We start from the raw sequence: 144,179 nt of genomic DNA on the forward strand, positions 1-144,179 counted from the left end.
TGGTCGCACGTGCGCAGGTATAATATAAGTACTCACGCACGCCGCGCGCCAATAAATAATATTAGTCGGTTTTCGACATAATATGCAAATCGGTACAATTTTAAAAATACGGCAAACACGCTAACGCTATATAGTGTTAAAATAATATGGTGTTAATTGAATATTTGTCGTATACGAGTGAAGTGATAACAATAAATTATATAATACATTATAATACATTATTGTATTTAGATAATATTATTATATTGTATTATTTATAACATATACACATTCGGTAGCTTGTGAACACTAATCGATGTACATATTATTATCGTCCTATACTCTCAACACTATTAGTTAGTGTGCCTAATTACAACGATGTGATATAATAATATTGTTCTATCGTATTAATGAATTATACGCGTATCAGTTAACTTATCACGAAGTCAGTACTCGGTTTTATCCTTCCATATTATGTTGTTACGAATAATAATATATTTTAAAATAATCTTTAATTGTATACTAATACGCAGGACAATAGTAACGGTTAATACTCATTTATTAATAAAATAAAATAAATGTAATATTCATATATGATCACATTATAAGATATAACGAATTTACATCAGAAAACCGGGGTTGAAATTATTCAGATTAAAATATCGAAGAAAATATAATATAATATAGTGTCCTGAAAGGCTAAAAATAAGGGTGAAATCACTGATTTTCCTACACACAAGAAAAACAGAAAGTTGTTTGTGCATTCGTTAAAATTGCGATTGTAAATCGGGACTTGATGATTTCTAATTTAAAGTAGTGCAAAATAAAAATTGGTTAGGTATATCGTATATAATATATAAAATATAATATATAGATAATAATAATAATTAATAACCAATAATATATTATATATATATGTGTGTTTTTTTTTTTAATAAGAGCGTATTAAATGTACGTCGTAGTATAAGGGACAAAGTGATTGGTGTCGAAATATTTTTAAAGGCTTTAGTTTCAATAAAAAATATATTATGAGTTATTATTATTAAAATGAATCATGTTTAAGTATAGCATTGTTTTAATCATAACAATGCTTAGGTAAATATTATGCACAATTGTGTTTGAATATGCATTATTAGTTATTACTATTATTACACAATATAACTATATACTTAATAAGTAATAACTAATATTCCCCGCGATGTATTGGTTATTTTATATAATAATAATGCCTATCGTTTTAAACTTTATCCGTATCATATATTATATGATAAGGTATATCTTGTTAATATAATAATAAGAAAATATGTAGAACTATATCGTAAAATATTGCGTGCTATGTGTAAGTATTTAGTTATTATTAAGTAATTGTTTGTACACCTTATATTAAAATTGTAATCAACGTCATCGATATTTAACTGTAGTGATATAGTTGTGTAAATAATTCTATTTTCGACACATTGACAATCATTGTAAGGGATATATCATTAAACATATTTTATAATTTTACCTTAATAATTTGTAGAAATCGTAATAACTATAAAGCTGCTGTGTTTAATAATATATAATATGAGCTACATACGTTACTATTATGATCTGCAGTGGCGAAACTACAAAATTTGAGTCCGGTAGCAAAATGTTCAACGCTCCCTTCTAAATCTGCAGGCATTATATAGGGAGGTCTAAAGAGGAAGATTGGTGCATTCATTTTAACAAAATTGTTTTATGAACTTTTTAAAAATATTATTATTTAAAAATTGTATAATAATTGTTAACAAAAAAATTAACTGTTTAATAGTTTATTATAAATTATTAAAAGTAAAACATTATTGTATGCACTGTATTACAAAGAGTCCGCACCCTGTGATCCCTGCTCTTAGTTACGCCACTGCTTATAATGCCTAACTAATAATAATAAATAAAATGAAAATTATTGCAGTTCAAGCGCGAAAATGTGGGTTACGCACTTACACGTTGACAGCGTGTAAACCCGATAAGATCTGCATACGCTCGATGACCTAAATTTATTACGCTGTACAGGTAATATTACAATATTTATTGAAAACTTACGATATATTATTTTACGCGGGCGTCGCTATGCTTTTAAGTTTACATACGCCAAACTTCTGTACAGTACTCGGAAAGCTATTGGGTAAATAATGATAAAGACAATATTTTGATGTCATAATATAGGTAGTAAATACACGCTATTTGACGTTCTGTAATATATACCTAATATGTATATATATCATATGCGGACAGTCAATTTTTAATACATGAATATGCATTTAAATACAATATAAATGAGCTTGGATACGGTGTCTGCGATGTTGGAGTATTTTTGAATTCATATTTTTATAAATATAATATTGCATAATTTATACAAATTATATAAATATGCCATTAGCTAGCTATATATAATATTCGATAATTTATTACCAAAAATATCAAACAATTCGATATTGTGTTCAGGTCCCAAGACGGTTCCTATATCTTATATATTATGTACTTATTATGTTTCGCTAAAGTACTTCTTATGTCTATGCGGTTTATGTAGCGCTGAGCCGCTGAGTTAATCATGAATAAAACCAATATATAATAGCATTAAGTTATTGAGGGGCAAAATAATTTGTGAACACAGCCTTATCAATATTTAAGAAAAAACAATTATAAACATAAAATAGGTACCGAATATATAAATACCTTAAGATTAGACTAAATGTTTTTGAATTGTATAGACTCAAATAAATTATAATTTACGCAACAATTGAATATTTAAACTATACACAGTTAATAATACTGTTTTTAACAGAATAAGATTATTTTTCTTGTAAATTACATCAGAATTTGGTATTCAAGCGCTCATAAGTATTTAATAAGACTTAACGTTAATGGTTATTCAAATTCTTGTAAAGACAACTTGCATATGTATTTAATTTTCAAACCACGATGAGAAGGTAAACATTTAAAATTGAATTAATTTTTATCAAAAATATTTTGCAAATTTTAAAACATTGGATTTCAAATTCTTATAATAAAATATTTTTTTACTACTGTATGAATAATTTATAAAGTGAACATTGCATTAATTAACATCATAAATTGCAAAAAAATAAAAAAGTAAGAAATTTAAATTATTTATAAAAAAACACAAAAACAAAATATCTAAATTATACCTACTACAATGTTATCAGCAAAAATAAATATCCTACAATTTTACCTTTTTAAATTACAAAAAAACAACCAGCTTTGTAAAAAATTAGTATTATGTAAATATCGTATTTCCTGAATATTTTTAAGTGTTGGTTTGTGTATGTTTTCTTAAATATACATTGTAACTTCAATATACCTGCCGAAACATTCAGAATCTAAACACTAATCAATTGTTCATTATGAAAACTCAAAACCTTCAGAATAAAATGATTTATTATAAATCACAAGTTAAAAAAAAAAAATAAATAAAAAAATTACTCACCCCAGTATTAAAGCAATGTTGCGTTAAATAAATATAAATACATATAAATACATATTGTATATACTAAATATCCTATTCGTATAACTACAAAGTTTGAATAAAAAATATTACATTTTATGTACAAGTCTAAACTTATTTTTAACTTACGGTTATAATCAAGATTTTTTAATAATTTTTCAGGAATTTGTAATATTCACATTATTAGACTAGTTTACTAATTTTCAAGTACTCTAAAAACACGAAAAAAAGAAACATCATTATAGGGTATAATTAATGACAATTATTTCTTCTGATATATATAATGTTAATCAAAAATAAAAATTTTATCTAACCTATTTCTTATTCGAATAATCAATGTCACAATAACATATTGAATTTATATTGCTATAAAAAAAAATAGTAAAATTGTGGCCATTGTTAATATAATTGACATTTTTATTGCCTACCATTACATTGTTGAGTTGAAATTTACGAAGTGTATAACACCCGCCGTGAAGGTCTGTCTGTCCGTCTTTAAAATTCGTGGCCGCGCTTGGCTACCTAACCTAATCATCCCTTTTATCCCTTTTTTTGATGTGTGTTGGTTTCTTCTACCTGACTAAAAATGAACAACGTTCTTAATGGATGAAAAATGTAAATAACAAATAAAATATTTGTTATTTATTATAAATATATACAACATTTTTGGCTTATAAATATAATAGTTTCTTAAATATAGATTCAAAAATATGTATAAAAAATGTAATGATTAAATAAATATTTTAATGATAACAAATGCCATTAGTTTTAAAATAAGAATAAAAAAATACATCCCAAAAATTAACGAGTAGCTATGTTAATATTTGTTGTACCTATATAAGACATCAAGTTAACCAAAATAAATTAATATTACCTATATAATTTCAGTTTTGTACGTGGAAAATTAACTAAATACTTATGTTTTAAAAATTTTTTGTTAAAATATTTTTATTTTTTATCTACTAGATGAAGTACAATGGTTTGCTCGTTTCACAATTTATGATATTATGCTCTATTGAATAAGAGACATATGGTCAACAGTCAACACAGATAACCTAATAACGTTGAAACATATCAGAACATCACATATTGTTGTTAAGACCGGTTTAAAAACAGATGTTACATAATTCTATTAGTTAGAAGCTTAGATTTTATACAATTATATAGGTATGTATAATATAAATATATTATAATGTTATAGTATACATATGAATTAATTAAATCGCCAAAATCAAAATATTAATTAATTAGTAAGATAATTTTTAGAGTATATAATATCGTCATTAATAGACTATTGCGATGGATGTGTATAAAAATTTTAATTTAATACGAAGATGCAACAAGCATATTGTTTTAATTAAAAAAAATCATTATTTTTTGCTTAAATATCTAATTTAATAAAGTGTTATTATTGGGTGGATTCTTTACTCGATATTTTGTATTTTTCACGTTATCTGTCTCATATAATATTATATATTTTGTATGACTATTGATATAGATTGTGTATTTTGATTTAAAATTTAAAAAAAAAATATCCAATTTAAGTAAATAATGTATTATAATCGAGTACCTACTTCGTCTGTTTAAAATGTTCAATACTTTAATATATAGAGTAAATTCAGTTATGTGGAAATAATTTCTATAATAATATTAAAATAAAAACGACTAAATTGAAGTTTAAAATTCTTATTCCAAATATTTATATTTAGGATTTAGATAAATTCATAAGAAGTCATACTCGATAATCTTTCATGTGAGGAAGTAACCGTCAAGATATGTAGGATTCAAAAATATATTTATTTTTTAGAATTTTAGCGTTCATGGCAGCGATGTTACCGTGTGTGCATATTATCGTTAACAGTTTATTAATATTAATTATAATCGTTAAACAAAAATAATGAGATAACGAGGTCCGGAAACAGCGATGTAATCTTATTGTCGCCTTGTTCGTGCGGCATAATCGATTTATAAGAATCTGATAGTACTATATCGAGGGTCGTTCTTTATCGACTTGGCTATACACGAATGACCGACAACATCCAGCGGGAATAACCTTTTTTACCCGGCCACACTGATAACGAAAACTAAAATCAGTTATCTTCAACGAAATAATTAATAGTTATCGTGAAATTTAAATTATTTACCATCTGCAGTAGAATAACGTCAAATCTCCTTATAATCTGGTGGGTCATCATTATTAATATAATATAATTACCATGGTGTGGTTTAATGGTTTTTCATATCAAACGGACCAGGAAAATCAAATACATTAGTTTAATTCTCATACTTAAAATTATACATTTACGATAAATTATAATATAGATTACACTGTGGCTTATTTCATAATGAGTCACACGTCTGGACCGGCTTTTATTGCATCATCATTCGCCCGAAATAATCGATAATAATATGTATTATATGTATTAATATTATTTTGTTATAAATTATTGTGATCGTATTACTTTCCGGTAGATTTGTAGACCTAAAATCAGTTTTTTTATATAGATTTAAATTTTTCAATTTTATTTTGATTACACGCACCAACCGTAAATCGTGTTTCATGATGTGTGTGACACATAATTTAGTTAGTGGATATTTTGTCGAGAAAAAAAACACCCAGCAGCGGCCACGCTCGGTGCGGTTTCAATTCATACGTCACGTGTCGCACTCTTATCCTGTGTGTGTACGAATTGAGTGTGTACGTTTTTAGTAGACACGACCTGGTGATCAGTTTCAATAAGATCTTTATTGATTGTTAAGTGCTTTATGCATTTATATAAAACTTTGAAATAATTTTATACATTGAATAATATTGTTATTACTTATTATTAAAAAATAACAAATTTTTCGTCACCTAACATTCAAATTATTGTTAAGACTATGAGGGCACACTATTTGTTTTCTATCTTTGACCAATTAATTTATAAACATATGTCGGTAAATATTGGATTGATTAAAGCCAAAGCCTATGTAAGATATCCAAAGAATAAGAATTGTTTAACAATTTATTTACTAGTGAGCATGTCAAATTTATAATTTTCGGATCGAGTGTGTATTTTTACTCTATTGTATATTATATTCGCATCCTAACTAATATTTTATCGTATCGCTAGTCCCTTTATAAATTATGCCGTTTTTGTTATTATTGTTTAGGTATTTATGGTACTTTAGTTGTTATCAATATTATTACCGTACCTTCGATTGAATGACAATATTATCATTACATCAATAAAATGTTGTTTTAGACAAATGTAAAGTGCACAAAAATCTTTATGCGTATAAATATTATAAAAATGTGAAGGTACATAGACATAATAGTAGCTACTGTATGTATGTCGTAAAGGGAAATAACATTTTTCTTACTAAATAATAACATCATGTTATGCTAATGTTTAGACAGGGAAATTGGATTTGGGGGCGTCAGAGTGGTTTTTTTTTTATGGAAGCATTGTCATAACACCTACTCTTTCGAACTCAGGACAATAGAAAATAAATATTAAATTTATATCTTAATTTAATATGTTTTCGAATTTTAGTTGCTGTGTATATTCTAATTCCAGAGTATTATGTCAATTAGAAGAAAAAAACAAGCGAAAGACACTAAATAATTTCGTAAAACTTGTCAAATTTAATACGTCTCGGTGGACAACAAAAGATTCTTTTCCCTCGCCAGATTGTATAATGAGCCGTCTTTGTATGTAAATGAAGTGCAGATTACCGATTTAAGTTCATATACATTCTTTTCTTTTTTTAACGAATTCAAATATATTAAATCGGTAGTAAATTGTCAGTCGATTTACATTGCTTTAATTATTCCGGTCGAAAACAAAGTAAACAATTTATCGGGTAGTCATCCATGTGTTTACAGGGTGATTCGCCACAATAATAACTGTTTTAAAACAGTAAATCACTGACTTATACGCTGCGCGTACCGTATTAATTAATACTTTATAAGTTGGTTTATGGTTGGCGTTTAACTTTATTCAACAATTACGTATCCAAAATCAACTTGTCCAACTACTTTGTTTAACAGAGTCTAACGTAATACGAAGAAGTATTTTTTTCTTAATGGTACAATATATTAATTCGTGAGTTACGCAAAATACATAAAAATAATCTTAGAATTAAGAAATAATACGTGTCAAATATTTATGTCATAAATTATCACTGTAATTATAATAACATTTTTTTTTACCTATTCATTAGGTTACCTTTACACTTTTATTATTTTTGGAATTCATACATTTTATCAAAACTATGTAAACGACGCGAGTTAAGTACCTACCTAGGTTAAAAGTTATCAATATATTATGGAAAAACAAATGTATGTTTCAACTCGTGCGTGTGCCTGGATAAACCTGTAGCTTGATTTGCTATGAATAGGAAATATACGGGAGAATATAATATGCAAATTTCCAAGTCCTACTAATAATGTACTCTGATATGCGTGTACGTCCCCAAATAAACGTTTTCGTTGGCCTCAACCGGACCTATTAAATCATAGACATGACGTGTGTTCCCGAGTCAACCGTTTAAAATAAAAATAAAAATAATTATGTCGCTCGTGATACCCTTTTTTATGATATATATTCACAATTTCAAACAGATATAACAGACTCCGCAAAGTTGGCGTTACACAGTATATTATGCATTATAATAGTATATTAAAAACACTTCTAATTAAACCAGGGGTCTGTATTTCACCAGTTCGTATACTACGATAATAATATTGTTTTATATTATGACGTATATATTATAATCACCGTACAATTATTCTCTTCGTGTCTTCACGTCCTTACGTTTTCTACGGGGAAATGAAAAAAAAAAAAACACCGTGTAGAAATAGTAATATTTTATAAGTATACTATCATCGCGTTTTTGGTGGTATCTCGAAATAGTTTTTCAACCCCAATAATCGATCGGTTTACTGATGCTCTATATCTTCGTGTGTGTCTGTAACTCTGTACATATCATTATAATATATATTATATACCAGTGGTGGCCAACATGACTATATACGCGAGCCACATATATTAATGCAATTAAATCAAGAGTCAAATTATCTAATCTGTACTTTTATACCACAAAAATAATAAAGATAGCTAACATCCGATAAACATGTCAAATTATAAAATAAGAATAATAATAATAAAAACATTTTTTTTTTTTTTATAAATGTATGCAAAAAAATTAAAATTTTGGTTTTTGTAAATAAGACCACGAGCCGCATATGACGATAAAGAGAGCCGCAATTTGGCCACCCCTGATATACACAATGTATAAGATTATGTGGTTATTATATAGACCAATAGTGAATTTTACTAGAGATAAATGAGGACTCCATGGAGAACATCACTATAGTATACTATGTATTTATCTAATAGTATTTTACAATTTATTACGTTTTATCTGTCCGCTCGTTAAAATTTGTTTCGTTGTTTTTTTGGGAAATCGGTGACTCTGCAGACCGCACTAAATTATCCACTGACTACATGTTCTTCCCAACCGCGTGATGTAGTAGAAATATATAATATATAAAATATCAATAATAACACTACGCAAATCACGTTCTATGCAAAACGCATGGGAAACAGCATAATAGGTAATATCATTAACAGTAAATAGTTATACCACAGTATGCACTTGCGATAATATTATGTAACATTAATGTATGTGTAGGTCTATACGCTGCAGCTGTGTTCATGACGAGAAAATGCATCGGCGTATTGTCGATGGAGGGAGTGGATAGGTTGAAGTGGCGATGGTTCGAGGGAAAGGTATGTTATATTGTATCATAATATATCGTGTCAAAATAAAGATAAATAATAATAATTAATCCGGGTCAGAGTTATGCAAATAAACCTATGTGTACAACGAATCAAACCAAGTGGTGTACAATACACGTTACGGGCAATGTGAACATTTTTCGGGCTATTTGAATCGCGGATACAAAATTTTTTGTGTAATATTTTCAATTTTGTATCAAATTCACTTTTAATGATAATTATCCGATATTTTTAAAGTAAAAAAAAAATATATTAACATATTAGTAATCATAATTTTACCATTGACTATTATTATATTCTGAATATTTTAAGACAACTAGGTACATGTTATAATATTGATAGTAATTACTAATTAGTAATTATATACAATATAGGTATGTATTATATAGGTAATATTAATGGCACAACGCTAAATGAAAAAAAAAAGTTATTATTTATTATATTATATTAAGATTATTTAGAATTTTAGCGCATTACCCATTTATTTGTATAAATGGTTTACTAAAATGGCATTTATAGGATTTCTAAGTTTACTTTTTCATTCATTCATATTTTACTTATATTGCGTAGCTGCTTACAAATGTATTGATCGTCTATCAATATCAGGATTATAGGTACCCTTACCATAATAAAATTATCATAATTTTTTTTAAATACTTATAATATAATATAGTTATAATATTAATGATAATATAATAGTTTTTTTTCCATAAATAATATGTAATTATTCGTAATAATAAATTTACTACAAAATATTACACAAAAAATAATTACATAAATATTATTTGCGATTCAAATTACCCGGACAGGACCAAATCTCCCACATTGTAGTCCATAACATTATATTACATACAAAAACTAAAATAGCATTAAATGGTACAATAATGGATTTTGGATAATATAATTGATTATGTAATATAGTATATTTTATAATTAATGATAATTATATAATATTATAAATCGTCCGATTTAAAAACAAAATTATTGTTCGCGTTTTTCTTATTTTTTTTCCTCTAGATGATGACGTGCGGTTAAAATAATATTATATTATATGATGACTCCAGTCTGTCTAAAATCTTCAGCTCCAACCTTTCAAGACTGTCAACTAACCTGTTAACTAAAATTCTTAATTATATTTTATACTGTATTAAGTTAGTCAAATTAGGTTATATTATCTTTAAATATTTTAAGACCACAAAATTTGTTTAACATTACAAAATGTTTAATATTTACACAATAATATTATATTTAACATAAACTTATTATCTTAAAAATGATAAACTATTAAATTATGCTGAAAAAAAACAAACATGACGTAGATAAATAATAAGAGAGATAAAGTAAAATGTTGTTTTCTCTCTCTTACAGTAGACTTTAGGAAAAGTGACTGTTGTAGTGCCTTTCAACAAATAACGTCCAAGTCTAGGTTTCTAGATTTGTCACAATATTATCAGTTGATAACAGTATTGTACCATTCCCGCTCGACCTGTCAAAAATTAACATATGGCCAATGTATACCATTAAATATTCGCATAGTTTGGTGATAATTTTTGTACAAAACACAACACACCGCGAAAGCCAGCCACAGTGAATTATCTTTTTTTGTTTCATAACATCTGCTCGTGTTGTAATGGTTTTCGTTGTATACAGTAAAAACAATTAATAATAATTATCCATAAAAACGTTACTTTAACTGCTTTGAATATTTAGTAAAATTATGTAGTTATAATGTGGAAATTGGAGTATTTCCTATTACAGAACATTATATTATTATACAATTTTGACATACACTGTACAAATGCATAACTAAGATAGTTTGTGTGTGTAAAAAAGATATTTTCACTAAACGTTCAATGTATAGTATTTACAGTAATTATTTATATGTAATATAAAGTACAATCGTATAGGTATTTACATCATTTTGGTTTTATATTTTTATGGTTTTTTTTCTAACACTTTTTATACAAATCGTTTACATTAAAAAAATATTAGCGTGTGGTCTTAGCAGGGTCCGCTTTAATGTAAAACGACAATAATTAATATGCCTAGGAGAACGTATACGCGTGTGTATATATATTCTACAGACTGGCCAGGCACAAGCTAAAGTTAGGCGAGATGAGTGAAAGCAAACCAATCAATATGACTTTATGAAAGTTTGAATAGCGTCTGGACAGTATTCACCGGTAACTGTCCAGAACAGTTTTTCATCTATGTCATAACTGATAATTTTTTCATTTTAAAAACTTTGCTGCGCATTAATGGGATCGAAACTAACTGGAAATTTACCCCATCTCATCCGTTCGTTTGTCGAATCACGAAGTATATACACAAAACAGCCGAGTGATTTTTTTTAAACGGTATGCTCATATTACAGGTAAAGACGTAAAAAGGAATTACGCGTGTTTGTGATAACACATCGCTGTATAGACTGCGGGTACAGGTCGTTTACGCCGAAATGAATGTTCGAATATTTCGCGTAGGTGTGTAGCCCGCAACGCGTTTCCTCAAATCCACCACGGCGGCCACGGCGGACGGACGGACTTGTTTGTATGTTCACACTTACAATACTTTTAGAGTAAAAAAATACACATATATATAGTAAGTTATTGTAGTCGTATAAAACGACGCTGTACAAATATACGTCAAAAGCGAGTTCATCGCGCGCGCGCTCGCGCACACACACACACAGTACACATCGAACGGCACACATCACCGCACATTAGCATAATATATGTACACTCACACGGACACAAATTATATCGTCGCCACGTACAGTCTAACACACACACACTCATAACGTTGTACAGACGACACTCAACATGTGCACAGACGTCATAGGTGGAAAAAAAATGTGCGTCTGAACACATGTACGTATAATATAACGTGTGTGTGTGTGTGTGTGTGTATAGTAATATTATAACGCCCGTGTTTATAATACGACGCTCCGGCCGCGGACCCCATCACGATTTTTGTACGCGATATACGTCGTTTTACTGTGGTGCAGTATTGTATCGTAATAGATATTGTATGTGTGTATATGTATATTATAATATTGTGTGTGTGCGCAAGCGCGGTGTATATACCTAAACATGACGATATTATATTATAGCACTATATGTTGTGATATAATTATTGTGATGTACATATTATATGATATTATGTGTGTAGGTATGTGTGTGCGGTGCGTACACGACATCGTATTATTAATATGTACACGGCCGTTTACACGGACCAAACTGATAACTGGCTCGGACGAAAAAAAAACCGAACGTTTTACGTTTTTTAGGCGGCCCACCGGAATAAAACGCGTATCGCCGGGCGCCGGGTCGGCGGTCTTTTGACGATTTCGTGTTGTTCTTCGATTCTTTTTTTTTTTGTTATGACGTCGCTACCAAAAGATCATAATAATTTCGAGTAAATGACTTGTAATCATTATACATCACATAATATATTATTAACTACTTGACCGAATACTCTTACGAATATTTATCACGCACTTGAGTATGCGGCTATATGTAATACGGTACAGTACCGTATTTTAGGGATTTATGCGAGTGCATCACTCCGCCCTCTGAGAATCGTCCTTGGTTTTTGTTAATATATTCATAAGTTTATCTACACAATAATACAATTGTCAAATTAGCATTTAATAAAATAAAAATAAATAGTACCGGAAAAATAAATTCAAGATGCTGATTAATGCGGGGCAGGGAGAGGAGCCCTCTGTATCAGGAGTTGTATTAAACATTTTTGATTTATTTGAAATACTTATCTTGGACTTTTATATATATATATATAAACACAAAATATACTATATAAAATATAATCTCGAATAAACTCGTACTTTTATGCTAAATCCCGTCGGGATTTATTTGCTAACTCAATTTAAAAAATATTTATTTAACCTGTAAACCATGGTCATACGACACCAGCGTGTATCTAAGGGGCCAAGGGAATTTACTATTTATCAACCCCTTTCTCTTAAATGATTTTTATAATTATCAGATTCGTCAAGATTTTGACAAATTTATTGTCTAATACCTAATAATATGTACTCACTAAAATTATTTTTTTTGTTATTCTGAAATAATAATGTAGCCTCCTTCCATTTCAGATTTCTAAATAAATGACTGATAATAAAGAAATGGGTTGCACAAAGAAAGAGAAAACTAATTACATTATTGAGTTTTAGAGTTAGACCATAACATATCTCAGTCGTGGAAAAAAATATATGACATTTTTATAATTAATCCATAGTTTATTTGACATTTGTTATAAATTATTATTTATGTATTAGTTAAATGTATTGTTTTTATAATATGCAATATGCAATATATGTGTAAGGTACTTCGGTATATATTATTAAAAATTAAAATAATAAATTATTGATGTAAAATAAGATCTAATTTTGTCTACTGATTGACATAAAAGATTAATGTTATTGCTTAAGTAAATTATAAGATTTATTTTAAAAAGTAATATATCAGGTATCTAATTGTAAAAAATGATTACAAATGACTGACTTAGTAACTTACAATTTAAGTTGGAAGAGGTTTAAAAATGGAATTAATTTAACTATTCCAGTACTTACTAACAATAGATGTAAGTTTTAATATTATAATTTATAAATGTTGTTGTTTGTTAACATTCTCAGTAACTTAAAAGATAAATTCAACTGTTTTGTACAGATTTTAAAAAAGGTTATATAAAATACCATTTATTTTTTTATCAAAAAATGTAAAAAAAAAAAATAAAGAATATTTTTATCTTTATATTTGTAGACATATTCACATAGATGTCAAAATAAAAAAATCATTGCCTTTCATACGGATAAGTAAATATACCTATTTAAAGTGTTAATATTTGTTTTTAAATATTTTTTCATTCAAATATCAAATATTGAAATATATTTCAAAAGTAGTTTTTACAACAATTATGTTGAAATAGTTTTATAACACATCAAAGACACATTAGTCAAGTCCACCATCATGCAATCTAAAAAAGATAATTAATTAATAATTATAATGATAATTAATGTATAATATTATATATTCTATTCGAAAACGAATAATTCAACAATTAGCTATATACAAACTATAATTTTACTCAAATGTCATATTATTATAGTATTTGTTATGTACTAATAAAATATCGTTTACGCGTACACAGAATATAGTATGAATAGTATTGTAATAATTTAATAAATCTAAATCTAAAATGTCTTATAAGCATCGATTTTCCAAATGGTTATATCATATTCTAGTGGCATTAAAATTAATATAACCACATAAATAACGTAGAATTTAAACACGCCTATGGGCCACGCGACGAGGCCGTCTATTTTTTTACGTACAAACAGTGATATAGGAATCGTTCGGGCCTAACGGTGATGACTGATGATGATTTGTTTGTTTTTAAAATTGTTTATCTTTTTTTTTTCACACGCAAAGTGTTACAAGTTTGATAATTAAAAAAAAAAAAAAAACTCAAGTAGCATGGTTAGGCTCTGCGCTTGAATATTTTTCAAACGGCATTATCGTAGTCTTTTATAAATGTATAACACCACAAGTCCACAACAGATCCATATTGTGTGTGCGGCGTGTGCTCCGCGAGATAGTTGCAACAACCGCGGTCACATGTATTTTGTCTGGTTTTCTTGTAATTCGATTCGAAGCTGTGTTTTTATATACCCCCAGCCTAGTCCCAGATAAGCACCGTGCTTCCGTCCACTTTGTGTCGTGCGTGTTAACAACTAAAAAAAAATATCTGTACAGCCGATAGCTCTTTATTGTTTTGTCCAGATAACATTCTTCTCCGTCGCCTTATCCCACGCGAGCGGTGTCAGTTACTCCCATGTTTGACATCCACCTCACCATGTCCATGTTGCCATACGCCTCCACGTCCCATTTTTTGATGACCTCTAAAAACGTTTTCATTTACCCCCCCCCCCACCAATCCTTCTACACGAAACGATAATGATTTCAATTATTGCTCTGGAAATGCCCGTACATACTGTATTTCCTACGCTATTCACACAGTAATTCACGTTGACGACAAACACATTCACCCTCAATCATTTCATTTCTATAACACTGTTCTGTAGTCCGTTTATATGTATATTATTTGATCTAATGCCCAACGCTTCGTTACTCATTAACGAACACGCTAAGCTTCTACAGTCTTAAGCAATTATTTTCCTTTTACCACAAATATTATAATGACATATTTTTATCTTTCAATAGGTTCAAGATAACACTTTTTTATATAGTAAAAACCAGGTAATTTAAAATAACTTTTGTCTCTTGATAATTAAAACTATATATAGTTTATCTCGACGTTGTTATTTATAATTGTATCTATTTATCCTTGAATTGCATTATAGGTATATGTACTAATACAATATTATAAAATAGCATCTTTAAATACAGACAAAGTTGTAACAAAATTATAGTTCTATCATCTTGGCCTCAAATACAACATTTAAAGTTTTAATTTAAAATGAGTTGGTTCTTGTTAAATCAATTTTATCAATTTTTAAGGCAACAATGCGAAATTTGTAATCTAAATCTTTACCACAACATTATTGATCTTATTGATTGGGGAAACTGAACTGAAAAATGTAACATATTATAGGTATATCTTTTTGTTTTGTTTTAAAAAAATACTACATATTTTGATTATACAATAAATAATACAAAAAAAAAAATCAAATAAATAAAAAACGGGTATGCATCAATTTTGGTATTAATTTACATGTAAAAATATAATTTGTAAAAGCCTCTAGTAAAATTATGTTTTTTGACCTTAGGTTGTGTTAAGACTTTCACCTATGTTGATATCTTGCACGATGGTTGCATGTGTTTAAACTATTATACTTTACTTTATAGTTTTCACTCTCACATAATAATATTTCAAAAATACAAAATAACCTCATCGACATTTAATGTATTTAAATATTCTGATTTTCTGGACCATTCTTTTTAAAATTCTCATCTTCTCAAAAATAATATAGCCATGTGACGTGTATTTGAAAAATTGTATTTTTATTTTGATAGCTTTTTATAATGAAATGAAATGAAATATAACTAATAACAACATATTTTGGTTTAGTTGATCAACATTTTTTGTAGTCCATATTTTTATGTTAAGTTATTCATATTTTCTCGGAAACTATGTCAAAAATAATAAACTTTTGGTACATGAGTTTTTGATGATAATGTTTGACGTTTGAATTCGATTGTAAAGTATTGTGCGTTTGAGTCGTGCCCGTGAGTGAGCATAATAATATTATGGATATTTTATTTTATCATATTTGTGTTTTTTTTTTTTTTGATTTTGCAAATTAACTGTTTTACGAATTATTTAAGTTAATGGCTGAACTGCATATTAGTCAATAGTTACTAATGACTCATAAGTTAAATTTTTTCAAATCACATATTTTGATTATTTTTAACTGTAATTTAAATGTTTTATTTATTTTATTTTATATTTTTCAAAACACACTGGATGGCATTTATAATACAATATAAGTAACAAAACTGTAAAAATGTTATTAAGTGTTTGATTATACCCGAATATCTTGCTAATTGAAATGGAAGCATTGTTTTATCAAAAATCAAGCCCCTTGAAATGGTTGTTCATATAGTTCTACAGTACGTTGGTATTGGGTTACCTATAATAATATTACATGAATTATTATATTAGAATAGCTGGTATATATATGGGCTAGGATTTTTATGCATTTGCATATTTTTTTCCTGTAATTCCAATTGATTGTTCACGATTCGGTTTATTCCCGATTTTTTTCCATATTTTGAACATAATATGCATATAATAAATTGTATATAAAATCGAAACAAATTTCAAAATGATATATTTATTTTACAAATGTCTTATTATATAATGTCTTATGTCTTATTACGTCTCCATTCATCAAATTATTTTGAGTACATAAATATTACTTATAAAACTAAATCAAATCAATCATAACATCCTTAACTCTCGATATAACACTAAAAACATAATAATTATCTACATTTTATTATCTATAAATATAAATAATAATAGACGACTATTTTGGTTATTATCCTATCCATAATAATATATATTTAATTTATTTTTGGCAAGAATTAGTTAAACCGTAATACTTATAGAAAAATAAATCATAAACAGTAACCTAAATGTATGGGTATAGTAAAATATCCTTAAAAAAAGGATAGGTAACTACGTTTGCTAGGTTTTGATTGTCATTCCACGTAATTTGTTGATAACGTATTATAGATATTTGCATGGATTGAATTGCGTATCGTCGTATATGGAAATACATGATAATTTTTACTCCAAACATTTTAGTTTTTCTGTACTACAATTAAAAAAAAGAATAATAGTTGGAATGATATGAAGCTTTTATTATTAATACTACTACTAATATTATTTTCATTTACTTTATACAGGTAGCAACTAGTGAACCACAACCAAAGTATTTAGATTATAATTTTTAGATATTTATGCCACGAATCTATATTCACACCGCTGTACTATCTGTTGTGTCTGTCGAATTTTTAAGTTAATAGCAATTATGTAGGTACCTGTCTGGCTGTCTACGATATTATAATGGTTGATAATAATATAATACACGCAATAGTTTCGGCATAAATTAGTTCTGCAACATACCGTACTATACTCTATACTAATTGAAAAATAAATTACTCATTACAGTATACTTACATATAAATTATTTATAATACACTCTTAGAAATGAAGGCTGACATACCGTCTCGGCGCAGAATCTTTTTCGAAAGCAATTCTTTTAAAATTAAATTTAAATTTAACACGCATCCATTACACGCGGTGACCTTTACTTAATTACGAGGTAAGTACACTTAAAACCTACTATACAGCAGAGCGAGTTCCCCGGTTTTTTATTCATTAATAGCGCTAATTAAATATTTCAGTCGCAAAATAAAATTGTATAATATTAACTATATAATATTATTATGACCGTCGCAATATTATCAACTGTACACATGAAAAAAAAAACGCGTAATGTGGATTGTCCCTTGTAAATTCGATTTTTCCGTCTAATTTATTGTGCCGTTTTTAATTATATACCTATACCTGTCGGCTGTCGTTTGAAAAATCCTTAAACACGCTACGGACACGCGCGCGGCACCCGACGTCACCGTAATATTATTATTATTCCCGTTAATACTTAATTGACGGTTATTGCAGGATATTATATATATATATATATATATACGTACTTGTATTATTCGCATGCGTATAGATGCGTATGGCTGCCGCATCAGGTGTATACGTTTAATTTATAATTATTGTGCACTCCGATCGCCGCAGCGTGTCATCATAATAATATTGTAATCTAACAGGTATGCCCATTCGGTTTGTTCGATGTAATATATCTGACGATAATGATGATATCCTTTTCAAGTGCCCCGACGGTGCGCTGCAGGCGTGGAAAACAATAATAATATTGTTCGTGAATTTTTATAATACGCGCGTGTATATTGTGTACATATTATACAGATTTAAACGTTTTCGTCGTCTGCGACGGATCGTCATCTTATCGCAGGTACCTCTTATGAGTTTTCGCAGTGCATCGCATACCTATAAAAGTCTGCCCCGAAAGAAAAACCGGTAAAAAAATACCCACGAAAAAAGTCCAAAAACCAAAATCTGGTAAAAAAATGCAATGATTGTTTAATAATACAAATTGATATGGATATCTTGTGCCGACTAAAACAATGTACAATGTAATAATATGTTTTTTAGGTGGTACGTATAATATTAGCTAAAAAATATCTATTATATTTTATCACTTTATAATAATATAGTGCACAGCGCGTGTGTATAAGTTATAGGAAAAAAATACCTATTGTAAATTTGTTCCAGGGGGAAAGTCAAAACGCCATATGATTTATTTAAGGTTCATTAACTTCCTGACAGACTCGAATACACGATTTTCCGATGTGTAAATATTAATTTAACATTATGATAATACATATATGTATATATATAAATAGGAATAAAAAATCCGTTTTTCGTATAAACGTTGACGTGGAAACCTCGAAAAAAAAAGAAATTAGGAGAATATAGTGTGGGAGGGGGATAAAATTATTCGATGAATAACAAAACTGGTAGGTGGATATCCGAATAGGTTGTATTATATGTATAGTATGTTTTGGAAATACGACTTTAACAATTTGAACGGAAAACGTTCGAGTTTTGTAAACTATTCGCTATACATACATTATTATACCAAGTCGATATAGTGTGTACGATTGAAATATCTATGATCACCGTTAACCATTTTCACAAAGATTTACCAATTTTTTCTGTAAACAACTTCGAAAAATAAATTGTCAAATTAATACCACTCCGCATTTAGTTGAAGTGTGTTGATTTAAAACGATCACGATGTCTCGTATTATATACTAAAACACACTAAAATGCAAAGTCGTTTTAACTTTAACGTAAACATCATAATGTGACTATAATGTGGTCAACAAAAATATTTTGAATTCCTTATCGAAAATCAACGCGCAAATGTGTTGGTTGCTGACAACATATTTTGTAGTTGCATAAAACACCTGCACATATTATATTCTATGTGATACGCAAACACGCGGAGCGCCCGCACTAGAAAACACAATAATATTATATATTATGCTCACGGCGAGGGGTGTATAAGTGTAGTATATATTGACGGGCAAAAGTTATATCCATCTCACACGTTATACGGGTCACGACTCACGGACTGACGAGGATACGAATTTTTTCCAGCAAATTGAAATGCGACGACAGAGGTCACAGGAGTGAGGCGCAAGATTTTCAACACAAGTCTGATATCATATTTTAATGTATGTATAATATTTATATATTTATATTATATCATATAATATATTTTATTAAACCAATTACAATATTCTAAACAAATCATTTATATAGTATGTATGTATATATATATATATAATCACTTAAAAGACAAAAACCGATTCGACGTAAAATAAATAATATCATAATATAGTAGGTATTATGTACATACAACGATATAATATATGCCGACAGTATAATAAATAAAAAAAAAAACAATAAACGAAAAACTGTTTGCAGTACAAAACGTATATTATATAATATAATATATATATAATACTTGTATAATAATAATAATAATAATATGTATACGTAGAAGGAGAGACATCTTTCAATGCAAAGTTTTGATTTTAAAACTCGAAATAATAACTTTGAGAACAACGTCAGGGTGACGTGATATTTTGTTATTACAAATATATTATATAAATATATGTAATATATTTTATATGTCTATAATTTTAGGTAAATGCCTACCTATTTTAATTTTATAGAAAACAAATACATCGTTCGTGTTTTTATGCGTGTCTGTGTGTGTGTGTATGTGTTTCTGTGTTTGTGTATCATATATATAGGTACTGTAGTACTTATATATATATATATATTTATACCGAGAAATAAAATTATATTATATTATATTAGATGTACGGCCGTTGTCTGCGTTTCGATATCTGACGTCGGAGGTCAGAGTTTTGGTGATTACTCGACAAACGAACAAAATAATGCGCCAGTGAAATAATAATGATGATTATTATTATATCATGTCGAGTGACCATCAAAAGTCTGAAAAAAATGTCGTCGGATCCCGAAACCGAAAACGGTCGACGTCGTGAAGTTTCACTAAACCTAATCTAAATCTCATCACTTCAACAATATGATAGTAACCAATAATGATACAAATAATTAATAATAAAAAGATAGACGATTATTTATTTATTTATATTTATTTATTTTTAGGTACAGTGATGATAATATATATATTTTTTTTAAACCAAACGCACAGTCAATAAAATATTAAACTTACAATTTATTTACGTAAGGTATTTCCTAAATTACATAGGAAAATTTAAATACACCATTTTTTTAAACTCTAATCCGTATAAGAACTCTACAATAAAATAATGAGGAACATTAGTGAGCGTAAACGCAATTTTAATTAAAACGTAGGTATATGTTATAACTTTTAATAATTTTTTTTTTGTTTTTTTTCTTATTTTTAATTTCAAACATTTTATTGGTGAGTTTATACTTGGGGTTTGGAGATGCTTTTAATTCTAAATCAAATAATAATCGTAATAATAATAATAATAATAATTATAATAATAATAATAATAATAATAATAATAATAATAGTAATAATAAGAATAATAATAATAATAAAAATAATTGTAGTTGTAAAATAATAAATAACAGACTAGTCAAACATAAACCGAATTTACAACATTTTTTTTTTTTTTGTTAGAAATTACTCATTTCTAAAAGAGAAAAAAAACAAACGATTGTTAACAATAAAAAAAAAAAATCTACACGACAAAATTCTAAACTTATAAACATTTTGTACTTATTTTTATGAAAAATTATTTACACGGTGGAGAAATGGGACTTAAATATTGTTTTATATTATTATACACGATGTGTTCGACACGTTATTTATATTTACAAATTTTCTGGGAATGTATATCGAGATAATATCGTATAATAATAAAATTATTACCATTTACAATATCGTTTTTCCTTCACATAATCACGCGCATCCACTCGGTCTACACGTAAACGTGACGCGTATGTATAAAGCGGTTGGAAAACTTTAATAATGATTATGTGAACTCGAAAAATGCAGTCTTCGGTGTGGAACTCATGATGATCTCTCGGGAATGTAGGAGGTACTTTCGTTGAAACGGAATCGGCGCGAAAGAAAATTAAGTTAAAAAAAAAATAGACGCAAACTGTACAACGTCCGGTGAACGCGAAAACCGTATAGTATATATATAGTAGTAGGTAGGCATTTGGAATGGTACGTCGTTTTCAGTTAGCATAATATTGTTTTGAGCGAATCGATGTTATGCCGTTTAACCGTGGGTATAGTATATAGCCTTATACGAACAGATAAAGGAAGATTAAAATAAAAAAAATATATATATATATGTAAAATTAAATTAAAACAAGACTATATTTACACCAGACCTATACAGAGGGGTGGGTAGCGGTACACGATAGAAAGACGATCGGCGGAGAAGACGGCTTGTTTTCCGCGTGGTTTATAATAACAATGTTATAGATTTTTTTTTTTTCAAAAAAAGAGTTATAGTGAAACGGTAACTAAACAAAAAAAAAACACATAAAACTGCGTGGTCAAAACAAAAATATTATCGTCATATAAATGTTTTTCGAGATCTATTTGTATTTTGTAAATTATCTATATATATATATATCTTAACGCACTTACATAATATTAAAATATGCGTGTCGAGTATGATCTAATAGTAGACATCGTTATTAAATATAATAAAATTGGTTTTTCGTCGATTCTCTGTACAGTGGACTATGTGCTCCTCGGCACCCGCCGTCAGTATATCGTCGTACTCTGTACGGGGAGGGGGCTGAAACCCCTCCAGGGGAAGAGTCATGTGTTGTCCTTGGAAACAGCCGAACTGCTGTACGACTCGTCGTCGACCATGGACGATGGTAAGATGTAACCACCAGCGCCGCCGGATTCTGCGGTCTTCGAACCGTCGTCCATTTTGATGTACTGGCTGCCTTCCAGCTTGATGTTCTGGTTGACGACACACTTGCGCATGTGCTTCTCGAGCGTGGACGGCACCGAGAACGGCATCTCGCAGAACCGGCATCGGTACACGTCCTTGCCAAGGCGGCCGTGCGTCTTCATGTGCCTGGTCAGCTTGGAGCTCTGGGCGCACGCGTACGAGCACAGCTCGCACTTGTACGGTTTTTCACCAGTGTGCGACCGCCGGTGCACCGTCAGGTTGCTGCAGTTCTTGAATACCTTGCCGCAGTACTCGCACGTGTCGTTTCGCCGCGACTCTTTTTTGGAGTGCGCCCCCTGTAGGCCCAAGTTAAGGGCCGCGGACAGCGAACTGGGACCGGGTTTCGAGCGGCCGCTACCACCGCCGCCGCTGCCCGGTTCACCGACACCGCTTCCGGCCGACGGTGGCTTTCCAGGAAGTCCGCTCAGGAACGACTCACCCCGGTGGTGCGCCGCTATGGCCGGAAGCCACATGTTCGCCGCGTACAGCCTTTCTCGGGTCAGCAGCGGGTGATGCGGATTGTCGGTGTCTAACTTCAGCCTCTTGGAGGCCGGGTCGAACGGATTCTCGAACGCGGAACCCGGCCCAAAGATGCTGTGATGCGCGCCAACCAGGTCGAGCGGGTTTTGCCCGGCGGCGATCAGATTCTTGGTGAGCTCCTCGCGGAACCGGATATCCGCCGCCGTCTTGTCGACAAGTCCGTTCTCCAGGTTGCGCAACGGGTTCGCTGACTTTGTCGAACTGTTGTTGTTGTCCGGTATGATGGACGGAGACAGCCGGAAGTTGTCCTTCCGCCGGATCCGGAACTGTGGTGGGAGCAGCGAAGATGACTCCTTGAGCGCTTGCTTGTACGCTTCGCTGTACTGTTGGATATTGCTCAGACCGAATTTGCTCATGAGCTCTCCAACCAGAGAGCTCGGTGGTAATGGTTGCGGTATACGGTCACCAGGCGTGTTCTCGGGCGACGTGCGATTAGAGCTGTTGCCGCCCGGCTTTTTGTCGTGTTCGGCCGACGACGTCGACTTGGTCGTCAAGTCCTCCGGGACGTCGCCACCCTCATCGTTCTCGTCATTGTCCTCGTCTTCCAGCTCCATATCCTCCTCCTCTTCTTCCTCGTCATCATCGTCACCATCGTCCTCATCGGCGTCATCCTCATCAACGTCGTCCTCGTCACCGTCATCTTCTTCCTCGATTTCCGCTTCGTCGTCATCTATTTCAGAATCGTCCTCGTCATCATCGTTGGATGTTAAGTCCGGTGTCGAGCTCGTATCCACCCCATTGGTGGTCGTCCCACACTCGCCACCGGCCAGCCCGTTTCCCCGGTTCGACCGGCGGTGCGTTTTCATGTGCCGCTTCAATTTGGAGCTCTGCGTACACGCGTGGTCGCACACCGAACACTTGTACGGCTTTTCTCCAGTGTGCGTACGCCTATGCACTATCAAGTTGCTCAAGAACCGGAACTTTTTTCCGCAGTATTCACACTCGCGAGTCTTCTCTTCCTCACCAATCAGCTGTGGTTGACTGGTTATGTCTTGGCACGTCTTGTCCTTGGACGCGTTGGACGACAGGTCAAGCGTATGCCTGGACGCGTCGCCGGCGATCCGGTCTTGTTCGGACTCGATCGAATTGTTGTTGCTCACGTTGCTGTTGTTATTGTTATTGTTGTTCAAGCCGACGGTGACTGCTGAGGCGACAGTAGTGTTCGTCTGCGGCGTTACAGTTGGGACTGTTGTTGCTGAGACGCTATTGTTGATATGATTGTTGTTGTTGTTGTTGTTGTTGGGGCTGCTAAAAGGTGGCGTCATTTTTCGCGGCGAAGGCGACGAACTTGGTGCAGTAGCAGCTCCAGGACTAGTGGTACCTGCGAGTTGCCGCAATCGCTGCGAGTAAAAATCCATCTGGGGATCGAGATTTAAGGCCGGTAACGTTGGCGCTGGGTGTCTAGGATTGTTCCGGTCGTTGGCTGCGGCCGCTGCGGCTAGCCCCGGGAATGGTGACGTGGGCATGGCGTTTGCCGCGGCCACCGCCACGGCGAAACCCAGCCCGTGCTGCTGCTGGTTGAGCCTAAACTGTTCAGACATGAGCTGCTCCATGCGGAACTGGTGATCTTGGTGGTGACTGGACGTCCGTCCGAACAGTGGTGGGTTGCCGATGGGAGACGTCCCAGGGAACGGGGACGGACGCTGGGGAGGCTCGCCCATCGGCATCCTAAGCAAGCCTCCAACAGCAAAAGGGTTGTGCATAGGCATGGACATAGGGTTATTGTCGACCATTGACGGCGGCCCGGTACTCGTGGGCGGTGGTGGTGGTGGTGGTGGATGGGTGTGCATGTTCATCCGGGATGGAGGCATGCCAAGGGAGAGCGGCAGGACCGACATGCCTGGCAGTGACGACGTATTGCCGCTTGAGCACCCGGACGATCCCAGCGAAGAGCACGACGAATTGTTCTTGGACTGCGACACCGGCGACGGCGTGCCGTCTGTGTATATCTTCATTGAGTGCGAGGTCTGGGCGTGCTGCAAAAGTCTCCACGACGAGTTGAACCTCGCCTTACACGTGCAACATACGAAACTGCTGGGCTCTGCAGACATGAAACAAAAAAAAATGAGAATTCGATTAGTACGGTCGTTGTGATTTCGAAATTTCCTATCGGTCAATTGACTGTATATGCGAGCGAGCACTGTTACACGCAGCCCCACAGGCTGTGCATATAATGTAATTTATACCATACACAATTAGTACAGACTATAATAATATAATATATACGTATGTATATTACACACGTACAAGACGATAACAATACTCTCGAGGTCCGGCTCAACGTTAAGAAAAAAAAATAATAAAATAAATAAACCCATACTGCGCGCCGCAACCGTCAAGCGTATGTATATTCAATTGATTTAAAATTTAATAATGGAACAAAAGAGCGACGGTGTTTTTATGTTTTCGTAATAGAGCTGGACGTCGTTGTGTTTCTATCGCGTTATTGTATGCAATACGCGTACAGGAGGTAGGTACGTATATCTAGACGACCCTTATTCATTTAATATTGTATATAGCTTGCGAGCGCGCGCTGCAATTATTATTCCTCAAACTCGGTGGCACAAAACGAAAGAAAAAATATGATTGACTTGAGAATAGATTGCGCGAGATCGGACTCCGAGCGACTGCTGAGCGGCGGCGGTGGTGGCGAGTAACGGCCGTTTTCCGGCAGCGGCGACGACGAAGCCGCCGCCGCTGCCACCGTGCCGATGACGTGTGGCTACGACCGAAAAGGGTCATACCATACATTATACATAATATTATTATGTGCGCGCGAGCAGCTGACCGAAATTTTGCGGGAGAACAACAACGACGACGACAACTGCGCGTTATTGCACAAGATTCGGCGAGTTTTTGTTATTTAGAAATCTATATTGTGTTTCGTGCGCACACAATCAGTATATATAATAGTATATACTCGTCGTGAGTTCAATATACATAGTAGTGGTAGGTCGTAATAGCAGCGGTAGTAGTGGTTTTAGGGGGGCGGTAAAAATTTCATTAAAAAATATTAAACAAAAAAACTCGAGAGAAAGAGAGAGAGACGGACATTCACACCCCATCATATATTTCATATATATCATTATACGCGCGTATATTATGTTTAAAGTGGTGTTTTTTTATATTTTAAAAAATGACCCGAGGGATGATATGTAACGCGACCACCGCCACCGCAAACCCCTCTAATCCCGTTATCGGGTTGTAAAGTTTATTTTTTTTCCCCCGTCGGACAAGATGTCGGTGTGAAAAATAAAAATATAACGTTTTCACGGTGGCGGCTGCTGCGCCACGGTAATGGCAGTAGCGGCGAGCGCAATAATGAACGAGTGGCGTATAAACACGGGCGCCGGGTGGCGCGATGATGCGCTGTTACGACCGGACCCCGAGAGAGGATATTATTGAAAAAAAAAAACAGTAAAAACGACTATGGAAATGCGACGGGCAATGTGCTCGTACGCGCGACGTCGGCAGCGCGGCTGGACCGTGCGTGACTCGAATACGTAACCGCGAAAACGAAAAAAGAAAGACGCGAAATATCGAATAATATAATATCGTACAATATAATACCGACCGGAATCGGTTAAATAAAATAATAACGAATCTCATACCAGATGCGAACTATTGCGCACGAAATGTCGTACCTGCGCGAGCGCGTCGTCCGAATTCGGATCGAAGACTGCGAGGTGATTATTAATTACTATTATTATTATTTTATTATTATCGTCATTCGTCACACGATAGACGACTTATGGATCGGTGTTCGCCAATAGATGATTCATATTGTGTTATTACGTTGTGCAATACGAGTACCTACGTGGATTACGACGAATCCGGACGGGTAAAAATATTATGCTATTATCGCGCATAACGTCTAAATAATATACGCTCTTGTCGTTTTCTTTTATACTTATTTCGTTTTTTTTTTCCGCGTGGTCCTCGCGCCACGCACCGTGATCGATGCTGTGGTGGTGATTGTGAAAGGGAAGGGGGCACTGGAGAGAACACGGTTTCTCTAAATAACACGAAAAGTCGAACCGAGCACGTTTCTCCGTGATGCACGATAACAGTGTCGTCTATAGTAAAGTGTATATAATATACGCGCGAGTATAGGCTCATCCGAGTGCAGTGCGAGAAGAGGAGGAAGGCTATAGAGGGATATTTCATTTTTTTTTCTTTTCATTTTTTTCAAATGCAAATTCTAACCATCTCGCGCTTCACACACATACGTACACGTACACATTATTACGGTTAGGTTTTCTTTCCTCGTCCCGCCGCCCGCAAACGCTGTGCGTATATATATATATATCACACACACACACACGATATTATTATAATATATTATATTGTATATATATATATACGTGAATATACGCGGCGAGTTTCCTCTTCCGGCGCCGCGCGGGTCATATATGCGGGGGAAGTGCAGACGAGGATCGTCGTCGTGTGCGTGTCGCCAGCTATATATATATATATTTATATTGTGTATAATACGTATACATTATAATAATATCTATGAGCGCATTCATCATCGCCGGCCACAAGTGGACCTCGCCACCGCAACCTCCCTTCGTCCTGCTCCCGCCCCCGCCACGCGTCTTTAACCGCCGCGTGTATATTTATAATATATACGTATATAACAGTGCGTATATTATAAGAAGATAACGTCGCGGCGCGGGCACTGCACAAAAGCGGCAGAGGACCCGCGGGTGCGAGCAGCGGAACAATGACGGAGGACCGTACGTGGGTTATCTCATCGTCGTCGTCGTAGTCGCTGTTGTCGTCGTCGTCGTCGTCGACCCTCTTAAGCTTTTTAAGGTTTAAAAAAATAAAAAAAATAAACGAGCTTTATGGACAATCTGTGTTAGCCGTCATCTGCGCGGCAGTAGATGGTCTCTACTTAGGGGGGAGGTGGTGGAGAGAGAACCGTAAATTTGCATTTTTTTATCGCAGGACCTATACATATATATATATATAGAAGAATAGCTCCTGTTTTGCATGCGGGCGACCCTGCTGTCCGCGCAAAGCCATATTATTATAATATAATGTAGGGCGAACAGAATCGAGTATACTGTACTATATACATTTGCGCTCAATATAATATTATGTAAAAGATATTATACATTCAAATATAATAATATCGTCATCACTGCCGATTTTAACAAATTATATGATGTACGCGTATTCGACCGACTCGCCGCCAGACATCATACTAACCGCATTATTATATTGTAATTTTTATTATTTATTTATTTATTATTATTTGTTTCTCGTCAAGTGGTCTACGCGCGACGACACTTTGTTTCGCTACTGCAGACTATATATACCGTCATTAAATATTATTGTTGAAATAATCGTCCGAGGCCGTGATCACGGACGGACTGCGTGACGCTGTCACGTGACGGGGATCGCGTCCGTCAGCGGATCGACGAGTGGTCCGACCATACGGACGGGCCGTGCGTCTGACGGCTATGATAATATCGTCATAATAATAAATAATAATATATAATACACAATACAATAAAATATGCGCCCAAATGTAATAATAGTAATAAACCTCCGCCGACCTTATGCACGCTGCATCAGCCAGCAGCGCATACATCTACACAGAATATAATATAATGTATAGGTACCTACCCCCGACGGGCACGCGTATATACGCCGAATTACCTGACTGTACCTATAAGGGTGTTTCACGATACATATTATTGTATTTTAAAGCGATGGACGCGTGTACGTGTAATATATTATGCGCGCAACCCTTTTTATTTTTCCGAAATTGGGGTGTGTACACGTCGCCGACGAGGCCGCCACACAGCTGTGACGGACACCAGGCTTTAATAATATTCATTTTTCCACTGCGCGTATATAATATTATACATGCGTATATGCTATATATACTTTAATAATAATAATATAATATCGGATACGCGCGACATGTAGTATATATACGTGGTGTGATCTGCATCTGCTGCATTTCTCTCGCGCGCTGCAGTCTCCACGCCATCGCCAGTCAGATTTGTATTTTTCCTCGCCCAATCCTTTTTTTTTATATTATACATAATAATATGCTGTCCACGTATATGTGTAACCCTCAATGCACGCCCGACACTCGACGATTTTCACGAAATTCGTCAAACGTCATCCCGTTTTTGGGTAGATATTATTTATTGAAGCTATTATTGTCTGTCGTCCGTCACGAGTGTCCACCTCCTCCTAACACCCCCTTCCCTCTCCAATCACTCATCCGTAGACTATACACGACCGACTGCAATAGTTTCGACCTTCGCTATTACATCACAAACGAACGTACCGCCGTCGAGTCGATCATACAATCATACATGCACTATGTGTAGGTACACACCGCCGAGAGTATATTGTATTTGTGCATAATGTATTTGTTTAACGATACTGCGACTATAACTCCATCACGAGCTGTATTATAGCGCCGGATAACCGTAGCCGTCGTCGTCGTCGCACATTTAAATAAATCAATTACCGTCGGTCGCGAATCAGTAACATGCGTAACGTCAAATATATTAATATTATACATATACACACGGCGTTTTAACGAGCCGGGTCTACTAACGAGTAGGTATGTCATTTATGTACACACCGCGTAATTATTATTATAGCAATTTAGCTGCTATTTATTTATTAGCCACCCACCCACTCACCCACCAATCATGCTCGATTATATAATTGGTTTATTATGTGTATATACGTATAATAATTTACTTCATACGTTTTGTAAATGGTATAAAATGTAATTGGTATAATACATAATATTATATTAGGTCGGCTTATAATAATATTATTAATGACTTATAAATAATACGCGGAAATTTAAAAGTATGAATTATCCGTTGCAGTATTCTGGACACTTGACGTAGGAGTACATAATTAGGTTTTGCGTGAATACTACCATCACTTAACAACATTGACCAAAATATTTACATTTCTTTTTTTTCATTTTGTTACCCTTATGCACGGATACCTTTATTGCGACTTTTATCCCATTCAACGACGTGCGTTCAGATGTTCCTCCTCAAAAAGTGACAACAGTAATAACAATAATAAATATTAAGTTTTTCGTCATCGTTTCGTAACGACAATATCCTATTATGACGAATGTATTAAAAATTAATTGAAATATGTGCGAGTGTGTAAAAATGTTTTTTACCACACAAATAAGGCAATATCAACAGAATTAGTTCTCTATAGATCTACACAGCAGAGCGAAACTGAAATATTTCAGATGATATACAATGAACAACTATAGTCTGTTGTGTATATAAGATAAATGTGTATAATATATACATATATTAAGTGTGTATACAGAACAAATTCGTCGGAAACAAAAAGTCCTTACACCGCGCGATTGGCGACCGTATTAGATAAAACACATTATAACAATATTAAAAAATATTATATAGCATGAGAAATCCGGTTTTTGTTTGATGTGCCCGGAACACAATATACGTGACGAACGATACGTATATAAGTGCAACGGGAGAAAATAATTTTTAAAAACTAAACTCCGGACAAAAGAAACGCACGCAATGATGGTTATAGCGGGTTTGGACAATACGCGTGCCCCGAAAATGTATTATGTAAATCATATTTTGTCAACGCGATGACGTTTGATGAAACAAATAATAATAATAATAATCCCGAAATGTGGTACCAGCATATTAGTATACAATAAGGTAAATGTGCGTGCGCTAAGCCATATCGATGTATACGATGTGTACGTATAAGTATGCGCTTATACCCACGCTCATTATATTATTATAATCGAAACTCGTGCGAATTCAGAAATAAAAAAAAAATACAATAAACGATTTCTAGTCCTCAAAGATTATTGGCACGGTCAATTTTCGCCAACGAAAGTCACGTCCGGTCGCGGACCCGGAGGCAACGCATACGATAATACGTATCTATAATATGTATATTTATAATATAAAACACATGTCGTGGGTGTCTTTTATTATAGGTACACATTATAAATATTACGTATGTTTATTATATAGATATGATGATGCGCCCGATGTACTGTGTGCATAATATAATAAAATGGGTAAGGTTAGGCCATGTGTGTGTGTGTGTGTGTGTGTATGTGTTTAGACGGACACAACTGTAATATGTACGCTGACCATGACTGCAGTCGATGTACATAGACCGCTGCAGCACGCCACGTCCGCCCACCGATGAGATTATATTATTATTATTATACGGCGTGCAGCGTTTACACTGTTATTACTTATTAGATTTTTAAGTCGTGTGACGACGGCCGATATAACGGCGTTTAATATTATTATTATTGTCGTCGTCGCGCATTTAATCACTTTGATATTTAAATTTATTTTCTTCTCTTCAAGTCGCGTCCGTACATATTATAATATTATTATTATATCGTACTTTCCACGGTCGTGACCCGTCGTATATAATATAGTGTAGACTGTGAAAAAAAATGACGTGGAAATCGCATTATATATTAAAATATTTCGTTATTATTGTCCGTGTCATTTTTATTTCTCATTTTTCGGAGCGAGGACGAAAAGAAAATAATTACAACGACGCAATAACAATATTGTAATAATATTAAATCGATATAAGGGAAACGATCCGGGAAACGCGTATACGATATTCCATCACAAGTCGGTTGTAAACGCGAACGCGGTCGTGGTAGGCACCTAAATAAATATATAGGTACACGTTCGTCGTCGTCGTCGTCAACGTCGGGTTAGGTTATATACGCCGCCGCGTCCCTGACACGGTTTAGTGACCACACCGGCGGCGTAAAGGGAAAATGTGTAGTGCGCGGAGTAAGTACGAACGATACGCAGTGACGAAACGATGAGCGCAACCGTGTTGTACGCCGTCGCCACCTCGTGCGCATATATATAAATATTATAGTCCTCATCGTCAGAGTCGCCGCCACGCCGTCCTTCGGGCGTCGTGACCCGCAGTGTCGTGGGAAGCCCGCGGGCCGTAACGACGTTTTCACATATTATTATTATTATTATTTTAATACTTTAGAATATTATATTATACATAAATAAGTGTACGGTGAGCGCGTTTGCAGTGTGTGTGTGTGTGTGCACTGTCCGTTCTGCCACTGCCGCCGTTTGACGGACGGACGCGAATGCGAAAAAAAAAATCGCTTTTAATTCGAACGGATTGCCGCCGGACGACAGCGAGGGTCACTGTGGCAGTTATAGCTATTACATACTGTGCGCATATAATATGCAATGTGCGCGCGTATATATAATACATCACGATGATGAGTGTAACGCGTGGTGTTCGATTTCTATACGATATACTAATTGGCGATATATACGACGACGATCGTTTGTATACAATATAATAATAATAATAATAATATAATCCGCGCGGGCGGCGGCGGTGTTTACGGTCCGATAAACACGACGGTGGCACTTGTATACTTATATATACGGACGTGTAAAAAAAAAATTGTGAATGACGCAACGGAGAAAGGGTGAAATATATATTATTATATGTCGTCGTTCCCGCGGGGGCCGGTGCGCGGCAATAGCCATCGTGTATAATAGTGCTTAAACAGTTGTGCACGGGAGTCCGAACTGGACAATGGGCATACGGCCGACTGTCAATCCGATGACGGTGGCGGATGGGGTAGCGCGTGCACAAAGTATCGGGAGAGACTATATCTTTTTATAGACGCGCGTGTAGCGGCTCAGCGAAAGGGTTAATTTCGATTTTACCACCGACCGTCGATACATGCACATATGACGTACGCGAATTATAATATACATATACGTTATATTATTATGTTTACCCCAGTTCAAAAGTATATGACTATACAAGAGAACGAAAACGTAATGCACAAAAACGAAATCGACCCGAGGCTAATATATATTACTGTCGCTAATAGACAAATCGCGCTCGGACTTTCGTTTTCGTACACAGTATATGTATATAATCTACACACACTGCTATCCTCTTCGTCCATTGCAGGTATACGCGTGTCTATATATCGCAGCCGTCGTCGCTTGACCTCAAACCGTCCATCTCTCTGCGGCGTATTATTATTATTATCATCGTTGATAATATAAGACGTATTTAAGACATCATAAAAGGGTCTGTTTGAATTGCATTGATGTCATGAGCATCAAGTAGTCGCATCAATGCGTCATATATAGGACATAGGTATAAAATATACATTAATATTATACCTACATATTTAATTACAAAAATTGTGTATTATATTGCTTTGCAGATTTAGGACTGACAGAATAGTATCTTGAAAGTATAAGGTGAGAGAATATAAAATGTACCTATACACCTATAGTAGGTATATAATGTTATACATAATAGTATGCAATAAAATTAAGTCATACAGGTACAGATCCTTAGAGAAATGGAATTTGTTTCGGATGCACTGGCGGTGGATAAATACATATTTTATTAAATAGCCGTAACTGTCGTCGGAGTTTTACGCGGATGTGAACGTTTGCACTGGTTATATTATTCTATTCTATTTTTTTTTTTGTATTTTTTAATTCGAAAGGATTTCGCGCTCCCCGTCGCGTGGCCAAATGTCGTTCGTGTCCGGCGGCTATTGACGATTATTCGGCCGTTAAAAATGTACGACGCGCGAATAATAAGTTTCCCATGGACGTGCGCGCCACTAAAATTATTATTATTATTATTATTATTATTGTGTGTACGGTGCGGGAGAGAACGGACGGCCGAGGACGGCGGCGGCCGGTTTTCCCGGTTGTCGCGCGCGGATGCAATTAAAATTTGTCGCCGATCCAGAACGCGTCGATCCAGTGTGAAACGCGCCGCTAATGGGAAACAAGGTTGGATTTATTACTATTATTAGTATTTACACCACCGCTGCAAAGAGAGAAAAAATATATTGTGTATAGTATAATTGACCAGAATAATAACGACGATAATGATAATAATATAACACGACATAATGGAAATCTCCGCGTGGAACCCGATGAACCGAGCGCGGCGGAAAAAAGGTCCTCTGGCCGGGCTAATGACTCGCGTTGTCACCTGGAGAGCTTCGCCGTCGTCGCAGTTTCTCTGTCTCCGTCTCTATAATAGACGACGGTATTTTTTTCATTCAATTTTTCTTTTTACTGTTTTCGCGGTCCGTTGCGCCTCGGTTGAGTTTCCACACGCTGCAACGTCGTGTCGTTTTTTTTTTAGTTTTTTTTTTACACGCGCCAAAAATTTAGGACCCACGCACGAAATCAAGGACCTTTAATTATTATTATTTTTCTCTGCCCCTCTTTCCAACTATCTTTCTCTCTACGGGCGGTTGCCCGTCACCTGCAATTATTAGGTGACGACGACGACTGTACCGCCGCGGTACCGGTTTTGTTATGCATCGTGCCACTGTATCTATATTAAATAATATTACTTCAAAGCTATAATATATATTATATATGTATAGAAGGACCAAAACGAATTGGCCGAAAATTAGCTCAAACGTCTGCGGCCTGTCATCTGCGGTCGCTGCCGGATAATGATAATCGTCTATTTCAAACGTTAGAAAATATATGCACTTCGGTGTAGGATGATAAAAGGAGTAGTTATTATCTCATATCTTTGTATTTAGATTAATCGCAAACTTTACGGTTTTAAGTGGTTGATGTTACTGTAAATCGAAGTACACTATTATAAGAATCTTGTATAACAAATAAACGTTTTAATTAAAAATGTAAACGATAGAGTGTTTCGACACGAAACAAAAAGAATTTCTTATTTACATAATTTACCATATATTACTGTGCGAATGGCCATTATTGTGTAAAACGTTTATACTTGTATGCATATTATATATATAAATACAAAAAGTTTTTTTTTTTTTTTATCACGACGAATAACGCGTGTGGACTACGGCAAATATAAGCAGCGAAGGACAATTATTTAAATTGTAGTTCACTTGACCGCGCGCGCAAATAGTAATTTTACTCCTGTCGCAACTATGTATATATTTTAATATTATATTGTTATTATTATAAACATTCGTCGTGAATTTGATGAACAATTTCCCCGAGATATTGAAAGACGTTTCGAAACGAATCGCAGCACTCGCTACAGTAGTAACGATAAGATATTGTGTGAAATATAGGTATTATAAATACGGAAAAATAAGGAGGCCACCCTGACGATATAGACAACATTTCCAAACAGAAGCATACCCCGTCGACGACCCTGCACGTTGTCTCGGTGCGTCTCGGTATCGTTGCTTACGGAGTATTTTGCGGGCGGAAGGGAGTAGAACAAGATTATCTTTTTGTCATTATTTTCTCGGAATATAATACACGCAGAATATATATTTAGGGTGTACGAGATTCATAACATATTATTATGGTTTTTGCCGGCGGGCGTTAAACGAAATTCGACGACGGCACAATTGGACACGAAAGAGGAGGAGGAGGCAAGTGTATAACTTTTCAATTTCGTACGTTCAACCGAATTCGAAACCGATTGCGTAACTTTTTCAATCATCCACCCAAATATGAAAAAATATAATAATATAAAGAATTGGTATATAATAACCTACCCCGTTTGGTTATGCATAATAATTTTATATAAAATAAGCACAACATACCTGAATTGGTGGTGTTGGATTCGGCATCGACGCAGGACAACGCCGAGCGGTTGGACTTTTTGTAGCCCAAGTCCTCAGATGACTCGGATCCCTGTTTTACCCGTCCGCCCTTGGTGGCGGCGGCAGTGGACTTTTCGTCCTCGGAACTCGCGGCACCATCTTCGCCACCGTTGTTCCGGTCGGACGTCCGCTTGGGCGTGCTGGACGGCGGTGGTCGCCTGTGATGATTATGATGATTATGGTGGAGTGTAGACGGGTCGTCGGCACCAGCCGGTGACTGGGACCGGTGGTGTGATTTCGACTTAGACGCTGAAAGACCGTTGTCTAGTGGCTGTGGCGGCGGCGGTGGTCCGGCGCAGTCGTCGCCACTGTTGCTGTTGCAGTTGGCAGCCAGTGAGTCCTTGCTGCAACCGGTCATCTTGTGCTGTACGAACCGGCATATATCTGACAATAGGAACACTCTCTGACACTGACCACACGTCAGCAGGTCAACCTGATCGGTGCCGCCGGTGCTGTGTGTCGGGTCCGTATCCGCTAAAAATAGAAAAAAAAATCGGTGAAGATTGTTGTATAGGTGCGTATAATAAGTGGTCATTACTATCAATTATAGGTTTTATTTCAAGTAAATCTGCATGTGTTTTTTATCTATATTTTTATTTAAAATATATATTATATTTTTTTATACTACAAAAATTATTGACGCTTATAATAATATATATACGACATTCGTACACGACGATTTTATCAGAAAATTAAAATACGCACTTAGTCCGATTATAATACAAGTCCAATATATATATATATATATACCTATACTTAATCAAACGCCCTCGACGTATTAAAACGATCGTGCCGATCTATTGCTTATTGTTATCATTGTTTGGGGATGTGTCCGCGCGCGCGCCGGACGTCGTCCATTTTGTGTTCGATCGGTGGTTTTAATGATGAAAATCAATAACCATTCGATATACATCCCCTCCTTTCCTATACCACGGTTTCTGTATCATGTACACGTCTATGTAATTTTTTTTGTTTCGCGCCCCGTCGAAAAACACAATATGAAATCGTCCATCAGTAGCAAGTACAATAATAATAATAATAATAATAATGGCAACGATGACGACGTCGATGTGTGGTCGCGGCACAAATTAGTTTAGTTCTGTTTGAGGGTTACAACTGCGGGCGGAGAGGGCGCCGCTGCCGTCGCCGTCGCATACAGAACGCTACTTATCGCGATGACGCGTCAGAGGTGATCACACACACATCACACATACAATACTTATATTACCATCATACGCCATCGTTGATATATTTTATAAAATGTGTGTGTATATTGTGAGCCGTGACGGTTTCGGCATCACTAATAAACCTATGCCACGCGCTTATTATAGGTGTTGATCGTTAAAAGTTGATCGATAAAAACGAATTTTGTTAATATATTATTTCATATGATATTATATCGTAGTTTATTCATGAAAAAGTGTTCGGATATTTTATACAATAAACGGGCGAAAGAAGATTATTTGTGGGAACTTTAAGGCGAAAGGAAAATAATCAATAATTGAACGGATTTCAATATTTTTCCACATAATAATATCATAATATATTATTATTATACGACACCGCCGTGATAGTATATAACATAATAATATTATAAAACTGACCTTGGACGACGATACGAGAATAAAATCGTAAATATATACACCTATACAATATAATGCGTTCGACGATGCGCGAGGCTGTCTCCATAAATCGTTTCCGATAACCCGGAAATCCGCCATTTATATTATATAATATATTATAACGTGTGTATACGCAATATATTTGCGTTACATTTAAAGACTAGTGGTTCCCTTATACGTTAAAACCTACTTCACTGCAACGGTTTTGCAGTGTCCGCCCGACGATGTCCCTAATAGTTTTTAATCGCTTTGCAGGAGCCGGGGATATTGTTTATGCACTTCTGGATGGGGGACGGTAGTGGCGGGGCCGTTTGTATATAATATAATAGCCTACAAAAGTGGCAAACGTGCGTTTGACGTGAAAATCTCGGACGGCAATATCGTACGTATTATATTTTATATATATGACCCATATATACGGTTTACACAACGATTTTCGTTATATACCACACCGGGCGTACACATATCGCTGCTCCACACCACTCCACAAACCTACGCGTATAGATGTATATACCATTCACACACGCACACCCACAAACACACTGGTGAAGACCTTAAATGCGTCTAATGGACACTCGCCGTACACAATATATATATAAATGAATATAGGCGAGCACACGGTGAAAAATCCCGTGGGGTAGTGTTTTTGTTTGCCCGAGGGGTGCGTCCGCCGCTCGGGCACTGGGGCGAAGGGTGTAGAGAACGTATAGATGTATAGAGGACGGCCGCAAACATCTGCGCGCTATACGCTACAACATACAATAATATGCACCCGCTGTGAGAGTGAGTAGCTGCAGTGGCGGCGGCGACGATGGTCATTGGTCAGATCGATTGGTCATCCGGTCAGTTTTGGTCAACGCCCCAGGCCCGCGCACCCCCTCTTTTGAGGGATGTAGCCGCCCCACCGACAACGCCGGGGCGGTGGTCAAACCCGCACGAGAAGTTTTCCACCACTTCCGGATCATTGTGTATACTGTATACGTAAACGCATATGCATGTTGAATATATATATATATGTATATATATATACATTATTAGGTATAATATAAATATTTATTTCCTTTCATATTTTTCACGTATTTTCATAGTGTCCGGGTTGTCTTTTGTGTTACATATTATTATCGTTTATCATATTTTATATAAAATATTATATTTTAGGTCGTCTGTCACATGTCCCCGCAGTCGTTTGACTTTTCGAAAAATAAAAACCCGCATTGTCGGTTGCAAGACTCCCCGTCGGTGCCAGGAAATTACAGCTATCTGCCGCCGCCGGTTTGTCGTTGAACACAAACACACCAGCTACACCACCATCATGACCCACTACCCTCCCCCCACCCACTAACAACGAGCAACTCGCCGTCGACGTCCGGAATCAAAATAGCGAAATAAGCAAGAACCATATACACTTCAAACGTATAATCGTATATATACACACGCGGGCATTACACTGCGTACAAATAACATAATATCGTGTGTACGCGGTCTACCGGACATGACCACCTTTTATTTTTATTATTTTTTTTTATCTGTTTTACCAGAAATATAAATTAACCCGCTGCTGTTTTTACGACTAGAAAAAAAATGTCTCCATTGTTTTTTTTTCTCCACTGCCCCCGTGCGTATAGACGTTCGCTCGCTGCAATTATAACTGCCGCTATAAATTACATACGTGTATAAGTACCTCTATACGTACGTAATCACGTATTACTCGTGTGATTGATCGCCGTCCGACCGGCTGATCGATCGATCAATCATTCGGATCGCGGCGATCCCGGCGGCGTCGGCGCGTTGGTTACCGCATGACACAATCGTAATGCACCGCGCGCGCGATGTGTATATCTACAATTGCAGCCAGAGCGTGTACACTTTGCAGAACACATATTATCATACTTTCTCCTCTCGACCGCCATTGTATGTTATATGCATTTACCTGTATGTCGTAAACTCAAAATAGAATTTTTTCGTTCAACGCAACGGCGGCAGTTATTTTCGAACTTATTATTACGCCCGTCGGATTATCACGTGGTTTGTCGTAAAATAAAACTAACGCGTTGTTTACTCGTTTCTATAATTATATCAGGTTACCATTCAACTAAATTGTATATAATATTCAATCGCTTAATTATGTGCATAATAAAAATAATCGTGAAATTGGGAAAAACCGTACCGTTAAAAGTGTACTAGCCTCTATACGTGTATGACGTAGGAAGAGAGGATTCGATATATATATACGGGTTATAATATATATTATGCCTACACCCTCCGGAAAATAATAAGCACTGCACACAGCAGACGCACTCGAAACTCGCGTACACTTGGCCTATGACATACGACTGTAGTGCAATGGCAACGGTTTTACGGGTCAAATGTAAATATGAAAAAAATATACCGTATAATACGTAGTGTAAATGGCTAATATATATGACATTAAATAAAGAGTAAAGGCGACGGCATTATATTATATATACCTACAAAGGCGCTGTGGTGGTCGTCGCCGATATAATATACACACACATATAGTGGGAAAACGTATTTAACAGTATATAAGGGGCGATAGAAATGATAATGACATGAAAGGAAGTGCTGCTCATATATGTACTCTCTCTCACTCTGCCTCTCTCGCACGGGCTTATATACATATACTTACATGTATGTGTGTTCTTGCATATAAATCTCGCCACCGTTACCGACCGTGTCCGTGCCATCACTTCCTTGGCCACCGTCCTGGCACGTAAATAATATAATAACACACCGTATATAGGACATAGGCAAATATTACTATACCGATTCGGTAAAATATAATATTATTTTACACGTCGTGCAATCATAGACTATGATGGCAGCGCACCACAATATATACGGGGCAATAAAATCTCTCGCCTACGATGTGTATAATAATAATATATAACGCCGCGTTTGCACAGCTGTCCCCGGCCAGTTGTCGGGCGCCCAGCAGCAGCCACGTACACAGTATTATTATTATTATTATTATATACTTTGTGTGCCCCTTTGGCGTTTTGATCTATCGGCCAAACTGTGTAAACTGCCGCAAACGCGCGCACGCTAACACACTAGCACACATAGTATACATTATGTACACGAGCCGTGCGGGTCCCCCCTGGGCGACGACATCGCATAGGTAAAAGTCATATATATATATAATATATGTGTGTGTAGGTAGACGTTTGTGTGAGCGACCGTGTATTCTGGTAAACGCGATTAGAACTGCTCGCACGCACACACATGCTGCGTGGCGGTGACCCGACAACAACAGCCAGAGGGACGATTTTTATTGGTTAATTCGATTGGCGACGACCCCGCGGGACCTCAGCCACAAATTCACGACGAAGACGACAAAAAGACCAGAACGACCAGAAAAAAAAAAAACACTTCGTCAAACTTTTGGCCTCGGGAAACATTTTTTTTCTTCTTCTCGCCTTTTATTTTATTTTTTTTCCCACAGGACTTAATTGAAACGCGAACGAAAAACCGCCACCTGCACCCCACCACCACACAGTACACGCGGAAAAGCTCGGCTCGCGGATGTCCTCCGTTCGCGCGTCGTAATAAACAACTTAAAAGGACGCCCGACCGATGTAATTGCCGGAATTTTACGACCCTCGCCCGGTTGGCATCGTGCCGGAGCTCGTACACCGAGATTAATAATAATTTTCCGCGAGGGAAACGCGTGAGGTTTCTATTAAAAAGGACGACTTTTAGATTTTCTATACCAGAAACTATAATAAATATATATGTGTGTGTATATATATATACAATACCGTCCTCCGCAAACCCCTTAAACGTGGACGTTATCGGGTATCGTCGTCGTGAGCCCGCCTCACAAATTGGACCGATATTTCTATTTATTATTTGTACGCGAATTAATGGACTTTGGAGGATTACAATCGACAGCCGCATTCGCCCTTCGGATTTATATATATATATATATATATATATAGAGAGAGAGAGAGAGATCTATTTATCATATTCCATGAGCGCACTCTCTCTCACTCTCTCTAAATGTATATAATATAATTTCGATCGTCCACGGACGACAATAATACGTCCGCGTATTACGTACATACGACGACATTTTGTAGTCGGGGGTGGAAAACACAATTTTCTAAATGGTAATATTATATTCGCTACAGCACGATAACCGTATGCACCGCACAGAGCACCACGCCACATATTTTACGTTATTATAACGACAAAATATGTAAGTAGAATGCACACGGTGACACAATCGTCGGCCAACCGCCACGATAATACGGCGGGCAACAGTAATAATACATGAACGGATTTGAGAATTTGCTCGGAAATGATTAAATGTATACGTATCGCAGTCGCCACCAGGCATTATTATTGCGACCGTCTAGTATCGCGGGCCACACACGAGTACGCCATAATGTTATTATATTATTATATATATGTGCGCGTACGTTACGGGTATATAACATGTCATATATGTATATATATATAGGTAGATAGTCGTGTGACAATCCGTCTCGCGCGCGTTCGCGGAAGATATCGATCTCTGAATATAATTTACCGACGTCAACTGGTTTCGCCCGAGGCCTCGCGGTAAAGCGCGCGGAGACCGGAGACGTCGAGATAATATTCTATTTCGAATAATCGATTCTCGGCGAGCGCGTTCGGCCGACGTACCTGTATAACACACGTCGCATACAGTGTACCTACCCATACCCGGGTATGTGCGGAAAATGGAACGAGTGAAAAGTCAATATCGATGGCGCGCGCGTAATATGCCTCTTTATAGAATAGGTAGGTATACGCGTTTAATATGATAATAATATTGCAAAACAGTCGTGCGCGATTTGTCGCGTCGTAACGTCATATCGGTTGCTAACCTAACCGTCGAGTGGTATTTTACAAACATTTCGTTACGTATATATACGTAAGTACGCGGTTGCCGCGGAATCGCGAAAATCTACAGCATTATTATTATGACGCCATCACGATATCACACTGTTGCTACTGACCGAAACGCGTTTTTTCTCCGTTTTTTTACTTTTTTTTTTTATTTAATGGGTTTCGCGAGCGAGGGTTTTACGAGCAGGGACGACGATTATTCATTTCTCACAGTGTGTATAACTGCCTGCAGCGCCGCACGTTTATCCCGCGTCACACCGATAACGCGCGCGTATAAAACAATCGCGCGATTACGATTTTTTTATTATTATTATTATTATATTCCGTCGCGTAATCGATCGATTTGGATTATATTATTGCGACCGTGCAGCGAGCAGTTGTTGTTGTTTTTTTTATGACCGATTGTGCGCGCGTATACACGATACGCGTGGTGGCTATATAATATACCCGACACAATAATGTAATAAACCATGGTAATAACAATGAAAAAAATTGAAAAAATTTGCGCGTAATAGGTAATTATACTCCGTTCGGTGTGCGTATGTGTGTATATATTATAAAAATATAATAGACTTTTCGATAAGCGTTCGACCGGTAGCGGCGGCGGCGGCGCTGGTGACGATATAATATTATGAAGAATAAAGTATATAGGTATACGTGTTTACAACTGCAGGTGTGTTGTTATTGTTATATTCGCACATATATTTATAATATATATAGGTGCAAAAACGTAACGGTACGGCCGCCGTATTCTGCAGGTATAGGTATATAATGTGCGTTTGCATTTTGTATTATAATGTTTTATACACATATTTTGGCGTCGGTGCACACAGGTAGCGGTTCCCACGCGGCGGGGGTGACGACGGTGGCCGATGGTTTGTATTTTTATATACAGGTATACATAATATGGACGTATGGCAAACGTGGGCAGTATTATCCGCGGACCAGGTCGCTATTATTATTATTGTATATGTTAATAAACGCGAACGGTCCGCGGCTGATGGTCGGGTTCGGGTCGTGGTGAGATTGTCGCGGACAATGACGAGCGCGTCAAAGGGTTGTGTCGCGCCCATTCATTGTGACGGCGTTCCCACGGAAGCCGGACAGGAGTCGACCGACCTGTAGTAGTTGTAGTATAGTATATATATACCTATACTACCTGCCTATAATACATGTGCACGTGTAAAAGACATGTTTCTCCCGAATTATATATTATTTTTTTGTACGCGCGAGAGAATATCGTCCGGCTGTCGTCCGTGTGAATCTGACCCGTTCGAGAGAAGAAAATAGGGGTGGTTTTCGCGATTTTCAATACTCGATAATATCTGCACAACAATCGTACCGTGAGACTTGTGCGCATCATGTTATTATTATAAAAATGTACCTGCAGTGTCGATACAATAACATAATAATATTCACTGAATGCGTCCACGTATAAGTGCCGCGTGGGAGTTATGAAAAATAAACCAACAACTTTTGAACCGATTGAGTTTTTTTTCGAAGGCGCGGCGGCGGCGATTGTCGCGCGTAGATCGGTAGCCCGAGTTACCCGACACACGCCTAACCGGTTACCACGCGAGGGGGGCACGCGCGGTACCCGCTTAAATAATAGTAATAATAGTAATAGAAACGACGAGTACGATGCGATATTGCACAGGTAATCCGGTTTCGGCGCCCGTTCGCCCCTTCACAGATAATATTATGTAGGCTCGTGCGCGAAGATAATAATATTATGCCGGAAGAAGATCTCGAGCGCGAGTCGGTCGCGTGCGCTAGGTGCGCGGCTCATTATTATGCGAGTTTATTATTATTATTATTCCTATCGTCGGGAGAGGATATTATTATAATATATACACGCGCATATTATATTGTACTAGATAGACGGGCGCCGCACACCTGGACTGTGCGCACTGTACCTATCTGTGTATAGGTATAATATTATACTACTGCTAGTAATACTACGCGCGCGCCGGTGCAGCAGTTTTTATCGCCGTCGTCGGTCTTTCTGTTTTTTTTTTTTTTTACTAGCCACCGCCGTCGCACACGACAATGATATATTATAATTTTGTTATAATACGTACCGACTAGCTGTTTAATTATCATTTTTTTTTTAAGCGTACCTATACCATAGAGTGATGTACGCGTGCGCGACACGTTTGTACACATATACTGCAGGCATGTATATAGGTGGCTACGAATGTGTGTCTGTATAAATGTCAACGAGCATTATCCGCGGGTCTGTGCCCGATGTTAGAACGACATTACGCATTTATATATATCAGGTTTAGCGGAAAAAAGTAAAAACTGACAGCGGAGACATATCTTACACACATCGCGTGTTATATCGTTGCAGCAGTATTGTACACATCACACATTTGCAGTCGTCGTGTAATCGGCGTTTCCGGTCCGGTACGCTCCGCGCAAAGTCCTGCAGGAAGTAAAAACATATTATATGGTTGCTGTCCCGCCACAGAATGTTTTCGCCGCCCCGTATACAGTCTGCACGTGAGAAATGGATGTGCGCGGGCCTGTGTACGGCGATGATCCTGAATGAATAATGATGACGATGACGCTATATATATATATATCTGTGTGTGTGTATGATGCGTATTACATGTCCATGTGTATTATATACATAGGACATCTGCCAGGTTTCTCGGATTTCGTCGGGTAGATATTTTGGTATATTATTCGTTTTTTGTCTTCTCGACGATTTTTTTCTCTCGTTTTCCATCTTCAACGGTAGACGCGCGGCGACGCATGTGAAAATACATAACGCGTGTGACTAATTAGGTCGGCAATATGGCCGCCGACGGTGTTATTGGGGATTGGGCAGAGACGCGAAACAGTTGCGAAACGAATTCCGGTACGGAAACCCAATGAGGCGAGTCCTGCTGCGGGCTGGTGGTGGAAACGCAACAAAAGGTACTCCTGGCCGCCGCCCGCGGTGGCGGTGTGTCCGTGGAGTTTTTTAAAAATAAGTATTTCGGTTTTTTTTTATCCGTCCACGTTCAACGTTCGGTAAACACCGCCTCCTTATTGCCACCCCTACCCAACACCACCACACCTGCGACATTGCTGCGGTCCACGCACCGTCACCTATAACTATAAGACCACCACCGCGAGTTTACGCGCTGCACGGTTTTCTCATTAGCCGTCGTTTCTGAAGTGTACATTTATACACGCACCGCACTTATATATATACCTAACCGATACGCGACGGTATATGCGTGCGTATAAAGAAAATACTGGTATAGTTTAAAAAAAAAACGTTTCTTCGGCGATCTATACGCAAGCGGCACGTTTCCGATCGTTTCCTCTCGATCGGCGTTTCCCACGCGACGTCGGTGATCGGGACGACGAAATCATTAGGCTTTTTTTCGACAATGGTCGCGCGAGAAGGCGTAATTGCGATTGTTTAATGTGGCTTAACGGTCTCTCATTGTATGTAAATGGCACGCACACACGGTGCGGCCGCGCGGCGACACGAGCCCCGAAAGAAAACAAACGATAATAAAAAATTTATAATATACTTATACATAGGTACCTGTATATGTATATTAGATACACGTGTACTTAATATGTTTGTATGTATATAATACAAATAGAGAAAACGAATTAGCCTAATAACGATATCCAGAAGGATGCGGCGGCATTTTCCCCTACCGCGCTCTGCAGGATGGGCGTGCCGACAACGACGACGACGACGACGGCGGAATTGGGCTAGGCACGCGATTCTTTATTTCAACGACTCGCCGCGAAATCAATTGTTTTTTTATTATTTTATTATTATCGCCGTCATTATTTACGCTTACTTGAATATGTAACTGCATGTATAACGTATGGGCTCGTGTTTTTTTTCATTTTTTATCGAACCGATACTAAATCGTAAATCAGTAAACTGTCTCTCTACAACAGCAGGTTATTATGTAACATCTATATGACAACACTAATATATGATATATAACTATGTATACATATAATATTATGGTATAGCAAAAACTTCAGAGTTGGGCGGGTTGGCGGACGGTGGATCGTATATGGTCGACCGCTCTGGAAACTCGTTGTAAAAAAATTTCGGGAGTTAAATGATACGCATAGAATCATATTCAATAATACGTATTGGTACACCTTTGTTATTATATACACCTTAATAAGTAATTTATATTATGTAAATGTACAATTAATAGAATATACAATCAACCACGTGATGTTGCACTTTAGTACCTAAAGTATAGAATATTGATAATAATGTATAAACTCAAGCATATAGCAATAATAATATACGATGAATAATATTCCTATACATAAATACCTATATACTATATATAAAAATAACTTAAGACGATGAGGTCACTAATACAGCAGTCACCCGCTTAAATAAAATGTATAGTGTATACGCGAAAACATAATTGGATATAAATTGTATGCTATCTAGGTGCGTTTTTTGTCGAAACACTGATCGTAAGGTGGCTAAGACATCCGATTTCTAAACGTAGGAATTTATGGATGCATTGAGTCACATGAAAGTTTCGCATACTAACTTGGAGGTGACGATCACCATTATTATTTTTTTTTATTATTATTATAATATTTTATGCAGTCAGGAAAACCAACAAATAAAATATTATAATGCCACCTAATATTATAAAGCAGTACACACAGAGGCAATTTCATAATACTATCGTTACTCGTTTGCGGTACGAGTAATGGGCACCGATTATTATCGCATGATAATATAATATAACGTCCGATCACTGTAATCGTCTTGCGGACTCTGCCTAGCTATTTTTCAGTGTTGGGAGTCGGCAGTTTCGTTAGCGATGACCATATATAGTAGGTAATCATATAATCATAATGCATTGCATTGCCCCTATTTGAACCTCGCGGGTGTGAAATACTTATAGCTACGGTTGGTATAATACTCTACTTATAAATATTTAATTTAGGTGTTTTTAATTAATAATTAGTCCCGAATAAAAATGTTGATAATACATGGTTAGGTCTTATAGGTAATACAATATACGAGTGGTATAGTCTTACAATTATACGTGGATACTCTAGCAACCGATTAAATAAAAATATTTTATAGGTATAACATTATATATATTATATACATAGGTTGGTACATTTATTTAAACAAATTGTAAATCCTTTATTTATATAATAATATAGAAGTAGGTATCCTGTAATATATGTTGACACTATGTATAGGGATATAGTATATAATATTATAATACAAACATTTTATCTTTTGAACCGGTTTATTGATTTCAAAATTGTTAATCTAAATTACTTTAGCACGTATTATAATAATATTATGATTAACGAGTTTTAATAAGGATAATCATAAAACCATCATGTCTTGTGCCTCTCCTGTACGCGCGGCGCTATATGTGTGCGAGTGGATCACGCCTATATAATTATATATACGCATATAGTTTGGTCATCATATTATGTCTCCGGGACAAAGTGTGAAATTTTCGGCAGTGCTAATGGTCGTTAACATAATATACATAGTATAGGTAAACTTCAATCGAAAGTATAACGGTCAACCGTATACCGTATATGGCTGTTTACCAGTATGCCTATAATATGCAAAACTTATATACCTAGTCTTGAACATTTAAATCGAGGTAATAGCTGAACACACGACGGACGGCGCGTATAATATATTATATACACATATACAGGTACCTACGTACTTATATTGTTATATAACATTATTATTGTCATCGTTTGACGGCGGTATCGCGGAGAAGGCTTTTCGGGATTTTCGTCCTTTGTGCAGCCGCTGGTGCCGCCGCCGCCGCTCTCCCGCCACCCCCGCGTGGGAGACCAGATACGCCGCCACGCCACCGTCGCCGCTCGTCAGAGTAGCCGTAATTGACCACATTCTCGCGGGTCAACCGGCGAGCGCGGTCTTCCCACGACGGACCGTTCATTAAACGCGACCGAGCGCACTTACTCACGATGTACTATACCTATACGTGTGTAGTGTGTACACGCGACGACGACAAAATGCGTCTCGTTATAACCCGTTTATTATATACATTATACATATTATATGAGTATATATACACGAACACACACTCTTTTTCTCTTCTCCTCGTTATGCTTTATTATATTTGATATCAAGATGTATATACAAACGGATTATACTCGCCCGTAGGTTATATGTTCGCAAGTACAAAAACTGATATAATAATATAATGCACATAATACGAAACGGTTGTGCGCGTAAGCATCGCATTATCGCGGACAACGGTCACGATAATACGAGCTCGAGATCTAAAAAAATAAAGCAGAGATTTACGCGCCGCGATGTAAGGTAAATAATATGGGACGGCATGGTTTTTGGCGATGACAATATAATATAACGTGTGGGAACGGACATGACATAATACAGCAGTTTATTATAAATGGCGAGAGCCGTCGTTCGTGATTAAAAATACACAACGTGAATCCTGCACGGACGATTTTATAAAATTGTACATATTAATGAAAATCGAGATTTGAGAATATTTTTTTGGTACATACAAATTAATGTACTACATTAGTAATTATAGATATATACCTATATACTTGGGGTTAGAATAAGAATTTGATTTTTGTCTCAACGCCTATCGATAATTCCACAATTATGTCGATAAAACCGATCACTCATATCGATAATTTATTTCAAAAATAATTTTTACATACGCATTATGCTAGTATTACGCACGTATTTTTATATACCATGTAATATTATAATTTATAGGTGTAGCTGCTACCGACAATAAACATATAACATTAATATGTACCTACATGATCTATTATATGATATGTATAGGTACGTGTAAAATATATTATGCTCGGTAATAAATTTTATCATAAATACCACGAATTGTAAATTAGTACAGAATTAATATTTATTAGGTAGGTATTTCATCAGGTATAGTCGCGACTGTTTAGTTTTTATCGATAATTTTTATTGAAAAATTTGTGAAATCCGGAATTCATTTTAACTAGTTACTAGCCAGAAATAAAAAAAATTATCAACATTACAGATCGTCGATAAATCATTGAAAATGTGATGGTCATACAGTTTCAGGTACGGGTTCTTTTTCACCAACTGTATATTTTGGGTGCGTAACATAAACAATAGCAATAATATTATGTATAAGATATAATAATAATACAACGTTTGAAGCACAATAATAACGAGTGTCCCGCCGACGACGTGTATAGGTATTAAGAAAAAAAACAACAGGTAAAAAATTATATCGCATCGTCTCGGACCTACCCACTTATCTCGTATTTTTCATCCAAGACTCTTATCCGAATATTATCGAGAAACGCACACGACACTGAAACGCGTGTAGGTATGTTTGGACCTATATAGGTATGTCTGCATAATGTCATTATATATGTTATGTGTACACACGGAACGCGTAATCGACTACAGACAACGCCGCGCGCTACATGCCAAGCAGCTGATGATGCGTTCGCGGGGAGGGTGGTCGTTCCACACCGTTCGGTTCTTTTTTCCCCGATCAAAATTCGATAATAAAATATAAAAACACGGGTCAAGGGATCACCAACGGCATCGACGTTGGTACACGCATTTATAATAACGATACATGGAATAGCCAGAATTTAATTTATTATTATATTACGAGTATATTGTCAATATTACCGTTTTGATTAGTTATATTGTAATCATTCGACTCGTCTATATTTCATATAATATTATGACGATGTCGACGCAAATGAATGCAGAAAACTTTTTCACGCGTGCGACGCGAATGCTTGTCGCGCTAAAATTTATCGCCACGCTGCGAACTGGAGTAGGTAACTGACGACGGCGCGACCGGCCAGACAACAATTACCTGCATGCAGTGAATTACTGCTATGTAATATATTTAATACTTATTACATATAATATTATTAAAGTAAATACACAGTAAACTCATACACAAGCAACATAATGCAATATATATTATATATATATATATAAACCTAAATGTCGCTTTTTCTTTTTTTAATCCCTGACCTATAATTTATGAATGAACGGTCACTGTATAGAATAATTTTTGCGATAAAATAAAAAAATTACCAATTCCAATTTATATAAGATAATAATTATTACTTCAAGTATTTTATCAGCTACAATAGCTTCTATTGGCGTACATGGTATATTCTTATATGTGCCATAATAAATTGAAAAATAAATATAGATTTATAACATACTTAATGGAAATTGAAATAAGAATCTATAGTTATTTACTTATTTAACATTAATGTCCGGATAAATTTAATGTACCTATTAATTACATTTATACATAAATAATAAAAAAATATTTTCACTACCTAAGTAATTGTCTTTTATTAATAATTTATATTTAATATATTTGCTAAAGATAAGTAGGTGATAAAGAGTATTTTAAGTTGTTAATTTAATTTTAAATTAGTTATCCTGTTCTTAAATATTTAAGTATATATATAGACGGCATTCCGTATTATAGGAGTGGCACTGATGAGCAAAATCACCACGCATAATTCATGTTTTTAATTTGTTTCAATCTAATTATAGAATTACTTTTTATACAAAAACAATTTTAAATAAAATATTTGAATATTAAAGCATGATAATAAAATCAAAGATAGGTAGTGTACCTATGGATAATTATTAAAATTAAAAAATAAATTATTATGGATAATTGGGTATTTTTTTTATATGCACTATTTATAAATGAAAATAAATGGATAACATAATTTTTATTATTCCGTACCTCATATAAAAGTAAATAAATGGTTAACATAATTTTTATTATTCCGTACCTCATATAAAAGTAAATAAATAAGAATTCTTGAAAAACCAAAAATAATCATTTTGATATATGTACCTACCTATGTGTTTTCGAACTTCGGCGAAATTTGAATAAAAATAAGATAATCAGAATAAAATATGCAGAACATCCCCTATATTATATTTAAGTACCCATATTATGCTTATCATAATTTTTATACTTAAAAAACCAATTAATGAAGAAAATTGAGCATACCTTGAGCGATACGAACTGCGGGCATTTTAATCCTCATGGTGAACGTAATCTTGACGGTTCCACCACGTTGGTTACGAAATTTTTCTCCTCATATAAACTCCGACGACAGTGGTCGGTTCTTTGGAAAAACGTTGGCCGGAAGTCGGAAGTCGATCATTTTTCGACCGCGGAGTTCACATAATTATATAGTGGATAAATTTCGTAAATCAAATAATGCGGAGTGTTGTACGCAATTTAAAAAAAAAATAATAATAAAAATAAAAATAAACGAAACAAATTGACTTATCGTGCCCGCGAAATATAATTAATATCGAATAATGTCATAAGACGTGACCGCGGCGAGACGGTATAATAAAACGGTTTAATAATAATAAAACAAAAAAAAAAATAAATAAATAAACAAAAATACTAAAAACAAATAAGTACGTTCGTATAATATTATGTACCGAAAAGTGTTCGATGGTATAAGTACACGACGATAATAACTTATAATATTATCGGAGCGAGCGGGCGGACGGACGACGAGCGTCGCGCGTACGTAAGCGATGGCCGCGAGTGCCGGAATGACCACAGCACGCAGCGGTGCCGACGAGTGGACTGAGCCGTGCGGCGGCGGCGGCGGCGAGCGATAGCGCGAGCGTGTGGTGCGCGGTGCGTGTGCCGGTGTGGTGCGCGCGGGCAATGCAACCGCGTCCGAATAAATGCAAACTAAATGCCGGGGACCGCGCGCGCCGTCGGTTTGTCGGTAGCGCCGGCCGAATAGCCGCGTCCACTGCCGCCGTCGGCTCCGGTCGGCGACGGTCGGCTCCGGTCGGCGGGCCGCGCACACGCGACCTCTGGTCCCACAACCGTCGGCGCGCCGCAGTCCGCGCGACCGGGACGACGACGGCGGCGGTGGCTGCAAACGGCGTCGGCGGCCGCTCGTAGTCGTCGTCGTCGTCCGCCGTTAGCTGGTGGTGCCTGGTGGTAGTAGTACCGGCGGTAGTGGTGGTGGTGGGGCCGCCGTCGCACATCACGCGCGTACAGACGTCCGTTGGGCATCCCTACCGGCGGCGCGCCGTAGTTGCCCCCGTCCCGCCACTGTGCGGCCGACGGGCGCCCAACGCAATCGTCACGGCAACCGGTCACCACTCCCACTGACCAATCCTTTCGGCTGACCGTCCGCTGACCCCCGGCTTCCCCCCGCTCGTGTACGAACTACCGCGGCGGCTGCCCGACCGGCCGTCGCGGCATATCATACGCACGCGATTGTTTCAACCCTTTTCCACACGCCCGCGCTACCGCCGTCGCCATTTTCTGGTCGCACGCGATTTTTTTTCAATATAATATACTCCACTCGCAATGGTTATATACTTACATATATATGTATTAAATGTATTATTTTTATTAGATTATTAGATCGTGCAAGTCTCCGCGGTATATATATTATATCATATTATAAACAATATTATTATTATTATTACGTTCAGCACGTTTCTTGCGATCAGAAAACGCGTCATTATTGTTCGTGGTATTTTGTTGTAATGTTATCATGATATTATATACCTATTGAAAAACTTTTAGGTATACACATTGTAATAAATGCATATAATATTATTACTTGTGAAATATATAGACCACTTGAAATATTACTAATGCATTAGTCAATGTTAATACATCAATTTAAGTATATTAATATAAATGTGTTACACCTATTATAGATATCACTTAAATTGCTATTTTTAATATGCAGTAGGTACCTATATATTATATCAATATAGATGAGGACCAATATATCTACTTGATATATATTATAACGAAAACTATTTTATGCATTTATTTATTATGCATATATGCATAGTGTATACACTTAGAAGTATAGGGAAATAGATGAAAGTGCGTGCATATAGATATAATATTTATTTATATATTTATTATGTATTATATACCTACACAAATTAAATTTCAAAATAATATACAAAATAAATTCAAATTTGATGTTTTGAAACCTTTACAATATGTAGTGGCCAGGCTACTTACCTATACGACATATAATTATCATATCACATTATAAGTTAACCGAACTTGCAACCCTAATAAGCATTATATAAATTTTCTTTTTTTGTAAATTATAGGACATAGGTCTACGCAGTTATCAAAAATAAAAAGGTCGCGGGTCTGTGTTTTACTGCAAACTTGTAATAGGTATATATACATATAATTCTGTTTTATTTAAATAAGAATAACAATTTAAAAATTATAAGAAGTCGAAATACGTTTAATTCAACAATATTTATCTATATATACTTCATTAATTAAAAAACTTAATCAAATATTTAAAATTGTAATTTATCTTCGAATAACATAATTATTATTATAAGTTATTGAACTCTAATCGTCCCTAATAAAATATATAGAAATGATGCGATCATATTGCAAAATTAAAAATTCGTGGGATAATATAATTATATATATTATGAGGCGAAGAGTATTATTATTATTATAAGTACTACAATATTTTTTACAGGTGAAAAGCAAAAAATATATCTAAGAAATAATATGTGTCGTATAAATATAATAATTACTATGTCCTATATGTTATATTATAATTTATAATATACCTATATAGGTTCCAATATTTTCAATTTCTCGAGAAGCGATATACATATATATTATATGCAACACAGCTTTTATAGTATTAAAACAAAAGATTTATGTATAGCTAAATTTTTCAAATGCTATATTGGTTTATATTATTTTGTCTCAGTAATAAAAATATTAGTTTCACTTATATGTGTGATATATATACCTATAGCCTATAGGTGTATAGTATATAATATATTATATACTTATATATGCATGTAAAACAAAATTAAAATGTATATATTATATACATATAGGTTATTTCTTAAGTTTTTATGTGCAGTATAAGTAACTAAATCTTCTATGTTAATTAGTATTAAGTATAATTTTTTTAATATTTTATAATAGGTACACCACCTACACATTATTCATGCAGCTTAACATTGATTATATTTCAAATGAATAACATTAATTTTTTTTTCATCATTATGCACACATATTAGGTATATACGTTTATAATATATAATATATATACGCTAGCAGATATTATATTATATATTATTATTATATATACCATGAATAATATATACAATATATTTGTATTAAAATGTTTTTCTGGTTTTCTTGAAAATGTTACTAAAAAGGGTTCAAACTGTATAGATCGTGTGTATCAGTATAATAGAAACAACATAAAATTTAAGTTAATTATATTGAAATTAGTAATAGCAGGTATTATACAGTATAAGCATTTTGAAATTTAAATTTCATTTTAAAAATTAATTGTAATTTGAAAAACATTTTTATTTGTTTTATAATAATTATTTTATTCACTATGAATTTATTGTATACATTAATTTACGCATATAAATATTTTATATAAACATATTATATAATAATCATTTCGATTTTAGAATATAATGAAATTATAGGTACAAGCCGTAGCCCGTATTACCTATAAGATATATTATAATACTATAATAATATATATATAATGTATATGGTATATATATATATATAGGTTATTACCTATATTGTCTTATTAAAATTTGTTTGTAGATTTTTTTTTAATCAGCAATATTTTTTTACATAACCTATACCTATACTAAATATAAATGCGCTCTTATAATATGACAGATATGACATATTTGACAGAAGTTAAAAATATTAAGTAATAATGTAATTTGCCGTATTTCAAATAAAAATTAAATACTTATATTGTGTTAATAAAAATAAATTATAAATTACTCTGAGAAACACGAGGCTAATCCACCGCTCATCGTAGATATACCTAGGCTACTTTATTAAACAATTTATTATGTAATATTATTATAAATTTATAAATTATAACTATGTAGTTATCAAAAAATATGTACAACATTATTATTATAACACATCATTTTGTGTACTTGGCACCTGCATGCAGTATGTATAATACGCATATCAGATTTTCATATCTGCATGTTTACGCGTATATAGTTATCCGTATTACGTGGTGTAATCGAATAATACAAGAATGTAAGTTTGATTAAAATTTTAAATAGTATCTGCATTATTGGAGGTAGTCAAATATAAAGGTACGTTAAATGCGTAATTATTTATAGATAGGTATTATACGTGATCAAGTTTTCTGTTTTTTTTTTTTTTTTTTTTTTTTTTTTTATCGAGATATTGTGAATTTTAATTTTTGTCCATTAATTATGTTTGTTTACTGTTATTCGTTTACCAATGCAATATGTACGTTATTATTTAATGCATAAACAAGTGGTCGATGAATATACAGCCATACAGGTATTAAAAGTTATATTGTTATATATGAAAAAAACAGGAGTAAAAAAAAGTGTTAAATTTGTTCATGCATAAACTTTACGTATATATTTTTTTATGACTTACACATACACATTACAATATATGGGACAATTTTTTCTACGAGTAAGGTATTTACTATTATTTTATTGCATCGTTCGGTAAATAAATGTCGATTAGAAATGTTTGAATTCGTATCTAATCGCGTGCGAACAATATAATAATAAAATAAAACGTCTGCCGGCGACCGTGGTGGTCGCATTATATTTGCATGTATTGTAAGTACACACAATAGGTACAGAACTACGGATATATATATATATATATATATATATATATATACATAATATATTACAATACATTTACGTATAGGCAAGCAGCGCACGTTACTGCAAACAAAATATAATTTGTCGTAGTCGATAAACGGTTAGAGACAACAAACAAATAGCAATACAAAAAGGCTTTTACACTATATAATATATTATATATACTCGGTGATAGTGAACGTGTAAACTTCCTGGTTTCTACTTATAGCTGCAATATATATGTACCTACGCAATTTAAATGAGTCGAAAATGCATTGACTGTGCGCGTTGCATAACCAGCGTTTTAGTATACGTATACGTATGCGTTTGGGTCACTGTATTATATTAATTTGTATGATTTATTATAATATATTATTATTATTGGCCAACAATCGAATTCAATGGCTAATATATATACGCGTATAACGTGTCGAGTTGACATTAAATTGTATACATACAGCGCATATTACAGCGAAAGGTGGCTATATAGACTATATATACAGTATAGCACATTATATACATATGTTATATGTATATGCTATACAATTTCTAAAAAATACCCGTGCCGTGATTGACTACTGAAAATCCTAAACAGATATATTATATTATGTAATATCTTAAATTTAAGTAGTCCATAAAAATAATCGCCGTTTTTTAAATTAAATCCGGTTTTTCTCATTTTATAATATGTTTAAATCAAAAAGTCGGAAAGAAATGGAATTATATGGATTTGTATAACGCGGTAAAAAAAAAGTGTTTCGTTGAGTTGTGCAATATGGGACGCGATGATGAAAATGTCCCCCTTTTCGGTTTTTAACGAGACGCGTACCAAGAATCATCTTAAAATATAATATGTTTAATACTGCGAGGTAACACACACCACGCGCGTAATAGTAGTGATGGCCAAAACAATAACTATTATAATACACTGCTTTATTGTCATTGTTCTATTAATTTTTAAATAATTATTTTGTAATATTAGTAAATATATTCGTGTATATAGTAATAGTGTTAAGTTTTACCCTTCGGACTAATGTGCAGTGTGCATTATAGTAATTCGTAAACAATTATGTATGCGGCAGCGACGCAAACGTTGTGTTTATAAATTAGGTAGTTGAAGAGAGGGTAGAGGAGAAAGACCTTCATTATAATATGTATAAATATATATATACCTAGTCGACTTCGAAGCAATAAATCCAAGGAACATTTGTAATAAAGTTTCGTGCAGGAAGCCCTGCTTGTCCTCGCCCTCTCCCGACATCGCCGTGCGGATTGAGCAAAAGAAACCAACAATGATGTTACACATAATAGGTATACCGGCTAATATTGTCGGTAACCGTGGTAACGAATAACCGACACAACGGACGTATACAACTATAATATATATGTATATAGTTTTGTTCTACGCGTATTTTTAGGTATATATAGCTAACTGCGGCTATATTATATACACGGTGTATAATGTACCTACATAAAGGAGACTGCAGTATATTATTTACCTTAGGTATACTGCTACGACGGACGAAATAATAAAGATAATAATAATAATAATAATAATTATAATTAAAAGAAAACGAAATCTCGCGAAAGTCTAATTTCCTGCAGCAGCCAATCCGTAGCGCGTTACCAGCTGTACCAGCGATAAGTACAATAATGTATCTTAATATAGTTATAACAGTTCGATAAAACGCGATTTCACCTCATCATCGTCGCACGCGCGACGAATAATAATGTACACACAATTATTATTACCGTACTGCGTATAAATGTAGTTCACCCATTTATACGTATTATATACATAGCTTATCGTTTTGAGAAAAGAAAAAAAATCATAGACGCCGTCGTCTCGTCACATAATATAATATATTATAATATATAGGTAAGGTACTTATCGTCGGCGAGATGTGCGCGTACACGGCGCGACTCGATTTACGCGGGCGGTCCTTAAAAATGCGCAGGCATGTGTATGCTCGTGCTGTGTGCTCACGAGTCACACCGGATGTAAATTTTTTTTCTCGTCAAAAATGTGTACCGTATGCGCTACCGCATACACGTCAAAACAGTATCAACCGTATAGGTATCAACCGACACGGGGTACAAACAAAAAAAAAACCGTAAAAAAATAACTGTATACATTAATGTACATTATATTATATTTCATTTAAGGTACCTGCTTTATGTATATTATTATAATAAAGTGTGTGGTGTGTGGGATAAATTGAAACGGATTTGCGCGAGCGCGATTATTGTTATTATTATAGAATATTATATATAGATTGTAATAATCATATAATATATTGGGTATTGTTTAACCGTTATTACCGTGGTGGTGTAACATAATAATTATAATCGTTTTCTACAGACTTATCATAATAATTACGTGTGATATATTACATATTCTATTTATATATAATATTCAGAAATAGGGCGCAAATTCATTATTTATTTAACTAGCTAGATTAGATATTTTTTGTCTGTGAATAAAATATTTCTACGTTGTTTTAAGTACCTATTAATAGGAACATTTTTATATAAACAATTTTTGTTTTGAACGATTCTTTTTATCATGGGACTTTTAGGTTTTTATTGTTTTTAACGACAACTTATTATTTATTTTAAATTTTATATATAGAACAGGAAAGGTATTTTTCTAAACGATTGGATATTCAAATATCATTTTTTTTTTTATTAATAATTGTACATTTGTACATAATAAAGTTTAATAAAATTATAAGCGCTATTCCAAAAAGTAGTGGTATAAATTCCCTACTTCCCTAAAGTTCAAACGATGGTTATATATATTATAGTAAAAATCTGTTTACTTAATATTCGATATTTTTATATCAATATTCAAAAAAAAAAAAATAATATGGTTCTGTAAATTATGACATTAAAAATATTAGTTGTCATAAAACGTTCGTAAAAAATCTAAATATAAACAATAAAAATAAGTCATATTTTTTTGAATATATAATATATTATATACTTAAAAGACTAAAAAAACAAAAAAAAAAATTTAAACAATGAGGTAGGTCCATGTTATATTATTATTAGTCATAATACATCGAGACGGCATATAATTCACTGCTTTATAAACAAAGTTGTAATAATAACCATAGAATAATAATAATAATAAAAAATAAACCTATAATAATAATAATATGAATAATACAATATTATAGGCCAATATTATTATTGTGATTATTTCGATAAAATTATGGTGTCAAAACGCACTTGGACAATGATGATTAACGACCCTGACCAAGAGATTAGTTTTTATGACGCTTTAGTGCGCTATTGTTTTTGTTTTTTTTTCTTTTTCATTCTCGCGCGTATATATTATCATCTCGCGTATACATATATATTATGTTTACACTCTGATCTCTCTAGACTCGCCCATTGTCTCTGTGGTCATTGAGATCGCCCCTCATTGTACTAATATAGCTCTTCTCAATGCGTTTACCGGTATGGACTTGGGCCTCCAACGCGCGTCCATTGGTGGTCGCCTATTTATATACCTATATATATATTATAAATTATAATACATCTAATAGTATATACATACGACATACTGCCGAATAGCTTTTGTATAATAGTTTTTTTTTTGTTTTTCGTACCTGCGGACCCGATAGTAATAATAATATAATAATGGTGTTTTTGCCAACTCATCATTTTCTGGCGTGTCTGAAACCCAATTAAAATTAAAGCCGGCCAACGCGCGCATATTTTTGTTTCACAGCAGCTATATAGAATGCCAGGCATCAATATTATACGTATATGATCTATAAGATTATTCTATTTATATTTATAGTTGTTCGTAATAATTATTATTGTTGTTATTTTTAATAACCCTCGGAAGCTGTGGCCATTGAGAGATTTACATGCGTTATATTGTACATAAATATAAATGCATTACGATATGGATTGCATACAAAAATGGATAAAAATTCGAACAATTAAGATGTATTAAGGTTTTGTTCACTGAAAATCGGAGGTGATGGTAAATATTATGGTGACAGCGAAATTATAGATTCATAAAGTCTTGATTGATGATTGAACGACTCGGTCAGTGGTGCCGGAAGTTTAGAATTTTCTCTTTCCTCATATGTTTTATGTGCACGTGTGAAATTTGGTGAAAATATTTTTAATGTCGATATGTACAACCACGCAGTAGAGCATATTGAGGCGTCCTCTTTGCTCATTGAAATACTGAATAACAATGTTATTTTAATTTTGAATCTATAACTGTTAAATATTATTATTGTACCATTGCATTATTATATATCGTAATGTCAGCTGCAGAATTGTATATTATATTATTATTTTGTATTATGTTATTAATGCTATTGATGCGAAATTTGTTGTCAATATACGCTATATTATAATATTTTACAACTGTATGAAATTATATTACCAATATGATGAATGCTAATGTCAAAGTCACGTCCAAAAGTCGTTTGATGAGTTTAAGCTCATTTAATATTATGCATACTCGTGTAATATTATGACTATAATGAAACGCATTACTGAACTTTTTAAAACAATTAAAAATCTATATATTATTAAACTGTTTAAAATTTAAATACTAGTAAAAATTAAGTGTTTTATGAAGTATACTTCACCTACGTATAAAATATTTATATAAAACCGCGAATTGTAATAATGATATGACGTGTCAGGTATCTAATATAATGATAAACATTCTTCTATTTCGTATGGTTTAATAGCTATAGCAATATTCGCACTTAGTCACTTTATACATTTAGTGGACTATTTAAATACACACGAATGTCTTAAGCCATGTGTGACTCAAAATCAATATTGTGTACTTTATTTATCTTATATTATATTATTGCGAACTAACTTCAGATATTATGTAATTTTTTTTTTTTATTATTATACAATTTTTTAAATCGCAAAATTATAAAAAAAAGAATATTTCAAAGAGAATAATATCAAATGAAATGAATGTTCAGAAAAATTATAGTTTTTCATTATGTAATATTCTATTTATATAATTGTTAAACAATATGTACGCCGTGTGCGCTTATAATTAATACTGATGTAACAATGACTGTATTATGTTTATTACCTAGTATAGGTAGGTATAAAAAATATTATAATTTATAATATAATATTTATATTTATATATTATAACTGTAATAAGTTGATTATGATTGTGTGTTATTTTTCTTTTCATTATAGGATGAGTTAAAATATTAGCTACTATATAATAATATATTATAGTATATATTATGTGTCTTAAAATGTTACCTTTCCTTCTATAGTTTGACTTTTAACGGCATAGCACATAATGTATACTATGTATTATAATATATGTATTAAATAATTATTATCATTTGCCGTGTATCAAATTAGTATTATAATACGCTTATTGTATGGGCTTTCCATTTTTATCGCATACATATAATATTATAATACTGTAAAAAAAAACTCGTAGTCCGAACAACACACATTGTTTCCTTCCATCCGGTCATATTTTTTATCGGCCATAAGTACAATATTACAATATTATTATATTGCATTTCAGTGCCTTTATTGGTCTGCGTAACACTGCAGTTCAACGCGTTTGACCTATTGCGCCATGTAATAGTGTATATATTATTATCATATAGTATAATAATATATATACTTATATATTATTATTTCTCGCCGTATTCGTCCACACGCGTGTTTTATATTAAATCGATTTGACGCGCAAACGCATTAAACTATGCACAACTATATATACGATACTACATTATGCATCATTCAATTGGTCATAATTCAAAATAATATTTTTACATATCGAATCTATTGTGTTTTTTCCTTTCAAATAGACATTTAATAGTATTACGAGTCGAACGGAACAAAAGCGAATGATAAAACATAAGTATTATTATGTATAGGTACTATTATAATACACAAATGCGTTTTTCGTTTGCACGATGTTATTTTCTTTAAGTAACGTTTTGACTCAAAAATAAAAAAATAATTATTAAGTAGGTATATAGGTATATATAAATATAGACGTGGAATGCTGACAAATATTTCATTCTTACAAACGAATATTTCAAAAGTTCAAACCAACTGTTCAATTTGTAAATATATATATATGTATTGTGCAGTGTTATTACTTACATTAGTGTTGGTATATATATAGGTACCTATATCGTTATTTCATTACTCTGGAGTTTGGACGATAATAACATCTGTATACCATTTTTATTAATCTACACGAGCGTAAAATTGTACGCTGCAATGATTCGCGTTTGTGGAATTCTTTTTGCAAGGTGGTACAAAATTAAGATTTTTTTTTTTATTATATTTCATAAAATTTAATTTGTCAAAATGTTCAACTGTCATCGACTTAATAACAGGCATTTTCATATGATAATGTAATAATTGTATCCAAAAACATCAGCGATTTAAAACGTGTATAAATATTATAATATATTATTAATATATGATGCTTACATAAAATATTTTTTAGTAAATGAGTTGCAATTATTGAGTTTGTAATGAGTATGGAGACTGGAGACTACTGTAGTGACAATTCTGTATATAATATGCGTATAATAGATGTTCAAAATTGTATATAAGTCTACTGATTTTTTTAATATTGACTGTTTGAAATGATTTGTGTACCTAACTATACAAAATAATAGTTCACGCAAATAATATAACTGAAACTAATAATAAGTGCATTTTTCAAAAAGTTTTATTATTATTATTGGTTTCGAAGTATGTAAATTCAAAAAGAATAATATATTATTGATTTTTTTATACACATATAATATAATGTTATACTGAAAGCATTTTTTTTTTTTATTTGTATCTCATCGTTAACTTATCTGGATTACATCATAGATATTATTATATTTTACACCCTTAAAAAATTCAGATGTATAAATGAATATGGCTCAATAAATTACAGCAAATCAAATAAATACAATAAATCACAATAAATTGATCTATATTATTATTTATAATAATATTATTTTACAAATCTGCTGGTTTTTTGTCTTATATCTATATTCTATATGCTTGAAAAACACACAATTTTAATTGTGCGGACAGTTAAATATTTTTATTTATATATCTAGTATATTATATTATATTAACAATAAACAATATATTAATTCTTACACGACGACCTTGGTCATATATGATGTATTATACCATACGCCGTAAATAACGTTGACTATATTCAATGTATTTATGATATTTTAAATAAAACGTACTTGCAATATTTAAATTTTAGTTTAGAATTTCCGAGAAATAAATAGATTCATAAATTATAATTACATTTGGTGGATATACTCATGCATACCTATATATGTTAATTGTACATCATTACAGTTGAAATCATTATAAGGTGTTAATTTTTTCAATTGGACAGTTATTACTTTTGTCCGGACAACAATCGTCGCACTGTTGTCTGATTAATTATACATATCAGACTGTTTTTATCGCAATGAATAATAAATTATGCGCATTTAGTTAATAAATGATTTTATCAGTTTTGCCCACAATTTTTTTTCTTATTGTACGTTTACGACCATAGATAATACTGCAGGGACGTTCTCATTTACCAAGATAATTTATGAGGACAGGCCCCCTGCTATTGTACGTCCTAATTTGTCTACTTTTTTCCTTTGATAATTTACACATTGGACAATGTATAGTACCATATACCAGACAGACAACAAGTTTACGTTATAGTTTATTAAATTATATACCTATAGGAATAATAATTTTTTTTTTTATTAATTTCAATTTAAAAATAACTTATTCAATTTGTCTAAATAAAAGCGCAAAGTTCTGTGCAATATAATAATTTATATTTAAAAATGAATAGTTGAGTTTTTAACCAACCGATTTTTTTATTATTATAATTATTATTATTAATCATATTTAATAGGTATCTGCAGTACATTACAATCTGAAACGAATGCATATACTTATTATACATTTTATAAAAGTTGAACAGTGTATAGCCGAGTATTCTATGGGCGTAAAAATAAAATACACGGACTTTGTTGAAAGATTAAAAAGATGCGTGTGATGAGTGATAACTATCAAAATAGAATTACAGAATATTATTTAAGAGGCATCGTCCAGAATTGTCGGTTAAACGTTTAATTATTTATTATATACTAATTTATTGTAATTTTATTATTATTATTTTTTTTAATAGTATGTAAACGTATAAACAAAAACTAATTTATATTTTTTAATTTAATGAATTCGCCACGACAAAACGTAACCGCGGTGAATTATTACGCGGTGACTTTTCCGCGATCCTAATGAACAGTGCGAAGACTCACATAAATGTATCTATCAGCCGTTAAAGATCCTCTCACATACCACAGTTACACTAATTTTTACAGAATGCAGAACATACGAGTGGAGAGAACCGAATTATGAATTTTGCAACCGCACCTTTCAGAAGCTTTAAATGTTCCAGTAGTTGGAGGGTGTAACTCGAATTCAAAATATCAAGAACAGACTTCACCAATCAAATATAATATTATAATTTACTTGTATTATTTTTTAATGTTATTAATAATAACGCAAGACTTATCTTATTACAAAATACGCCCAACGGCCTTAAGATGGGTATCGCTGACAGCTTTTAATAATAATAATAATATACCCATATTACACCCATGTATATACCTACATATTTTATACTTATGTAATACGTCCAATTCACTACGATACATATTATTATATTGGTCAACACGGCAGGTCACACAGCATAATATACGCGGGAAAGCATATATTATGCGTATTATATAAAATGCGATACGGTCGGCCGGTCGGTCAAACGGTCGCGGCTGCAGCTTGCTACGGTTATCACGCGTTCGGATCGCCACGTGTGTACCTATATACTATACGCGTATATATATATTTAAAATTTGTATATAAATATATATTATATTAGACGCACAATACGACTTTGGTAAATTGGAACCGATCGGGCTGATAACGCGGGCGAGCGCGTCTACGACGGCCTTGAACTGTTCTAGGGGTATTTGCGTGTGCCACATCTGACGTATGAAAATATATTGTTATAATGTTTTTTTATTATTATTATTATTATTGTCGTCCTATGTATGTGTACAGGTCAGACGTATACGTACGAGGCTGAAGGCTATGTACGCGCTAAAAATAATGATCTCGTCCAATCTGTTAACTGCAGTGGTAGGTAGGTACGCATAATACGTATAAACGCGCGCGCTGCGAGACGCATAATACTATATGGACGTATTATAGGTATGGAGCAAGACATGCCTACAATAATAACGCTCAATTTTTTTTCCTCATACTCGTTGATAATAATATATGTATATTGTAGATATATATACATATATATATATATATATATGTATAAGTACGCAAATATAGTGATGCTTGTACACACAAGCATCACTATTTATGTGTGTGTATTCGAATAGGTCAACAGTTTTTTGGTCTCTCGACACGCATCATCAGATTGGATGTTCGCACGTCACCTTTATAAACGAGCATAATACACAGACACACAGTTCATATATATATATTTATTTGTGTGTGATCCTACTGTACATAATAGGCGCGCGTACCTACGCGGAATTGACAATTGGGTTTAGCCTGATTTTTCGACCCGAAGAGTTCGACCTAAATATTATTTAGTAAATAATATATATGTGCGTGGTAAACACAAACATATGTGACGGTAATTTGTTTATTTTTCTCAAGTTTGCGATCCTTTATTATGCAGACGCCTAATGAAAACTTTAACATAAACATTTAAACTAGAAATATAATATATAATATTATGATATAGGTATAATGATTGTTTTATTTGCGGACGCTCAAAGTTTAAATACAAGAGGAATAAAATGTGAATGTAACGAGTAACTGTAACTGTATACCCTAAGACATTTGTAATTCCGCTTATTTAAAAATAAAAAAATCCAATTTTAAAAATCGGTGCGTATTTCGGTCGATGTTTAAACAGTTATTACTATTACTTATTAGGTAACATCTATCTCATTTCGACACATAATCTCTGTGATAACTTCGCAAGGTAAATCAAGATTATTTTTTAGACGATCGATACACGTCACAATAGCAACGCTATATTTATACTAAGATAATAGATAATTATTATGTATAATAAATAACAATATATATATAATTTGGCACTGCAGTAATATTCATCACATGTATAAATGATAGTTATTATTACTTATTATTATCATCTCGACTCTCGAGTGAGGTAAGATATCGTCAACTGTTTCGACTGTGTCTTGTTGGCCGTAGTTGTGCTCGTAGTGATCAGTGTTTAAAATACTCTTCCTTCTCTATGTAGACCAAAGATTTATAAGTATCGAGTTCAATACGGACGATCGTGGATCATGTTTTTAGACGATCGATCGCAGATTATACTGACTAACGCGTATAATAATATACGTTTAATATTTTATCATATAATACTGTTGATGTATGTTAATTGAGAGTCAAATGCAATAAACAGAGACCTTTAATTATTAACCAATACCAATTTTTTACAATTTATTTCAGATACACTAAAATACTGTTCAAATTGTTATACAACAACGCATAAATGGAAATGTCCGTTGTGGCGTTGTACAAATGTTTTCGAAAATTCGATTAATTCAATATTCATTTAATATTTCGAATTAAATATTGTGATTGAAATTGATTAAGACAAATAAAAAAATAAAACTAAACGATTAAATAGCTATGCAGTATATACTTTATGAATCTAAATTTGTTTTCAAAACAAATATTATGACTTATTCGTAGGTTATATTATATCGTATTTATAGTAAAATTCAGTTTTTTGAGGCTCTTAAAAAGTTTTAAAAATTGGTTAGGTTTGCCGAAAGATGTAGTTATGTTATTACTTATTAGATTAGTGCGTTCTTCTATCGAGTCTATTCGTAAACACAATGAGCGAATATATTAGAACCCACGACGTAATTCGGGTGAAATATTAAAGTACTAATGTACCTACTTATTGTAACTATTTATTTTCATTTTTTTATTCGACGCATTTTATTCGATCGTCGGTCTTTTATCGCGTTTTCGTATAGGCGGTATTTATACGACGCGCATAATATAATATAGGTAGGCACGTACAAAACGGTCTTATTGTCCGAATGTCAACGGGAGAATTCGTATTGTTAACCCCGCGCGGAGGCGGTGCTGGAATAACACATTATACCTATACATTATATACGCTACATGTTATTATTATATATTATTATACTTAAAATAGACGCGTCCCTGTTGTGGTGGAGACCGCACGCGGTAAACGGGAATAGAGCGCAGGGGCAAAAGAGATTTGTGGTCTGAAAATAAATTCAGTCAGATGTCCATTCTTGATACTTCCCATACGGGACAGTTCTATTATTATATGTATACCGTATTCTTTATCCACGTTTTATTATAATACTTGTAAGTTGTAATAATATAATATTATAATATTTTCCAGTCATTGTCGTAATCTTTTTGCGTGACAATAATATAATATAATATGTACAGTTATATATACGTAGGTACGCACTACGCGTATCTGGAGTACTGACAATCCGCACTACTCGATAATCGTATTTTACCGCGGTTGTATGAAACGCATAATATACGAGTAATAGTCAATAAAATTGCGCATGAATATTAACATTGAACGTTTGCAAATGCGGTTTTGAAATCCATTTTTTTTTTTGACGGATTAAAGTATCAATCGTTTTAATTATTACCGTCGAAACGCTGTCTAATGTCTTGCGATCGCAAGCGCGGATTCAAGAGGGGGGGAGGTGGCAATATTGTTGAACTAACATATATGACCGGTCCAATAATTAAAATTATTTAATAAAATTCAGTAAAAACTAAAAATGATATCATATTATTCGCGTGTAGAGACGTAGAGTATGACATATAAGATGTAACGTTGTGTAGGACGATATTTAATACTTTTCTGGTGGTACAGAATGATAATTTCGCGCCACCGAAAATCCATGCGTTGGCGCATTATATCACATTTGCGCAGACCTATTTACGTCACTGATTTCTGTGCGTGATCGAGATCTTTAAGTATAAATAACAATAATAAATTATCATTTAATAACGTCGAACGTACTTAATAGGTGGCCGGCTTCGTTTAAAATGCGACTAGTAAAAACGTGCCTATACATAATAATATGACAATACCGTATGCTCTGTGCTCTGATTACATCAAACTTAGTATATTATAATAAGTATAATATAATATACTTAGTTTACACAGTATGCATAATGTACAGTCACATTTCGTATAGAGTAGTATAGGTACCTATACACATACAGCAATTTGATGCACGCTGCACGTTATGAGAGTGTAAGTACGTATAATTTAATGCATATACGAGAGTAGGTTCGACTTCGTTCCGAGAACGCGCATGCGTTAAACGACTTAAAATATTATTTCAGCTCGTTACGATATTATTATTTCCCATCAATCTTCCGGCGACCGCGACGCATATTATATTAATATACCTAAACGCGTGTATACATATATAATATCGTTATACGACAGGTCTATGAGGTACACAACGTACATATATGACATTGTAATTTATACGTCACCCGTGCGGTATATTATACACACGATATGCTTATATTATACATGTAAGTGTAACAACTCGGGCTCTCGATTTGATCAATGTGCGACACCTGTTGTAACCTGTATAGTATAATAATCACGACATAAAGTGATATGACGACGACGCGCCATGAACCGGCTAAAGTGACTACTACCACATGGACATACACTATACAGGTATAGCCTGTGTGGATATTATAATAGTATAACTGTATAACCGTTATTAGGTCCAAGCCCTCGAGGGATACGTCGCGGCGGTCGCGTCCTGTTTAAGAATAAAAACTATTCATGTAACTCTATACGATATTAAATCAAAACACGATAATATTTTGCGCGTACAAAACGGAGAAAACGTCCGTATCGCTTTTCGCTAATATTTCATTACAATTAATTAATGTACAATTCGCGTATAACATCGCGCCCGTCAGAATTGAGCAAATTTCAAGACTCGGCAAGCCGTTTTGGACTGGCACATGGAAAACGTTTACTGGACGTTTCGCTTTACGGCCTGCGATAGATACGTCTATTTTTTTTATAGACACCGATATTACCAGTATGAGTGCACATTGCACAGATCGGTATATTGTATAGGTAGTCAGATAGGCGTACAAGTGTATTTTTAAAACCGTGCGCAAGCTCCGGCACGCGTATTTATTAAATAAAGTTAACCGAACCGGAGCCAAGGTGTCGGCTGCTCGAGTATAATAATACATATACGTATATCACATCCAGTAATGATATAATGACAATAATAATAATAAATGTCCCTATACATAATATATATATATATATAGGTATGTATTGTGTATATGATGCATAATACGGGTTATGGTCGTTCTGACCACATCGCGCGACCCAGACCGCAGGCGCACGGGCCGATCCCGATTTCTCGGGTATTCGTGTGTGTATGCGTGTGCTCATACCGCCTACAAATTGCCCAACCCGTAATTTGTCACCTGCTACGTGTATGATATAGATACACCGGCCGCCGCCGGTACACGATAATAATAATAAAATCGTTAATAACAGTCCGGTCGCCGTCGTTGTCGTATCACCAACCCGCGTGCCATATTCGTATTTTTATTCTCTCTATAATATTATAATAATGTTTTACGCTCGCCACACCATTGTCATTGCTCCGCACGCTTTCGTCCGCATAGTGTATACAATATATACCTATTATAACATATTGTACATGTAAAATATGTGTAATATATTGTTACAATCGTTCGCATTCCGAGCGACACCTCGAAATCATTATACTTAGGTACGATACATAATAACAATAAAATTGTACACCTATAATAGTATGCGGCGGCATTAAAACGCATATGATATGACCATCTCATGACGTATATAATATAATATACTACTACAGCAAGGCTAATTCTCCGGATATGCTGATAGTGCGGTGTCGTTGGAATTTTTCACGATTATCTTGCAGGGAATTTATAGGGATTGCAGTGGGCACGTTACTGAGGCGCCGGAAGTAGGTTTTAATGGGTAAAATATTATGTCGTCTTTGGTTTATTTTGTCACGTGCGTTTGAGAGATGACTTTATGGCACATCTGGGAACCATAATAGAAAACAACGACTAGCAGCCACTATATACTATTGTTCTTGTAACGTTTCAAAAGGATCGGAAAAAAAGCGATTACCTTACCGCGATCAATAACGCCCGTGATGGTTATTATAATATTGATATTTCACGTGGTGATGAAATATTATATGGGTGTGTTGCAATTGACTCGGGAAAAAGTCCAAACAGGTGTGTACGCGGATAATGTAAAATCGGTAACTTCAAGATAAGACACAGACGAACGAGCGAGTAAGGGTTATTATACCTATATATATATATACATATATGATGATGTGAACCTATACTGATTAGTTATTATTAGGCATTATTAATTGTGAGATATTTATAATGCGCTGTAGCCGCGTGTGCGATATGCTCAAGTATGGTTCTTACTTCTTATAATAATATACAATAATATTTTCACGGCCAAATAGAAACATTTTATGTCGGTGACGGTGTGGACAATCAAAATATAAAAAATAGTTATAGTTATAGCAGCCAGCAGTATTATACGATTATATTATTGTATTATTATACAGCTAAAGAGTTTATATGCTTGAACATGTTCATATCGGGAGCTATACTGGACAGATTTTAATAAAAATTGTATAAATAGATTCTTTGCCAAGACTCAGAAGAAGTTTAAGCACAGAATATAATAGTTTAAGCTTCTTTTTGAACCTCTATATGTTGCTATAGGGTGGCTTACACATGAATTTAGACTCATAAAAATCGAATAACTTTTTGTATATATACATATATATAACGGTTAACAATAGATACAAAAATAAAATTAAAAAAAAAAATATTATAGACTAGCCGATCCACCACGTTGTTCTATATGTTTTTTTTTTTTTGTTTTTTAATAAAAGAAAATAATATTAATTTTATTATTTTCCATTTAAATGTACAACAAAAAGGTAATGTGTTTACTGTTTATGTTTGTAGCTCGTAGAATAAAAAACAACTCGACCAATATTGATGACAATTCCAGAGACTTTTGTAAGAAATATCAGAAAAATTCAAAAAGTAATATGGACTACATTTGAAATATATACTATAAGTACTATATCCAAACCACTACTGGCAGATCGCCCACCTCGATTGAATTAGTTCATTAAGTGAAGACAGTGAAGTATACTATTGCCGATTTTCCTGCGAACTGAGAAACATTGAAATATTGAGATACACCGATAGGTATATAGCGTCGTATTTTAACGATAAATTATAACGCTAAACACCCAAAGGAGGCTGTATGGTCTTTTCCCTTAAATGTGACACACACATTTGTACTATACTAATTAAAATATTAAAATATATACCAAATGATCGTTATTAAATGTCAATACATAAGAATATTATTACTGAAAGACGAAAGTACACCGGATTCGAATAGTATATTATGTATAATAATATAAATTGCAGTGCTATAATTATTGCGGCTCGAATATGAGCTCATTATAATACACGAGTGTACCTATACTATATTACCCTGTTACTATAGTTTATACAACATTGCACCTTTATTTTCTTAAATATAAAACTTTTTTTTAGTTCTTACGAAAAGTAAAGTTTGTTATAAATTATACAATAATATCATTTTGATGTTTGATAATATAATATTAGCATGAAGTATTTCAGAAAAAAAAATATTTTTCGTAATTTCACTACGCAAAAATAAAATATGATTCGTATTTAAATATTAGTAATAAAAATAAGATAAATAATAATAAGTGTCTGAATTAAGCAATTGCCCGATGGCCTATTTAATATAATAATATTATATTATCTTGTACAGTGTATTATAGTATTTTTCTGTGCGGTGAGGCACGTTATAGGTACCCACGCTCAACAATAATTTACCATCATTAATAATATTAAACACTATCTAAACGAAATCGGACCAAAAGTTGACACAACGTACGTAGAACATACGACGCGGTCGACGATTTATCGATTCGTCGATGATTGTACAAACTGTTGAACAAATAAACAAATTTAAGCCAAACAGTTTCGTCATCGTCGCACACAATATTTACATTGCGATTTATCACTATTTCATTCGTTCGCGGTAGCATATTGTAGTCCACGATATTATATTACCTATAATACGTACTTATATATTAAATATTAAACCGTCTACGGTCTGCTAAAGTCTTATGTATATTGTTCATCATCGAGACGATCGATGACTAATCGTCCAAATAATGTACAAAGTACAAAACTACAAAATGTGTTTTACGTATTTCCTGCAATATTATAATGACAAAATTGCACCGGTCAAACCATAATAAATTATTAAAATTATAATTATTGTTGATTAGCTATTAATTATTACCAACTGATATAATATAGAAATTATCTTTATCTTTATTGCAGCGATAGGACAAAATTCTGCATTTTAAAAAAAACCGAAAAGGATCTTAAAAATTCACAAATTTATTCGATCTGTAACGACATTTTTGCCATAATATATATAGATATTGTATTAAATTAAAATATGTCGGAATCGTTCTATATTTTTTATTGTTTTATAATATGTATCTCAAAATTATCGTAAGGCGCGACGAAAAACATTTAAAAAAAATGTTATTAATTTAAATGAAATATTAAAAAACGTTTTGATATTAATTTTTAATACCTTCACAATGGTTTTTAAAATAAAAATACTTTCATGTAAATGTACGATAATAATAATAATAATAATAATAGTTATTAATTAATTTTTTCTCTCATTATTATTATTATTAGAGAACAGCAAAGCACATCGATTTGCGAATTCCCGAACAAAAGTCCGGTAAAAATTATTATACGATGGAATTGATCCAGGTAATAAAACTCAATATTTATGTATTTATTATTGCCTACTTAATAGATATGTAGATACTGTTATTTTTCAAATTAATCCACGTCGTAATAAAATATAACATTTAAATTGTATTTTATATTGTTTAAATACTTAAACAGTAGGTAGGTACACACGTATTTAAACAAATGTATTACCTATTACGTAATAATAAGTATTAATATACTGTTTATTAATAATTTAAATATCGGAAACTAATAAAAAAAAAAGTACAAAGTATAAAATATATTAGATTTTTTACTGGGCTTTTATTCTATCGGACGATTTTAACGAACCTAATTTGCTAGACTTTTTTGGATATGCACCCGTCGACGTCTAACCTAACCTGGCCAACATCCGTTGCGTGTTCTAGGTCTCGACCAAAGCCACTCCCACTAACGATTAACGCACAAATAATTACGGTTACATTTGTCATGTAAGTAAAACGATATGACAGATAGGGGTGTAACAATATTGACCTTGCTATACTCGGACCGGCTAATCTTACCTAACCCTTGGTTTGGGGGTGCGGGTACCGGTGACACACAGACATATATATACATTATATCGGCTATGGCAACGGAGTCAGTATATCGAAAGTGTTACACCCAAAACGGTTCACATCGGTTCGCATTAGTATATAATTATTATATTATCGTGATCTTAGATCGGCTAGACGATATTATTATTTAGTGTTTTTAGGGAACGCCATCACGGTCTAACGCGCGACGAATATTCCCGCTGGACTGTTTCGTCGTCTATTTTCGGACGTGGCGTATAGTACGACGTATTATTATACAGTGCATATAGTATAGGTATATACACATTATACGTATTATTTATAATATCTATTATAAATATATAACGCGTACGAGGGAAACTGCCGAAACGCACACACGTGTTTCGTTCGGTTTTTTTGGTTTTTCCCCCGTCCTCCCATCCGTCCGTTCGTCATCGTCGTCATCGCCGCCGCCGCCGCCGCCACCGACGTGTACACACAGAAACGCCGATGAAATTACGTAAAAAAAAAGACCACGTTAAAAAACCCGAAAAAAAAACACTCTCGGGGGAGGTGAAGTTCGTTTTCTCATCGTGTACGACGGACTTTACACGAAGGTTTTCTGGTCCATTTTTTTCATTCCGTTCCTATACATTATATACGCACACATTAAGAATATACGGTGCTATGATGTATATATATATATATATATATGTTATATATGTGTCCGTCCGAAACGCGAGACGCTCACGGAAACGGGAGATTCACCGTGACATGTGGTTCAACATGTGCGACCAACTAAATTTTACTTCTATTTTTTATGCGCTTCCAACTTACACACACACACACACACACAGCTCGACGTTTCAACGACACGAACTGGTCTCTAATGATATTGTTGTTGTCATACATATATTATATATATATTCATACATATTGTACGAGTTTAATAATTTAACGTGCGTATGATATACGTGTATAGTTGCAGTCATCGTTGTACTAAGGATTTTTTTACCGATGCCCCTCTGCAAAGCAGTATAATATAATGTGCCGATGTATGATGCTAACTATTCTAAAGAAGGGGCGAGTAATATGATTTCTGTTTGTTATACCATCGTATTTATTTTAATCCAAACAATATTTTTTCATTATATAATATAATATGTGATAAGATGGAAATGTTAGAAACTACGAGAAGGACATATTATTATGCTATATTATAAGTCAAAATTCAGATAATGATATTCATCAAGAGCATCGCGTATGTTTTAATATTCATAGAATTTTAACATTTGTTTTTGTTTTTAAAATGTAGGCAAAAGTTTTAAAATTCAAATAAACACGTATACCTTTACCTTTAAATTAAATGAACAAGAATAAAAAAGAAGACTTGATGAATAATATTATGAATGTACTTAAGACATTGGATAAACCTATTCATATTAATTTAGTACTCGCGCGTATATCCGTATATCAACTCTGAACTCACTATTGACAGTGCCTTTGTGAATAAAACACCTGACGCGTAAACGCGTAGTTTCAATGTGTAGATTAGGTTAGTTCTTAATAATATATAATGTGCGTCTTTGCGCTAGGCGTTTTATCTTAAACATTTAATTTTACTCTTACGCTGATGATACTAAAGTTTTAATTTCGGATTCTGCTTGGCAATCAGGCTGACACCAAGCCCAACCATGGCTTTACTGGATGACTGCTTTTCAAAGTAATAACTTATAAGAGTTAATTATATAATAATTCAAAGTGTATTGCGTTATTAAACGATTTAATAACTTTACCGCAAAAAAATTAAATTGTTTTACATACACAAATTACTATGCCATATTATATTAAAATGCATCACCTGTCTAAAATTATTTAAATATTCAAATGTGAACTATCTCAGTTAATTATATAATTGACGAAAATCTTAAATGGGATATTCATATCAATATAAACTCATAGTACAATTAAGTGAACTAACATAATATTTTAATTGATAACTAAAAAAAATAGTCATCAAACACCTCAATAGAATAACTTATTAGTTATTTTATTTGACAAGCAATCATTTATTCACTACGGTATAATTGCTTGGGGTGGTTGTTACACTTTAAGTATATACTTACCAGTTAAAAAAAAAAAAGAATGTAAAACAATCACACGCAGAACGTAAAACATTTCCTTTAAATACACCATTTAAACTATTACGATTACTTGATATTAATAATAATTATATAAAAACAAGTTATATGCTTTATATTTAAAACAATTTCAACCCTATAATAAGTATAATACCTGAATAAATTTATCAAAATATTATTCATTAATAATAAAAAATGTACATACGAGTTTATTTAAAGTCTCTCTGGATTATAATTATGATCCCTGATAATAAAATAAGTCCGTATTCCAATTTTAAATACAAGATAGATAATTTCGCTTACACAATTTTAAAGGAAAAAAAGAAAAATAAACTTCATATTTCCTTGCATAATTTTATCTAAAATGTTTATCAAAATATTATATTGTTTCAACTTACCTGGAAAAATGTTTTATTTTTATATTATCATCTTTATTTGTATTTCTAATATCTACTAAAAGTTTTTGATATTCACGCTTTATGATAAAATGTGATCACCGTGATGATGTTTATGACCTTGGTACAAAAAATTGTTCGATTAATCGCTCGAGGAGCATCACGCGTTTATCCCAGTGGACTTCAGCACTATAGTAGATAGGTGTACCGGCTAACGGGATTGGTAAATTGGGTCCCAAATGACCTTATCTCGGTAAATTGGGTCCCGGAAAATAAAAGGTTGTAGGTAAGTTGAGTCCCAGATAAAAAAAGGTTGTAGGTAAGTTGAGTCCCGGATAAAAAAAATATAAATTATTAAAATATATGTGGTTTTTATAATATTATGTTCTAAATAAATAATAGTGTAAATGATTAATTTAAAAATGTTAATAAGCTAAATAATAAAAGTATGTAAAATTTTACAATATATGGTATAAATAATTAAAAAATTGTGTCTCGGGAAAAAATGTTAATACACTAAATATTATAGTACGTCAAATTTTACAATATATGATATAAAATACATATTATGCTTTAGGTAAAAACTTAAATGATAAACATTTAACAAATTCTAATCGAGTTATTATATTATTAGTATATTTCATCATTTGTTCTCTTAAGTATTTTTCTTTACCGAGCGTGATTTTCTTTTTTTGTATTGTACTTCGTAGTTTAATATGTGTCTCAGACTGTATTTGTAATAGTTCGTCCACAAAATTGAAAATATTAGGATGGGGACTATAAAATCTTCGGTTTAGTACAGCATGATAGGATTCACAACTATTTGTTGTACGCACAGTGGTGGCTGCAAATTCAGACCAAATATATGGGGGAAATGTAGCATCAGGTGAAATGTAGTTATCTAGTACATAATCGCAAAATGTTTTTATTTGTTTGTCATTTGGTTGTATTGCCATTAAATCTTGTGCAAAACATTCGCCAACTTCTTCAGGTCTTAAAAAAGGCAAACCAAAAAAACATTTAAAAAAATCGCTTTTTTCTGTGTTTAAAGAGTTGTATGTGTTTACTAAACCAAGAGTTTGAATTTTTTTCCACCAATTTTGTCCTAAATGAAAACGACATCCTTTTATATTGATTTTAGGCCAAACAAGCTTTGCAGCCGTATGTATAGCAATCTCAAAGTCTATAAATACTACATCAGGAGAAAATATTAATTGATATTGTGCACAACTATTTACAGTATGTTCAAATAAACGTACGTATGTTTCTGTTTCTTTATTAGGTAATAAAAAAAATACTAGTGGAATATATGATTCGCCAACAAGGCCGTGAATGGTAAAAAATTGGTAAAAATATTTTGGACAACTTCTAAAAGTGCCATCGACAAGTATTGTACTAATTTCGCATAACACTTCTAAATTACTTTTTGTTGAAAACCCAATTATACCATTATTGAAATCATTAACTAATAAAAATGATTCATTTTTATTAGTAACTAATGTCATTTCATTCATAGCAGTATGCGTTTCTGTTATGTTTTTTGGTATGTTGGGATGAACAGATAAACGTGCATTTCTTATATTTCTTTTTATTAAAGAAGTATCATTTAAAGATAAACTATTTATATCACAGTTTTTTAACTCTCTGCAAATAAGTTTCGATGGCAACACCGATATCTCTTCTACCGCTTTTCTCTTGAGATTATTATTTAATTTTTGCCGGTTGATGTCTTGTTCGCTAGGTTTATTGTGATTGTGATCATTAAAAATCTCAGTATCAACACCATTATAAGTTTTAAAAAAACACTTACATGTACTTTTACAGCAGGTCCATCTCTGTACTTCATTTTTCAACATTTTGTGAAACCTAAACTTATGACCATATTTTATAATAACAGTTTTGTTTTTTTCGCTAGCCATTATTTCCATTTTTAAAATGTATAAAAAAAACAATAACTGTAAAATTGTGTAACTGTATAGCTGTAAGACACGATATAGTCACAAGTTGACGTTCAGCAGGCTACTAAATATATAATGAAATATCCCAGATATCGTACGTATATCTGTATGTAATCATCATAAAAATCGATGATAACTACTAACTAATACAAAAAAAGATAGACGAATAATACTAACACTTGTATACGCTCGTATTTCGTATACTCGTATATATATCTTAATTAGATTTAATCAAAGATACGACATTTCGGTATCTCATTTTTGGATAAAAGTGGCTACGGCCAGTGTAATAAAATCCGCGATAAGAATACCTGTCTATACACACATAAACATCAAAGTAGAATTAATTGATGTCCAGGCGGTGTACCCCTGTATGAAATATGACGTAGTATTGTAACAGAATTATTCAAAAGTATATTATATAAATATGAAATATTAAAGTTTTAAGTTTTTAATATTTTAGACATCATTGGCGCAATGATTTATAGCCGGGACCCAACTTACCTATTACCTTTTCATACCCGGGACTCAACTTACCGCTTTCAAAACGGACCCAAATTATCGCGGACCCAATTCACCTAGCTCCCCGGCTAAGATATAAAAAGATTTAACCCAAAAATAAAAATGCGATATTTAAAGGTTCACAAAAGTTGGGCAACAGTTAGTAAATATTTGCGTTATAAAATCTTGAGGTACGTCCGCATAAGACTAATGAAGGAATCTAATATTGTATTATAATACGCGATATACCATAACTTTAAATACAATGAATAATAATTGTATAGTCTTCAACTATGTGATGCACAAGATTAGTTAACAGTTATTTTCTCAATACAATATTATTTATACAAAATATATAATCGCACAGTTGTCCCGTTATGCGTATTATGAATTGCAATTAACTCGATGTATTTAACGCGATTGTTATTTTATATATTATATATTATTATACCGTGACCGTATGCTATAGAGCTGGTTATACGACAGGTACCTGTATAAACACCTATACGTATCGTGATTTTGGAACATGTGTACATTAATTCGATATAATATATGAGTGTTAAAAAATAATAATAAAAAAAAATAACGTGGGACCACGGCAGTATTTCCTGGGCAAAACAAATATTAATCAGCGACAAAGAAATGAATGGAAGGTTCGTTTATAAGAAGAATAGAGGCAAATTTCGAAAATAAAAAGTAATTTAACCTGCTCCAGAGATCGGACAATGAAATCGCGATTGCTTCGGACAAATTACACCTGTTGTGGGTGTTGTGATGTATATTTCTATATCCTTTTCGTCGCCGCGTCTTCCACCGCCCCCGCGTCATCGTCCCGGTCCTTTCTTTTCAATTTTTCCAGAGCCGTTATTTTTTCCCCAACGCGAGCAATCGAATCGTCCGCCGCCGGGATAATAACGTTGACAACGCGCGGGGCGCAAAACACAAAGGATTGATCCGACACCGGCGCATTGTTCTCCGACGTCTACGCGGCAGAGGAGAGAAGGGAAGAAAACGAGAGAGAAACACATTTTGGTGAGCGGTTTTTTTTTTTTTTTTTATTAATACACTGAGAGAAAATGAATAAAAAGAAAAGGAAAAAAATCTCTCCGATGGGATAAAAAAATAATAATAATAAACGAAATACAAGGAGAGAAACGGTATATATATAGCATGGTACCTATATATATATACCATCTCCGCTTGTATATCATATAATATAATATCATATATTATTATTATTATACACTCGTAGAGAGAAGAACACAGTGCTGCGCAGAAAGAAATTAATCCGCAGGTATAAAGGTACCCTGCCCGATGGCAGCAGCAGGTACCTGAGCTACACCCGCGGGGCGACCAGTGTGTGTGTGTGTGTGTGTGTGCCCGCGAAGTAATACACGCGGGTCGCCGGGACCTGCCGGCAGACACGCAAGTACGCGACGTACGTATATTATATATATAGTACTACGTGAATTGTACACGACGAGCACCGGCCATAACTCGACGGACGGATGACCGGTCGCGTAGGGGTTGCGCCCGATCGCGAGGGGTGAAAACGGTCGGCCGGACAGGTTTTTACAGTTATATACGTTTCCGCGCGCGCACGCACAAGCACAGCAGACACGCACGCAGACGTCTTCGGCGGGTGTTGGGGTTGAAAATGACCCGCGCGCGCGGGGGTTATTGGGCCGGGCGAAACAACCTGTCTGCTGCCGGGGCTGGTGCTGGTGCTGCGGGTCAGTCTAGACACGCACTTGTGGTCTCGCTCTCCTCCTCCTCGCCAAACAACCCCTCCTCGTCCGGTCCACCACACAGATATATTATACATATATAAACACCTATGTGGTCTTTGTGCGCGAAGGGTGCGTTTTTGACCTTGAGCATTCCAACGCCCGGCGGTCCGCGTCTGTCCGACCGTCCGTCCGTCCGCTCGCAGTGTCCGCCGCCGCCGCCGCCGACTCCAGACGGTTACGATTATTATTATTATTATTATTACATATTTTGCGTTCCCCGCCGACGCCGAGACTTGCGAGACAGGTTCTACACTACACGCACACCCTTATAATATCGTCTGTTGCGCTTTTTTTAAAATTATTTTTTATGATCATTGTATTTTTTTCTCTCTTATTATATATTATATATAGGTACTCTATGTATACGCGCGGCACTTTCTCCCTCTGATCTTTAAACGTCCTCAACTGTATATTATATATTATTGTATATTATATACGATGATAATATACATCACCAGACCTTTTTCGGTCTATAATACACGTATATATATTATATAAACGATGTAATATATACTTCAGCCAGTTATATGGAATACGCGCAGTTTATAACAACTCATTTATTTATGTTGTATACTGACTATATAACTATATATCGTATATTATATTGTCGTGTTGTTTTCGATTGCGCGTTTTCACCGAGCGCGTAATTAATTTTTTTTCATCAAACTCCATTACAGAAATATTATTATACGCTATACTGTGTAACGCCCACGAGTACGCGTTATTAGAACACACGTTTTTTGTCTTTGCGTTTCGTTTCCTTGCTAATACAAAATATTTATAAGTTATTATTGACATTATTTTTGACTGTTGCTGGCATCTTAGTCAGGCCTCGGGCATCTCAATTTGTTATTTTTTTTCACATCACATAACTATTATATAGTACATACCTATAGACAACAGTTCACAAATATCCCAATGGTATATAGCCAAGTGTTAAAGAATAACGATTGTCAGATTGTGTGTAAAACCCTTCTAATTAATAATTAAATTGTCGTACATGCATGTAATACAAACAACGATCATTTATCAAAAGTCATGTATTATTATTATATTATACACACTATAACATCACCGTGATGATAACGTAAAATGTATGATATTATTACATAGCATTTTACTTTTTAATTATTATTAAATGTCGCATATTGAAATAAAACGTATTTTAGCAACAAAATATACGTTTTTATTAGCGTACACCTAATGCGCGTGCTACGGAATACGGTGAGCGATTACATTTTTACTGGTCTTGGCTAGTTCTCGAGCTAATAATAATTATATTATGTACTATAATATACGTGTACTACAACATAATATTTTTACTGCTTCGATATTTACGGTAATAAACGTTGGCGTTTTGTGATTATAATAATAATTTTATCACGTGGTTTCGTTCGCTAAAATTCAACGTAAAAAAGCAAATAGAAATTCATTTTTATGACACCCATTTTTCCTATAATAATACGTTCATAAAACAAATGTGGTTACATTATTTAATTATTATGGTTGTACAAACGTTGAACGAATTGAATTTATGAAAACAATTATACATGCGAGTTTTAAAAGGTAGCCGTTAAAATAAACTGTTTATCGTTAATCGTAATCGCAGTTTTAATCGTTCGTTTGGTCGATAGCTCAAGTCCTAAACTCTATTTGTATATAAGTATTTATATTTTAGAATAATAACTGCTATATTTGCGCGTACTTGTGCATCGACTATTTACATTTGGTTTGTCCTGCAGTTGGAATAGTAACATTTTCTGCAACTTTCAACGCATTACCGGGGTCCAGGGGTATAATTTGAAATTCTAACGGATTTGGTAACTTGTTACTAAGACATCGTATTTTTTCGCAAATTAGTAATTATATAATCGAGTTCACTCGTGTTTATGACGAATGCCTAACTGATTTTTGTGGGTCCTTTTAATAACAAGTAATAATAATTTGGACGGAGTCGAAAAGCGTGGAATGCATATATTTTGTGTTGATCAATGTACGTATTGCGCGTATTTATAGTATGTGTGAGATATTTTATGTTACGATACCTTTCAGTCTACAGTTGTGTGTCGTATCTAAAATAAAGCTGTATTGCGGATCCGCACACACGAGTGTACGATATGAACAAATATATGCACCTTTGAGTCACGCCTTAGCAATATTTTAATTTTTAATAGCATTCGTATATTATACACCAAACCGACAGAAGCTGTATACGCACACTATAATATTGTACAGTTAATAGGTAGATATATATTATACTATTCTCCACCCTCGTATATCGCGGTAGACGCATTATGGTCGTATACACGACACACGAAGTCTTACGTTATTATTATTTAGTACTGTCGTCGTCATCGTCGCAGAAACGGAAGACGACCGTTCGATTTCAGGCGAAACCGTGTGTCCGGTGTGGGCCCAATTATATACCGAGCGCCGAAAACCTCGAGTGTCACCACACACACACACACACACACACACGCATACACATACAAATGCACAAAAACACTGCACCTATACACACGCGGACATCTGTTGCCTGGGCGGTGTATTTTGGCATACCGTGTGAACTGCAGTTAGACCGTCTGCCGAGATCGTAAAACGTTTCGCGAGGGCCGAGGGCGCCGTTTACACCGCTGCCGCCGCCGCCGCAGCCGTCTCGAGACCGTAATATTACTGTGGCGAGAGAACAGACGGACGGAGACGTACAATTTGCACATTTTGTAATTATTATAAATTATTGTAAGTATTATTGAATTTGACATAATCTCCGGAAAACGGCAGTAGTCACAATAGAGGCCGGTTAGGTTAGGTTCGAGATTTATAATAACTGTACTGAAGACGTATTGTACAACGATTATTTTAAAAATAAATCATTTTTAAACACGCCGTATTATTATAATATTATGAATAAAAAAACAAAATGTTATTATTTCAAATTAAAACATCATAGTTTATATTCACGTATTTATATATTATTGTTTGGATACGAATTTGTAAAGAAATGAATAGGTGTTTTCTTTTTTTAGGGAAAATGTAACTCACACATAGTGTAATATTCTATAATAGTTTATAAAACACAAACTCTAAATAGAAAAAAAATTGTTTTTATAATAGTAAAATAATGGATTTTTCATTATTTGACCAATAGCTGGTATCTACGTCTGATTCTTTAGTAAAATCGTAATTATTTTAAAATGTTGACAATATTTTTGAAGAATAACACGCGATTAAATGTATACAAATCTTAAATATAGAAAATTACGTATTGTAGAATACAGTGTGCACTCAAATTATTGATTCTGCGTACGGATTTAAGCAATAATTCGAACAATATTGTTATATTTATGTTCCTACAGGACCTAACAAAGTGATATTCCACAATATACTTAGATACATTATGTAACACTATGACAACGATTATAAAATAACAATAATAATAATGATGATAATACCTATATGGATTCGTGTCGTCTGTCGTATACGTTTTATACTACATTAATTAGTCAATGTATTATGATACAATAGCACACTTATGGCTATACATAATTATGTTTCATCTACCGCTTTTAATTACAATAATAATATGTGTTTATTATAGTAATATAACAATAATACATCATACATACATAAATATACATATAGATGTGTGAATAAACAGCTCTCGGGAACGGGATGTACTCACAAGGACACAGGTGCACATCACTTTGGCTACAAGCAGCACCGGTAATACTTAAATATACATACATAGTACATACACATACATACATATACATACAGGTAGTGTACAGGTATACAGGTACGATAAAATATTACAACACCACAACTCGGGTAGCTGACTGAAGCTTGTTGTGATATTATAGTAAATATACCAATAGTTCGCGTGTGTATTATCATAACGAGTTCGGGTATTCATGATATACGTATACATATATATATATATATATATACTAACCTAACCTACCTGCAGTGCATCCGCGACGCGTCCCCCGATTTCCGGACGGTACGATTGTTTTTGTATTTTGTACGGTTTTTTTCCTCGCTTTTCGTTTTTTTTTCTTTTGCCATCCGTTTGAATCGCGCGTGCCCGACGAAAAATTATAATAATAAAATACACCGTTATTGTGACGCGTAATATTATATTATGTGTGAGCACTACACACCGTACGGGGTACGATTTTTTTTCAATCCCGCGAACCACGTGCACATATTATTATTATCGTAGTCTTATCGTCGGTAGTTATCGTACGGCGGTTTCGTCTAATTTTTTTTAGGGTAAACGCATACATAACGAATAAAAGCGACGATTACTGCTGCATTTTAATAGCGTCCTCGAAAGTAAAATATCGAAAATATTAGCTCATAGGATGAGATAGGACACCACATAAAGAGGACAACCGCTTAATAGGGACAGATTGGCATTGTCCCGAACGAATGTATCGGTTTATTAGTTATTCGGTTAATCGGGACAGTCGGAAAATGGGGACAAATAGGTCACCGCCCAATGAGACCCAATTAAGCGGATTCGACTGTATTATAATTTATAATATTGGGAAAATATAGAAAAAAAAAATAAAACACCGATAGCGATCCCCATCATAGCGAACCGATTCACATCGTACATATTATTATATTATGTTCACAAGCGCCTTGTTTTTACATGATATATATATAATTACTATCGCGTATAAAATAATTAAATATATATGTTACGGCTAAAGTCTGAAACATGGCTAAAGTGAACATTATCCGGATAATGCGCACATAATCCATATTAGATGGATAAAGTAAACACTTAACATTTAGAATCATAGTTTCGTATATCAACCGGATATTTTGTACATTAGCCATTGATTGATGGACGAAGTAACTGGATAGAAAAAATGTACAAAAAAATATATTATTATATAATTATATTTTCAACAGAACTAAATGTAATACTAAAAATAAATACAAATAGATACTATGAACTAGGTAATAACGAAGGAACGATAGAAAAGCATTACACTAGGTCTCAATTTGATGTTTGTCCTTAGCCATTAATTACAGTAGACGAGGTGTCAAATACAAAAAAATTGTTAAGAGAAATCGCAAAAAATATATCGTTATTGTTAGGTGATTAGGGTTATCAACGTTGTGCATATAAATCAAATTGCAAAACAAATAAATGAAAATGCAAAGAATCTGGCATTTTATGCAGTGGCGTTGTTTGGACCGCATATGCAGGGTATACATATGCGTATTTAAAATCCAATATTGTAGTAATTTGGCCCATAATTATAAATTAATTGGCCTGTATAGTTGATAGTGGCTTGCACTTAAATGGCCTGCTATATATATGCCATGCGTAATATTAAAAAAAAAATTGAAATGACGCCACTCACTGGTTTTATGCAATTCTAAATGTCATCAAAGTTTACCATGTTTAAATAAATAATAAAAATAATGTTTTCTAATAAATAGAAATAAAGTTCATATTGCATCAAATGTAGTTTAATATTTAATTGTTAACTTATATTAATTAATTTTATTGAAATATTATGAATTTATTAATAATATTTTACATTAGCTATAACACGATGCCGGGTAATGTATACATAATCCATTTACTAATAGTTTTTATTCACGGCTAAAATCCGAAATTGGATAATATGCGCATTATCCGGATAATGTGCACATTAGCTTAATTCGGACTTTAGCCGTAACATATATATATATTTATGTACAATTTTATTGCTGTAACAATATATTAATTATTATTGTTGCTGTTTTAATTGTTTGGGTAACTGTCAGTTGCGTCCCAATGTACCTTTTTGTTGTCAATTCCGTCCCGGATATTTCTTATATTAAAATGTAAAATGTATGTTACAAATGTACAACTGTTATTTTCCTTGCCGTTTAATTAGACATAGCACTGTCAACGTTCTGTCATAATATTAGTATGGTTAAAAATATTGAAAAAGTTGTAAACATTTATTTCATATTAATTAATAATTATTTATATTATTATTTAATTGCATATTTTTATTAATTAATTATTCATTAATTCATTATATAACTTATAAGATCTATGAATCATGTAAAATGTTAAATGACAATTGCCTTACACCGTTTAATTCGAGTAATTTTTCTAGAATATGACTCTAACACAGGTCGCAACTTACGTATAAGTATTTTATTGTTTTACGGTACTATTTTATACCGGGAGGCGACTTTAACATTTACCGAATTGTTTATATCAGACTCATTAATAGTAACTGAATCTCTAGTACATCTCTAATTTTCGATGTAACTACAATATAAGTGAACGTTAAATAAAAATTAGGTACTTCAAGTGATTGTTCGTTTCAAAATTGAGTAAATTATATTACTTATTGTAACGGTACGTTATTTCTGTGATTATATTAACAATGGCAAATTAAAATCCGTTCAATCGAATACAATAACTTTATATAAACAAAACCATTGCACCCAAAAAATAACTTAAGTTCATCCCAAAAATTGAGAAGAAATAGTTTGTTATATTGCCATTAATCGTGTATTTTCATGAATAAATTATGAATAATTACCATCAATCCTTTATGTTTAGTGATTAATAAACTTCATATTATCTTTGTAATCCAAAATCTAAACCCAAACTTAAATTTCGTTTTACATTTTATTTTGTTTTTGTAACGTCAGAATTTCACATAATTACTCGTCAAAATATCGATCGTTATACAGCAACATTATATATTTTTCTACAATAATATTACACTATTAAAGTTCTTTAAAAATACCAATGACCATATAATGACACTCAATTATTTATTTTAAACGTTTTACTTAATATTAGTCACTCAAATTCAGTTAGGTGGATAAGATTATAATATACAGAATCTTGTATTGTATTTTATTATCAGGAATAATTTATAAAAGAAGAAATACAAAAACGAACCAGCTGTGGGCCCGAGAAATAGTTTTCACACAATAAAATGAGACGTGTATTGTATATATATAATATATATGTATATATATTTCAACTGCTAGAACCATTGTGGAACATGTTATATTCGCTATATCTATAGGTAGGTAAGTATATTATAAAATTCCAATATCAAAAACAATAAATTAAATTAATATTATTTTTTAACATTTAACTAAAAAAATGTATATATCTCGATTCCCGATGTAAAAAATATTAATTAATGAAAAAAATACCGATGACGCTTAATTCATATAAAATATCGAAATATGTAATATTAAGTTTATAATTCCTGGCACGACAAATAATGAGGGTTTGCAAACTTCTTGCCACGATTTATAACACAATGAAAACAAAATTTAAAATATATTGAACAGATTCAAGAACGTTCTTTCTGGCAGGTTAAAATTGAAAAAATATGCAGCCACCGCAGTCCTAATACTATCAGAAAAATCAATTAGTATTTTACATCTAAAGATCATCATACATTATCTCAATGATTAAATATAATTTGAAAACGATGTTTGTTAAAAAACAAACACGCCGTAAGTATATTTATAACCGTCACTTGATATGTCGAACGTATTGATGAAATAAAATGAAACACGTCCAGACCGCATAACATTTCATTTTTTCCTACTAAAAACAGTAAAAACACATATATAGTATATACTTATGTATTTAACTGAATTATGCAGTTTTGTTTTTTGGTGCTTGAAAGTATTTAAATAAATAAACAACAAAAGTTGTGTAAATGTATAAAATATTCATTGTCTCGCTGTTAAGTCGTAAAATTATAATCGTTGGAAGCATTGAGTGAATCTGTATGATAATATCATAATAATATATATTTGCTTATTATTTTTGTTTTGAAAAACATTAGAAAGAAAACGTTCTAACTCATAATGATATAAGTAAATGCATTATATTAAAATAATTTAATACGTTGTACTATTCAAGTAGAATAATAACGGTTAAGATAATATTATAAACCGTAGTCATTCGAGTATATTATGATCAGTGATCACTCATCAAACGTATATTATATAGTCACATAATACGTATGGGAGACAGAGATTTGTGTCTGAACCAGATATTATTTGTGTACGGCCATACATATTATGTTATTGGTACGTATCATTATAATGAATGAGAAAAAAATGTTTAAGTGGACCACATAATCCGAATTTGCGTGAACGTAAACATTGACGATGTGACGTATATATAGTACTGAGACGTATTAAATTTCGTGGGTGTGCCGACAAAAGATCTCGTTTTTTTTCTGTTTACCGGTTCACTCGGTAGCTCTTCAGGATGCCCATAAAAAAGGGACGTTAGTGGCTTATAAATATAATATGGAGTGACCTCATTCGCCGCGGATAGGGACGATTGACGAAGGTGCCCCATAACGCACGCCGCACACATGGGAATCGAGAAAAACGTAAAAGACGGAGCAGAAAAAAAAAGAGTTGTCTGGGTCCGATTTTTCGGGCCATTATTATGAATTGTGCGCCGTGAGTGCAGACGGATTTTTTTTTCGTGTGTTTTGTGTCTTCGGGGTGATTAAAAAAAAAAATCATAATAATAATAATAATAAATAAAAGGGTAGCACAAAGGGGATGCTAGCAGATGCCCCGGGAGAAAACCAATACCAGCCGTCGCGTCGTCTTAAAAAATATATATACCATATAGGTGCTTATATATATATAGGTATGTATTACTGCGCATAAAGGTGGGTACCGCGGTCCTGGCGAATGCGAGTAAAATAATCGTATAGTCTGACCGAGCGACAACAATATTGCTGTACGCCTTTAAGGCGATTGTTGTGCGAGCAATAAAAAGAAGAAGAAACGGATTAAAAAAATAATAATAAAAAAATCGACCGAAATTGTTAAACGGGTATAGGCACACCGGACTCGATTTCAACGTCTCCCGGTATAATATATAGGTACGCCACACCGCACAAGGTATAATAATATAATATTTTATTTATTTTATATTTCACGATTTCATCGTACATATTATTATTATTATTATTATAGGGGATGATTTTAATATCGTACGTGCGTTCTATTGAAATACATATCATATCGGGCAGCGTATTGTACCAGGTGATTCTTTTATCACGAACTATTCATTTTTGTAAAAACTATAAACGTTTTATAAAATATTAATTATTTCAAGTAATGGTAAATTGTAAGTACCTTTCTAGAAAAAACAAAAACAGTATTCAGTATATTTTATCGTTAGGTTTTTTTTTGTTGTAATTTTACGATGAGTAACGTAAATTTTTTATTTCAAATTACGTAACAGATTATCACGCGGAATAATTTATGAACAGAATATTAGTGGGCCAACATTTTGCGGAGTACCCTTGTTCATCTAAACTTTAAATACTGATAACTTATAATATACTCATACGAAATTTGATTTTTAGATATCGAAATACTTTGAATAATCTTTTGCTTCGGAACATAAAATTAAAAATGTATGTATTCGTTCAAAAAAGAAAAAAATTGTGATGGTAACAATTACTAAGTTAATAATTTTAGAAAATGTTTTCTTTATTATTATTTACAATTACTATGTAATAATATATTCAAAAAATGTAATAGTTTTTGAAATAATAAGTAGTTTATGATAAAAAAAAAATCACTGTCTGTGTATGCACAGCTTTTTATATCATTATGTATAGTGTTATACGACGTATTTTAAATAATTGTTGCGTTACTATTATAAATTACAATAAAATATTACGGTGTAAGGGTGCGCGTAATACAAATTACAGATGGACGTGAAAAATGTATTGTTGATTTAAATGTAAAAGTTAATGCGTTTAATATAAATCACAATTTCAATTATTGTAATGTCGAAAACCTGCCGACGTCATTAAAATTATATTCTTTTTTTCGGCGTGGTTTATCGAAGTTATCCGCGAGCTCGTGCTGGTAAGTATTTAAAGTTTTGATAAACGAAACGGAGTGGTACAAGGGTACCTTGCATAATGTAGGTCCACTACTCTGTTTATTTAAAATTTAAATATTTATAACTTTAATGATGCACTTGTTCAAAATTCGTCTTATTCGAAATACTCAGAAAAATATTCTATTCCAGATACAGTTGCAGTCATAGTATATGGTTACATTTACCAAACGTGCATGACATTGGACAATTAATAAAAGTAAGTATAGTTATACCTTTGAAAAAAACTATTCATAAAGGAATTCTGGAACTGAAATCAATCGTAAGAAGAAAAAATATAATTCTGATAAACAGACATATATATACCATACTGGACGTTCTAATGACTTTTTTCACTTAATTATTTCGTTCCGGACAGCGTGCACACTTATACGAAACCGAATAAAATTCTCCGTATGGCGATTTATTGTGATTGATGGTAAAATAATTGTTAAGATCGCATAAAGATCACGTGTATTATGTTAAAGTATTGTGACTCTATGCCAAATCGATTTTTGGCGTATATTTTTGTTGTCATTTTGTTTTAGGTATACACTATATACATATATTCTATTATATTATATAGCTGTAGGAATGGTGGTGGTGGTGTAGTGACGATAAACTTGGAACTTCCGGTGCGTTAGTTGAACTTTTGTCCCACGCCGGAAAACTTATTCGAGGGTCCGGTGGTGCAGTTGTAAAACAGTTGCTGAGGCGAACAAAACTCGAGCACGAACCGATCGCCAGGATCAGATAAAAACCCTTTAAAACTTAAAATATATTATAATATAGGTACATGCATAATCGTAACCCGCGGGCGAACGGACGTTATCTCAGAGCCGGAGAAATTCGTCGTGCCCTGCAGACTGCAGTATGCGCACGGATGAGTAGCACGTGCTAATTGTTTTATATTTAAACTCTTGACGAACGAAACCGAAAACCCAAAACGTGACCTCTTGTCGAAATCTCTTCGAAATATAAATAATTATATTATAACTATAGCATTCGGAAGTTATATAGCAGGGTATACGCATGACCTTAGAATGATGTTATTATTATGTTAGCTATAAAATACATCATATAGATAAGAATAAAACAGATAGGATAAAAAGAAAATTTCAAAAAATAATAAATAATGATCGAATAATATAATTTGTTTTATGATATTTTGTTTAGAAATTAAATGTTTTATTCGTTTACAATATTAAAAAAAAAACTTATTGCTTATTAACATTATAAAATGTATGTTTAACGACTTTAAACCGAAATCAGATAGCAAGTAAAATATAATATTCAGATAACTTACTACAATGTTAACTAATAGAAAAATTACACGATAGAAAAAAATGTTAAATCTATAAACAATAGAAATATAGTAATTTTATTAAAAACATTAAAAAAACAATTAATTTCATAATTGATTTCACGTCTGCGTGAACAAATATCGCGTGTTACTTATATTATTTAGACTGAATTGAGGTTTTCCATAAGCAACATAATATTGCAAATCCCATTTTGATTTGGACAGAGCGCACGTCATCGGAATTACGGTCGTTATAATATTTTTTTTCGTGCCGTTAATACGAGTGCGATGTCTAGTGACTATTATTATTCGTACGGACAGTGTGTTTATTATATTAAATTAATATTATAAAAAGTGTCCCCGTCGAATTCGCACAGAGATTCTCACGAGGTTTTTCGCAAACGCTGTTTTTTTCTCCATTCGCGTGCAAGGTACCGCAATGTGATTTTTTCCTCCGGTTTTTTTTTTTTATCGTTCATTTCTTTTACTACGACGATTCACCCTTGTGTAATGCTCCGCAGTACCATTATGACGGTCAGATGTTTCGAAATTCGGAGGATTTTTTTAGTGATTTCTATATTTTTTTTTTTTGAGGACTACTTTTTTGGATTTTTTTTTTACTAGATCCCGTTGACCCACACCGTATATACACTACAGCTCGTCGAGTTCTCACGGTAGCGCGGCCGCGGCACATGTGGGGTAAGATTACATTTTTTTGTATTTCGTCTAAACAAAAATGCTTTACACACCGGTTTTTTTTTCACGGTAGCTGCCATTATTGAAACTGTTATTATTGATGGACATTCTGAAAACATATAAAAAAAAAAGAAACGGTAAATATTTATACTATTGCAGCCTTCGTATTATACTCATAACGCGGAGAACGATGTAATTTAGTTCGTATATATTATGTATAATATGTCCATATAACGCAGACGAGCTGTATATAATATAGTGTACGCGTATGGTACGTATATATATACACTGCACAGTCGCAACTTGTTAATCATTGCCGGTTTCGAGAATTTTACTCGAATTTCAACAATTATGATTTACTCGTGGCGTAAATGCCGAGCCGGCGGTAGTTTCTTGTTTTTGGTTTCTCGAGAGGTTTATATTTTCAAGTATCCGGCACGCCGTCGTTAAAATATTATTAAAGTACGCATGACGGTTTTATTATTATACATAATATGAATGCGCACACACATTAATGGGATTTTTTTAATTCTTCAATTTTTCACATTTTAATTTTAACCTACTGTTCAACGGATATTTATTATTTATAATACTATAACGATTTCGTGTAAAACTACAATTTGTTCTTTTTTATTTTAAATAAATAATATGCTGTACCGGCATTAGTAATTTATTGTACACATCAAGCAATTCGACGAAGAAGCCACCCTCATTGGTGACAATTCTTGTTTGTTTTGTTTTTTTTTTTTAATTTTTTTGTTTATTTGTTAATAAAATTAGTTAATACATATTTATTATTAAATTAACTGCATGCGTGATGACTAACTTTTAGTGTTTGTTTACTACCTCGTGCATGTTTAGTGTTCACCTGTGACCTGTTTCGAAAATGACTCGTACGTTACAAAAAATTAAAGCATTCGATTCTGTGCTATTATATAAAACCGGGGACTTATCAATTCCGTTGGACGTTTGTATAATTTGTTTATTCCGCCAGCTATCAATTCCGCTACCCATTTGTATATTATTTTGATTCCGTCAGTTTATCATACAATGTAATAAGCAAAATAATATAGCTATAGTTCAATAATTACCTATATTATCTTTTTTTTAAATGATCGTCAAGTATTATAATAGTCCTCGAGAAAAAACCCAAATATGGTAAAAAAAAAAAACATTAAACAAATAATAAACAATTTATTACAAAATTAAATTATATTATCATTTTTTTAAATAGTGATTTGACGCCAGTTTAATATTGGTGAATTTATTAATTGTTTTTGATTTAAATAATCAGTAAAAATTTTGTTACTTATATATTTTTTTAAATTCATAAGTTTTGATTTTAGTGACTATAAACTTTGAACTTTTATTTTCAATAATACCGATGTATATGTCTAATTAGTCATTTTTTCGATAAAATACAATATATATATTGTATATAATACAGATTACAATATCACTATGATACGATACGTGATATATATATTATGTTAAAATAAGAATATTCAACAACGTTATTTTGTTATGAATTTACTACAAATATCAGTTAAGTGTTTAATAGTATAATAATACTAGTATGTCGGCTTAAATATTATGATATTCCTAGTAAGGTGCCCGTTGCAGAGTGACAAGACATTTAAACACGCGTATGGCGATATCGTAAGACGTAGTGATAAAGAATCAATAAAGAAGTAGACGAACACACGATAAGTTGGATTTAACATTCGTATAATATAGGTAATCGGAAAAGTGTGAAGTAAACAAAACAAAACAAAACAGTTAACTCGCGTTGCACTGAAACATTATCGAATAAAGGTCGTGTTGCGCTTCGGGGAAAAGTCATTTTCGGCCTTTGGACGGGTGCACGTTGACGCGGTTGCCGTTGCACAGCTCGATCGGTGCACCGGCGAGCGCGGCTGCCACGCCCTCGGGTCCGCTGAACGTGACGAAAGCGTAACTAAACTTGGTCGGTCTACCGGACCGGTTGTGACCGCCTATGACGCGCACGTGCACCACTTCACCGTACTCGGAGAACGTTTTCCGCAGATGCTCCGCTGTGGTGGCGCTCGTCAAGCGGCCGACAAAAAGCTGGAAATCGGTCGACGGTTGCTGACGTCCACCGGCTGTGTGGCCGGTCTGGGCGACGCCGTGATCGTCCGCAGCCGCCGGTACGGGAGGCCGTGCGACGAACGCGTGCTGGACGATGGACGCGACCACGGCAAACGACCGGGGAGCTCTGAACTCGACCACGAATGACTGGACGAACCGTTCCGAAGTGGCCATCACAAGCAATTGGCCGGATGCGCACCGGACCGTGTTCACCGATTTGATGATCACCCGCCCGCCATTCCCGTGGTCATCGCTGTCGTGACTCCTGTCCACTGTCGCCGAGCTCCCGAACAGCCGGCGCAACTGTTGCCGACCCGTGACCACTGTCCGCCCGCCGTCCGCCTCCACGTCACAATACTGTGCGCGCTCCGCGTAGAACCGCCACACGTGTTCCGGCGCGTTGTACAGCACCGTGTAGTACTGCCTGACCAACTCGTGGCCGATCGCGGCGTCGCCGTTCGGATCCACCGCCACCAACTCCTCGTCGCGATGCTCGTTTTCCTGCCGCTGAACGGTGTGGCCGAACCCTGGATCGGCTGTTTTGAACGCCTTGGCATTTCGCCGGGAGCCGCCCCCGCGAAACCTAGCACGTCCGTCTTCCGGTACAGTTATTGCAGGCTTCGTCGCATCCATTGATCGCATCGCTATAAAGTTCCGCATAAATATTTACCGTGGTAACGGGTAAAGCGCGTTTGTTTGAATGACCAGACTCGTCGACCGTCGTGTAACAATCTTCTTATTATTGAAACGATAGCAACGCAACGAGAAAATTATACTGGCCAGACATTTGTTTTTCGTGAATCAGAACAACATTATAGCATTTCTTACCACCGCCGTGTGCGACCTATTTGACTTGATTCGCCGCAATTTATATTATAATACGTTTCCAATTGAACAGATGAAAATAATTGTATTCTTAATTATTCTTTGCATAATAATAAATAAATCAACATTTTAATATTATAAAAAACAAAAATTACTCATCGATTAATAGGCAGACAGCTTTTGCTTAATATTTCGCCTCTGTTTATTTTTTATTCATTTATATATATATATGAACTAGCAATATACTAGCTGCCCCCTCCCCTCATGCACTTCGTCGCCCATTCAAAAGGGCGGTGGTCCTTTGGGCGAAGGTAATAATTTTGACCAAAAAAATAATAGTCGTTTAGGTGAGTCAAATTATTTTTACCTATATGCGAGGTAAAAACCTGGTGACAGATACGGTTGATATTATTGCTAATAATTATTAATCACTATTATCGAAAATTTAAATAATTAATTGTTGAATGTATATTACTATGAGGATTTTCATACAAAGCCAATACATTACTTTAAAATGTATACTAATTATATCATATGTAATTTTATTTATAACTTTTTGACTGTAGATTACTATATACCTATATAATATTATTAATATCTATATCAATATTTTTATTTTTGAATAGGGCTTTTTATTAATTATTTATATTTTGTATGATTTTGTTTAATTAATTATTGAATGTATATTATTAGCATTTTCATAGTGCCCAAACGGTATTTTTAGTTGAAAAAACCCTCGCCTAAACAGACCATATTCTAGGTCCTATAATGCTAACATGTTGCGTAAGGATAAAAACTATTTTTGATTTTCTGATTTGGTGTATAGATGATATCTCTGCTATATTAATTTTACATAGCTGTCCCGTCTAAAGTTGCATTTTTTCAATCGATTTATCGATTATGTATCATTCTTAAAAATAATCTATTATTCGAATAATCGATTTAATATTCGCACAGCCTTTGAACATAATAAAGAGATAATATAATTGAGCTAGTCAGTGTCTTACGCTTCAGAACAGTTAATATTATCTACACACCGATAAAATACGCACATAAAAATTCTAGTATATTATTTTCATTTTTATTATTATTATTTTTACTGATTTCAACCCTTTGTGGTGAGCCACCCTTTACACCTATAGATATGAAAAATAGTTTACATCACTCTATGAGACTTACTTAATATACATATAAATATTAGTTTAATAACTCTGAACACCGTTTGTGCTTCAGGCGTCTTGGAGAATTACCGGGAATTTTATTATTAGTTGATAAGCTTATTTTTATCAAGAGGGATTATATAGAATAAGAGTTAAGGTGAGCGTAGAACATCTATTACTTATAAACAAATTAAAAATTAAAATGTGTACAACAAATAAATGTCTTGTATCTATAATTCACATAATACGCGTGTATATTAATATATATTTTGTAATTTTGTAAATCATTTAAAATAATTTAAACAAACTGTGTACATATGACAAGATATAAAAGATAAAATAAACATTAATCTAAATGAACGCAGTACCTATATTAACATCATATAATGTCGTACCAGAATTAACACGATGATGCAAATAAATTAAATTATTATATTTCACGGTGTAATGGTATGTTAAAACTTATAACTTAAAATACTGAACTCATAATACTATTATCATGTACTGATATACTGATATAAAACATTTGTATGTTGATAGAAGAAAAGCAGCAACCGAAGAAACATGTGTAAATATTTTTATACTAATAAAATTGCCGCCATAACTCTTGTATTGAATTACCGTCGATTGATTATAGAATAACGAGAAAGATTAATCCAAAACCAATATAAAATTATATTTATTTCACCCGTCAAAACGTGAGTCTATTAAATATATAATATCTATAACAAACGCCGGCTCGCTGTCATTGGATCAGTGTGTTTAATACACGATATAGTTATACCTATTTAGGTATATGTTATAATATATTGGTCGGGTTTCGTCACGGCCCACACCGCGCACCGTCGTGATATTAAAAGACGGTTTATTTATTATATTATATTATATATTTAATATTATTATTATTATTATTATAGCAGGTATACCGTCTGCGTGGGCTGGACAATTTTTTACGTAGCATTTCCTGTTCTTTTACACCCTTGTAAACAAATAAATCGAGGAAAATACACACATATATACTGGTAAAGGGGCGAAAAAAACCCACCCGAACCAAAAGTTCATTAAATTAATTATTAGACACCGTCGCCGAGAAAACGGTCAAGGACGACGCCGTCGGATATTATAATAATATTGTATTATACTTTAGTTATATACCTACATATTACGCAGGTATTTATTAATATTTTTTTTTTTTTTTTTTTTTATATTATACTTTCTTTCCGTTTCACCACTATATACGTATATTCGACGTCGTTCTTCTCGTCATCCGAAGGGGTAGTTTCGCCACACGGCACACCGGCCGGGTACAACGGTGCGCTCTCCTACCTATATGTATAGGTATAATTTTATAACGTAGGTGCATTGTTTGTGCGTCGCAGATGGCTAACGCGCCGCGTGCGTGTATGTGCGCGATGCTGTTGCAGACGAGCCGCGCTCAGGGTCAACCTTTTGCAATTCGAGGTCACCCTCGAAAAAATATACTCCACACCGTCTTATTATGTGAGCGGTGTGTGATAAAAAAATTGTTTCTCTAGGGCCGATGGGGTCTAAAAAAAAAAAGCGGAAGAAGGAGGGGTTAAAATTACGCCGTGTGCGCATAAAAAACGAAATCCAGTCTGTATATAACACGGTATACTTGTGTGTATAAAAAATACCCGAGAGAATGGCGTCCTATACTCGAGGGTCCCACGGTTGCGATTTCAGGTATATAATATATAATACGCGCGACGTCGTGGCGAGGACGACGACGACGACGACGACTATGAGGTGGTTTAATCACTCGCCTCTCACCCCAAATATTTTTTTTTCTCCTCCGTTTTTTATACCTTAGGTCTATAGTCTATACTCAAAACGCATTTATTGTGTGTTATTCGCCGCCGAGTTGATTGCTATAGGGACTTTCTCTCTATATATACACACACGCACACCGGGCACACATACACATGAATATACGATAATATAAACTATCTTCTCGCAGCGGGAACGTCCACTATAATAATTCAATATTATATTATTATAATGCACGTTGGCCGAGCGAGGGCAGAACAAGCTGCGCGGCGAAATGCGTATAAATATGATGTATTGTGTGAAAAAATAAAAAAATATTTGGTATAGGTATAACAATATTATGATGCTATGGACTTATGGTACATGCGATGTTGATGACGACGACGACATTAATAATAACGGATCGTAATATTATTTGTCGCACGACTATAGGGATGATAACTATACGGTTCGCCAAAACTAGATATATTAGCATGCGAATATGTGCATAAAAAAAATAAAAAATAAATACAGTCGAAATGATGTTATTAAGGGAGTTGGAGTAGAAAATTTGGAATATTGGCAATTTGTTGTACATAAGTATACTGTCTACGTCTACATGTGCGTCTAGTGTTAGTATGAGTGAGCTTAAATTACTTTAAATTCTAAAATATTTCAAAATATGCTTCTTAAATTATTCTATAAACCTACTTATTTTACAAGTGGAAACTTCTAAAAAATATTTATTACTAGTAGTCCGATTTAAACGTTGATAAATATTTGTATTCGTTAAAATTTTTATTAAGGTACGAAAAAAAAATATTTAACATTTTTAACTTGATATTATAACTATTTATAGAATTGAAAAAATAATTTTTATTTAAAGTTTGTTAAATTAAAAAAAAATCGAAGCATATTTTCCATGCATACGTTTAAATTAGTAAACAGAGATCGGGGAGTACATTACTACTTATTAGTTTAAAAACCACAAAGGGTTCTTAAACAGTCTAACTCCAGCAATACACACACCTGTTGTATAGACTTTAGTTTTATTTTTAGCTACGTCACACATATCAATCCTAAATGTTTTCTTATCGCGTTTTAAAATGTTATATTAAATGTTCGATTTCAATAATAAATAAAATGTAAATAATTTACTCGCATATTGACTAATATAGATACGATAAAAAAAAAAGAGAATTTTCATGATTTATATTGCTCTATATTGGCCGAGTAATATAAATGTGTTGATATTCACTACAATAAATCATTAAAATATGTAAAGTTTAATAATATATAAACTCGCTGGTTCATGAAACGGATGTTCACTTCACCTAAATAGCTATAAGACGTGTAGAAGAATATACAATTTCTCATCTCTATTCCCTTGTAACTACTAATAAAGTATCGTTTGCACTTATATTTATATTATTATTGCATGGAGAACATAACAACATATAATCTTCGCGGTCCAAAAGTATAAAGTTGTATAGTAATGATCATACTGTTTATTATAGCTATTCACCGCAGATATTTTTTCGCGCGTTTTCGTCCGATTGTCGTCATTGTAATATTTTTCGTCGTATTTATAAACAAGATAATAATTTAAATACGTATAACAACATATAGACACTATAAAGCACCTATTATACTGATACACAATAACAAAGTATATTACATTATTATGTGAATTACTAATGGAGATGAAATATCTCTCGTTAGAATATGACTTATTATATAGTGTCATGATGTTTTACTGTTTTGTATTATGTATATTTTATATTTTTATGTATAATGCATATAAATAATGTGATGGTCTAAGTATAGTAAATGTATAGTTGAAACTGTTGAAAGTACAAAAATACAAAAGTATAACCTGATAATTGATTAATAACAATTTTCATAATATGCTTATAATTTATAAATTAATAAAACACATATAGTGTAATAATGACTAAACATTTTTTTGTTGAGAACACGTACATATTTCATGAACATTAACGATTTATTTTTTTATTTTTTCATTATATACAATTATATTATCTTATCAACTAATTTTGATCAACATCAATATCAGATCGTTAAGTTATTTACGTGTATATTTAATCTATTTTTAGATTTATCCTGCATTATCTTTGAGTTTTACCGAATTTATTTATACAGCTTTAACTAGTACATGCTTTTTTTCGATACTGGTTAAATTAAATATTTATTTGAAAGGTATTTTCAGGTATTTTTGTTTACATATTTTCTGTATTTTTAAAAAATATTTTTTTTCGTACAAGTTCAAGTATAGGTATTTTATATAAAGTATAAATTACATGTACTTAATAATATTTATTTTTATTTTTATTTCTACTTAGGATTAAACAACGATTTTTATGTTAGAGAAGGTGTGATTATATGACATCTGCTAAAAATGTGTATGTACATATTATATTGCATAGCGACAATCGTGATAAACGTATAAGTATATAATTATATGGTATTGTATCGTCGATGTTATATTAAAATAGACACGTAAGTACTTTTTTAATTGTTCAGCTAAGTAATATCCATGAATTTTTAATTTTTAATTCTCTTATAGAATTATAGTAGACAAAATATAGAGTGATCTAATCAAGTATTCCATCTTCTTCATCAATAATAAAGTTATTCAATATAATATAAATTTAGAATTTTTAAATAAACTTAAAAATTTAAAAATTATTGACATTTTTTTTTATTGTATATTGTGGGCATATAAACTTCTGATTCTAAAATTGACAACCCCGTTTTTAAGCATAATAAATACTATATTTAATATTTTTATATCTAATTTATATTTTTGTAAACCCATTTTTAAGTCTTTAAGGAATATATAATTCTAATTATTATATACATTTAAATAATTAAAAAACTACTCGTTTTAGAATGGAGCACATACAGAGTATTTGATCTCTTAACGTGATAAGTGTCTGTGTTTTAAATGGTAAACAATGAACCGTATAAAGTTATTACCTATTGCAACAGCGTAACTGCTGCAGTGACCTCCGTCGAGTTTTTATTCAGTCGTCGTGAACTTCTAGAACTTGTACTTAGTTCGGCATGCTTTTTCCGCCGATATTACAGCCTACACCTATTAGTTATTACTTAGTAATTTACTAATATTGTATACGCCTAAACGCCTTGTCCCGATCGGTCGTAAGCTTGGCATTTTGAAATCACAAATCCGGTCGGTTATTGCGTCTATTATTGAATTTTTCTGCCCCTCGTTCGCACCTATATAAATGTGAGATGAAATATTATCGTATATGCGTGGATGATTTTTTCTGCGACCACGTCATATTATTATTATACATATATATATATATATAAAATACATGTTAGATGTAAAAAAAGTGGCAAATAACATGCCGTCGGTGGCGGCGGCGGCAACGACGACGGTTATCCAATTATTAGCGGTTAACCCCGGTATATACCCTGCAACGACCCACACCCCCATCGGCACAATCCGACAGGAAGCAGTCAACCGAACAATATTCGTACGCTGTAGGTATATACACTATATAATAATAAAATAATAATAATATGTGTACGTCAGACTACGACTGCTACTACTACTACTACTACTACTACTACAGCAGCTGCGAATCCGCCCGCTGCAATTTATGTTATCCGACCCGGACGATACGTGTTTTTTCTCTCCGCGAAAGCTTTGCACGGTTAACTTACTTATACGTCGACATCATACAGTATTATCGTTGTACGCGCGTATTTATACGTCAAACCGTATAACATTGTATTGCACGGCCGGCGGCTATTTGCGCAACAACTGTACAAACACCGCCGCGGTGCCCGGGCGCGCGACCGTTTCTTTTGTGGTCGAGAAATTCTCCGGGCACCGGTCGGTCACGCGGCGATAAATCCAATAAAACTAATCGGGCAAAAAAAAAAAAGAATGAATATAATAATAATAATAATAGTAGTAGTAGTAATAGCAATAACTGCGGCAGTGTATAGGTAGGCTGTGGTAAAAAGACGACGACGACGACGGCGGAAGAGAAAAGAAACGGAAAGGCCACCAACAGACTGGAATAAAATAACGCCTTATTAAACACGTGCCGCGGGCCGCGTCCGAGGAGAGTATACAACGACGACGACGATAATAATAATAATAATATATGTAGGTACTCGCACATGTAATAATAAAATAATGTTATTATATTTATTGTATAGTGACCGAAAAATGATCGATGCGATTCGATTGTTGTGGGCTTAAGAAAAAATAAAAAAAATAAAGATCGAAAAAATGGCTACTACGTACGCGCGTATTCGTGGTTGCAACCGTGGTATGTGTGCAATACATAATTTGCTTACGGTTCGGGTAAGGTAACGAAAACGCGTTTTAGCGAAATCTTTACGATCATATAAAATTTCAATATGTGTGTTTTTATTATGGTTCCAATTAAAATCATTGCCTACTCTGTTTGACCTTCCTTTTTATTTACTCATTGCTTATTTAACCTAGTGTATAAAATTAATTAATTTAACTTGTTATTTTACATTTTTGTTTGAATAAGAGTTAAAAAATTGTTAATCGAATATAATTATAACGGTTATTATAGTAGACTGTCTGGAAGTTAAATAGAATGGCCGTTTAAGGTTAGTAAGGTTAAATAAGTGTCTTCCTATCATAGATATTATTATAATTAAAAAAACCGTTTACAAACATTAAATTGCAATGATAACACGTTTTTATCATAATAATATTATAATACAAATTAAAAATCATTTTAAAATAATATTGATTAGGTACGCACATTCTCATAGTTTGGATCAAAATTGTTATCTAAATTATTGCAGAAGTCAGTTGAATAGTTTAGTATAGATATTATTATTACGTACCTGAAGAATGCATTTAAACTTTGAACAATCAATATAATGGTCTAACATGAAATATTTGATCATCGGATGTTTTAGTAATAAAATTATATCTGTTTCAAAATATGAAAAAAAACACAATGCGATTTACCTGTGTATGAAAAATAACAGATGAAAATTTGATCATTTTCAAAATTGTGTTTGACTTAAGAGTTCTTAACGCCATTACCAAGTCCAGCTCAAGTGCGTATATACAAACACGTCTGAAGAGAATATTTTAACTTCACCATCCTTACAATTACACATAACAATATATGTAAACAGAAATGTTTAATGCCGTTATAAACAGACTCAATTATTGCCTTAATTAATAATATAAATTAAACATATTTTCATCTATATACTTGTGCCGGACTATTGCTCGACGTCTTGCGTTCAAAGAACTAACCCTATTTATAATATTATTCAAATGTACTATTGCCGTTTCGTTTCATTGTGTGCAATCGTTTCGTGCAATTTAATACGTATCTATATATAGGCGGTATACCACCACGTCATATCACTTCGTGTATAATATTATGTTCACGAACCTTGAACACATGACAATTTTACGCCAAAATTACATTTAAATATGTCATATTATCTTTTCTCGCGATCGCATTATTATAACGAGGTGTACTACTGCGTATATGTATACGTGTGTGTCCCACGGAGGCGTCGGGCTTACGAACGAATCCGTCAAATCGAGTTACATTATAATATTATATTTTATAATATGTTACAATATTATAATGTGCAGTCTCCGTGATATAAAAGACTTCTTTTCTCTCGTCTGTGTGTGTGTGTGTTTGGGGGGGGGGGGGGGTGCGACCCGGTTCCCGCTGGCTGCGTACGAGGAACCCTTTGCCGAAATTCCTACGGACCGGTCAGAGAGGATTCGCACGCACGCATGTACCCATACGCGCATATAATATATACATATACAATAATATAATGCTGTATTGTGCGTTCGTGTATATTATATACTCGCGCGTTGTTCGACGATAACTGCACCGTATGATGTACAATACGTACAATAACAATAATAATATATGTTCCCGGAGAGATTGATGACCACCACTGCCACCGTACAATATATGCACACTGATTCGTGACCGTGATTAATCCGGACAATATAGCTATAATAATATGTGTGCAGCTCATCTCCGCAGATCGTCTGCAACAGACGTATAGGTACTATGGTTGTTATAATGTGTTATTATTATGCGCTACCGGTTACACGTTTTGGAGATCACAATAAAAATACCGACTGCAAATAATATCACTTGTGTATATTATATTATTATATATCCTGGAGAACGTCTCGCCACCGTCGCGCCGCCGCCGCCGCAGTGTTCATCAATGTCAACGATTCTTCTTCTCTGGTACATCGATATTATATAATATATTATTATATTATTTGGAAACGAATTTCGGGCGATTATTTCGAACGCTGCATCGTTATTACTAAAAAAAAAAAAAATTAATTTCTAGATGACCATTAATAATTTGACCCGACTCTGATGTATGTATCATAATAATTAGATTAAGGATTTACATGTTCTAAACAATTACGAAACATGCTGATATGTTGAAAAAGATATGCTTAAAAATATGATAAAAATATATTGTTATGCATTTCTTGTATAATATGAAAAAAAAAATTAAAATAACTAAGTATTTATGAAAATAATACGCCCAATATAGATATATAGACTACGATGTCAACAGACGATAAACATTAAATAAAATCAAACATTTTTTTGACAAATAAAAATATGAACGAATAATAATAACAATAATTATAATAAAAATATAACATTAAATAAATTAATGTATTAAAAGATGAAGTTTAATAATATGATATGAAAAAATTCAAAATATTCAGTCATCTTCAAAGTCTCCAAAATATGCAAAATTAAAATATCATATTTTTAGTTTCCAGTAAGTGAAAAGGATTTCTATTTAAGATAGCTATATCAAAGGACTTGATAACCAAACAATTATGTACAATTTTACATCATCCTAACTAGTGATGGGTCGAACTCTGATTTTTTAAATCGAACCGAACTTGAACCGAACTTTAAATTATTTTTTCGAACTCGAACCGAACCGAACCTTCATATTTTCTACCGAACCGAACCGAAACGAACCTAGAATCATTTTAAGTCGAACTCGAACTCGAACTCAATATTTTTTATCGTTATTATTATAAATGATACATAAGGTGCCTGTTACAGTTTATAACTTTCTATCGCCAATAGTCTAATTATTTCTAAAAAAGATTATCAATTTTTAAATAAATTTTGAAGAATTGTACAAATATTTGGTCTCTGAACTATCGTGGTCAGTAAGTCAGGTTCGACAAATATTTTCAAGTTCGATTTTCGAACAGTAAAAGATGTTTGATAGTTCGGTTCGAATTTTTTTCGTGCCGAGTTCGAATTTCGAATCGAACCGAACATCAAGGGTTCGGTTCGGTTCGGTTCGAGATTCGAACAGTTCGACCCATCACTAATCCTAACCCTATTAATAACGATATTCAATTAATAATAATTTCATAATTTCTTTTTTAATAAGCATGCTGGACAGGTGTGCATATTCCAGCACAAACGCTGTATAAATACATATAAACTTTATAAATCAAATGGTTTGGATAGAATCTGCATGACATTTATTTTACCATAAAATCAAAAGATCAATCGGTGGATCAAATGCAGCGTCTTGTCAAACTCATTCAGATGAAAAAATTGAGTTGTTCATAAATTGACTAACTTAAAATTTTGCATATAACTAATTAGCATGGACTTGCACGAAATTATTTAACCTTGCATCAGCCCCGCCCATTGATCTTTTAGTTTATGGTTTATATATGTCATGCAAATTCTAAATTTTATCGCGCAATTTTATGCAAATTACGTGTTAAATATTTAGGCAAAAATAAATTGGTTTTTTTAATGGGACGTTCTGGTGGGACGCACGTGTTAAAATTGTTAGATAGAGATAGATAGTCAGTCGTTACCTGTGTATATGGGATATTAGGTTTGTTATGTTATATTTGTTGTAAAACTTCATTACCTACCTCTCTCGCTATAATATAATATGGTTAAAGATGGTCTTAAGTTGTATGCTATATTTTTATAACAATATTGACTCCTTCCCCAATTCCTTTAATCTTAAAATACTTTAATATAAAAATATTATCCGATAATCGTCTGTGTACCAATATATCTTATATATTTTAAAATTTAAATTTTTTGTCGAAAAAAACATAAACCAATATTTTACTATAAATTTCAAATGATCTGCATTTTGTTTTCCACATTTCATATATTTATTTTGAGTTTATCACATTATTATTATTATTGTTTATTATACATGCCTTTCATTCAAAGTATGGTAATATTTATAATAGTAATATAAATATTTTGAAATAAGTTGATAGACAAACAACATTACATTATTGACTAAAAAAAGAAATCGTTTAAAAAGAGAGAGACAAATTATATATACCTACTTATATACTTTAATGTATTATACTTACAGGATGTTGCTGTATGTATTATTTATCCTGTTATTTTAAATGTTGATTTTCAATAGGTTGATGACAAATTAATTACGGTAGTTTGCAATTACACGTTATTTTTTTATTTTATTATTATTATTCGTTAAGCGTAAAGTAAAATTAATTGCAGCCAAGCAATTTAAATCATACTCTTCAATTGAAAACTAGAAAGTTTTTCCTTTAATCTATCAAACTACAACGATCTAGAGGCTATACGATATAATATATTAAAGCATGCGGGTATTTTTAATCGTTATAACGATTAATTTCGATATTTTTTTATGCTTATTATTAGTATTTTTTAGTATGTATTTTAGTGATTTGTATGTGTTTTTTTTTATCACAGTTCTTTACTTTGAAACTTGTAATATATAGTAAACATATATTCTATAACATCCTTGTTGTTTCATGCTAATACAATTAAAAACTATAAAAAATAATTTAATAATATAAAACTATTGTTTTTTACCGCTTTCAGATATATTATGAGTATATTCATTATTCATAGATAAATAAAAGTTAATTCACTAAGAGGACATTTGATACATTAGTTTAATTTCTCAAGACGATATGACATTAAATATTTTCTATCATAATATTATTATTATCATTACAAATCTTTTTAGCTGTATTTAATGACAAATAATTGACAACGTAAACAAATATAAGCCTCAAATTACAACAATATTTACGTTGAACCCTTTCAACCGCATGATAATCTATAGATACATAACTAAAGACCCATCATTGCCGATCCGTATTCCAGTAAAAGTTGAACTAATGGACAAAAAAGAACCTAAAGGTTTAAAACGATCGGTATAATAGATTTTAACTCGGAGGAGTCTGCTGAGGAATTTGGGGATTTTAAATGTTTTACAATTGATTTCCAAAATATGTGTTTTGGGAAAAAGTGAAAACCTAGAAGTTTTGGAAAAAATTAAAAAAAAGTGATTGAGATAGATGGTTATAATCGACAGTAATTGGATGGGCGATACGACAGTAAGGCATTTCAATAGATTTAAAGATGTATAATATTTGAAACTACCTACTTCGTGATTTATAATATAGACGATGAACCACTGTTAGTCATGAGCAAAATATTCATTGCATAAAATGTACGTACAAAATCGACCGACATGCATTGTATAATATGCAGCAAACAAAAAAACGGATATAATACATATCCAACATATCTAAGCGTTCTGAAATATATAATATTATATAACTATTTCCGCAATGGTCTTTTTGCCGAAACAACGCGGTATGGTACTTATACGTATATTATAATGGTACATTAATCGAAAGCGTTATTATAGTATTTCTTAATCATCGAAAAACTATCTCGGCGTGGCCGTACATCCGATTCGCTATAACGCGCGCATAATGTTTTATATTATTAAACGAACCCACACGCGAGGGCGTCCGCGAACTCCGAAGTATGTAATTATCTCATCATCATCGGCATATCATGTCTGCTGGTTACTTCACATTTATACGCTCTTACTTTCAAAGTTCATTGCCACCGCGATGGTTCAAACTCAAAGTCTGCTGTATGTTAATACAACGTATTAAACGCATGTTATATATAGTAATTTAACTACAAAGTTTTATTTGTACGCATATACGTATAACATAATATTAAGCATACAGTTAGATGGTCTTTATATTTTTGAAAGTTATTACTCTGAATTAAATAGATATAGTCTCGATATTTATTACAAAACATGATACCGTATTTTTTGGTCTAGATATCTCCTAGCTATAAATAATTGAAAACGAATCGAAACTTCTGTTTCCGCGTTTCTCCGAAAAAAGGCAAATATATGGCCTTCAAGTACATGCACCTGCTACATTCAAATCCATAACGAACGTTTTGAATTTTAAGCTGTTGTAGCATGAGCGGATGCTCTCTAACACTCGGAGACATCTTGTAGTATTAACTGTATTTACAATCTACAGACACACGGTATGGTTATAAATGTACACGGATAGCACATACTGAGATGCTGCTGAGGACCGGAGAAAGTCGAAACGGACTGCACGAGTTAAAAACTTTGCGCCGATAGTTGCGACACACATATATTATTAACAATAATATATAGGTATAATAGTATGTACCGGTCGTGGTGGACCCGCCGCAACGTGCGGCTCGGGTCATACCAGTGAAAAAATATGTATGCAAATTACGAACGATTTTGAAATATTTTGCCATTTCTGAAACCATATTATATGATTCATAATATTATTTTATGCGTTCGATTCGTCATTTCGGAAGGGTTGGAAAAAATAGGATAATTTGTTCCTCTCCAGGCGCGGATCTAGAAATTAAATAAGGGGGGAGGCTAAATGAAAAAATTTACTTCAAGCACATAAAAGCATAGACATTAAATTTAAGTTTTGAAACATTTTAAGTAGGCACCTAAGGCCCGAGAGAGGGGCTTCAGCCCCCATTACCCCCCTTGTATCCGCGCCTGCTCCTCAATATTCTCACTATCATATTAATCTTGTTGTTTTTTTATTTGGCAATTAAGTAAGCAACTAATTCAAAGTACAATACCATTCAAATTAATGCAAAGAATTTTGAAAAGAACTAAGAATTCGTTGGTTTTATAGTGATGAACGGGTGAAGCGACCTTCGAAACACATTTTTTTAAATGATGACGAAATACTAAAATAGGTGTCATAGTAACGTCCGTAATACAATGTTTTGTGTGGGCCTTTGCAACCTAGATTGGTCCCTCGTATTATACATGCGGCATTGCAACTATGTACGAAATCTCGTTATACCTACGCGTATTATACTTGGCGTTTCGCACACTCGTGGATCTTCGGCGGCGCAGTAGTTTAAAATGTTTAAATACTATTCCGAGAGTATAATATAAGCTCTCCGTCGGACGCGGGCCACCCGGATATATTATATTATTTTGTCCATGACATAAACACGAGATTATTCGTACGACGTCGACCGATAAACTCGTGTTGATTGTATTATTATCATCTGCTATAAGATAATATTATATACGTTTAATATTTTAGAGATCGCGGTTTTCGCCGAGTTTCTTTGGACGACTTAAACAATGCGACATATTAATCCGGTCATGATAAAATATTTTAATAATGAGCGCACAATCTACGGGCCGTATCTATACCATTTCGGCCGCGAAAACAATCTCGACCGACGCCCACTCGATGTCGGGGAAAAAAAATAAGAACCGCTCAAATATCAATTACAATTATTTTGTACGCAGCCCAATATATATATACAACGATAATATAAAATTATAAAAGTGTAGTGTTTTTTTTTTCCTCGGCGAGAGAAAGGGTGACAAAACTATGGTATATCTCAGCACCGCCACCGCGCTGCACCACCATGCGTTGGACAGTCGGAGAGGAGGACGAAAGCGGTCCTAAAAATTAACCCGTACCGCTTACAGGCGGGCGGAGAGAATACGATTACCCCTATCGCATTATGCACCGGCGGCGGACAGCAGTCGTTTTGTATATATTATTATTATTATTATCAATTTTCCGGTCGAACAAACATCATCAAATGGCCTTTCTCTCTCTCTCTCTCTGTCCGTCTCTTTTGCGTTGCGTATAATACGCCTATACACACTGTTGTAGACCGATTGACCCTATCCAGCGTGGGGGGACAAAAAGAATATACTACAACAACAAAATAAACGAGAGCATCTGGTCAACAAAAAGCCCGATACGATCTTTAAACGGCGCGCGCGGAGGAGGGAAGCACTCCGATGTCGTCGGCAGGTATATAATATTTTAAATTTTCGGTCGGCGTATATATTATATAATGCCCACACGGAGTACTATGCGTACAATAACGACGACGTCAAAGGGTTAAAGGGCGCGCGGCACCCAAAAATAATTTATATATACATACATATTCCTATATAATGATAAACGACCGCGATATGATGATGTTTATCCTTTTTTCGGTGCACACGCGTGTGACGGATAAAGTTTTGCTCGACCGAAATCGAAAGGATCCAATTCCAATATGATAATATAAATTTAATTTTAATAATAATACTCATCCGAAGAATACTTATGTAAGGCGTATATTGTATTATAAACAGGCACAATGCTGAGGTCTCGCCACACTCGACCGAAGCGGTCGACGGGTCAGACGTGTAGATAGTATTATAACAATAATAATAAATACTCGGTTCGCTACTCATCCGGTCCGGTGTCCGTGAATATTATACAATAATAATAATTCAACCACCCGACCGATATTTTCGCACGGTGTGTCATATTTCTGTCATTCTGCTCTGTCGAAGGACGCGTTACCTACAACTGCAATGTTATCGAAGAGATTTTTGGATAACTTAAACAACTGACGATTTTTATAAGCCTATTCATAATATATCAACGAACGTCGATCGTTTAATCGGTTATTAAAGTTCTCATCGATATTTAGTCGGTCATTTCGTGCGTGTGTGGGTTTTCGTTATCCGATTGTGATCAATTTGTTATAATTTATTATATTTCGCAAACATTTACACGTAAATACCTATACCGCCGTCGTATTACGCGACGTCTCTGTTTATGGGCCGCGAACGTTCGTTGACAGACGGTAGCTCAGTACAGTATTCATTTAACGAAGTAATAAAAAAAAAAAAATCCCAAAATTAAAAGGAAAACAACCGTTAAAAATACAATCGTGTGCGTACAGATTTGTATAGCGGACATATTATTATATTAATCGCGACGTGGGCCACGGCTTTTTGAATAATAATAATTAGCGCGATGATAATATATATATACATAAGATATTTTCATATATAAGTGATGTAAAACGTTTCATCACTAAATCGCGACTACACGGATTCGCACGAGCACCGACACCCATGATGATATGCTAATAGAAATCGACCGTGTAAAAGAACGGGGAAAAGTGTCCCGCACGGACGACGTATAGGCACTGTGTGATTGTTATTATTATTATACACAATATGCGTGCGGTACCTGTGCAATATGCAATAGACGTTATAATATTACGCGCGTGTGGGAGGACGCGGCGAGACGGTGGTGGTGTAGACGGAAGAGCCGCGGCGAGGAGGTTCGACCGAATAATATAATAATATTATTTAAATTATTATTTTATTCTATTATATTATTATATTTCGAGGAGCGGGATCACGCGACGGACCGCCGTCGTCGGACGTTGCGATGATGTCTGCGGCGTCGGGTCACTTTAGCGCGCGATTCAATGCAAATCGGACGAGCGTGACCGCGTTGCGCAAACACACACATACGCACTCGAGTGCGCGCGCACACACACACGCTCAGTGCCCTGTGCTCGTCGACGACGGACGCGTATAATATATAATAATATAATATAACGCGCGACACACATCTTCCGCCCACGGGGCCCACTGATAAATCGTCTCTCGGCCTTTCTCTCTCGCGGGCGCGCGCGCACACACACACACACTGTATATGTATATATTATACACACGCATTATAACATCATATAGAAATGCAGTCATCGCCGACGGACGGACGGCGTTGCGTCACGACCCGCGCGCCGATACGACCGCGCGCTGCCACTACACGACGACGGATCTGTCACCTCGGCCTCACGACGTTTCGTCAAATAAATAATTGGAGCAACCGCGGTATAGGTCGTAGGTACGTAGTATATATTATTTTGTATATTATACACTCGTACCTACGGCGTTTGAATTGCAACCGACGACTTTATAACGTACACGCACACTATATAACACTGCATATGCATATATCGTGTAGATTATGCGACGCCCATCACTGGGTCAGCGTGAAAACTGTACAACGCTATCGTATCGTTATTGAGAGTACGCACGGGCCGATGTCACGATATATATATTATAATAATATCGTTCCCGTTTTCTATTTCCTCGTCGTAGCTGCAAATATCTGGGGCTGCCCACATGTGTGTTTTCGAGGTTGTATATTATAATATTATAGCCACCTGTATCCATTTACTGGAGTTCATTAAATTTTTAAAATATTGGCCAAGACGGTCACAGAAAACTCCATGACAATTATTACTATTGTATAGTTTCTATTTTATTATTATTATTATTATTACTGGTACGGGTAAACTAAAATAGAAATAATTTTAAATCGCGATCGCTTATAATTTTCAGATTTATCAAAGGACCAATACGATCGACAAATCGACAAATATGTTAAAGCAAATCGTGATTTACTAAACTTTTTCACGAGCTCGTTTATACTCAAATGAAATGCCTCCCACATAATAATATAGTGTTGATAATCCGTATCGTTCTCTTGTAATATAATTATTAGCTATAGGTAAGCTATAAAAACAAGTTACTATATGTATTATTATTGCTTACACTACACTTGTATTCATTCAAAATTGTTTATTATAATGTTATGTAATATAAAGTAATTGGTATGTTTTCTATTCGATATTATTATATTTTTATCGTGGGATTATGTTTAGAAAAATATAGATTTTTTAGTTTTTCAATACTCTAACTTTATTTCATTGACCCGACAGCTTACAAGTGTTGAGTGGCTGAATATTACCGAGATCGTGTTAACAATTTACAAGATGTAATATCGTGGTCCACGACACCTATATATGTAATTATATACAGAATATTGCATAAATATTGCCACCTTTCCGTTCACGTCTTTATAATGATAAACAAGGTGAATTACTTGTATACTAATACTAATAAATTATGTTCTCTTCCATATTTATTTTTATTTTAATCATTATTTTTTCAAATATACGATACGCCGACATTTTACGAAAAATTATTCGCTAAAAAATGTACGATATAGAAAGAAGGGATGTCATTTGAAAAATAAAGTTAATATTTCCACTGGACACCCCTTAAATAGTACACACAATATTGAGAATTTGAAAATATGGTCTTTAGGTATGTTAAAAAATTTAAAAAACAAGATTTTTAATAATTGTATTAGAAAAGAAAGGGACGGGCGATTCGCATGTTTAGTGAATTCATTGTATACGTTGCTTCAACTAAACTGCACGAGCTCATATAGTAGGTATGGTATATATATTACATACGCAATGACAGCATAACATACGTTATTTTCACATATAAAAACTGTCTTTTACCTATGAATGGTTCATAGGTATATCAAAATGTGTATAAATATAATGACAATTGTTACATAATTTCCATGATCGTTTTTTAGCGAATCGCCTGACCTATAACGTGACACGTTTTGCGCAGATAACCTAACCACATATAGGTATCATTAAAACACCCATATCACTTTGTAATGTGTTTATAGTTATAATATTATGATCATTTATCGGTCTTCGGTGTAAGAGAATACAACACAAAGTCGTTAAACCGTGTATAAATATTGTGATAATGGAAGTAAATATTTGACAGCCGATGTCATTGTGTGTGCTTATCAACGGATTCGTATTGTCTACAACTTTTATACACGTGTTATATAGAATTATCTTTAAACTGTTGTAGTCCGTTCATCTATTATAATAGTAGATCAGTTTATTATGAACAATATGATGTATTATGATCGCACTGCTATAGGCGGAGTCATACGTTTTATAAAATAAGTAACGCAGGTATACTTATGTGCTACTTATGCAGTGCTTGGAAAAATCAAGTTAAAGCACTACATATACATATTATTATTTTGTAATATATAATATACACAATTTAAGTATATGAGAGTGTTAACCGTTCCCGTCAAAATAATATATTTTACACAGTATTTTTCCACCAAATAGTTATGATTTTCGTTTCCGATGGACGTTCCGTCAAAATAGTTTGGTAACCAGTGATTTAAATTTTTAATCAATTTAACATGTATAGTAAATGTAGTAATATAACATGGATTAAATTATGTGGTTAGTAATTGATTGCAAAAACTGTACAATAGTATACACATTGACAATATCGTCCATAACAGAAATATAAAAGCGCTATCGTAATCATCAAGATATTTGTCAAAGTCATAGGAAAATAATTTTAGAAAAAAAATAGGTGAGATTTAACTATTAAACTTTTATAGTAGGTACACACAAATAAAATCGTTAAAATTCAACTGAAGAACTTAATAGTTAATATGATAATTAATGTGATTTTTTACGTATTAATATTCGCATTATGATTTATTTTAATGTTATTATTTTTATGGCATTTTAAAATATTTAAATATAATGAATTAATGAATATTATGTGATATAGATTTGGAGTTATACATATAATGATTAGAAAATTTCCTTATTTTAATGTTCACATTTGAATTTTACGTTTATATATGGTTCCCGATTAATATTTAGTAGAAAAGGGGTATGCAAAAAGTCAGGTGGCAGTTTTTTGGTAGAAAAGAGCCATACACGAGCTAACGTCTATCTATTTACATGCATATTATGTTTGCAGCAGACGAATGGCGTATTAATTTACTAAGAATCTTTTGTGCTCTTTAAAACCTTTGGACCTTTAGATACCTAAAATATATATTTATAATAATAATAATAATAATAATATAGCTGTGATATTGGTATATATAGTCTGGTATACCAGCATAAATCTGCACTAAACGTTTTGATTGTGCTAATATTAAAACTCTTTCCAAGACAATACGAGTGTATACCTATAATATGGTGGGCTTTGTAATCCGAATAAATTTCTGTGTACGCTCCCGGCGCTGAACGACAAATGATTTTAACAACATTGTTTTCGCGGCGTAATTCCGCAGGGAAAATTGTTTTACAGTGGGTATTTAATATTATAATGTATAATATCAATATCGTCTGTGCGTTCTAGTCCTGACAAATTATATGTAAAATAAATAAATTCTTATACTTATGTATAAATGGGACAGAAAAAAAATTATTTTTCATAAGAATCTCTTGTAAGTTATCTATGGAACCCATACGACTTTCTAAATCGATTTTTGGATTTCGTGTGTTCTTTTTGATTCAACAAATTCGACAACATACTCAAAAATTAATAATATATTATGCGTATATACTTTTAGGTACTACATAAAGGTAGTTATTGTTCCTCAAATAATAAAATAAATTATTACTTAATGACGCTTTATGTACGTGTATCCGGCAAAGTGCAATCCGTGTAATGCGATAATATTTTCCATAGCTAAGACACTTCGTAATTATTGCCATTATTGCGGGTCACGGACGGGCTTTTAACAATTAATAACGGACTTAATTTAAATTTTAGTGCCGCTTTTTAGTTATTACCATCTTGATATATTAGGAAGGTATAATGAACTTGGATATACAGTGTGCTCGATGTTCGAATAATAATATCATGTAGTACGCAGGCACAGCATTTTCAATCGACACTATATTTTCTAGAGCCGTTGCAATTTTATGCATATACTTTAATAACATGGAACAAGTCGGCGTCGTCGGAGGTATGCGCTGTGCAAACAATAACAATTTCACGATATCATAACACAGCGGTGCGTTATTATTAACAGCTATTTTAATATAATCAATTTTATTAATATGTTTGTTGTTAAATGCCATTTTATTATTTCACTATTGCGTTTTTACTCGTAAACCGTAATTATTTATTATTTATTTTGCGGTAGGTATTAAGTCGAATTCATTAAATGTTTTTATACATTTTACCGGTATTTGACTCGTGATAATTTATTGCAATACAACCGCCGTTGACCTTGCACGAATGTTTATTATGTATTATAAATTATAACACAAGAATATACATCTTTATGCATAACATTATGCACCGTGACAAAACGACACGACGAACTTCATCGATTTACGCTGCAGAGTTCTCGCATTATTATATTAATTATTAATTACAATTACTATTATTATTATTATTATTATACGATGATATAAATCTGCTGCAGCAGCGGTTAAGTACGACATTATACCGTGATTAGTTTCTACAATATCGCATACGTCATTAACGAGGAAGTGTTGGCTAGTGAAATACGACTGCAGTATATATAATAGAGCTTACCGACACTCATTATATTATCTATATAATAGTCGTACAAATATTATAAAAATATTTATATATTATTAGATATTATACACGCGTGTATTTCGAAAATAACATCTCGCGAAACAATAAGAAATCCCTTAATATGCAAAAGATTGATCAATCACTCGTCCCGACGACGCGTAACTATACTTATTATACAATGCCGTACACATTTTAATTTCTTCAAAACCATCGTGGTCTACGTGTGCGCACACTACTACTGTAAAAATATAATATATTGTACAGGTACTTAAAAATACACACTTATATTAAGATAAATTAGATCGTCCGACGAGCATGATATTATGTACTGTATTATATGTATATTATATTGGGTACTGAACACTGATAATAATATGTATAACATGCATAATACGACTTGTTTTCACGCTCACGCGATACACTATATTAATCGGTTGATTGTATATATTATAATACGTATATACACTATATTATATACGTATTACTACTATTATTATTATTATATTACGGTGTGTTAATAACGTAATTATTTCGTGTAACGCGTGCATTTCTGGAATTAGATAAAAAAAAAAAACACGATCAACTGTTTTTATTATTACCGTGATGTCTACAGTGTCTACTAACTACTATATAATATGATACGCGTACTGTATTTAGGTAGGTACACCCGTAATAAAAAAAAACGATTGCACCGTTTTCGGACGGTGCATATATTATTATGATGACGATATTATATATTAATTATGTTTCGGTGATTGATCTAGAAAACGTATTGTATTCATTTTTTTTCTGTGTGAACGTCATTATTTGGTGAGAGGGGGAGGAATGGATTTAATTTATATTTGTTAAACATTTTTTTTCTTTTTATAATCACCGTTTTATGGACATAATATACATATATTTTTTATTACGACCTTTTTTTTTCCATCACAATGACGCCCACTCATCAACTATAACACGAAAACCCACGACGGGTAATGTGCGTGCTATCTGAAAATAAGATGTAACATTGATTTAAAACACACACCTATTATAATAATGATATAATTTAGTGTGCTGCGGCCTGCAAGTGAAACCGATAGTGTTGATTTTTCAAATTTAATTACGCTCGTTTGCTGTACTTAATATTATTAACAATTAAAATTAATACTTACACTGTATTACTGTTCGAATTGATGAGTTTCGGAAAAAAGCGTTAACTTGTTTGAGTAATTACTTTTTTATAGTGCGTATAACGTATTCGCTTTATACGATATCAGCAACATCGTTGACGATACATTACAATAATAATATTTAACGAATATATTACTGCCTATATTTTGCACGTTCAAATTCCAAAATGATGAAATTGTATACATGGAAACATTTTGCGAAAATATTCGCCATAATATAATAAGAATATTAAATGAGATATAAGATATAATGCATGCGTGATTTGGTCAACTGTACGTTAGTCGACGACGGGTAAAGAATATAAAAAAAGAACGTACTCGATCCATCGAGATGTCGAATAATAATTTTATACGGTTATTTATTATTGCGTCGATCTTTGGCGTATAAACAGCATTATCTATAGAGATGATGGATCACGGCGATGACGATGAATATATTATAATGACGTGTACCCATTATTATATTACATTATTATTATATAGAAGACGGAATATCGCACGAATCGCACGTGATCGTATTGGTGGCGCGGTGATTGCGTAACGAGAACAATATAATATTGTATACCTAGTAGCTATATAAAACCCTACAATATAATATAGCCATTTTATCACGGAAACCAGTCGCGTAGATGAATAATATTTAGAGCGGTTGCAACCCTAACCTTTTTCACGATCCGATTAAGCTCTGTTCATGTAATCAAGTAATAAAAATCTAAAAAAAAGGACCGAAATTCGACATGATCGAATACAGAAATGCGTGTAACGTTGCCGTATTTATTAATATTTTTTAAATCGAAATACATTTTTACAAATTTTGAAAAAAAAATATTTTATTTTATCACAGTCCTCGGTATATTGCATAACAACATCATTGAATATAATATTTAGTGGAACGACTGATAGTTATGTTTAAGCTACACTAATGAAATAAAGTTAACGTGTAGATAAAAAATTGTACTTGTAATACTACATAAGTATTTCATAAGACGCACATACGTCATGCCCAGGTCAGATCTTAGTCGAACCACCCAAAAATCGACAACGTTGAATAAAATGAGAATAACTTTTCTGTTCTCGATCGGTTAGTTCAAAAAAAGGATCATACTCAATCTATAATATCGTTGTCTAGAGCATATATTATATTGTTTAGCCCGTAGATAGTTTAAGTGATTCCGGTAGTTTATCGATAAACGACGGAAAAAAAGCTATGCGAGATGCGATGGGAGATGACGCAAAAATGTGTGATACCTATACTGCTGTATAAAACCATAAAATATCTACACGTCGTCATGCATTTATAAGACGCCTTTGTAGGATACGAATTTCTCGTGAAAAAAACCACAGGCGTTGAAATATACAATTTTTAGACGGTGAAGGACGATTCGGTCAGGTGTCGCGCCGATAGCTGATCGTCGTCCTCGTTTTCGCCACCATAATATAATATAATGTTATTAAATAGTTGCTGTCGTCGTCGCGGGACGTTTGTAAATTTCACGGATCCGATTAATTGTTGCTGATATTGCTGCTGCGGCGGCGGCGGTGGCGGACGTTTTACAATAATACGCTGTCGAATATTGGTCGGGTCCGCGTGTTATGTATCGGCACCGTGCGAATAACTATACTACGTCGCATAATCGTATACATTATTATTTATTATTATGAGCGCACGCGGAATCGATGTTATTATATTAAACGCGCGAAAAACCGTTACGAAAACGATCGATCATCGGAAGACGTTTTGTCGAAATCGACCCGGTAGCACCACAATGACAAAAAAAAAAAAAAAGAAGAAAATTATTATCCACGAAAATAAAACGTCTCGTCATCGCGCCCGAAGAACGCGTCCCATTGAACGCGCAAACGTCGCATAAGTCGTCAGCTGCCCGCGCGACGACCCCTGCAGCACCACCGGTAGTGGACACGCGACGACCATAATAATAATAATAATAATATATAATAATTGGAGTTCGGAGGCGTCAGTGTGGCGATCTGGAGACGACGAATGCCGCGCTGATGATATATCGACGTCACAGAATTATAATTTTAATCATACCTCAGAGCACACATACAAGGTATTGGTAAACCGTGGTATGTACGTTTGGAATAATTTCGAAAACTTCTGGTTCGATTTACACGTGGTTTTTATTTTTTTAAATATTATGTGAACAATTTTTTGCCATCGAATGCAGACACGTGGTTGGAATATTTTTTTGGGGGTTTTTAAAATAAAAAAAAAAAAATAATAATATTTAATGAATTGTTTGTTATTCGAACGTTGGTACGGCGTAAAAGACAATGTCTGTATATATGTTACAAAAACGTATATAGACACAAAAACTATTCTACAAATGTTGACAACATTTTTAAAGGTTGTTTTTAGAGATATCTGCACGGTCATTAAGAGCAGAGTAGTTTGAACCGCTTTCGAAAATATACCAATAGTGCTATATCCGATCCGCCACACGCAGTCTTACTGCAGTTCTTCTAAGACGAATTAGTTCTCAAGGAGAGGCCAATACCCGGTGTTTTATTTTGTTCGGTTGTTAATATCGTCATTATTGTAGATAGATAGATGAGTACCTACTACCACCTACCTACGTAATATCATTACGGTCTTAAAAAATCTGGATTTCGACCCGGAAATGATTAAAACCATCACGTCCAACTCTGACGGTTACGTCGTAGCCAATAACGATGACGATAATATTATACCGTACGATGACGATAATAATAATAATAATAATAATAATAATATATAATAGCTGCAGGTATTCGAGGCGGCGGGCGTGCGCACGTCTTCGCTTCTGCAGACGACCGTGCGCGGGGTTAGGTTAGGTTAGGGACTCGGCACATAGCGGTTGTGGGAGATATCCACGAACGCTACATAACACACACACATATATATATATAGAACACGCGCTTTTGCGCGCTACCGGACTTGATAGTCGTGTCTGGCCTTTGGTCTCCGCGGGGACGATCGTGTGTCACGCCGCCGCCGTCGCCGCCACTGTCACCGACGAGGTCATCGCGCGCGGAAAACCGTATAATATTATATATTTATGTATGCATTTATAGTATATCGTCACACTGCCGTCGCCGGTTTGTGTGACGACGTCGGGTTCTCGAGCGTATTTTTGTACGTGCGCGTCGTGTAAATGAAGCGACTGTAGTACAATATAGGTATGTATATATTGAGTTGTGACGATTTTTATTACTATCCATTATTTATGATAATATCGTTGATGTCCGATGGTTTATTATTTTTGGAATGTCAAACGTTTAAATAATGACGTGTTCGAAGCCCGCAATAATCCGCGCGTGAATAATATTTACGTCGTTTTTCGGCCATGCTCAACTATTTTGTAGCTGAAGTTCAAGAAAAAAACTTCGAGCTTATATTATATTCAATTTAAGATTATCATAAATTCGTAAAATATTCAACGTGTTCGTACCCAATACCCATATAATACATAATTAGCTGTTGTAAATAAATTAAAACAATATATTATATTAATAAACGGCAGGTTGGTGATTTATACTGCTCAAAATGTACTTAAAAAAAAATTGTAGATCAATAAAATGCTGTGTCTTAGTTCATCTTGATATATTATTTTAGTTGATTGTGTTAATTCTACTGTAAAATAGGTAAAATAGCGAAACCTAACCAGTCGTTATTATTGATAGACCGGTATTATGTTATAATAATAAGAATTCACTATATTTATCACCTTATCACGTTCAAATATTAAATATTATTCTTAGAAATTAGTATTTGCCGTGACGCTTCGCCTAACCTTGCCGTGACGCACCACTATAATTAAATGATTTTTAGAAATAACTATAATAATAAAAATTTTGTTCGATATAATATAAATAAACGACATAAATGCAAATTCTGGTAAAACAATTCAAAAAATCTAAAAATACCATAATATCAAGTATATTGTGTAAATGTAATAATCGCTTATAAAAACATTAAAAACCTAAAAATAATGATATATAATAATGTTCAATATTGCAGCTAATGAATTTTATAATTGGATAGACTATTATTTGTGATTTCTTGGATATAATATATAATCGGTCATGACCCAAACCGATCTAAACACACTAATTAGTCATAATAATTTAATCGCATCTTATGCACAGTCGTGTGTAAGATGCGATTTGAAAGATTAATAATACGATATTATCGCGCGTATTATTGTACGAATCATTTCGTGCGCTCACAGAAAAAAAAAATTATCGATATGACGTATCAATCGAATCATATAATATGTATACTATGCCGTCTATAAATTTCGTCTTATCAAGTTGTGAGGCAAAAGTAAAGAAAAAAACACGGATTTTCATAAATTGTTTTATATTGTTGCAATAAATGCGGAGACTGACATAGTTGTAAGGTGTGAGCTGTTTGCTCGTACCCATCAACCGTGTATAAATACATAATATAATATAACATTATGTTATTATTATAATATATGTCAGTGTGCCAAATCAACCGTGAATAACACATTTACAACATGCGCGAGTTGTACGATTATATATTATTATTATTACTATTATCATTCCGTCAATGGGTTTACACGTTTATTTATTATCATTTTTTTAATACTTTTTTTTTCGTTACGATATGTAGGTAGGATGTTACCAATCACTACAAGGCATACAGAAAATCTGTTTTGAAACGTCGAGCGAACAATATTATTCCATTCCGATTCCGATACACGTCGGATTTCGGTTTCACGGTTAAACGGCGAGGGTAGCTTAGAGAAAACAAATTCGTAAAATGAAAATCCATTTGATTTATTTCCATACAAATCGGATAAAATATCATACTGCACAAACAGTGATTACAATAAAAAAAAATACCGTACAACTACGGAAGGGTCCATTATAATTGATGATGTCATGATAGACGATAACTATATGTTTATAAGACGTCGCACGCGTTCACGTCTGTTGTAGATTATATTATATAATTAAATTATTGAGTAAAAATAAAAAAATAGTTATTGCTTGGACTCAAACTTTTTTTGGATTTGTCGTATTTATTAAAAAGTAAGCAATAACTTAGTTTAATTTAAGTATCAAACATTATTGTTAAATATCCTCTATTATGATTTGTTGGTGCATTATTGATTATTGTTGGTGAATTAATGAAAATGTTGTTGTGATGGAATCTATCCTTTAACGTGTTTAATTACATTGTATTTTAAAAAAAAATTCGCTAATTGAAGATTGTATGTAATCTTTTGGTTGTATCATAAATCATAATGCCATGGTTAGGTTAATGCATTTAGTACCTATAAGCATGAATTTATTATATATAATAATAGCCCGTAGGGCGTAGGGTATTATAATACGGACTTATCGCAAATTAATTAACAAGATTTGAGTAAAGAATCATAAAGCCACTATTTTTTTTAAATCACATAGTTTTGCTTTTTTAAACGCATAATAGCCATAGCTTGCATATTTAATATATTTTTAGTGCTAGACAAGTAAAGGTATGTGAGTATGTGTGGATACAGTCTCATCGATGCGAGTTATGCACAGGAAACATCTCTATTCGCAAATCGCATAATATATCAAATACATAGATTTTCTGACGACGGCGTGCCTATATTTTTTCTCAAACGCAGACCGTTTTGTAATTAATTAACCGAAACGCGCGTACAGACGTCTCTTATTATAATATTATAGCGTATTAAGTGTTATAGTATTGTATAAAAAAACGACTCGATGCGAAATGCTGGAACCAAGCCATAACACATAGGCATATATATTTCGAGTAAAACGATGCGAGTAAAATCCTTCCGTCAGTTATAACGACATTAATAAGTATTACATAATATCATATTGTATCATGAGGTCGACTTACAACTATACAGGTGTTCAATATGCGTGTACCTCAATACATTTAACATAATTATGTATACATGAATAAAAAAACAATCCGATACAAATTCGATTTCATAGCGATATATTATTTATTATTATATCAGTCGAAATACGCGTAATTCTGTGCAACATAAATCATATATAATCCTGAGCACAATATTGTTCAATACGCGTTCGCGTCTCCGACAACAAGAACGGAATTCTCATTTCTTCAATAAGATCTTTATCGTCTAACATTTGCAATTTAAGAATAAGCATTTTAACAAGATTAATTACATTTTCATTGCGATAGCCAGTTAACAAATTCCATTCCAGTTAGATATTGTTTTTATCTATAAAATACGAGGATATTATATTATCGTATCGCCAGTACTGTGTTACACTTGCTAGAATTTACGGACGCCAAAATTTCCGTATTCTTTGTACGACCAAGCACTATTTAAATTAGCAGGTTCTTTCAACTTCATAATATGAGGTACGATAGTTTACGTTTTTCGATAAACGTCCGTTCCTTATTTGAAATCGTAATTGATCGGTGTTTCAGTAACTATTAACAAGCCGATATTTATTCAGTTTCTAAGTCAAAAATTCGATTGATTTACCAGAAATGATTTAATACAATTTTAAGTCAAAAACACACTCGTATAGTTTTAAAAACACAAACACACAATATAACAATATTATATTATAGGTATACCGTATGAATTATGATTCTGAAAAAAATCGATTTTTACCACATTATAATACTATTATACTTACGTTATTCCATAATTGTTATTCTCACTCTGTTTTCCTATATCGTTTAGCACCGTGAAACTTTGAGGAGAGGATGATGTTCATGTTCGTAATAGTAATATATCATACGCCTCGTCTCGACTCGTGTCCATTCAAATGTATTCGTCTTTTGTGTCCGTTTGTTTATGGCCCGGTTTCACACACACACACACACACACACACACACACACACACACACACACACAAACACCTACTTGTGCGTGCATATATAGTATATACGCATTGAAACGTCTACTAGGAAGACAGGGCGCGCGCCAAGAGTTGTGGTCAATTCAGGCTAATTGCGCGTTAACTCGCGTAGGTATCATCAATCACCCGTGTCCGAGCATCGTTAATGACCACAGTCTTTGCTCTCACATTCACTGATCGTACAGCCGCGCAAATGTTTCCCGTGGACAACGGCACCGATAAATAGAGAGAGAGAGAGTGAAAGAGTGTACGAGTGGGAAAGAGGAAAAAGAGCTTTCACGCAACTCTTGTTATTAATACGTATACGTTTACGCGTTTTGTTTCGCCGAAGATGCCTATATGTAGACACACGTGTGCACGAGAGACATACCAACCAAGTTATCGTCCTCTAGCTGACTAGATAATTTATATGATTTGAGACGACTATAGCTGTGTCTTGTTGTGATTAGGTACTTACAACAACCACAGATAAATACAAATTTTACGGGTGAAAAATTATTCACATTTTAATACACTTATCAGATTAATTCGAAATCATCTAGTTTATTTTATATTAAATGAATACATTTTACATTATATATTACACAGGTGTAATATATGTATACATTATAAGTATGTGATTTTTTTCGAGCAAAAAATAGCAGACAAATCTATGTAATTTTAAATTTAAATAAGTTTTTAAAATAATAGCATAGTATATTTTAACCAATCAAAGGTGTGAGTACACGAGAAATAATCAAACTTGTTTTTGACAAAGATCTACTGAGAATATATTTTTTTTTTGAAAGTTCACTCGCAAAAAAAATTATTATTTTTTTTTTTTAGTATTTAATTTTATAATTAATAATTGTAATATATTGAATAATACACATAATTGAAGAAATAATTAAATTAAAACATTTAGTCAAACACTAACAAGCGTTCCTCATATAACTAAATATAGTATAAATATAAAATAATATAATATGCTGCATAATAAATTCTAACAAAGAGGTGATTCAGTGATTGACTTTGAAATTGGCTATGATCGACTGTGTGTGAACGCCGCTGGTGTTTGTGTATACTTACTATTATCAGGTATTCAGGTATTATAAGCATGAAATTGCAAAATATTAAGTAATATTATATTTGTATTAGTACATAAAAAAATAAAATATTTTTATCCACAGTGCCCATTCATTTTATTTTTGCGTTGGGTAACGATACGCTGCAAACAAGGGGAAGACGACTACTGACTACGCGCTTCAAATTGTCGTTTCGCAACCGTTGCAACAACTATAGGTATAGTGAATAAATCTATAATATGTATTTATTTACAATAATATCTTTACAATCTTTAAAATGAGCACAATCGCCATAAACATTGTTATTTTTGAGTATTATACATGATTATTCGTTCAAATTATTCACGGATCGGCGATATATTCGCATAAAAAATTATACAGAAATTATTAGATTAGAATTTGTTTGAATTTAAATTATTCCGATGTTCTCATCGGGTGCGTAGTTAGAATTTTGTTTTATTCTTTTTTTTTCGTTGAGGGAGTGGGTAGGGAGGGGATGTTAAATAATTTTGAATATTATTTTTATTTTATTTTATTTACATGATTAATATACAAAACATGTTGTAAAACCTTTTTATCTCTGCTCTGGATACGTGCCTGTATATCATAATATCGTTGTCTAATAAATTGCAGTTTGGAATGTTTAAATAAATTAAATTTGAACTATTATAGAGTAGTATATACGGTTTAGTAAATTTTTTGCTGTTAGCGTAATGGGGATATGACATGCAAATGTTGAAACGATTTTTTCTGATCATATTTTTTCCTATATGACCAGCATGCGTCGGAACAAAGTTTAACATTTTAATATTTATAATATTATGTCTTTTCTGAGTATAGTTACTAATGGACTAGCGAGAATATATGTGTTGAGAAGAAATTTTCTTCTAATAGGATTGTACACAATGACTACCTATTCATTTTCAGCTGACTTTTCGTAATTTCATTGCATTGTTCTTAAATCTCTATTCGACAAATTGGAGCACTACTGTAGGTACACTTACACATTTCATCGAACGTTTATTCTGGAGCACCGTCCCGTACACATAGATACACAATTAAGAGGACACTTAAACACCGTTTATATATTATTACGTCTTTGTTTACAAAGCAATAGAACAAAATCCTAAAATCATGCTCAACGGTGTTTACTGTTTTAAAATAATTATACGTTATATAATATAAAAGTGTCGTATTAACGTTTTTTTTGTTTATAACCAACCTACGCGATATTAATACAAACAATAATAGGCATACCTACGAAATGAAACATTAAAATCTAATAAAGTTAAATGTTAAAATATATATTTTGTGCACATATTTTGTACTACTAAAAATCCATACGACCAACGCGTCCAACTAAATAGTCATTGGTCAGATTTACAAAAAGAAAAATTATACAAAATGTCTACTATAAATTACAAGTTATAACTATATAGATATTTACTAATCGTATGAGTTACTATAATAAAGCAACAAATTAAGGAAATCCAAATAGCAGATTTTTATATGACAAATATTGTAAAAATAATTTTCAAGGGTATTTCTTCAATTTTTTTAAGATTTTATTGGGGTATAAAGTCGTATATCGTTAAAATTAAATTTTCTTGTTTTTCACGTCATTTAAATTTGCACCGCAGTTAAAATCCTTGCGTTCTAAATGTGTTATTTTAAAATATGTATCGCATAATAAATTTGTAAGCCACGTTCAAAGACAAACGTGGTGAAGTGCACTTTATTAGTCAAAATAAAGGTAGATACATATACAATTATTATGCTCGCTGTACTTAAAATTAATACATATATATATTATACTACTTTAACAAACCAAATTACAAAGTTATTGACCGAAGTAAAATGTGCGAAGAGCATAATTGTATTATATAATATAGCATATTATATACATATTATTATATAACATAGAATAATGAAATATTATATTTTCTGATAGATGACGCTAAGTATTATTCGAATCGAGTGCAAATGCGTGTACAAATGTACAACGATACATACCATACATTCATATAATATACATATACGGCGGATTAGATATAAACATTCGTAGGTATACACGCGATAAATAGATACACACAGAGAAACACACGTGCTAATACTCATCCGGCCGGGGTGGTACAACGTGATAATATTTATTAAAATAATTAATTGCCGAGTATGTAATAACAATATGGTCGCGTGCGAATACCTGTGCGCGTTTTCTAATTAAACGTTAACTTTTAATTAAAACCTTTATGCGCGCGGCGTATTATTAGAATATTATGTGCTTTTCTATATATTATATTGTAATATCATAATATACCATACTGTGTACTATTATAGTATTATTATTATTACACTTATGGAAGAGTCAATCAATGCGGTGCGCGTATATTATAATATTCATTAAAAGCCTCGTGTCTAGACCTCGGTAAAACGGCAGTGCACTATTTTCAACGACATTGACAAGTGTCTCATGAATAACCTCTTCGTGCGGCGAGCGGCATTCTCCCGCCATTATTATGCAATAGAGGCCCCGGTGAAACCGACTACTATACTACTATTTTCAATTATTTCGTTCGAACGAAGGTATACATAGCCACATAGGTAGCCAAGTATATAGCAGGTATGTATACGATATCATGCGCGTACGTTGTACACACCGCACTCATTACTCGTTTACAATATTTAATATATTCGCCGTGCTTTTGTTTTACGGCGCCCGGGCGGGGGAAGGGGTGTAATGAATAAATGGTATACTTACGCGATAATTCAGCAAATAGATTTGCGCCTCCGCCTTTGCGAGCGATAATAATGTATGTGTTATACTACTTTGCGTTAATATAATATAGAGAATATACATATTATATAACGAAGATGGGTTTCTGAAAACGTAATTTCCGTCGCCTTTTACACCATACAAAGATATAATAATATATTCAAGATATTGTACGCGGATAGATACTTTCGGTAATATAATACGTCGTTATTATTGATACTCGTGTCTTAAAAACTATAAATCCACCCAAAATTCGTCTATAATAATTAATAATAATTACGAACGCACGCACGACGGACGATTAGAATATTGATTCCGAGTCACCTCGCCTACAGTCTCTATACCGTATTATATTATATATAAATTATAATATTATTATAAGACGTAGGTACCTATACGTGTTTAGTATATAATAATAGTATTATACGATTACTCCGTCGTCGATTCAGACCGTTCGCGATCGAGACGAATCCGAATTATTCGTAGACACGTTTTGCTTCCCTCGAAATTCGTTCATAATAATATAGGTAGATATAACATTGTGATAGGGTGGTTAACTGGTGTTATGCACCCCGCGATCTCCGTAGTTGGACGTTACGTTTATTCAACAAAGTAGCACGTCAAGGCACGTTTGGACGTAAGTTCTCAATAAATATTAATTCATAAGTCAACAGGGTTTTAATTGATCAAACACAATATAATAATGTATTACAGTGATTTATAAGTGTATAGCATATCACTAAGTTTAAAAATAAAATATGGTTATTTTTTAACTATAGATATAATACTGACATTCTACCTAATAAGAACTTATAATTTTGCTGGGAGTGGACCCAGAGGTGATGTATTGATGTATGTCAATATCGCCATAACGTAATGACTCATATTATAGCGATAAGTCCTACAATTTGGGATGCGGTAGATTAGATCTGATCTCATCGGCTTGATCATAGATTTAGTCTTCCTAAAATTACGTATGGGTAAAGGTCACATAATATATTATATACATAAAACTGAATCAAATTTGTTCATACCAATTTATCTTATAAATAAATATATATTTCACTATTTATTATGTAGCCAATAAGAAATACGAGTATCCGTATTTATCTTTATTGCTTACGTAAATCTATTAGTTTTATTGAAATTGAAATATAACAACCTATTATATATACGAGTACATATGTATATGACAAGTATAGGTTTCTGCCCACACTGCACGCAACACTTATTTTCTGGACACATTTCTATAATTTCAATTAGTTATAATTTAAAGTATTTATAACACTTACTACTATTAGTCTTTACACCGCTCTTAATTTTATTACGATGATGTTTTATTTATATCACGCAGTAATTTTTTAACACTTAATTATTTCAATTACGACCAATGTTCACGTTCGATTTCGTCATCAGAACCAAACTATACTTTTGTAAGAACGGCGTGTGTGTGTGTGTGTTGTGAACGCTTCAGAAATCTACTTGGAAAGCTAATGGTATATAGCTATAGTCGCGAACGTAGGTACATAATATTATATACATAACCATTGCGAAAAAAATAAAAGGAGAATAAATAGACGGAGAAACGGCGGTGAAGAAGAAATCGCACGGTCAGCTCGCACACATACACGCACACTCACACACCTGCCGGCACTCGGCAGTGGCTCCCACGCGATCATGTGCAACACGGAAGACTCCGGACAACGACGACGACGACAACGACGACGGCGATAATCTCTGAACTCAGTCACGAATTCAGCCCGTGTCGTAACCGCGTATGGTCACCTTTGTTCTGCTGATGCTGCGGCTGCTGCTGTTACCGCTTTAGACGCGATTGATGACGCGGTAGTTTTTCATTTCGTTAATATTATTATTAGCATTTTTAAATGTACACATATATTTTTTTTTTTTGCGTACGGTGAAAACTTTACACTACACGTCGCGGCCCCTCGACTTATTATAATATTATACGTACACGCCGACCGAGTCCGCCCACCTGCAGAAACGCGTCTCGAAGAGAGTCAGTCATAATCCGTCGCTGCCGCAATAATATAATATATATAATACGTCGTAACGTCATAATAATGCGACCGCCATAGGTGCTGCACAATGGACATACATATTTCATAAAGATACGTCCCGTGAAAAAATAAATATTTAGGAACTCGTTGACGGGAAAAAAAATGTACTATCGCGGCAGTCATTTCGGTATTCAGACTCCACCGACTTATAATGATATTATAATTTATAACCAAATGTAAACTCCACACTGATAACAATAAGGTTATGCAATATTTTAAATAATTTTGATTTGTGTGTGTGTGTGTGTACTTCACTATTTTACCATAATTTAACCGGACCTAGTGTATAATACATTTATATGCCATCGATTAAACGATTTCTCATTCTTTCCGGAACGTTGTAACAATAAAGTCTTACCGCAAAAGTTCGGCCACAGGCGACATCGCTGCAACCGACTAGCTGGTTATGGTAATAGAATATTTATACCATAGTCGACCGTCATAAAGTATATTTTTTACAACATTACTTATACGTCTACATATACTATATTATCGTTATATTAATGCCATACTTATTCGATTTGACCAAAGTACTTCATCATTTTCATAATATTACAAGTCGTCGTATAACTCCTGCAATGAAAATCGTAACAAAAACGATATAGCTAGTTGGAACTTAAATAATACATTTACGCGTCGTTGGACTTGACAAACGCTTATTTGGTTGACCCAGTTGCGTACGACAAGACTGTGTTACCATAAGAGATGACGAAACTTGCGGTGGCGTATTTCGCGACGGACAAACGATCCGGACACTATCTGGATTGAAATTTATTATAATATTTATTATAAACATTTAAATTTAGATCGTTCAAATTGTTTTAAGTTATATCGATAGAATGGCGACCATCTGATGCATCACTGCAGTCTTCACCGCTCGTTGCCATTTAGTGTCGTGGCTGTGAGATAATTAGTTCCGCACCGAACCTCGACGACAATCCGGGGCGCAAGTCGTTTCGCGTAATATACGGCCGAGTAGACGGGGTTAAGGAACCCAGTCTTGGACCGGAGGAAGATAAAAAACATTTTTTTCTATGTATATTGTATAATGTATATATATATTTTTTTTTATCTGATTCACAGTGCTACCACGGTCCTACACACAGAGCTGTGTAAGAAGGCAGTCGTTGATGGTAATAATAATAATAATAATTTTATTATTATTATTATTATTGTACATTTGCGAAACTCTGACTTCACGACGAAAGATGCTGCACCGGCTAACCAATAATAATAATAATAATAATAATAATAATAATGATAATCTACGAGTTATCGATAGAATAGTATATACAGAGGAGTTGTACACCACATTAGATAGGTATATACGGTTGTAGTGTTGGTGTATTACGGTTGTACCTATATAATAATAATATATATTGGCCGGGAGGTACGACGACTCGAGTGCCCGGAGACACTCGTAACCGGAGAGAATTGTTTTTTATTATTATTATTATTATTATTTCTTTTATCTGCGCGTGTGTGCATGTTTACACGTGTTTCGTGATAACTTTCAATAAACGGAATACTTTTGAATAATAATTACCTGCGCGCTCCAACGTGCACACGACTGCGGCAGCCGCCTCGCGACCACGGTATTCGCGTTTATACACTTATATTATACTATGGTGTAGGTATATATAAGTACTTATCGTAGTATTATTATTATTTTTGTTGTTGTTTTTGTAGTTGTTGTAAATATGTCGCAATTTCTGCAACGCGCGCGACCGGACGGACCGTCTTTAGCTTTGATAGGAGTATCTTTTGTGTGTATGATTTTGGTTAAACACGTCATTAAATATCAATATTCTCAAATTCGTAAAAACTGAGTCCTGACTACAGTGTGATACAGGATTTAATTAAACGCACAGCACTCATTCGCGTTTCGCTAAACTTTTGTTCGTGGCTCTATATTACATTGGTCACCGGGCATTCAAGTCGTCCAACTGGTTATTCAGTTAGTCATGACGACATCAATACACACTATAAATGTGCAGTTTTATACAGTTATATTATTATAATGAGTAATCTAGGATTTACAACATACTAACTAGTGGCGTGATCAATAATTGCAAGTGGCGATGGTAGGGATTATTTCTATAATTAGTCATTACTGCAGTAGAGAACACATAAAACAATTAAAGTTTGATTAAACCAGCAACCGTTTGGAATAATATTATGGGTACTGTCGTTAAACGAAACGTTAAAATCAGGTACGCACGTATAGTAGGTAGGTACCCACATTTATAACTTGACAAAAACCTGGTAATAGTTTATGTGCATGCTCTCCGCAGTTATTATGCTGTTGTAGTCGGCCGGTATAATATAACATGATTGCGCGTTATTATACCGGGTAACCCGAGGCTCGGGTTAAAAGATCGATTGATATCATGCAAGTTCTTAGTTTCAGCTAATTGGTTACGGTTCCATATAACATTTAAATCCGATCGGTACCGCAGTTTATCGTCCTTTATTCGAGATAGTGGAACACCGCAATCCTCAACAGTCGTCAACTGCAGTATTGCATTGATGCGACTTTGGGACCAATCTATTAACGTTATTATACCTATCATACCGCGAAAAGCTTATTATGTCGCGTACCTACATAATATTGATCGTAACAGTTTAAAGAACGGCCCACAGTGCGGTTTCCCTGACGTGTTATGACGTGACGAGAAAACACGATGCGCCACCAACTGTACATTGTTAACGGCTACGACGTTCGTCGACCTATTGTGTACACTTGTGTAAATATACGTAAAACCGTGTCAAAGGTCGCCGGTACCGGGGGACTTTTGGAAAAAAGGAAAAGACATAAACACGCGACACGACAGCGCGCGCGTATAATATCGATATGGTTTATTATTATCGCCGTCCGCGCGCGGTTTGTGGGAGGCGCGGTATACAAATAAATTATATTTATCTTTAATATATATATATATTATATACCTATCATGTGCATGTGAATAATAATAATTTATAGGACTTTATCAGTGGCCGGCGATCGCGTTTTCGATATTGTTGCAATAATATAAGGCGCGCGGGCGCGTATTTTATAATATTATATACTATTACTATTATTATTAGGTATTATACCTATGTATAAACAACTATTATTGGCGTTTAAATTTATCTATTCATTGTTTTAACGGCCGTATAATATACGATAATAATAATAATATATTATACCTCTAACCCGGTATAACGTATCTGCAACCATAATTGTGCCATTGACGGGCATAAAATATATTAAGTAAGTGCGTGTATATAGGTATATAATAGACAGGTAGCGTTCGACTTACGCTAAACGGTTGTATACGTGTCAACATCGAAGGCCGGCGCTCTTTGAACGACCACAGAATTTTGGCAATCGGTGGCGATGTCGGAATCGTCGGACTATCGAATTTTCTCGCGTTGATATAATATATAATACATTTACTATTTGGTATGCTGCAGAAAACTGTTAAACATTTCATTAATTTATTTATTTTTATAGTTTTTATAGTTCAATACTTACAGCTTATAGCTTACTTATAAATTTGAATGATACTTAAAAATAGTAACAACGAAATAGTTTTAAAGTTATAGTAATTTTTTGGCGTATATTAGTCGAGTTAGCGACTGGTGTGATAGTCTATCACTTTTCGTATTATCACAAAAATGAAAATAGCTAAGTAATGTTAATGTTTAAATCGATAAACTTCTCATGTGCGTCCACACCAGTGAAAGAGTTAATATAATTTAACATACAGGCGAAGTGCGTATGCTTAACTGTATCTGTTCGGTCTACTACCTATATTTTTTGGTATATAAAGCTGCAGAATATATAGCTGCAGACCTGTAGCTAGCTAGTATACTTATTTATTTGACTTGGTTTATTATGATTTATTTGTACTATGGGTACGCTCGTCGTTTCGATATTGCAATATAATTATTTTTTTTTTTTCTTCGACAGAAGACTATAACTAGGTAACTAAACTATCTAAAATATACATGACTGATCACGTCTGTCTACTACGCACGTCATATAACTAGCATAATATGGATATTACTTTTTTCGTCAGTTTGCCACGATAACCGATATTAAAACAATTTATATTTTATTCTATGCCATTTAAAATAATATCAGCACCACACCAGGAAATCAGACTCAATAGCTAAAACCAAATTTGACTTTACTAAACACGTCGTAAATCCGTGTTCTTAATTACATTTTATCGACTACACAAAGTTGTTTTTTGTCATTTAATTGACATAAAATCTAAATATTTTTTAAAAAGTTATTACTTTATACAATGTATGTCCTACATTTTGCGATAAACTACAAGATATTGCATTTAGGTGTCAATAGTATAATTATACTAATTATATTACATAAAACATAATAAATATCATTTCGCAAACGAATTTTTCACAGAATACCGTGAGATATATATTATGTTAAAATTGGAGTTTTAACATATATATATATATATATTTTAAGAATACATATTTCTAAAATACATATATACGAAAGAAATTTGAAAACTTTTGGAGTAACTTCAGCTCCGAATGTGTTTAATTAACAATTATTAACACTATTTACTGATATATTTTTATAATTATAATATACAGTTATTTATTTTTTTTATTCTATTTTTAAAACCGTTTCCTCGCTGTTTCATCATTTCATCATAGGTTACGGCTAGACGAGTCGCCGGACGCGGGATGAAATAGAAAAAAGAAACCGATTACGACAGACGCATGGAAAAAATACCGTTTCGTCCGCGGAAAACATCACGGCGACGGCACAAGCGACAAATGTGCGATTCGTGTGGTCGCGTCAACGGTTTGCCGGTTCGAATCCGTCAGACAAACACAATCGGCGGGTAACGACCCCCTAATAGGTACATAATAACGCGATATAATGCGTATTATATCGCGTTATTATTGCCGCGAACCGGCCCGCCGGAATCGTTCCGCCTGCGAGACGAGAGAGGCCTCAGAGCAGAGAGACAAAATACACTAAAAAAACACACACACACACACAAAAAAAACGACCGTCCAAATCGTTTATTATTTTACTATCGCCCCGTTCGTGCAGCGTGCGTGTGACGTCTTATATAGGCGCATAGGTACCTATTTATGTTGTACACACACACACACACACATACAGCGGCGGTCGTCGTACGATAATGCGCACAGTGAAATATGTGTGTGTGTGTTGTTCGATTGTCGTCGTCGGCGGGGGCGAGGCGAAACGGAAAATAATGTATGATAATAATAATAATAATAATAACGACGTGACAATGTAACAGAGCCACGAGCCACCTGGGCGGCCGCCGCGTACAGGTATATTACACGTTTACACAGCACTATAGGGCACGTTATAGGACTCTCGCACCACCGTATACAATATAATATATTGCATATTATATACTTAACGCACACATAATGTCGTGTAGACTTATATATATATTATATATATATATATGTGTGTGTGTGTACGGATGGCGTACATACACTTATATATATAGTCGCGCTCTTCGGACGCGAACAAGAACAAAAACGGGACAACACGCGACAAAACACTAATTGTCGTTTGTGAGGACTGAGTCCTCTATACTGCCGGTAGCGCGAGCGCGCGTATGGTATTTATTACCGTGCATTGTTTTAGGGTTTCCGGGCGGCGCGAAAAAAAAAAGTGAATTATTACAAACACATAAATCTAATAAAAGTAAAAAGGAAAATTCAAAAACAAAAACGAAAAAAACACGCGCGAGTGGTTTTTTTTTTTAAATATTTATATCGTTTGTTTGTTTATTGTCTTCGCGACGTCCTCCTGCCGGTGGTGCAGTAATTGGGTTTCGGTCGAGAGACATCACTACCGGTAAAGGTGCTGACGCGACGTGCCCACAGCATATAGGTACGCGTATATTTCACGGTGTAAGTACACACACATATATACCATTATTATAATATTATGCTGCAGGGGCTCGGGCGCGTGTCTCTACACGCCCCGAAAAAAAAAAACGCTTACCCATAAGTACGATATAGTTATGACGCGGATAGAGAGTATGTTTTGTCAAGAAACCAGTGCCTATACCGAAAATGTAATCGTTCTAATACCGCGGAGAATAGTGTATTCACTGTTACGTTCAATTAAGAGTTCGTAACATTATTATGACAATATTCAATAATTTTCAAGTCAACGTATAGCCGAGAATAAAACTAATTCAAATCGATAAAAATCCGAAATTTTCGATTTGAAAATAAAAATTATGTGTTTTGGTTTCCAAAAATGTTTATGGTTTATAAGTTCCGAAACAGGTTAAAGTCAGTTTGGTTCCAGGTTAAACATACATAAATAATATGTACAAATTTAATATAATATTATAGCAACTTTCTCACAGTGAATACTTTGAGAAGCACTCAATTAAAATCAAGTGGCGTGATCATTTGTCGTCTATTCTAGCGTTTATCGTAAATTGTACATATTATTATGATATCAGTAATTTTTTTATTTATAGGTACTTAAATGTTAAATCTGTCACAAAATAATATAATTTGTTCTTTACTTATTACTATATATATCTAAATATCACTGAAAGTCACAACATATAGTTTTATATACCAATTAACAAATTTATTTATATCGTAAAGCATAAAAAAAACATTGAAAATGTTCACTAGGCTCTAGTATAGATAACGTATATCTAAAATATTTTACCATTGACAATAACCATTTTAAATTGAATAACTTATTAATTATAAAACACAATAGGTATAATTATATATTTCATTACTACTTACTGTATTAATTTTTCATAATAATACATGCCTTATTATAAATATTTATTTTAGTGAGCAAGTTAAATCGAAACACACTTTCCAAAATTGTTATCAAATTGAAAAGTCGTTTTTGGTCAAAAAGCTGTTATGTGGTTAAAATAAGGTGACCATGAATTCTGTTTTATACTGGATTATATTTAATAATATATACTATCTATATATTATATAAAATATACGTATTTAAGTATTTTTAAATAAAAACAAATTTTGTTGACAAACATATTGGTAAAAATGCGTAGGCTATATATAGCTTTACGTCGAGCGACGGTGTTGTGATCCAATCGGAAATTCGACGAATAAAAATAAATGCAATTTTGTAATCTTTGTTTTTATATTTTATTTTGGTATTTTCATTAGTATTGCTAAACAAATTATTATCGTTACATAATATCATATTCTAATATACCGTTAATGTACTAAAGCATAAAATTAAAATACCTGAGAGAAGAAGGTACTTATTTGCATAGTTACTCTCAACTTAAAATTTGAATTTCGATCTGTTGTTAAAACATCGGAAATTAGTTTAGTCTCGTTTTTATTTTTTTACACATAGATTAGGTCAAAATAAACTTGTCAAAGTTGTCAAATGACTGATAAATTTTTATTTAAAAATATAAGATATTTTGATTAAGATTATATTATTGTTTTATAACTATTTTATACAACTATGCATATAAATATGTTATACTGCAGAACGATTGACTTAGAAGGTTCACCCCTATTTTTTTTTTTTTTTAGTGAATATTTTAATTATAAAATTTGGAATTTTTAAATATATTTAAAAACTATATTTTAAAATACTTAGATTAAAGTAGAGCCCTGTGGTGGTGATATGGTGATACCTAGTGTATAACCAATTTTTTCCAGTAAATTGTTAAACAGATCATATTTTTAAAAATTTGAATAAAATAAGCTTATATTGATACACGACACTTCTTAAATGATAAATTAATCAATTATTTAGAGAAACGGTGCTTATTATATTTATTTAAAATTCTGAAAATCAATATTTAATTTAATTTATGATTATTTAACTTGTTGTTGAAAAAATTAAATAACAACCTTTGCAATAATATTTTAATCGTAACGTTTCCTAGTTTGTTTCTCTTAACTGTATAATGTATATTATATTATTGAGCAAACATAAAATATAGAGTAATCATATTATATATACTCAACAATTGTTCGCGTTATAGGTGTATTATAAAATCGAATAATATGTAACTTATTTTATAAATATAATATTATGTGTGTATATTATTTTTCTTCGAGCCACATTGATATTCGTTAAAGATAAATATCATAACGTTTTATAAAACACGCATATTATAATGGATTGGGCATATACAATTCTACAGTTACTGTGAGTTACCCATTATAATATGTGTTCGTTGCAATCTTGATGCGAGTTCGCAATGTTTGCATGCACGTGAATAACTATAAAATGATAAAAAATAAACAACCCGTGTTCACCGTAAAATAGTTGCCTATTAAATCTCATGTTGTAGGATGACGTTTACAAAACATAAAACCGAGAAAAAATAAATCTTTCGTGCAAATTGTTTGGTTTGTTTAATGTATCGTATACAAAACATAACATTAACCCATAAAATAATCAAACCAGTTCAATTAAAATGTTTTTTTCACGTCCAATTGTTGTCGTATTTAAATACAGTAAATAGTAAATATATATAATATATTATGTACAATATTTTTAACCTAGTGCTCCATTGTAACACGTATATAGTGTATGCGTATCACATTATATACGCCTACTGCATAGCCACCTAGACGAACAAACGGAATGACACGAAATAATTTATTTGGTTGAAAAAGTTTTTACATGACCTAAATAACGGCAGTTAGAACACGGATTTAAGCGTGTTATTTAGACTGTAATATACCACATGCGATATTTTTGTGCGGAGTAATAATATATATTATTGGTTACAATATTACATGCATCTGTGAACTTATAGCTTTAAACACTTTTTTGTTAGCAACTAGTAAATGCATAATTTATTGGATTATGTTAGCTCAACGGGTTATATATAGGACTTAGGTATACAAACAAAAAAAAATATTAATTCTAAGAATTAAATGATAAAGTATAGATAATTAAGTGATTGAAACAACGTACCTATGTAAGCATATTCATAAAATATCATTATTCACGCTTTACAAACGTTTAAATATTTTATTTTTAATATAATAATAAAATAATTTCCATGCGAGCTTATACAATAAACTGATATACTTGTAAATTATGTTTAAATGTTTACAATAAATAATTAAAAAAATATTATGGATAATCAATTAAAAAGAACTAAATAACTAACTTTTAATTTATTCCGTATTATTATTTATAGTGAAGGTATCCCAAAATTGACGCAGAAAAATTCAAAAACTATGCGACTGGCGAAATTCTAAAGTTAATAATGGTTCCCGACAACAGGACTGCTGCTGTAGGAGTATCAATATGACACGGAAAAGTAATTTGGACGCGAAGTGTCTAGACTCTAATGAGTGTACAGACGGGGCACCGTTCTGCAGTTAAGGTTCAAATGTCAACCCTAGACGAGACAACAAAAAAAAAAATGGAGACAAGTCACGCTCATAGTGTTATATTTTATATAATTTGAATAAAGGCTCTGGAATTGAAAAAAACTTACAGAACGCGAATTCTGAAAACTGAAATGTGACGATAAAACTTATATTACAGAAAAATATTTATATTATATATTATTATAAATGAAATCTAACGAATTTTTCTGTTGTAATACGTACATAACACATATTATATTATAGTTGATGAAATTAAATCATAATATTGTTACAGTAGCTTATATTATAGGTTAATAATTGAAATATTTAATTTTTTTTTTTAGTTAATTTTTTTTATACATTTCGTACGTAGTTTTTTCTATTACCTGTAATAAAAATAAAATATAAATTGTATAATATTATTATAAATTATAATCATTTGTTTGATGTACTCTGTAGTTGGTATAGTCATTAACAACAATCGATATATTTCATTAAAAAGCAGGCATTAAATATAGTTCAAAACCAAAAAAAATCAAATTTATAATGAAAAAGTTTTATAATTTTATACAATGTATCTTAAAGTTAAAATATTATAATAATTTCAGTTTGAGTAAGACAGTAGGAATGTATTGATTCTATAAACTATAGTCTATAAATATATAATGTCCTGAGGTCCTCTGTTAAATTCACCCGTTTGACAACACAGCTACCATAAACACACATTCTCTTTGAAAACAACATTTTTTTAAAATGTACATTATAGTTATATGTGTATGTACAACTATATAACCAATGTGTCTGTAGATCTATAAAAATAAAGTCCTGTTGCAACCGCGATTTCAGTGTTCGTGGCTCAGCAGCAATGTCAATTCTTGAGAAACATTAAACAATAATATATGTATTGGAAACAAACCAGAATTTTTAGGTACGAATATGAATAATTATAGATACTAATAAATTGGCAAGTGTATTTCATTCAAAAATAAATTATGTTTAATAATATAACCGTGATTTGTGATGTTAACATAATTATCATGACAGTTTAAATTTAATTACCTAACAATATTTGGTCGCTGTCAGGGTGCCCTCCGGGGGGGGGAGGATATTCGGCTGCTCTTCTATGGGATTTTTCACTTCAGATTTTCTTAAATTATACTACTCCCTGGTAGTTTGTGTGTTTTATATATAACGCACAAATCTTGCCCCTTCTTATAAAAGGTTTTAAGAACGCCACAACAAAATGTAGGTATCCTACATTTATCTTACATTTATTAGTTTTTTTTTACAAAAACGTTTTTATATTGTTAATAAAAAACTCGCGCTTCAAATGTATACTAATATAGTGTCTTTAAATTGAAAAAAACAAGTGACTATGTGCTATAAAAGTTATTAACTTGAAACATCCATTTATTGTCGCGCAGGTAAATGCAGGTACAGCTGGTAACAAGGTCCCGTGTTAATATATTTTAATTTCGCACTCTGCAGCATTAGTGAGAGGGGTCGCGCGGGATCGTTTTCACGATTGGTTTAAATCATGACCTAAGTATTTATGGTATATACACTATAGTATTTTGTCCCGTGAATTTCGAAGTTTTGAATTTAATAAAATATAATATTCACTGTTTAATAATGGTGTATACTGTATACTGTATAGTGTTTACACAACAATTAAATTAACGTTGAAAGTGATGATTAAAGTATTAAAATATAATATGTTTGATTGATTGATTAAATAAATGTCTCTACGACTGTAATACATCAACTATACGCATATCATACTATATATAATTTATAGTTTATACATGTGCATTTTGTACAGTCGTACAGACATATATTATTATTTCAAAGAAAGTTCAATACTTCATATTTCACTTATTTGAAACCCAATGATCATTATAAACGTATAATTAATTTAAAAATAAATTTATAGTGTTACTATTGATAACGTCATGTCATGCTTTCTATCAGGTAAAATACAAAATGTAATTTAATAAAATAATTTACTTATTGTTTTTGTAAATTGTATAGAATAAAATGTACTTTTCATTTAATAATAATTCACTAAGAACTTTTTCTAGGCTATATTGTGTTATACGATGAATCAAAAAACATAGTTGCATAATTAATCGATATATTAGAATTAAAAGTTTATTATTTAAAATAATTGTCAAATCTGGATTTTGTTGATATTTTTACAATATGAAAATTTATTATTTTATTATTTTATATTTATCAAAAACTTAACATTTGCTGTTCAATTTTAATCTGATATAAATTTATATATAAATTATAATATATAAGTAATAATCGTTACTTATTATTTTTGTGGGTGGCAGTGGTGGATGGGGGAAGGTTTTAAACCTCCTAATCCTCCGTGTTTACGCCTCTGGTTTTACAGATCACACCGGAGAGACTCGTCTCGCGTATGTAAGTGTGAACGTGTGCTAAACAATTTGACGACGACGTCGATGGTGATGATTAAAAACTTTATTTGGTATTCTCTGAAGTGGTTGTACAAATGAAAACTTGTCTTTGACGTGGTTTTTTTCCCTCGAGAAATTATTATAATACGTACGGATACGTTTGATATAATATTATTCGCAGCCCCAGATATACACATCGTAAATAAATAATTGGATATTATCAACTTTTACCCGAAGTTATACATTATATTATTATAGTACCTATTATAATTATATACTCCGACAATATACGCGTCACTCCTAATGAGTTGTCGGCGTGTCACAAAATTAAGTAGTAAAAGTAGTTGTTTATTAATTTAGTACCGCAGTATATAATATTATGTTATTGTATTATCATTTGAGTAACAAATCTTTTTGGTAAAAAAAAAAAAAAAATAATAATAATAATAAACATTTAATATTTTAATGTATTGTTTCATGATGAACTGATGCTATGGTTCAATATTACTTTGTATTTTAATCATGGAAACTTTTAATATTATTTTATTTTATAACAGTATAGCTGTATGGTCAAAGTCCAATGAAAAAATAAAGTAAAATATAATAACTAAACAATTTAACATTAAAATTGAAATACAAAAATATTTAAAAAAAAAAGGCAGTCCTCCTTTGTGAGTCATGCGAAATGTGTTAAGAAAGAGTAAAATAAATAGTTGATAGAGGCAAAGAAAACTTGAAAATAAAAATTGGAATTATCGTTTGACAAGGGAAAACTCTAAAATTAATATAAGAAAGCAATATAGGAGAATCAACCTCATCCGACAGATGTTTTCTTAAAAAGTTTAAATCAGCAGTTTGTCTTCGATCTGAAATATAAGATAGATTTAAAGCATTTTGGGAAAGTGAGTAATCATAAGGACAGTGGATTTTGAATATATAATATGATGTAAAACGTAGGAATTTACGTTGAATTATGTTCTAACATTAGAAAGTCACTAGTGGTGAATAAATTCCAAACGATAGAATCCGCGTGTTCAATTACAGGGCGAACTAATGAACAAAAAAAAGTTTTAATTGAAGAACGTAGTTTAATACGAAGCAAATTCGTTGGATAAAACCAAGAACTTTCAGCGCTTTATACTTTATAGCATGTCTTCTCAATAAAAGCACCGTCGCCAGAAAATAATTTATATCGTGTAGGGTGGGTCTACAAAATTTATAAAATTATTCGTCGTAATCGAATGATTACATTCCATGATATTTACAGAAGAATAATATATATTATACTCGTGTAACTATATAGCATAATAATATATAATTAATTCAGATAGCATGCGATCTGCGTAAATAATATTATAATAGCGACTTAAAATCATGCGATTTCGATTGCTAAAAAATTAATAATACCATACCGTA

The 144,179-nt window shown here is 33.2% G+C and overlaps 2 protein-coding genes across 2 annotated transcripts; both read right to left on the minus strand.

The window, feature by feature from the left end:
* Positions 1-20,120: 20,120 nt before the first annotated feature.
* LOC132918220 (B-cell lymphoma/leukemia 11B-like) lies at positions 20,121-52,388 on the minus strand. The gene is made up of 3 exons (XM_060979355.1): positions 51,689-52,388; positions 36,067-36,600; positions 20,121-25,488 (listed from the first exon to the last, which is right to left on the minus strand). The coding sequence occupies exons 1-3, from the start codon at positions 51,723-51,725 to the stop codon at positions 22,766-22,768; spliced, it is 3,294 nt and encodes a 1,097-aa protein (XP_060835338.1). The 5' UTR covers positions 51,726-52,388; the 3' UTR covers positions 20,121-22,765.
* A 42,097-nt stretch (positions 52,389-94,485) lies between these two features.
* Positions 94,486-94,929, minus strand: LOC132926143 (uncharacterized). Its single transcript, XM_060990482.1, has one exon. It carries the CDS (start codon positions 94,927-94,929, stop codon positions 94,486-94,488), a length of 444 nt encoding a protein of 147 aa, XP_060846465.1.
* Between the last annotated feature and the right edge of the window lie 49,250 nt (positions 94,930-144,179).

This window comes from Rhopalosiphum padi, chromosome 1 (assembly GCF_020882245.1).
Source record: "Rhopalosiphum padi isolate XX-2018 chromosome 1, ASM2088224v1, whole genome shotgun sequence".
Lineage (NCBI taxonomy): Eukaryota > Metazoa > Arthropoda > Insecta > Hemiptera > Aphididae > Rhopalosiphum > Rhopalosiphum padi.

Bases quoted from the DNA above. Each gene is read 5' to 3' on its own strand.
- LOC132926143 (XM_060990482.1), bottom strand. From the start codon at position 94,929: ATGGCCACTTCGGAACGGTTCGTCCAGTCATTCGTGGTCGAGTTCAGA.
- LOC132918220 (XM_060979355.1), bottom strand. From the start codon at position 51,725: ATGAGGATTAAAATGCCCGCAGTTCGTATCGCTCAAG. The intron at 36,601-51,688 runs GTATGCTCAATT...TTCTATTTTTAG, and splicing joins CGCAGTTCGTATCGCTCAAG to CGGATACGGACCCGACACAC. The intron at 25,489-36,066 runs GTATGTTGTGCT...TCATGTCTGCAG, and splicing joins ATCCAACACCACCAATTCAG to AGCCCAGCAGTTTCGTATGT.